The following is a 144179-nucleotide window of genomic DNA, read 5'->3' as shown; positions in this document are numbered from 1 at the left end:
ACAATCAACCAAATAATCGAAAAAACAAATGAATACAACTTGCCTCTCTGCCTTGCCTTTGTTGACTACAGTAAAGCGTTTGATTCAATACAGATCCCTGCAGTGCTACAAGCCATCAGAAACCAAGCAATTGACCAGACATATATCAATATCCTTCAACACATCTATCAAAATTGCTATTCCTTCATCAGACTACACAAAGACTCAGCCAAATTTCAACTTAAACGAGGTGTTAGGCAAGGAGACACCATCTCTCCTAAGCTTTTCACAGCATGCTTAGAGAAAATTTTCAAAAATTTAAATTGGGAAGAAAAAGGTATCAAAGTAGATGGCGAATACCTATTCAATCTCAGGTTTGCTGAAGTCATCATTTTTATATCTTCAACACCCAATGAACTCCAAACAATGCTGACTGAACTCGACGAGACAAGCAAAGAGGTCGGTCTCAAAATGAATTTCACTAAAACACAAGTTATGTTCAATCACCATGTCAAAGGAAACCAAAACATTACATTAGATGGAGCCAATCTCCAAAACGTAAACAAATACACATAGGCTACCTTGGCCAAATAGTAACCACATCACCTGATAAAGAAGAAGAAATTAAAAGAAGAATTACACTTGGTTGGCACGCATTTGGAAGAGCGAGCTCAATATTTAAAAGTAAATTACCGATCTCAATGAAAAGAAAAGTAGCCAATATAATCAATGCATTCTCCCAACAATGACATACGGAGCAGAAACATGGAACTTGACGAAAGCACTAACACTCAAACTACGCACTGCGCAAAAATGACATGAAAAAGTACTCTTAGGCATTACATGGAAAGACAGGAAACCAGCCAAATGGATACAACAAACACAAATCAAAGATATCATTCAAACAATAAAAAGTTTAAAGTGGAATTGGGCAGGACATATCATGCGAACAACTGACAACAGATGGACAAGAAGAGCTACTGACTGGACATCGCTTGACAATAAACGCAAAAGAGGAAAACAGAAAATAAGATGGCGAGACGAACTCTACCAATTCGACAAACACTGGACACAAACTTGCAAAGACAGGCAAAATTATAAAGATATGGGGAAGGCCTTCATCCTGCAGTGGAACAACAATGGCTGATAATGATGATGATGATGAATTACAGTAAGCCACAGTTTCCACTATTTATTTGGTCTACTCGCTTACATTTGCCCTAGGCCTAGGCATGGCATGAAAGAATAGTCGCGGGATCAATGCGCTATTTCATGTTGGATACTTGTCTGGTATTTAGCAAATTTTCAAAATGATTCAAGAATTTTTTAAGCCATCTCTATGTATTCTACTGTGCAAACTAAATGATGCGTAAAATTGAGTTCAACTCATTGAAGCTAAGCAAAAATACTATTATTGTTCGCACGCGATAATTGTGGCGTCACCAAGTTTTTGTGGTAATTCTATCCCGAGTTGTTTGTTTAAACATATTTTCCTTTCAAAGATCGTTTCATGTTAAAGAAGCGAAACAGTTTTTAACAATCACTTTGAATTGCTGCACTACCTTAATATGTTCAGGAATTTTTCAGAGCTGACGTCAAACATTCTCGTCAGATCGCAACCAACAAAACTTCTTTTAAATTTTAAAATGGGCGGCAGCAAATGGTTGTTGAGGCAAAATTAACTGATCTATGACAAAACTATTGAAATATTGAAATTTTTGTGGGAAGTCATCTCGCAGCCATTTTGACATATTTTTGCCGTTTCTTAAATTATTATTTTTAGCATTATAAAGAGCAGTTGAAGACCCACAAACTCTTTTGCCGTTGCTTAAACTAGGAAGATTGTGTTGAGGCTTTGAACCACTGGAGTAGATCTGGACACCAAGATTGACCGAATGAAGTTTGTTGACTGTAAACTACTCCATCCGCTGGGCGCCGCCGAATGAAAGCAGCCGTCCTCAAAGAACGTTTCCCATTGCACTTGCAGAGAGTTGAATTACAGAGGCTTGGTTTTTCTCTGCAAAGTAAAATGTCACACGTCAAACTATTTCAACTGAAGCTGGGTCGGTGATTTAAAATGTAGTTTGTGCAAAGCTACTTAGATTAAAATTGTAACGAAATAGCGACACTTTCGTCGCTCAAGAGTCTTGAGCTATTTCGTCAAGAGAATCAATTTATTGCGCTGCATTTTATCACAAAATATAGAAGACAAAATACCTAGCTAGTGCCCACTTGTTTCTGCAAATTACTAATGTCAGGTGCGCGCATGCCAATGAGCAGCTTTCGGAAAGTTCTGCTCCATTTTGGCCAATTCAAAGAAAGGTAAAAACAAATCGAAAACAAACTTCATCAAAGTATTGTTTAGAAAGTGAACACAGTCTGGAGAAATCCGGAGTTTCATTCCCAGTTGTGCAGCAAGCTGTACATTGTTGCAGCACAAAGACAAATCCAAGAAAGTGCAGGCCCTAGGTTGATAGAGGTAAGCTGTTATTGGCCATTATGGGAGGGTTTGGTCGCTTTAAATTAGACATTTCTACTCGCATTTAAAGTCAATTGGAATGATTTTTCAGTTTGAGGCTGATGACTAGGGTAGCTCGTTTTAAACTTTTTTTTAATTCTCTCGGGGTAGTGGGGAAATGATGCCAATGAGTGAGAAAAAACTCATGACAAAATTTGAGATTCGTAACAATTGTCTTCAGCCTCCTCATGGGGCTCAAAAATCGAAAAATGGGGTCAAAAACGCAATTTATCCAGAAATATTATTAGTTTGGCTAGATACAATATTTCAGTTCAGTTCTTTTTTTTATTTCTGACTGAATATTGTTTAGATATATCTAATTAACCCGAGAAAAAAAATTGGAGTCATTTAAACTACTCCTCCAGCTTCTGAAAATTTCCATTTTGCTGAAAACTTCGCATTTTTGTGGGTGGTTACATAATACATAATTGCGTTAGACATTTTGCCAACTATAAAACGTCATTGTATTTCTCTTTATAGACCTGCCCTGAGCTGTTGCGTCATTTTTTAATGAAATTGGTTTAATTTGGTAGGAAAAAGTGATGTCTTTTATGAATTTACGTCACTGACGAAGTTTGTGGCTATGCAACCACAAACAAAAATGCGAGTTAATTTGCACGAATTTATTCCGTTTATGATTTATTTGATGTTTACCCTTTTAAAAAGATTTTTAGTGGAATGTTTCTCATAGCTCGAAGCTGCAGGTTTTTGTCTAACTCTCTTCAGGAGCTAACGTCAGAATGAAATAAATCTAAACGCACACATACGCAAGCTTCGGAAGAGAATCAGATAAAAACCTGTAACTTCGAGCTATGAGAAACATTCCACTAAAAATCTTTTTATTCTTTTAAGCTTCGAGCTTCAATCTTTTATTCGCAATTTTCAAGTTTTGTACCCCACCAATCACCCCTTCAAAAGTTTTTATTGCATTTCAAAGAAACGAGTAGTTTTGACTTGTCGATAAAGTTTCTTCATTTACACAGTACGTCACTCAATCGGCTAACACGAGCGACTTGGAATGCGAGATTCCAGACTTCAAGATCAAGGTAACAAATGGATCGCTTGTGTTGTCACTAATTGGACTAATTTTCTTTTCTTCCAGACAAGAATATTCCACATTCGTCGCAGGATGTTCTTCAAATTGCCGCACTCGTTTTTTTCGCCAGATGCTAAGAATACTTTCACAATTGTAAATTCAACGTTTTTTTCAGCCTAATGTTGCCAGTTGGCTGTGGCTATAGCGGTTTTTCACCAGCTTTCGGAACGCAGTTCCCTTAGTCATGTGTAAATGATGAGGCTGAAATGAAACATTCAATCTACATTTGTGAAATGATAAACTATCTTGCTGAAACAAGCGAAACTCAATTTAATGCATAAAAACACTTTGCTGAGAACTGGGGTTACAAAATTGAAGAATTTTATTGCAGATAATGATCAAATTGATCACTTGGCAACTTAGACGTCTGCTTGTCAGTAACTATACGCGTCTATTCGATGTTTTTCTACGCTTGATCTACTGAGGAGGAACATCATCTTATTAGCATCTCAGATGCACGATGTTGCTGAACTACACTAGAAGGCCGCTACAAAGCAGCCTGTCTTTGGTTTCGTCATCCAAGACGACTCATCCTCGCCGACCGATGTTAATGTTTGGCATCTAGAGATTGATATCTGCAACCTCTTCAAGTAAAGAGCTCTTAGTTTTAAACAAGTTTTTGAAACAGAAAGATTAATTATCCAGACTTCAAATATTATTGTTCTTCTTCACCATTAAGATATAAACTAACACCACTGGGCTGCTTATACGTGGTTGTCTTGCAGAGAGAAAACGTTAACCAACGTCATAAAGCTCTCGCGATCATCCACAATCAATTCGCCAATTTGGAAGTCCGATTCCAGAAGGATGTTCTGGAGTTGGAAAACTTATACACGAGGAAGTTCTATGGCCCCCTCTTTTCACTCAGGAAAACTTTGTTGGACTTGAATCCAAGGTGAGTTTGAATCTGAGTTGGTTGGATGGTTTTGAATCTTTATCTTCGGACTGACAAAGCTTTGACTGGTTATTCCTGGTAGTTTCGCATTCTTGTAGAGGCTCTTGACGCAGGGCTGGTTACCGAGATTGGCAGAGTGAAGTTTTCCGATTGTTGAAGTCTTGTTGTCGGGGAATCATTCCATTCACTAGGTGCCGCTGAATGGAGAGCAGTCCTGAAATGCGTTGCTCAAGCGCACACCCCTAGAGCCGAACCAGCGCCGCGTGAACTTGAGCCGGGCGCCTAACCAGCACTGAGCTAACTGGCGGGACGAGTTATTTCCAAGGTGTCTTCATCACTGGACCTGGCGTTATATAACCCGGCAATATTGTGACATCATTGCTTCATCGATGGCAAGATCAAAGTTGAAATTACTGATGAGGAAGCTTGGCACTGCAGTTCTGTATTCGATTGTATACGTCGGTATACGCAGTATGCTCTCTGCTTTTTCGAGCAACTATAGTATGCCCTCTGGTTTTCCAAAAATAAATAATTTTGTACCTCTCGTCCAATTTTGATGTTGATAATTCATGTTATGGTAGAATAAAGATTACTATTTTGCAAGTTGTGTATTATTTATCATTTTGGAAAATCTGACACTTACAGTATACCCTGTACTTTTTTTACGAATACAGCACTGCTTGGCAGGGTGTCGTATACCAGAGTCTTCACTTGCGCGGCTAACCAAGAACCAGGGTAACACCGCACTCGGCACAATGCTTGTTTGTTACAGCATATAGCCATTGCAGTCTATGCTTCTCGTTCAGTGGAAGATAAGTCCTTTTCAGACTTCAATTTGATATTATTGTTTCCTTCAGAAACCAAGACACGGTGTACGACAAAGCGTTGCTGGATTCTTGTCAAATCTCCTTCACCCCACCTAGCGACGAATTTGCGGATCTTCGGGGATACGTTGACGGCCTGCTTGCTTCAAGTGAGTGCTGACGTCACAGACGATGCGCGAGTCATGGACGAAAGTGAAAAGTTTCCATTTTGATCATCATCATCATCATCATCATAATCCATCGTCGGTTTGTTCCCCACTAGTGGGGGTGGCCGATTGTTTCCGCGCAGCAATTGTTTTAATACCCTTTCTCCATTTCACCCTGTCCCTTGCATCTTCCTCCTTCAGTCCGACTTTTTTAAATTCATCCTTCACTTGTTGTTTCCACGTTCTTCTTGGACGACCGCATTTCCTCTTCCCATCCACCTTTAGATCTAGTGCCTTTCTAAGAAAACTTCCTTCCTCCCTCCTTATCACATGTCCATACCATCTTACTCCATTTGCCCTTGCCAGTTGGTCTATGGTCTCTCTCATCTCTAGCATATCCAACAATTCTTCAGTCCTTTTTTCCCTTCTCGTTTTCACCACACACATTGCTCTCACCATTGACCTTTCCGTTCTTCTCAGGATTGCCAGTTCACTCTCTCTCAATACCCATGTCTCGCTACCATATAGCATTGCAGGCCGCACACAGCTCCGATATACTTTTCCTTTCATCCTTAGTGAAAATTTTCTGCCATGCAACATTTCCCCACATTCCCTGAACTTTGCCTAGCCCAATTGATACTTTACAAAATCTTCCATTCCATGTCATAGGCCTAATTGAAATTTATCGTCCCATATTCCACACATTTTTGTGCTTTCAGCCATGACTGCCGATTATGAAGTCGACAATAATATTGTTAACAATGCTTCAAGCTACATCGACAGAATCGTTGATTAGAAAACAATCAATTTCAATACCAGATGTTGAACATAGTATTTCAAACGCTTCACAACTAAAGTGATCAACTTTCTGTCAACTCCAACACACAAGCGCTAAAAGTAACAAGCCTGGAATTGTTGCGAAAGTGTAGAAATTCTAAACTCCGCTTGTTATCCCACCAAGATTGTGGTTCATTTAATTTGATAAAAGTTGCCATTTTAAAATATTTGTAGCTTATCTGAATTAAACTTTTAATCTGTGTCGCAAACAATGCGGCTTGCTCTGAATGCTGTGACGTCACAATTGTACGGTAGATGACAAACATTTCACCGAACCCTGCAAAGAGTTCTGGCCGAACGTGCTTTTACGCGCGGATCCCATTGTGAGGCAGATGATACATCCGGGAGACATCGATATTCTTAAAAGTTTGAAGAGCGTGAAAACAGAACCGGCTATGCCCCAGTCCATTCCTATGCTGTCCGAGTCTTACGAAACCAACCCATGTGCAGGTAAGACCGAGATAGGATGAGGTTACTGTTGATAAAAGCAAAAGTAGGGTGACAGTTGCTTATCTATCACCTACAAAATGATTACACTGGTCAACACAAATTTTTTGGGAGACAAAGTTAGAGTGTTTTTAGGGGATTTGAAGGGCGCTGATTCCGAATATGGCCTTAGTTTCCCCGAATTGGCACTAGTTTTGGAGATATCGCATAGGGTCATTTTGACCAAAGTCCCATATTTGAGCCTTATGCGCAAGATCAAAAAAACGGTTTAACCATATTAAATATTTCAGAAATGCAATTTAATGGTCAATTGTGAACAATAAAGACAGTTTTAAGTTTAAATACAGCAACATCACCAGATTTTTAGGGATTTTATATTAGATTTGTCATACTTGAAAACTTGATGTTACCGATGTCATATACACAAAATACACAGTCATATACCGTACAGTAGTGTAAGTACATAAAACACTAAAAAAATGTTGCATTAAATCAGTCAATCAACCTTGTATTATAAAATTTAGATAAAAGGAACCACATTATCTTTTTCATTGTAAATTGAAAATAATGGTATGAAATACAATAAGATTAAAATTATTAACTAAATTTGCCCCGAAAAAATGTCTCTTGTAAGATTTTCGCTTGTGAGAAACTTTTGGGCAGTTTCTCAACAAGTTCCAGCAATAGTCTGCCATCATGTGCTCATTCCATCTGCCCTGATATCTTTCTTCCATTGTCTTGGTGGAACCTTTCCCCCTGCTCTTCACTGTAATCACCCAAATTGTCAGGAAATCTGTCATGGTGGCTGAATAGGAAGTGAACTTTAATGCTCATGTTAGCTCCAAGTTTTCCAAATGCAGATAACATCTTCCGAACTAATTCTCTGTAATTAGGTGCTTTGTGATTCCCCAAGAAGTTTTGTACTACATCCTTGAAGGAGTTCCATGCAGTGAGTTCATTGCTGTTCATCTGACTGGTGAAATCCGAATTTTTTATCAACGTTCGAATCTGAGGTCCATCAAAGACACCAGCTTTAAGCTTTTCATCGGAGAGTCCTGGAAATTGGCTGCAAATGTACTTGAAGCAATTCCCCTCCAATGCTTTGACGAACTGCTTCATTAACCCTGATTTAATGTGCAGAGGAGGAAATACAATTTTATCCCTGGGAACTAAAGGTTCATTGATTATATTGGCTGTCACAATTGAAGACTGGTGCGTTCTGGCCAGTTTTTCTTGCGCCAGTGCTGGGTTCTCACCCTGCTGTGCCCAGAGATGGGCGTGATCTTGATCTTGAAGATCACTTTTTTTTGGTGATCTTGATCTTGATCTAAGATCACTTTTTTTTGTGTGATCTTGATCTTGAAGAACAATAAGATCAAGATCACTTTAAAATTGAAGTTTACTTGCTGGAAAGAGGCATTTTTTTAGAACTCGTACTGTACAAAGTAATTAGTGGCAACTACTAACATTAAGCCACTGTTAATACGATATGTGTCCAACAAAAGACGATTTAAAGTCCATCTAATATGGTCAGTGTTGCCATTTCAAATAGAAAAAAGTTTTCTGTGTTGGTCATAATAAAGAAGTCAACTTCCGTGTAGCCTACTTTATGTTGACTTATAATAAAAATGATTTAACTTTGTTCACAATTTCCATGTGTGAATTTTAAAGAAATGTTTGCTTTCTTTTGCTCAATTTTAGATGTTTCAAAAGTCTAGAATGGCGGTGTTAAAAAATCTGGACTCTAGCCGACTTTGGTCATGTAAAGTGGTTTATTGCAGAAAATCAACCAGACCAAGACTTGTTTACAATGTTTAGGGTCTGAGTATGGAGCGGTTTGTCTGACCGCAAACCTCTGAACTTTTTTGATTACAGACAACAGTATCCAGGTTGCCAGATGGGTCAATGGTGCAATAAACATTGACATAATACAGTGAAAGTTAAAACTACTTAGTAACACGAATAAAACTCCCACATGAACCAGACAAAAATTTGGTAAAAAATGATGCAGTTCAGAGTTTATTTTTATTTATTTATTATAAATAAAAAGCATAACACTAATTTGGCGACTTTTTCAGTACTAGTGTGTGTAACCTCGGCCTTGTGTATGACGTTGCGATTATACGCAAACTACGTCAACAATTGATAGGCCTAAATAGCAACAGTCACTAACTTATTAGAATTCTTAGGCCAGCGATCGAGTAGTTAAAAGTTAGCAATACCAACTATACCTTTACCCAGGTTGCTTATAGTAATTATTTTATGCAACATCATTGATCAAAAACTTGATTTTTTTTTTCAAGTACACAAAAAGTGATCTTGAAAGTGATCTTGATCTTCAAGTTCACGATCTTGATCTTGATCTTCAAGATCACATAGTTTGGTGATCTTGATCTTGATCTTCAAGATCACCTATTCTTGGTGATCTTGATCTTGATCTTCAAGATCACCAATACTGGTGATCTTGCCCATCTCTGGCTGTGCCACAAACACAGGAAGCAAGGATACTTGGTATATCCACGTTGTTGACCAATTAGAAAATTGGCCATTTTTATGTCAACACAGATGAGCCACTTATGGGTATTGTAGTCAAGCTTTTCAAGGACAAGTTTGATGGCATCATACTCCTCTTTCATCTTGGGAGAATGTCTAATTGGTACAGGAGCAAAATGTAGGAGGGAACGTAGGACTTTACAGTAATTTTCAAATTAGCTTTCGTTACTAATTATTATGCCATATCAAACAAAATTGATAAGATTTACGTACTTCTTGGTGAGATGTTTAGGGGGTAACTACAGGTAAATACACTAATTTGGGCTAACCTAGGTATCTTCTAAACTAGAGTCAATCTGGCAAAACCAATGTCACATTCGTAATCAGCGACCTTGAAAACCCCAGAAAACACTCTTAGATGTCCTGCCAAAAAAATGTTTCTCATTTTGTTGACCAGTGTTATTTATGAACCATCCGCAGTGACCATTTGTGAACTATTTAAAGAGACCATTTTTCAACCACTCAAAAATACCATCTATGAACCATTCAAAGAGATCATCCATAAACCTTACAAAGACAACATTTTTGAACCATTTGAAGCGACCCTTCTTGAACCATTTAACTTGACCAATTCGTACTTTTGATTGGTTTCTTGTTTTGTGACGTCGATTTTTGTCTCTAGCTGACGCTTCTCTCGGGTTCACGATCCGTTTCGAGTTCTTACCGAACAATTACTTCAGCAATGACGTTCTCTACAAGTCTTTCACCATCGACCTCAACCCTGTCGAGTGCGAGTACGTCATAATGTCGCATCGTGACGTGATGATGAGGGATGACGATTGTGACGCAGATGCAGAAGGTATTTCACTTGTTACTTTCAAAAGATTTTTGCTAAAACTTTTATTAATCATCGTCATCGTTATCATCATCATCATCAACGAGTTCAGGGCCATGTGAGCACCACCTCGCCCCCCTGCAATCCACTAGTGGGCCCCTATGTTTAGTCATCGCTCTTGAAAATAGCCACTCCAACGCACTCCACCTCGCCTCGGTTGGGAGGCACTCGAGGTGGTTAACACGGCCCTGAGTTATCACGAGGAGCAATCCAATGCCACTCGAGTCATTGTTCCAGGGTTTGTTCGTTTATAAACAAACTTGACAAAAGTATTTACGCCGTTGGAGCATGCGACGAGTGGTTGCAAAGAAGTTTTTTTTAATCTTTTATCGTCAAATGCAAAAGATACAAAAGGAGGATGAGGCGATGATCTGTTTGACTTTGCACTGTTGTAAATTGAACCTGTTATTTTTTCTTGTGCTTTTTTCTCTCCATTGCATCCCTGTTCTGATTGTTTCTTGAGTTCTGATTGTTTCTTGAGTTCTGATTGTTTTATATCGTGCGAGGTAGTTTAGAAATGGGCAACCCGATTAGCTGTGCGTGCGGTCGACACCTATTTGATTCAACCACTTGTGGGCGTATGTTTCAACATGCCAGAGCTGCTTGAAGTTACCAACAATATGTCACATGGTAACTTTTGTTTTTGTTTACCAGACAGCGACGAAGGGTCGTCAAGCAACAGTCCCTCTTGCGACCACATTCCGATGCATCTTCAGGACAGGCTGCTGGACTACCGAGGCCCTAAAGTCGTTTCCGCTATAGGATCGGTCATCCACTGGATGGCGACAGGCAGGTTTTTAAGGGTAGCCAGTTCAACAAGAAAAAATTCTGCCACTGCATCTGAACCTCGAACCAATCACAAGCTGCGTTTTCCGTGACGTGAAAAAGGGCGTAAAGAAGAGGATACAAAGCAAATCAAGTGATGGATTCTCTGTCTGCTGGTTGGCTTAGGGGTTAGGGCTAGGAAGTAGTTATTTCATTGACGTTAGTTCGATTCCCACCCCTACCATTAGGCTTCTCTTTTTTCTACTGTAAATACCAAATAAAGCTCGTCGTCGTCGTCGTCGTCGTCGTCTGAGCTTCTGGGGCCGAGGGTCTATCCTTTTACCACCCCAGATTCACGATGTTCCCGGACTACACTGGAAGGCTGCTAGAGAGCAGCCAGTCTTTAGTTTCATCATCCATGACGCGCAGACCTTCCACTCCGTTAGGTGGCTTGAAGATGGTACAGTCATTGATGATGTGGTCTGCGGTCTGTTCCTCGGCACCACATTCACAGGAGGAGGAAGAAGCCATTCCCCATTGGTGCATGGTTGAGCGGAAAAGGCCGACGCCCGTACGGAGACGGTTGAGGCGCACCCACGCCTGTCTCTGTAGTGTCAGGCCGATTGGGCGTGTGTCGGCGTCGGGGATGAATGAATGGAGTCTGGTGGTGCTTGACCTCCATTCAGAATTCCATTTATGGTCCGCCCAAGTAGCCGCAGAGATGTCTTGTTCATCAGCTTCGTTGATCAGAAGTTGAGCGGCTGGCACGAATGGGTGTCTTGATTTCAGTCGGCGGGGGTGCCCGTTTGGGAAGGCAGAGATCTTGTGGTGGAGAAGATGATTAGGCTCCAGTGCCCGTCGACCGAGGGACAGAGTGGCTTCTTCGCGACGAAGCTCAGCAGGTTGGATGCCAGCGAGAATGGGGAGATTGTCCAATGGTGTGGGACGCAGGCATCCGGTCACTGTGCGCAGGGCGCTGTTTATGGCAGTGTCGATGTTGTGGCAGTGAGCACTGCGGCACCAGACAGGTGCACAGTACTCTGCTGAAGAGTAGACAAGGGCTAAGGCTGCTATACGCAAAGTGTCAGCCCTCGCCCCCCAGCTAGAGCCTGCCAGGCGCTTCAGTAATGCAGCGCGGGATGTCAGTTTCTTGCGCAGTGACACCAAATGGTGGCGGTATGTGAGCGATCTGTCTAGTGTCACCCCAAGGTACCTTGGCTCGGAGCAGAAGGACAGAGGTTTTCCGTTGTTGTGGACATGTAGCTCACGATCAGCTTCCCGATTGTGTAGGTGGAAAGCTGCCGCCACAGTTTTGGTTTCGCTGAGTCTCAGTCGCCAGTTCTGGAGATAGGCTGAGATGGTTTGCATGTCCTGGCTCAAGGTGTCTTCTAGATTTTCCCACGACTTTGTGGAGTGGAGAATTGCCAGATCGTCCGCATAAGCGTATTTTGCGGAGACCGTGGTTAAAATAAAGCTCAAAACAAGGATTAAGTGGCTGAGTGCTAGAAGGGCCACAATTCGTCGGTATCCTTTTATATCGTGTTCTGATTGGTTGACGTCACAGACAACGTAGCTTCTGATTGGCTCGAGATTTCCGATGCAGTGGCAGAATTTTTTCTTGTTAAAGTGGCTTCCGTTTTTCAGAGTTTTGTATTGCCATTAACGAACACGCTCAGCAGGTTGCCATGACAGCCCACTGACCTTCAGTAGTCGATAATACTTCCACCTCGTCCAATTTTAGATTCGGATGCTGGGTTAACGAGGGGACCGTGGACTTCAACGTTGTGTTTTTCTTGTCACTGATTGAAGGAGCATTTGTTCAACCTTATCTAGGACTAGGTTTACGTAAAACAAATTTATAATCAATGGTGGGAAAAACTAAGTGGAAAAAGAAAAAGGAATTTATAATTGTTTTCTAAGTTGATGTGCACCTCTTTTTAATCTTGAAACGTTTTGAGGAAAGTTGAGCCTTGTAGCAAGCATGTTGTTGCGCGGAAGCTATTGTATCCAGCCAATAGGATATCACTCAGTAGAAGGCCTCGACAAGCTGTCTGCACACCTCAGGAACTGAACCCTTGTCGTCATTCCTTCAAGCATTAAACAGCAAACACTGCAATCAATTTTCTATTCAAACAGGGCTGTACTGATGAAGCCAAACGTGTGTAGCGAAAGCTCTGCTTTAATAAATTGAATTTGCTGATGTATTGTGATACTGTCCACTTTTTAAAGACACTTCATCACATACCCATCCTTTTGGATCATCGGTACATGGGAAAGTTAATGAAAAGTACAGCGACAAAGTTTTGTTTTGGAGCTTCCAGGCTTTCTCAAGACTAGAACATCACCAAACACAAAACTTTTTATTTTCCAGATCCCGAAAGTCGACTCGAACGCGAGAAGAAGAAATCGTTTTTCGATTTTTTCAACTCTGTAGATGAATCTTGTGCAGATTATCGGAAGCAACTGGCCCGGTAGTTGAGATTATTGTTTTCTGCATTATGACGCAATAGTTAAAGTGCTTGCTACTCATTCTTTGAGTGTGGGATCAAAACCCATTGAGGTTGTCATTAATGAATATGACGTTATTGTTTCTTCCATTCATCGATTGTGATTTCATAATTTCCTCAATTACTTCACAGTGGAAGAAAATATTAATAAAACTATGTCAGTCAGCTGCTAACAACACTTGACATTGAAAACTTGTTAGATAATGTAGATTTTAGTGACTAGATAGATCTAAAATGTCTTTAATTATGTTCGACGTTTGGTGAAAACTTACCTCTATTGTTCAGAGATTATGGAATCGGCTGCTATTTCAAGAACGTGCTGGTGCCGAGAGCCTACCTCTACTACAGGAGGAAGGATTTGAAGGAAGGTGACAAAAAGGTTGAGGAGGAAGTTTCTGAGCCACAACCTGCTGAAGAAACAGTTCAATCTCTGCCTGGTAAGATCAAATGGTTTTACTGGGCCTTGGTTCGGTTCCAAGCCAACGCGGTGACGATATCTTGGTATCATTTCACCACTTTCTCGCTTTGGTACTTAGGCGCTTTGTAACTTTTCTGACACTTGGTGGGAATCTTGTTCTCAGATGTAATGAGGGAATCTCCCGTCACTATCCAGCCAGTCACTGATGACGTCGTTCATACGTCAGAAAAAGTAGAAAGAGATGTCAAGACAACTAGTCTTAGCCGTGAGGTGAACACCAACTATGACGATGTCGATGACGAAATACTTGACGCGATGTCCGAAAAAGCGCTGAGCACGATGTGTAGCGATCCGGTGATGAAGAGCGAGATCCGCCGGAACAACTTGCTGGCGAGATCAAAAATCGCAACCTCACGACTGACCAAGCTGATGGGCAATAGTGACATCATCAATCGCATCGCTTCATTGGATAATCTCGTGACGTTTGACGGCGGTACTAATGACGTGGATGACGAAGTGACCATCAAGCATCCTTCTCGTGACGTCCCGAATGACGTCGACGTTGATGACGTTCTTCCAACAAAAGAAAACGCGGCGAATTATGACGCAATTCCTCTGCAAAGCGCGGGCCAGGCAACTGCAGATTCCTCCATGATGAGATCTGTGTCCGCATCGAGAGAGCGGATGGCAAATGTGGTCCAGCAAGTTAATCAGCTCCTCATGGAAGGTTGGTTGAGAACTTGCAAGAATTAATAAATTACTAATAATTTAGTTAATTGTTTTTAATTATTCAAGAGTTTCAACGTTTTGTGCGTTTTTTCAATAATATTTTAATTATGTGATATATAGCTTTTGTATATCTAAGATAGTTATTACTTTCCAAAACATCTAGCCTACAGTCTGTGTCACCCTGAAAGGAGGATCATCAAACGGTGCTTATTCAAATAGAAACAATATTTCAAACGGTTTCAATAATCGAATTGTATTTATTGTTTAGCTTATGTATATGTATTGTTACCTAGTGAACATAACAACAAAAGTGACGGCATAATATCAAAAAGGAGCAAAACTAGAATTCTCTCAAACGTGGATTTAAATATATCTCAGCAGCAAGCGTTGTTTTAAGTGCACCAACTCTAACATTGCGCTTAAATGAAGAAACATAACGAACGAAACAGTTTGACGCCTCCAGAGTCGCAGCTGACACGCCGGAGCAGTTAATCTTCAGATCGGCTCCTTGAGTGTATTTCAACTTTTAATTTCAACATTTCTAGGCAACTCCGGTGTTGTAGGAGCTTCACTTCCATTCGATGGGCCCCTTTATCCAAGTGGGCCACAATTTGGGTCGACGTTGGCTCCCAACAAAGTGGGTGACTTCATCCCTTCCCCCATCACCCCGCTAGAAGATGGCGCAAGTGACAACTTTGCTTGGTATGTAAGAAGTTTGTTTGTTGGGAGCAGCACGTAGTCGTAGAGTCAAGGGTTGCCATTAAAAGTTTCAACCTTTCCATTTAAGCCAAGTATTATCTGAGGCCGAGCGCTTCTAGGGATATTTCAATGAAGTTTCGACCTGGAACAGACTAAGCAGATGCAGCCAATAAGCTAAACCATGAACCTTCAACTTTTGACCAAGTTTTCTATTTTTGATTGTTTGTCATTCCACATGTAGGTCCCCAGTTGAAGACGGTCTCCCCCCAGACACCGGCCAGTTTGAGCTGAGGAGCGGAATGATCGTGTCAAGGAGGTACGTCACAAATAAGATCATTGCCCCGAATGCTCGCTTACTGACGTCACAAACGTGTTCCGGCGCTACGTCATTATGATCGAAACAAATGTTGTGTCTCGCAGCTTAATGATGACATAATAATTTGATCTACAGATTCATGGACGGTGCACCTGCAGCGGAAGTTGTTCCCAGCAGGTCTCATGATTTCACTGACCCCCGTTTCACCCTTTTTGAGCCCTCAAATCAGGTTCTCGTCAACGATGAAAACGAAAGCCGGAATGACATGATCTCCTTTGGAATGAATTCGTCGACAATGAAATCGGATTCTAGGGATAGTGGTGAGTGGAATGAGTATTCCACACGGGGATTCCATACTAAAAACAAATGAACAAGTTGCTTGCAATAGCGTTGACAGGGAGGTCCAGGGGTAATTTTTGTCCCGGTCCGGGACCACTTTAGGGGCATGTAACCTTTTCAAGGGGCTGGGGATTTTGAAGAAACTTCCACTTACACTTTGGAAATGTCTTGATTTGGATCCCAAAGATGTTGGTATCGAGCCCGAATTATCGCCTCAACGACCATGGTTTCTTCTGTGAGGAGCTATGGAAATTGACTGACGTGATCTAAAAGGCGTTTTGGTCGTACATATTTAAAAAATATATATCGCTGCAAACCCAAAACACGAGCCCAACCTGGTTTATAGCTGCTCTGACAGAGCTTTATTTGTCTGCGAAGGACATGAATTTCTTGGTTAGAAAACGTAAGTTTTGTGCTTAATAAATTTTAATTTCTTGAAGCAAGCATCCGATGCTCTCCTCCCCATTGCTCCAGCAGTCAGCACGAGACCTCATTTCTACTGTCACTTCTGTCCATACAGCACATAAACAGCTATTTAATGAACATTTTACATTTAATGAACATTTACAAAACGCCGTCATACGGAACCCTAGCTTCCCATGGACAAGATGTAACCGAGCAATGTTTCGTGCAAATAAGATTTCAACTTGGGCCCGCTGCAACTACCCATCAATAACCACACGTCACTCCCTGCAGTTGCAGAGTAACGATATGATTGTAGCTACAAACGATTATGATTGACTGTCATAATCGTTTATAATGATGTAATGATGACGTAATGATGTTTTGCTCTTGATGAACTTTATCAAGAAAATGATTTTTGTTTTTTGACAGATTTTGTGCTGACGTTTACTCCCGGAACAAGTAAAGATGATGAGTTTGATGACTTTGAGCCTCATCCCTCCATCCTCAACTCAGGGACTACTTTGACGGACAATGATCTTTTCAAGAAGACACAGCCACAACCTACAACTTCTTTACTTGGTAGAAGATCTGGGTTAATTTTATGAATATGAAACACTATAACCGCTTGAATCCAGGAAAACTTGTGAATGTTCAATTTCAAACCCAGAAAGTTCTTCTGAAGCTTATTTCTGGCAGTTTTACATTTGCACACTCGACACTCGTAGAGGTTTGCAAGCACTGTCACAAGTCCGGTCACAGAACCGCGAACAGGTGTTTCTTGGCAGAAGTGCAAACAGAAACCTGTAAAACATCTCTTCATCAATAAAGGCAATGAGCGGAAGTGACTTCACTTTGGCTTTTAATGTTGTTTCACCAGCGCATCAATGGACAGAAAAGTGGCAAAACTTAAAAGGTTTCACTCTTTAAATCGTGCAGTTTTGTATGAGTAGCTACTGAGATGGAAGGATAGGCCTTCATGTCTGTCGCTGGCACTCAGACAACATTGAAGAGCAACGAAAGTGTTGAAACCTCAACATCAGCCTTGATGACTTGAAAGTGTTAATCTATTACATGAAATTAAACCAACAAATTCCAAATAAATAAAACAGTTAAACAAACAAATAAATGGTTTTGAAGCATTCTTGATTTAGTCCATGATTGAGTTAAGATGTTGTGATGTCATAGTCGCAAATGACATGCTTAATTTTTTATTTTATAATTGTTTCCAGGGAAACGAAAGTTGAAAGAAAACGACCTCGACGATAGGACGCCACCCAGTGAAGAACAATCATGAGCAAAAATACAACTGGATTTCAATTTAAAGTTTATTAATAAAAGGAGAGTTTTTGAATGGTTGAGAGATTTTGAATTATTGTCGAGAAGTTACAAAAGTTAAAGAAAATGTTTCCACTAAATGAATCATGTTCGACCCTTTCATCAAACTCAACAAAATATAAATCTCGCGTCGAAACTGAAATAAATGAGAACATGTTATCTTGCCGCTAGGTCGTCGTCGTGTGAGCGTCTGGGGCCGAGGGTCTATCCTTTTACCACCCCAGATTCACGATGTTCCCGGACTACACTGGAAGGCTACTAGAAAGCAGCCAGATTTTGCCGCTAGGTAGAGCAGTTGGACAGGTTGACAACCAACCAACCGTGACCGCTCAGCGATTGAAGCAAATAAGCCCGAGGCAAACATAAGACGTTCAACTAGTTCTTGCCCATCAAGTTAGAGGTTAGGAACGTGAGGTTGACTGACGAGATATGCGAGAGTCTCATGAACATGATCAAAAAGTAAATGTTTATTGGGATTGCAGATGCGTTGTGTGAACCTCGAGGCAGTGGCAGATCCAAGGAAAGAAAATTATTGTCCGCTCATATCGACATCGACTGGTCGTAATCTATCTTCGGAATGAAAAAAATACTTCAGAAGCTCTTTGCAGCTTCACATACTTGTGCCAGTTAAGTGGCCCAGTGGGTTTCGTCTTTGGCTCTGGTGCTAGTGGATTTGAGATTGATTCCAGGTCGGATCGAATCGAAGACTTAAAAAAAACAAAAAACAGTTTTGATTGTGTTCTTTCTGGCATAACGCAGTTAGAGTAAGTCGAGTAATAATGTGATGACATTGTAAACCTGATATAAAATTAAAAATGAACTCTATCGCTAAACGACCTTCAATCCAAAGAATCGAAATGATGATCTTCGCATAAATGATAACAATGAAATCGCAAATGACGAAGAAGTCCAGTCCAAGCCAGGGCCGTTGACTGGATTTCTCCGGCCCGGTACCAATTTATTTTCGTGCCCCCTTCATCGACAATGTTATGAATATAAAGGTTGTGTACAAACTTTTATTGATGTCGTTTAAGAATGGTCATTTAACAAATCTTGCGCAATCTTAAAATGTCTTGAACCGTAAAACTTACCAACTCCATTTAGCGGTTGCTTTTTTGAACTTTTATTTGTCACATGGTGTTAGGGTAGGCTATTACTTCCCGATTGATTCCATTGATGTTTCATTGGTCATTCTAGGCTCACCAGAAGAGAATTGATAGAACTGCAGACACTCAGAAAATTTTCAATTTGATTTGGAAAGTTGTCTGGGCCTAGGTCAAACATATGCTAATTGCTGCAATCTGAAAAGCGGTTTTGGTCTAATTTTTAGTGCAGAAATACAGTAAGGATAGTAATCTTCTTACCTGTGTTATTTCAGTTTTTGAGTTTGAACCAATATTAAGTTAGCCTGTTTATTTTGAAATTCGTGTTTCGGGTGATATTCATGGTTAGGGAAATCACTATAGACCAACTAGACTAATTTCTTACTTTACTGTTTGGTGGCTAAAGTGGCTATTTTACCACCAGAAAGCTGAAGTGGGCCCGGTACCCAGAAGTGGGGCTGCTACTTTTACCATCTGACGGCTGAAATGGCTGTTTTAACCTCTGATGGTAATTCCTTTAGATCTGATTATATTAAGATCTTGATAATGTTTGAAGTCGCGGGAATGTTTTAAATCCGGGCCCCTTAAATATTCCGGGCCCGGGTCCAAAAGTACCACCTAGACCCCTCTGTCAACGCCCCTGGTCCAAGCTTTAGAATTTCTTACTTCATAGATCACCAGAGAGAGCAAATTGTGGCTATAACAGTTCAAGTTCAAGTTCAAAGCTGTCTTCGTGAGTCAGTTCAATTCTGTTCACCCCAATAGCTTAGTTTAGTTGTGCTTGAACAAACCACAAGATCAAACTACGCTGGTTCGATTCTCAAGGTGTACGCTTGAGCAACGTATTTTAATGGGAAACTTCACTCTGTCAAGCTTGGTGACCGGTCATGCGTCAACCCCGTTAGCTCAGTGGTTACGCGCCAGGCTGAAAATCACGCGGCGCTGGTTCGACTCTTGGGGTGTGCGCTTGAAAAACGCATTCAGGACTGCTCTCCATTCAGCAGCACCTAGTGAATGGAATAATTTACAGACAACAACATTTCAACAAACAGCAACTTCACTTTGCCAATCTCGGTAACCAGCCCTGCGTCAAAACCTCTACTAGTATGCGAAACTACCAGGAATAATCTATCAAGATTTTGTCAGTCCGAGGATAAAGATTCTAAAACCAACCAACCAGTGCCTCTACAAGTAAGCCTACCGTGTGCAAAACTACCGGGGTTAAGCTCTCAAAGAAGCTTCTGAGAATAGATTAAGATTCAATCCATAATCTCTTGTTTAGAATCTAAAAGAAAAATGCTTAAAAATTGTGTTGTTGTTTTCTTGGCAAGTCTTGTAATGCTGGCCATGGGCCAAACAGAAGGTGAGTTATAGAACAACATAAACAAGATTGCAATTTAATTAGATATTTCTAACACACATTTAGGTCTTTATCTAGCTACTGTACTTATTCCCTAACTAACTTCAATTAATCCATCGCCTTCTGCAAAATGCTCCACAAGCAACAGCGCTGTAAGCTGCCACACAAACAGACCGCCTGCGACTTGTTTGTGATTGTTAGGTACTGCAAATAATTGAAAATTACAAGAAAAGATTACGTTGCTGACGAACAATCAAGCGAGTTATTTGTCGATTTATTGTTGGGATGTTTAAACATAATGTTTTTCGATCCATGAACGACTAAATCTTTCTTCAGAGATCTCACCTCAGATCCAACCGGACTGGGCGCTTCTTCTCGCGGTGTTCGTTGTTTCGTCATCAATTGCCGCCATTGTTGGAGTCGTCGCTCTGCTCAAGAAACCCATCGTTCCAGAACTCCCCGAGTTCACCGAGCCGACCTTCGACCACGAAGAAGCATTCACTTCAAACAATGGTCAGCTACTCGAACCATCCATGACGTCATATCAGCAGCATCCAACGGAAAATAACCTGGAAAGTTATCCAATGGAAAGGATGCGTAGTCGAATGTCGGAACCTGTTGGATCCCATGAGAGCGCTTACCCCCCTGTGCAAGCCCCATGTTACCCCCAGATACCTGTACACCCCCCAGTAACTGTTATGACGCACAGAATGTGAATCCTCCTCAACCACATAACACGACCCCCCAAGCACCCACAGGGTATGAACCCCCTTAACCAACTACATTGCGACCATGGATTGCTATAAACTCAGTTTGGAATGTTTCACATTTAGAGGGAACAAAACTAAGAAGCAAAATGGTTGGAACGCCTGGTTAATCCAATTAAAAAATAAAGAGCCCAAAATGTAGATACCAAACTCATGTTCAGCAAACAAATGTTTCGAAAACTAAACTGTCTTCATCTTTCAGTGCTATTACATAGATATGACATTTGTAACAATTGTAAATGTACCGTACAGTTGACAGTTTAGTTTTCGAACCGTTTGCTGAACATGAGTTTAGTATTTGAAATGGCTCTGCTTATTGGCAAACATAGATGACAATTGACATGAAAGATTTGCATGAAAAAGTAACACAGAATTTCTGTTCGGTCAAGAATCGAAAGATGAGTTTTATATGAAAGTAAATGCTATTTTAAGCCAGAAGTTTTTGTTCCAAGCTGCTTAATTATTTAAACTCGAATAGATGCAATTCGCAAAACAAAAACGACTTTTATTGCGTTTTGTTTTGTCCTTTTCTTGTGAAGTACGAAAGCTCAGCAGCAATATGGATTCTGCGACTTAATAAACACGCAAGTTTGATTAATTTTTTATAAAATGTGATAGCTTAGAATTGGTTTGGTTTTGAAACTTTATCTTCGGACTGACAGAGCATTGATAAGTTATTCCTGATAGTTTCGCATTCTTGTAGAGACCTTTTGACGCTGGGCCGGTCACCGAGATTGACAAAGTGAAGCTTCCTATTGTTGAAGTATTGTTGCCAGGGAATTATCCTATCCAATAGGTGCCATTGAATGGAGAGCAGTCCTGCGAATGTGTTGCTCAAGCGCACACCCCGAGAGTCGAACCAGCGCCGTGTGATTTTAAGTGTGGCGCTTTACCACGGCGTAGCCTACAACCATACACCTGCATAGGCAACCAACATAACAGCGCACAATCCACTTACCAATGGTCCTTATCTTCTAGGCTGTTTCAGGACGACCTGTCGATTGAAGAGAGTAACGAGCCACCGCTGTTGACAATGATTTTCCTCAAAACCTGACGAGCGATTCCACGAGACTTGAAATTGATGAATGTTTTGAAGACAAACGTTCTCGATCCTAATAAAATGTCAAACCATCACGCGCTTCGCGCGCCCCTTGCGCGACCCTTGCGAACAATGAGTTAGATATCGACAACAACGGGATTGCTGACTTTGCAAATTTCGATAAAGCGATGGACACTAGAAGGGGCAGCGCTGTTAACGCTCGAAAATGAAAAGGTTAAAAGCGCGTATCAATTACGCTGTTGAGAAGTCGCCTTTTCTAGATATCCCTGCTGTGAAGCTAAAATAAGGTCTTGAAAGTGGGCACTCCTAGGCATATAATAACTCCTAAGTGGGCACTCCTAGGCGTCTATAACTTATAAGATCATCATTTTAAAGCAAACTTTTGCTGTCAGTCATCCAAGACTATTGAGTATTGAACACAGCTTTAGTTTTCATATTTAATTGATTATTGCATCACTTTTGGGCAAGTTTTAGTCATCAAAAATAGGAAATAAAAGAAACATGAAAAGAAGTAAGAAAATTCAATTTCGTGGTATTGCTAAACAAAGAAAGTTGGATAAGGTTGGTTGTAAGTCTAACAGTGGTGGTAGACTTGATGAACTGTTACTGTAACACAAGTGTAACCTTTCCTGTAACACCAGAAAGCCATCCAACAACAGAAGATTAAAGCCCTTTTTGCCAACCTTCTACTTCAGCAAAACAAATTAGGAAAACAAGACAGTGGCAAAATCTCTGCATATTCAGAAATCTGCCAAATACTCGACAAGTTTTGACTTGACAAATCAAGAAAAAGAAGCTTTGACACATCCAAGGCCAGGAGAAAAACATTAAAGGCACTGAAGAATAAATTGAAAACTCAAGCAGAGGCAAAAAAGGGTTTTCTTATGATAAAGGAGGCTTTAAGGTGTTGAAAATGTTTATTGTTGTTTTTCGTAAAATGTGATTTTTGACCAAGTAGCCTACCAAATTTTAATCCCAAATATCTCTTTCATTTATTTGCCAATCGCTTTCAAAATTTTAACACTATCAAACAGAGTAAACATGCTATGCCTCTGGTCAAAGAATTTTGGAAATTTTGTCCATGATGCTGTCGGCACCCATTTATTTCATGTCCAAGGATCAAAAATTTTTGAAAAAATGCAACAATTCGAATAACTTTTTATTTTCTCAAAATAGCTTCATTTCCTTCCATAGAGCTTCAGTCTTGATACTTATAAACATTCTGTTAAAATTTGATTCAAATCCAGTAAAATTATTAAAAATATTTAAAAGTATTTGTGTTTAAAATTTGTGTATTTTTCACCACTTGGTGGCGGTTTGGGAAAAAACGGCCACATTTTCAAATTTTTTTTGCTTTTTTTTAAGTTATTTCATCTTTAAGCATCATTTTAAAAACAAAAAATGGGTTGTATATTGAGAAATCCACATTTTAGTTTGTGCAGTAATGATTAGATATCCTTAGATATCCTTCTACAGTAGATATCCCTTATCGACTCTTTCAGCATTCACAGCAGCAACAGATTCACAATCGTAGCTTATCACCAAGGATAGAACATTAGTCTCTACTCTAAAGGAGTCAGAGTTCAACTTTTGGTAGAGATAAGTTACTTGAGAAATTTAATTTGCTAGCAATAAGGTTTAGTTCAAATGAAACTGATAGACTAGAACAGGGCTTCCCAAACTTGTTTGCTTGCGATCCCTTTTAAAGTGCCCCTGACAGGTTGGATCCAAGTATAGTAACTTTTTTAATCATTTCCTAGCGCAGAATTATGCTTCGAGAACTTTTTAATCTGAACCTCGACTGGTTAGGGCGAAATTTATATCAAACGCCTTCTCCGCAGCGCCACTGGTGGAACTCCATATTTCACTGCTCTGGGACGACTTTGGTGGTATTCTGGGTGGACGTCGTTAGCAACGGATGAAACAAACGCTTCCTAGATGTAATTGGTGGATCACAGTTTGGTCGGAGTTGGTACAAGCGGTTGCTTTTTTCAAAGATTTATTGTTTTTTGCAGTTTAATAAAACTGTACTGGATACGTTCCTACAAAACCTAAAATATACTTGAAGTGAAAAATGAAGAAATCGTACGAATCACATTCATATTCACTATTCATAAATAAATAGAAGTTCTCTCTTTCTCATAATGTGCCTTCAGTAATTTCAGTTGGCCATTGAAATCCTGTGTAACGGACATCTGGACTTGCAAAATTGTTGAAAAAATGACCACGAATGTAGGCCTATATATACCTTCGCGTGGCAATTTTCCAAGCTTTGCGCAATGCAAGTTGTGAGTGCCGGTGTTAACCAAATCTTAGTTTTACAGTTACCGTACATAGCAGAGTCTATACACGTAAAAGCCTGCTTTACCTGTGCAAGGGTACATTTTTGACATTTTGTTATGTATTTTAGTTTATTTGCATTGAAACGATGTACTTTGTTTTCGTTTCCCTCAGGTCTTCTCTTTTGCTTAATATTCATCCGCCTGCTTTTGTTAATTGGCACTTCTCGTTTTGGGCTTACTTTGCAGGTTTCACACTATATCTTGGTTGCGCAATTTTATAATAAAACAGAATTCCAGTATGACTCTGATTGAATGAGCTAAGAACACAACAGAGTTATTTGGCGACGAGGATGGGATGCTGAACGTCTGAACGAGAAACTTACAGTGGTACGCAGAAGTGTTCAGTCTTAGTCCCTACGAGTTTTACTTTCTACAAGTTTTAGTTTTTTTAAAATTATTTACAATATGGAAAAAGTCGTGGAATTAATGCAGTCGCAGCTGGAACATATGCGACAACAGATGCAACAGCAAGAAGAACAGGCGCGACAACAAATGCAACAGCAAGAACGTCATCATGAAGAACAACTGAAGAAGTTAATTTCAGCGCTCAAAATTCCATGCGAATCAGAAAACCAAAATCGATTATCTCAAGGTATTCCTAAATTTTGTGAGTTTGATTCAACTTTAGAACTTTGGACTGATTATTGGTCACGTTTGTGCACATTTGTAAAAGCACAGTCCGTTCCTGATGATAAGAAGGCTCAAGTTTTCCTCACTAACCAGTCAGCCAGCATCTACAAGATGATCCTCAATCTGGCCGCACAAGAGTCTACAGCAAAGCCAATCAATGAACTTACAATGGAGGAAATTTCGAATTACATGAAGGCGCAGTTCGACCCTAAGCGCTTCGTTATTCGTGAACGATTTCGCTTCTGGAGCAACTTGAAGCGGAAACCAGGTGAGACTGTTCCAGAATTGGGTGCACGAATAAGGCAAGCCGCTGCCACGTGCGACTTTTCTTCTATTACTAATCCTTTAAATGAAGCTTTGCGTACTTGTTTTATGTGCTCGGTAGGAAACGAAGCAGTTCTTAAAGCTCTCTTTAAAATTAAACCTGACGATCTTACTTTTTCACGTGCTCTTGAAATAGCCATAGAAACTGAAGACGCTGCAAAAGTGGCTAAGGAGACGGTGTTTGGCACTGAACCGTCGGTGGTACATAAAGTTAAAGGCACCGATATACGATATTCTTTCAAGAAAGCTACAGTGGCCAGTGCTAATGCGAACAAGCAAAGTAAGTGTTATCGATGTGGTAACTCTAATCACCTTGCTAACAACTGCAGATTTAAAAATGCGGTCTGTCATTTCTGTAAACTTACAGGGCATGTACAATCCGCATGTCGTAAAAAAGCCGCTCAAGTTCATTCTTCTAAGGTCAACTGCATACAGGAGGTAAATACTGTTCATAATTCGTCGATTAAAGTTCCTAAACTCGAGGTTCAAATTTTTATTAAGTCTTTTCCCGTCTTAATGGAACTTGATACAGCTACAGGGGGAAATTTCATCTCTTCTGAAGTTTGGTCGCAGCTAGGCAAACCTATCTTGCAGACTCTGCAGCTACGTTTTCAGTCGGCAAGTAAGCACTCGATGCCTATTATTGGATCTTTCACTGCCGAAGCAAGCTGCAACAAATCGGGAAAGACGACCACAGTTCAATTTATGGTATGTGAAATCCCTAATCTTAACTTATTAGGGCGTGATGCTATTCAAGCACTAGATATTTCGGTAGATAAGTTCTTTTCTTCATCTTTACATGCTATTCATCGTCACAACGACATAGATTTTAACTTGCAAAAATCATGTTCCGAGTTATGTGATCAATACGAAGACTTATTTAAACCTGAGTTAGGTTGTCTTCAGGATTACGAATTAGAGATTGAGTTTAACTCTGATTGTAAACCAGTGTTTTCAAAGCCCAGACCAGTGCCTTTCGCCATTCAAGAAGACTTAGCTCTTGCCTATGACGCCGGCATAGAAAAAGGTATCTGGACACCTGTACAATTTTGCGACTGGGGAACTCCTGTAGTACCAGTTCGCAAGGCTTCTACCGAAGGTAAGATATCCAAATTAAGGGTTTGTGGTGACTATTCTTCGACAGTTAATCCACAACTTAAAACTCACAGGCACCCTTTGCCTCTTCCAGAGGATTTAATGCGTAAACTAGGGGTTGCCACGGATTCACTAAGATTGACCTGGCAGATGCTTATAACCAGATTAGGTTAGGTCCAAGGAGTCGAAAAATATTGGCATTAAGTACCCATAGAGGGGTTTTATTGCAAAATGTTATGCCATTTGGCATCTCTTCTGCCCCAGGCCATTTCCAAAAGATAATGGATGATTTAACTAGTGACCTTCCAGGTGTAGCAGTGTACCTGGATGACATTTTGATAAGTGGAGCTACAGCGGAAGAGCATTTCCAGAACCTTAAACGACTACTCGATCGTTTATCTTCGAAAGGTCTTAGATGTAGGAAGGAAAAATGTAGATTTGCCCAGGCAAATGTCGAGTACTTAGGTCATGTTCTTTCTAAACAGGGGATTTCAAAGGGTCCTAAAGTCGATGCAGTACTGAACATGCCTGCTCCTTCCAATGCTGGTACCTTACGTTCTTTTCTGGGGTCGGTTCAATTTTATTCTAAGTTTATGCCCCCAGAATTTTCTACGGTAGCGCAACCGTTATATCATTTAACCAAGAGTGGTGTTCCTTGGAGATGGGAACATAAAGAAAAATGCGCTTTTGCAAAATTAAAAACGTTTCTTTCCGCAGAAGATGTTCTCGTACACTTTAACCCGTTGCTTCCTTTAGGAATTGCGTGCGACGCATCAAGCGTGGGCATTGGCGCCACACTGTTTCACCGCTCCCCGGACGGAAGCGAGAGGCCAATAGCAAATGTGTCGAAAATCTTGACAAAGGCTCAAAGAAACTACAGCCAAATCCAAAAGGAGGCTTTGTCTATCATCTTCGCTTTGAAGAAATTTTACCAATACCTCTACGGTAGGAATTTTATTTTGGTAACGGATCATAAGCCTTTACTTTCACTTTTTGGTCCAGATAAACCTACCCCTTCGCTGGCGGCTAACCGGTTAGCACGCTGGGCGTTGTTTTTGAGTCAATTTAGTTATACTATAGAGTATCGCAAAACAACGCATCACCAAAATGCTGACGCCTTGAGCCGTCTTCCGTCCAACGATGACACAATTTTTGATGGGGAGGAAAGTGCAGATGATGTTGATATTGTCTGCGCAATTGATACGTTGGATTCGCAGGTTAGTCATTCCGATTCTTCTACTTTACGCAAGGAAACTTCCAAGGATCCAGTCTTGTCTAAAATCATTCGCTTTACACAAGAAGGATGGCCTGCGAAATCAAACTCTAACGATCCAATCGAACAGTTTAGAAGAGTTGCTGATTCTCTAACAACATGTTATGGTTGTTTATTATATGGTTCTAGAGTAGTTATTCCTTTTAAACTTCGCAATGATATTCTTTCTCTTTTACACGAAGGTCATTTCGGCATGCAGCGAATGAAACAGCTGGCCAGGACAGCAGTCTACTGGCCCAATATCGATGCGGACATTGTCGACCTCTGCCGAACATGTACTACATGTGGTGAGCATCAAGCTGCACCAAGCAAGGCTCCTATCCACCCATGGATAGCTCCAGAGAAGCCTTGGAGTCGAATTCATGTCGATCACGCTATTAATTTTTTAGGTTCCAATTGGCTTATTGTTACCGATGCTTATAGTAAGTATCCTTCTATTCACCCAACTTCTTCCGTATCGACGTCTGCTACTATTGATCTTTTAGAGCAGGATTTTGCCCATTTTGGATACTCCCACTCCATTGTCTCAGACAATGCGACTACGTTTTCTTCTGAAGACTTCAAGAATTATTGTACAGCTAGGGATATAGTCCACATCACTGGAGCACCATACCATCCAGCTACGAATGGTGCTGCCGAGCGTTTGGTGCGCACTTTCAAGCAGGCGTTGAGAAAATCGTCGTTACCGCCTAAAAGTGCCACCACTCAATTCTTGATGCAGTTTCGCCGTACGCCTAATGCCAGTGGTTACTCTCCCATCTCCCAGTGAGTTATTAAACCACCGACAACTACGTACTAAATTAGATATTTTACTTCCTTCCTCAGCTCAGATCACGAAACCATCGACGAGTCCTTTGCCTCGGAAACAAAACCGGAAAACAATTAACTTCGATGTTGGTGATCCTTGTTATGCTTTATACTTTGGTTCCAGGCAAAGCCGAAGCCCTCGGTGGGTTCCTGCCGTCGTGGTGAAGCGACACGGGAGTCGTAGTTTGCAGGTTCGAGTGGACCCTCGAGGTCCAATATGGAGACGCCATATCAACCAGCTACGTCCGCGTTACATCTCGCCGGAAGACGGGGACCCAGGGGAGACTACTTTCACGTCGTCATCGACAGCTGACGAGTTTCCAGTTCCATCGACGCCGATTGCGACCGAGGATTCATCGACGCCGACAGCGACCGAGGATTCATCAACGCCGATTGCGACCGAAGATTCATCGACGCAGATTGCGACCGAGGATTCATCGACGCCAATAGCGACCGACGATCCATCATCGTCATCGCATCAAGAACAAACATTAAGGCGATCAAAGAGAAGACGCCAACCACCTCTTCGTTATGGGTGGTCATAAATTTTATTGGGGAGGTGTTATGTATTTTAGTTTATTTGCATTGAAACGATGTACTTTGTTTTCGTTTCCCTCAGGTCTTCTCTTTTGCTTAATATTCATCCGCATGCTTTTGTTAATTGGCACTTCTCGTTTTGGGCTTACTTTGCAGGGGTCACACTATATCTTGGTTGTGCAATTTCATAATAAAACAGAATTTCAGTACGACTCTGATTGAATGAGCTAAGAACACAACACATATCATGGATGCAAGTTTGTTTCTGTCTTGACTCTTTGTTGCAAGTGTAGATAATTTAGTGTAATGTTTATTAAATGTTTATCATCGACGGCTAAGGGTGGCTGCTTGACTCGAAGACCTTCATGGTCACTTCGCAGCTTCCCGTTGTGATTTACTTATCAACGATGCAGTGTACATTTGTTATTTTTCTTTGTTTCAATTGTGTTCGTTAAGCGTGCTGCATCATTTAATGATTTTGCTGTTATAATATTGCACAACAAAATAAACCAATCAATCAATCAATCAATTTTGCAAACGTTGTTGCTTAGAAGTGCTGGAATTATCATCAGCAACTGGTTGCATCTGTGCTTTTATAGATGGTATGGCAGATTTCAGGGCCGTTGAAAGGATTTCTCGGGCCCGGTACCAACTTATTTTCGGGCCCCCTTCATCAGCAATGTTATGAATATAAAGGTTGTGTATAAACTTTTATTGATGTCGTTTAAGCATTGTCATTTAACAAATCTTGCACAATCTTAAAATTTCTTGAATCGCAAAACTTACTATCTCTATCTAGCGGTTGCTTTTATGAACTTTTATTTGTCACATGGCGGCTAGAGTATTACTTTCCGATTCCATCGATGTTTCACTTGTCATTCTAGGCTCACCAGAAGAGAATTTACAGCAAAGTTAGTGCTGACAGATAGTTTTCAATTTGATTTGGAAAAGGTGTTTGGGCCTAGGTCAAACATTTGCTGATTGCTGCAATCTGAAAAGCGGGTTTGGTCTAATTTTTAGTGCAGAAGTTGGGATAGCAATTTTTTTACCTGTGAGATTTGGATTTTTGAGTTTGAACAAATATTAGCCTGTTTATTTTGAAATTCGTGTTTCGGGTAATATTCGTGGTTAGGGAAATCACTATACTAGACTAAATTCTTATTTTACTGTTTGGTGGCTGTAGTGGCTATTTTACCACCAGAAAGCTGAAATGAGCCCGGTACCCAGAAGGGGGCCCGGTAGTTTACCATCTGACAGCTGAAATGGCTGTTTTAACCTCTGATGGCAATTCCTTTAGATCTGATTATATTAAGATCTTGATAATGTTTGAAGTCGCGGGGAATTTTTTAAATCTGGGCCCCTCAAATATTCCTGGCCAGGGTCCAAAAGTACCACCTAGACCCCCTTGTCAACGCCCCTGGCAGATTTCTTCAAAATGTAAAGTTTGCTCAAGCCTATTTTTACTTGGGTGGTGTTAACAAAATCATCTTCAGTGAAGTGAAGGGAACATATACGAGTAGTTTTGAATGGCCCATCCCACTTTCGAACACTTGAAGAAAACTTTGACCATTTTCTTCTCAGCACCTTGTTTTGTGGGAAAGCATGAAAAGATAACACAACGGTCTTTGTCACTGACGCTGTCACATAAACAGCAATTTGCAGGCATTACCTCAACCATAAATTAAAAAGGTAGACTGTTGTTTGCGAGATATTGTTGTTACACTACAAGTGCCTATAGCCAGATTAAGACAAATAAAAAATTATCAAAATTGTAGCCCTACAGGAGTTTAGAAAAACTGCAATTTCAATTGAATTGAGATGCTGTTTGATAAAAATAAACTCAACCTATTTGATCTAAACTTGATAGTAATAATAAGTTGACTTTTTCATTCGGTAATTCTCATTTTGCACATGCTTTAGACCAGCGTTTCTTAACCGGGGGTGCTAGCACCCCTTGGGGGTGCTGGAATAGACTGTAGGGGGTGCTAAATGCATGCAGTATAATGGCCTACTAAAAAATGCTATTTTATTTTTCTGCGTTTTTTCATCTTTCTGCCAGTATCAGCAGTTGTCATATCAGTGATTGCTGTTTCGAAGTAGCCAACATGACTTGCTGTTATTGTAGTCATCTCCCAGTCAAGTACGCAAATTGATCCTGAGTAGATTGTGCGAACTTACCTGGTGGGTGCTTTGTAGTAATATTGTTGCTCACTTCTCACTTCTAGAAACCACCATGACAAAATACATTCCCACAAATCACTCGTATCCAGAGTGGAAACAGCAGCCCTTCTTGGCAGACATGAGTGATGATAATAGACTAAAGGAGGAGCTGATTGACATGCAGGTGAATCAGAGTTGTTGGACAAAATTTTGTCCTTCCGCTTGCTGATTTCTGGTGTGATCAGTTGACAGCATATCCTGCATTGGCACGAGCAACACTGGAATTGATTGTTCCATTTCCGACTATACCTACTTGTGTGAAAAGGCGTTTTCCACTATGCTCCAAATAAAAACAAAGGAATCGCCTTCAACATGGGTTGCTCCACGATATGAGAGTGGCTTTGACCAACACGAAGCCTCGAATAGAGAAATTGGTCACACATAAGCAACAATAGAAATCCCATTGATACATGTGTAACTAGTTACCCAGCTGGGTAACTTAAGTATGCTCAAGTTTGTCCATGTTCTTTCACTATTCTCGAGTTTTCCTATTTCTTTTATCACTAATGACGACAGTAGTTTTGAAAAATATACACAATGATCAATTTGTACATCGCTTTCCTTTCAATAGTGCAGGCCAAAGTTTAATAGCGGCGCCGAAATTTTGACATGGTTTTTGATCGCTGGCGGTATATTTTGTATTTTTTTGTCGCCTAACAAACTGTGCTGTTGTTTTAAGAGAGTTGATTCACTTACATATGATTTTAATTGAATTTCTGTTGGTGAATGAAAGTCAAATACCAAATCCGGAATCAACTTCGTTAAAACAACTGCACAGTTTGTTAAACAACAAGAGACTTCATTACAAAATATATTACCAGCGATCTGAAGGCATGTCAAAATTTCGGCCTCTGCTAAACTTTTGGTCGGCACTGTAGTACTCACGTGTCAACAATAGTTAGGGGGTGCTAGACTGGCCAGGCCTGTTTACAGGGGTGCTAGAGTCAGAAAAGGTTAAGAAACGCTGCTTTAGACCAATAGAGCCCCACACGTTCACGTTTTGCAGTTGTTGTATACCATACCTTATTAAGTCATTACAGAGAAAGAATGTATCCTTTCCACCCATGGTGACGTCACAGCGGTGTTGCCGTTTTTATTTTTGCAATTGAATGAGTGCCAGATTTGCCGACAGTGAACGAAAGTTTGCAATCGTTTAACTTAGTAGCCTGTTGATAATTTTTGCAATTTACTGGTTAGGGAAGTTTGTTATTGTCATCTTTTTGGTATCTCAGTTAAATTTAGCGAATTTATTCATCTGTCAGAGGCACTTAGGATGGAGGTAGAGTATTCTAAAAAACAAATCATTTAAAGCTGACAACAAGATTATCATTTCTAGATTATCTTATTATCATTTCTACTTGATTGATCACCTGCCTTTAAATTCTTTTCGCAAGGTTGACCTACTACTTCTAAATATTCATTGTCAGTGTTGCAGGATGTGAACACAATTGGCAGGCTACCATTTTTAAAGTCTTCGGTTTAACCCGACCTAAAATCGATCTAATCTTTTCCAGCAATCGAGCCACTGACGATGACCACTCGGCCTCTCAGCTGGTTGTCACAATCCTTTGCTAACAACACATTGCAACTTTATTAGCGGCAGCAATGACGTTTAGATTGATACAACGTCGTCTGTCGTTGATACTTCGTCGTCATCACACAAGCCAACCATGAAATAAACAATTAACGGATAACATCAATTTATTATAAATAACATCAAATAATTAACACCCCGTTAGATCAATGATTTCCCGCCCGACTGAAGATCAAGCAGCGCTGGTTCGGCTCTGGAGGTGTGTGCTTGGGCACTGCATTTCGGGACTGTTTCTCATTTATGAAAATAACCGCCTTAAAATCTTTGTATGTTCGTCATTTATTTAATCTTAAAAACCGTCTTAATTCTTAAAATCAAATTTCAGGGGGAGTAGCCTACTATCTCTAAATATCCATTGTCAGTGTTGCAGGATGTGTTCATGTAAAAATAGTATTTATCCAGAAGAAGTCAGTTCTAAATGAAAGGAAACCAAAGAAATTAACAATGCCACAACTCCTAGCTGGCATAACTTTCGAAGGAAAACTAGTCCAATTTTGCCGCTATAATCGCTGAACTGGCAACTCTTAAAACTTGTTAAGCATTTTAAAGGGATAACGTTATGGGAACGTTCAAATATTTAAATATTTGATTATCAAGATATCATTTCTAGATTATCTTATTATCATTTCTACTTGATTGATCATCTGCCTTTAAATTTTTTTTGCAAGGTTGGCCTACTACTTCTAAATATTCATCGTCAGTGTTATATAGGCTTACCATATTTTCATCGCCTAAAAAGAGGACACGTTTCGCCAGCTAGTAGAATTTTACGCTTGAAAAGTTTTTTACATGTTTTTGATCATCCGCCTACGCAGCAAAAGTTACAAAAAAAAGACAAAACAAGAAAACAGATTGACTGAACGTTTAACTTATTTTTTCTCGTTTCTATTGCTTCCTTAAAACAACAAATGATTTTATAAGTTATTTTTAAGAGTCAACAAAAAGTGAAAAAAATACCTAATTTTTAGACAGTTTCAGTCAGACAGAATGATCGTAAAAATCTGCAAAATGTGACAAATCAGGCACGACCTCTAGGCCAAGCCTTAACTTTTTTCAACAAGGAATGGTCAGCCTTAACAAAATTGTTGAATTATTTGCAAGAAATCTGACTAAAACAGTAGGCTGCACATGTAACCTTAAGAAGCTAAAAACGGCGTGAACTAAAAAGCTGTTCTTTTCCTTGCAGAGCTGTAGACCTATCTATGCCACGATTTATTTTGCTGTAGGTCAGGTGTTCGGCTATACACAATGCAACTTTTAGACATTTGTTTCAAGTAACAAACGAACCAAACCAGTGCCGGTGTAACGGTCCAGGAGTTACTGCGGTCCAAGAGTTACCGTGCTGCTGCAGCGTAGCACTCTAGAAATGACGTCAGATCACAAATAACCAGAGCTGCCCGGCGCTTCTGAAAGTGATACAAAAACAAAAATTTTACAACTAAGTTTAATTAAGTAGTTATTCTCAAACACATGCATACCTTTTCATTTAAGATTAATTAATGCCTAAAATAGTCAATGTAACTTTTTGTGCGGTAGAAGTAACAATTATTTTCATAAAAATAATAATTAATTATATTTGGCAACCCTGGTAACTCTTGGACTGCGGTCACTCCTGGACCGTTACACCGGATTAACCAAGTGCAGGGCCTGTAGCAGATTGATTTGATGTAGCCTACAGATAATGACTGGTAAGTAATTGAATATTTTTTAGATTTGATATTTTTAATTATAGTGTAGGCGTGTAGCCGCTCTTGCCCCATCTTGTTTCGCAGACAGGCTAGCTTTTAATCAACTTTAATTTACGAAAATGATCTCTCTCCAGTACAATTAGTTACCATCAGTGATGTACGAGCATACAAAAAATATTAACGCAAACGTTCGAAAAACCATACGCCGTAAGCGTCAAAGTAACTTGTAAAAAAAGTTGGCAGCGTCAGCGCATAGGCTACATTAGCGTAAACTAATTTTGTTTGCTAGATGCCAAACATTCACTCGGTACAAACCAATCAAAACAAACAAGTTTTATTTTGAATTTCCACGAAGAAACACAAGCATCTGAAAGTGTTCATCTGACATTTTCCTGCGTTTTGGTTTCAATATGTCTTTGCCCATTGAAAACATTCTTTCAACTGCAGCGCTGGAACGTATTGGCGTGTTGTAGCGAAAAAAATACATTAAAAAGTATGCGTTGACGCTATACGCTAAAAAACTGCGAAAACTTTACGGCGTAGCCTCAAGCAACAACTATCCAAAAAAATGTGGCCGTAAGCGTTAGCGCAAACAAAAAGTCTACGCCGCAAGTATGCGGCATAGAATTTGCGGCGTAAACGTACATCTCTGGTTACCATCATACATAGATAAATGCGTAACAAATTGTCAATGTTAGGAAACGTGGTGTTAATATTGTTTTCTTTATATCGAAGTGAAATAGTTGAGTTCTGGAGAGGAGCAATCAATAGCAATGTAGCCTACTTTACGAATTGATGTAGGCCAGTGATTCTCAACCTTTTTTCTTTCGTGGCCCATTTTTATTGCAGAAAAATTTTTGTGGCCCGTTAACTATATATGCAAGAAAAAACCTGCAAAATAGGTTTAAAAACAAAAAAACAGCAGAATATATTTCAAAACAGATTATCAACTGTGCATCAATGAGATGCGTGCTCCTGAACATTATTGACCAACTTGGATTATTTAGATAAATTTATTTCATTTACATTCCTTCCCAATTCCTTCCAACACGATTACTCCTCCCGTTAAGTTAAAAATTTCTCCTTTTGGAGCCAAGTGGCTCGCTATGAAAACCATACTGTTGCAGTTGCTTAAAATCAACGTTCGTGTATTATGCAACAGATGACATTGATTACGTCACGCCATCAAAGTTATTATTTCAATAATTAGAATGAAAATTACCTTTTTCCAGCAAATTACAGCAGCACCATTCATTGTTGATACAGTTAAAACAACTAAACAATACACACAAGTGTAAAATTAACTATAGTAACACAAATAAAACTGAAATTTTCACTAACTCTGGCAAATTTTTAAACAGATCTGTGGCCCACCTCAAATTTTTTCCATGGCCCACTAGTGACCCATGGCCCACCGGTTAAGAACCGCTGGTGTAGGCTATGCCTTGCGACGTTGCTACAGCGCAGATTGTAGGCTGTCCAATACTGCAAGGAAATCTTCCACCGGGAATCTGTCTTTAGTTGATATCTATTGCATCTGAAACTGAACGGCCACTGCCTACATTCTCATCGTGCGTTCGATTTTGGAGAATTCTTCTTGTGCTTGTTGGTCGGTAATCCGGCACTTGAGTCAGCTTCTGCGCCTCTGACTCAAAATTAGCGAATTGTTCTCTAAAAGCCTGTAGGGATCTTGTCCAAGGCAATCGGCAAGATTGATACTCTTCTCACTGGTGTACACTGTACAGTACAGTCGAATGATCTTTCAAACAACTAGTGTCGTGGGCTCGTGGCACTCGATCAGGCAGTTGCCTCCAGCGGAAATTACTGGCTTTTAAAGTTTACAATAATTAGGAAGGGATAAGACGTTGGGACTAAGTAATTTAATCCTACAACTATAATATTCTCCCATGCCATTCCAGTTTGCAAGCTAAAAATTACTTACCAACTATGTTCGACAGTTTTTTTTGCAAAAAAGATGTTTGCTCACCAAGCGCGGGGCCCGTAGCAGCTGCTACATTTGCTACTATAGTTAATCCGGCGCCGAACCATACTGAGTTAGCAATCAACAACGTCTACAAGCGTTGTATCAATATAAAACGTTTGTATGTAGGTAATAGAATAATTTTGTTAAAGTGTGAGCATAGCCTTTGAAATGTCGTTTAATATCTTACAGTAAACCAGGCAATGAACGTTTAACAACAGTTCCATAAAATGCTCCAACCTCTTATCAGCATGTTACATGGTATACAAAATGTTTAGAAAACAATAGACTACAAGCCGTCGCTGAAATGTCATCAAGCAATGTAATCCCGTTGAAAATATAAGCATGAAATCCCAAACTGTCAAAAAAGAGGACATTTGAGCATTTTGTAATGTCCTCGGAGGACAATTCAGTTTTCTTGAAAAAAGAGGACAAATCCTCTTGAAAGAGGACGTATGGTAGCCCTAGGGTTATAGGATGTGAACACAATTGGCAGGCTACCATTTTTAAAGTGTTTGGTTTAACCCGACCTAAAATCTACCAGCTATAAGTGTGATCGGGGGGGGGGGGGGGGCAGGGGGGGCGGATGCCCCCCCTGCCAAACTAAAAACTGATCCTGCCCTCAAATTTTCTGCAGATGGAGGGGCAGGGGGGCAATGGTGCCCTTTTAAAGTCATGTCAGCTACTGCACATTTTGCAATATAACAATTTCTGCTATTCGCTTTTAGCCTAATTATAATCTTTCATTTTTGCCTCAAAATAATATTTACGGCGCAAAATTTTGCAACACAGTAGGCTACAGGCCTTAAAACTCGTTTTTTGTTCTGCAGCTATCGTGGCCTACCGGGAGCTTCTTCTCGGCGGCCAAATCTGCGTGCTTAGAGGCCAAAATACAAAATAAAAATAACGATAGCACAAGTAAATAGAATTACACTTGCAACAATGCTAAAATGATCACTTAGCGTTGTTGAAGTCTGGGTCTGGGCGACGTCCTACAATAGAATCGTTGCATCACGCAATAACTGCTCTATCGGGATTGCAATCCAGTACTGCGGGACCATCTGACGACACTTGCACGAGTGTCTCCAATGTGGCTGATTTTAAAGAAGTTCGCCACTCCCCTAGAATTGTTTTTAGCAACGAAAAACAACGTTCGACATGATTGTGTTGACGATGATGGCAAGGTAATAAAATAAGTATTTTCATTATGTGAAGGACATTACCGGTACCGTACTAAAAGAAGCATAATTTTTGCAAAATATGATCAAAAAATGTTTTTGCCTTGGGATGTCAACTAACCTAGTTCTCCTTTTTAACAACGATTCAATCTCCGACAACATCGAATCGACATAAAAACGACAATATTGCCAGCCGATGTAAATTAGCACTTCGGATTAAGACTTTGTTAAAATAAACGTCGGGAGTTACAAACAAGATTTACAGCGCTGGTGATCGCAGATGGATATATTCCATCAATAACAAATATTCTCGCACAATGCAACAGTGGCGATTATGACGCGCTGACCTAATTTTGCGTCACTCTTTGATACTACATATTTTCGATAGTTAATCCACGATCATTTTATGGTGAAATTAAATAATTGGCTAGAAGTGACCGGCGGCCAAACTTGGCCGATTGAGGAGGTAGCACCGGCGGTCATTCAAGCACTACTTAGCGGCCATGGCCGCAGGCTGCTTTAAGGCTTGACAGTAGGTTATATCATTATAACATAGCATGATGCCCTTCTTTGTATACCGGACACTTGTAGGCTATCATTACTCAATACATAGTGAGCTGATAGATTAGCATTATCGCTATATTTTATCTTAAAACTTGAAAAAAAATTGGCCTTTTAGTAAACAAAAATGCCCTTTTTTTGTAATCTTTCCCCCCCAGTCAAAAATCGTTCTGGCGCCCCTGTCAGCAGCACCCAGTGAATGAAATATCAGGCAACAACATTTCAGCAATCAGAAACTTCACTCTGTCAATCGGTAGCTGGATTTGGTAACTTCACTCTGTCACTTTACTCTGTCAAGGTAACTTCACTCTGTCAATCTCGGTAACTGGACCTGCGTTAAAAGTTTCCACAAGTTTGTGAAACTAGCAGAATAACCTATCAAGGCTTTGTCAGTCCAACGAGAAAAAGATTCAAAACCAAACCAATAACATCTTTTCAATAACAGGAGCCTTGATCTGGAAGTAATTGCGGTCGTCATAAAAGTTAACCCAGGGCGTAGGCCTACCCATCTTTAACCAGTGGCTCAGTCTTAGATTCCTTCATCTCGGGTAATAATCGAGCTCTGGTAAGTGTAGTTTTGCCTTACAAACTGGAAGATGCCCAAATGCATTCAGCTATTGTGCCTCTTTTGGTTGTGGTGGCGAGTCAAGTCTTACGATGCGTGTTTTTTTTTTACAGAAATTGTGATTCAATCATTTTTCTTCTGTTGCACAATGCACATTTATGAAAATAACCGCCTTAAAATTTTTGTCTGTTCGTCATTTGTTTAATCTTATAAACCAACAATTCATGAAGCCAACTTGCAGGGGGAGTACTATCTCTGAATATCCATTGTCAGTGTTGCAGGATGTGTTCAAGTAAAAATAGTATTCATCCAGAAGAAGTTCTAAATGAAACCAAGGAAATCAACAATGCCACAACTCCTAGCTGGAATAATTTTCGAAGGAAAACTAGTCCAATTTTGGCGCAATAATCGCAGAACTGGCAACTCTTAAAACTTGTTATGCATTTTAAAGGGATAACGCATTCACTTGAATTCTTTATTGAAATCATTTCATAATAATTAATAAGTTAAAGAAAAAAACTAACTTTTGTTGATGTTTATCGACCTCAAGTTGAAGAACATAAACAAACTTTGGTTTGATAATATTATAAACAATTTGTTGATGTTACGTCATCTGATTTAAACAAGCAGTTTGTTGTATTTTTAACTCAACCAAACAAAATCACTGGATGACATAATTTTATTATAAACATCAACAAATAAAACATTGATTATATACTTTGCATTTATCTTAATAAATTATCTTGCAAATAAATACAAACATCAACGATCCTTGTGCTTGATGAAAAGACCACCGAAGCCAAACTGGATCTTCAACTTTTGTAAAAGGCAATTTTGAGGCAAAAACTGTAAAACTGGCAACCATTGTCGGCACTTTTAGGGATTAGCAAACATTTCGAATAGGTATCGGACCACGTTTCAACTCACCTAAGCGGCAAAACTAGTCCGAATGAAACTTGCAACATCTGGCAGTATCGCGCTACTCTTGTTATCGGATCATAAGGTTGCTCTCACTAGAACCCAAACTTTAATCAGCAAAGCTAGTTCTAACAAAATTGGCAACCCTGATAATGGGTATTTAGAGGTAAGGGTTGCAGTTCTTTGATTTAAATTAAAAAAAAGTAATTTAATCTGGCAAAACTGTATACCAATAAACTGATTTCACCTACAATGTGGCTCATATCGACGGTTACTTTATATTGTTAAATTATTCAAATTGAAGTTACAAAAAATATTTATCTAGTCTGGCAACACTTTTAAAAATAACTTCATTTAAATTTTTATTGAAATTATTTCATAAAAATAAATAAGTTTAAGAAACAAACTTACTTTTGTTGATTGTTAAACATTTTTGTTGATATTACGTCACCTGATGTAAACAAGTTTGTTGTATTTTTAACTCAACCAAACAAAATCACTGGATGACATAATTTTATTGTAAACATCAACAAATAAATAAAAACATCAACGATCCTTGTGGGTGAGGAAACGATCGAGCACGTCAACCACGATCTTCAACTTCTGTAAAAGACAAAGCGGATAATTGACGTTGATTTAATGTTGACACAATTAATTGTTATAACGTTGATACAACGTAAACAACTCTCACTTTATTGTCCTTCCGATCCAATGCTTCTTGTAGCTTGGATCTTTCCTTCTTGTTCGGATCTCTCCCCCACATCCACCCATCTCCACGATCGAGGGAATCCCGCATCAAAACTTCCTCCTCAACTTTGTGCAACACCTCCATGACGTCATCAACAGATAGGCCGTTGTTTTGGAGACTCATCCCAACAATCTAAACACAAATTAATTATGACGCAACAATTAAACATAAACAATTTATTTATGTTGTGACTTGTTGTTTATTTATTTTATGTTTACAAGAATTGTTAGAAAATGATTAAAGTTGGAAACTGGAACTTACTTTGTGAAACTTGTTGAAACTGAGACGTTAAAACAACGTAATGCGACGTTGAATCAACGTCTGACCATGAATCAATGTGTTGGTTATAAAAGTTAAACATGACTCACTGATCCACGCATCGATTTGATCGCCTCCTTCCATGGAAGGAATCGGTTGGAATTCATTCTGCATGCGTCCAGATCAAGCTTTCCAAGTCGCGTCGGCATCGACTTGATGAATGACGTCACAGCATGGATGTCATTCTGAGTATCGGAGGATTTCATGCTTATCCTCCCTCCATCAAAATGACTTCCTGCTGTGACTGTCACGTCCAAGTCGTTGCCTTCCCTCAAAATCTTTGTGATGGCGATGATGGAGCGATCATCATAGTGATCTAACAATGCAGGAATAATATCAATCAATATTAGCTCGACTAACCAGGTTGTTGTCTAAAACCACAGTTTGGTTCTAACCATAAAATAATTAAACATTGAACACAAGTTGTTTAAGCTACTAAAAAACAAAACATTTATATCTCAAAACAAAAATATAAACAAATTATTTTGAACAAAACTTTCAGGTTTGAGTCAAAGTTTTAATTTGAAAATAGCCTGAGTAGACTTTTGTTAGTTGGTCACAAAATCACAAGTTTTGTCTTCAACGGCTTCGAAGTTTCATCAAATTAGGACAAAATACTTAGGCTAGCTTTGTAGGTGGAAACTAAACCTTTGTTAAAACATTGAACTAACCAGAGCTTGCAAAGTAATATAAACTTTGATTTCTTTTTCGATAAATCTTCAAAGCAACTTCACAAGTTGATCTTGAAAACTTTCCAATCAGTCATTTCTTGCTGCAGCTCAATCCAAGCTGATGCTTTCTTCAAACTCAGAAGACACGAACAGAAACAAACTTTAAAACATTTGTCTGATGAACCAAGCAGAATGATGACAGAATTGAAAACTGAAACCAACTTTTTCTTGCTGCAACTGAATCAAAACTGATCCTTTCTCTTCAACGACTGAAAACAAGATGGCTGTCGCCTGCAGGTTTGGGCGGGAATATTTGTGCAAAGTTGCCAATTAAATCAAAGCGTCAAACAATAAAATAAAGTTGTAAAATAAACCAGTTGGAAAAATATCGCACAATAATTTTACGTTTTATTAAAAATAAATTGAAAATTACAAACATTTTGTAAGTTGCAAAAAATACGCGTATACTTAAAAAAAGAAAGTTTGAGCATGCTCATAAACTGCAAGGTTGGCAACTCTGTCAACAACCATCACAAACTGTCGTCTTCGGTAGCCACTTTAACAAGTCGAAATTCTGCCACTGAAATTGACTACAATGCAACCGCCAACCAATTAGAACGTGTTATAAGAGGCTACCGTCCAATTGTGACCCTTCTAGTACCCATCCAGAGAGTTAATGCTTGTTTTGAACATTATTTGGTAATTACAGAAGAAAAAGAGCAATAGCAGTGGTGAGAATCGAACACGCGTCAATGAAATGACTACTTTCTAGCCCTAACCCTATCCCCAAAGCCAACCAGCTTACAAAAAATCCATCACTTAATTTGCTTTATGATCTTCTTTTCGCCATTTTTTACGTCACTTAAACCGTAGCTTATGATTGGTTGGTGGTTTCATTCTAGTCAATTTCAGTGGCAGAATTTCGACTTGTTAAAGTGGCTACCGTCGTCTTCAGCTTTACGCGGGATTTCTGCGTAGAGTTGCCCAAAAAAAAAATAGTATTTACCCCCAATTTCAAGTAATAATTTGTGCCAGAAAATTCACTGTTTAGATAATTTATTGAAATTACATTGAATTAAACCATTTCTTTGAAAATTGGTGTCATAAATGTTGAATTTCATATTTCCAAAAAAAAAACATTAACGTTTTCTTAGTTCTGGTAGGCTATAGCCCTTAGAAGGGCTGTAGGCATTGCTCACTAGAGCAGAGTACTGTCCATAATCATGAAAAAAACTGAAGGGATATAGTCGATGGGTTACAACCAGAGATGAGCAGGAGCCGGAATTCCGGAGTATAAAAATGCGGAGTCCGGCTGTTTTCAACTGGAGCCGGAGAGCGAATTTTCGTCTGAAAACCGGAGCGGGTGAGAAGGCAAAGTTTAGTAGCCTACTGTATTAAGTAAAAATAATGTTTTTTTGGGAGAAACAGACAATGACTTTGTAATGTACAAATTTTCCGCAAACAACAGGATGTGAAGCCTGAAAATCCAGACTCCGATCACCTCTGGTTGCCACTCCATAATCGACGGAATGGCTTTAGCGAAGGTGTAGACTAAAATCTTGAAAAATAGTTAGGCTATCTTGTCAAGACCATTTCAACTTCAAGGTTTTGCTTGCTAAATAAATTGACTTTTGTTGCCTGAACCGTGACCATACTTTTCCATTTTTCTTGTATAGCTTACTTATTGTGCTTTTATGCTTACTGTGTTTATACTTGCAGCCAGGGCCGGATTTAGCCTAAGTGCTGGCCTAGGCAGATGAGAACAGTGCCGCCCCCCAAAAAAAATTTTTCGATGGTGATTTTCGATTTTTCGATACAACACAGGCACTTGTTCTCATTTGTCCTCAATGCCGCCATTTGACTCTGAATCCTGAATTTGAACTGAGTTTGACTCTGAATTTGAACTCTGAATCCGCCCCGGCGGCACATTCCGGCACATTCTCAAGCTACGCCATTGCAGACAAAGCCTTGTCCTCCATACTAAGCGAGACAGATAACTAAAAGAAGCGATAAGCAGCACATATTGTTGAAAACCAATCAAGCGTGAAGCACTCTAGGGGCGATGACTTACCTTACATGACTTGCCGCACTGTTTATAAATGTGTGTGATGTGATAACATATTAATTATTCCAGTGTACCTAGTGCACTGATGAGACCGGGAGGTCGAAACGGTGTGCACTGTCTGCAGTTATGGACGCTCTTGACTTATGCCGATTGAGCACTTTACTGGAGGCACCTTGCTATGCATTGCGCAAAGCTTACTGCTTGCAGTTTGAGCACTTTGGCAAGGTTGGCAGTAGTACCATTTTTGGTTACTGTTTAGGTACCACAAATGGGAAAATGTCATGGAGGTATGCAGACCTCTTCTTCCAAGTCTTTCCAACACTACCCATCTCACCCCTCCTTATCTTTTAATCCTGTTTCCATCTGTCCTATACAATCTTGTACCTCGAAGCTGTCTGCCGAAGCCCAACCCTTTACCCCACCTACCCAAACCACCCACGATGAATTCCATTCAACTATCTCTTCCCAAACCTTGACTCGACCCCGAAGCGACACCATGGCATGCAACCAAGCCACCAATGACCCCGGACTCACACAGACTACCCAGGGATGTCTATCACACCCAACACTCAACGATCCATCCAAGACCCTGTTGAACCGGTCAGGGAAAGTAAGACGAAGAGCTCCAGGCGGGCTCTTTGCAGTTTAGTGAACCTTACTTTAGCGGGTGGCATAAATTTCGACCAGTTCTGCATTGAATTGGAAGAGTGGACCGCTGGCACTTCGCCGCCCAAGAGGACACGTCCTCGCAAACCACGCTTCAATCGTGGCGCCCGGGCTCGCGCGGCTCGCCTTCGTTCGAGTGGGGCTTCTCCTCGGTCGGGCGGCGGGGGTTCGCGTGGAAACGGAGCCCGATATCGTAATGGCGTAGGGTTGCGAGCCGCCTTCTCGCGGGACGCGAAGGGAACGGTCCGCCGGATCGTTGAAGGCAAAAACAGTGACCATCGTTGCGAAATCCCACCTCAAGAAATTGAGGAGAGATTTCGACGCGACATGACCGCTCCTGAAGCTGGGAGTTGCTCGCAGATGCCCGAATGGATGAACTCCCACCGTTACGAGCATGATAATGTAAACCTCTTTCCCGTCGATGACGGTGAAGGTCCCATTACGGCCCGGGAGGTGGATGCGGTCCTCCAGTCGCTTGATGTCGGTTCCGCCCCTGGTTCTGACGGATTGTCCTACGGTGCTGGAAGACCCTGGACCCAAGAGGCGGACTCTTGGCCAGCCTTTTCGAGACCTGCCGGATCAACCGTCGTGTACCGGACCAGTGGAGAACCAGCAGGATCACACTCATATGTAAAGACCCTGAGGGTGACCTGCACGACGTCAGCAACTGGCGGCCCATCTCCATCTGCCGAAACATTTATAAAATCTACGCCGCCGTATTGGCCCGGCGCCTGCAGCGATGAGCGGTGGAGGGGAATGTTATCAGCCGAGAGCAAAAGGGATTCGTGCCCACAGAGGGCGTCTATGAGCATGTGTTCATGCTCGACACCATCCTCTCGAATGCACAGGCACGCAAAAGGCCTGTGTCAGTTGCGTTTCTGGACATTCGAAACGCCTTTGGCAGTGTCCGGCACGAATGCATAGCCGAGGTCCTGCGTCATTTCGACGCCCCCACAGACCTTATTGAGTGCATCTCCGACATATACGTCGACAACACCTGCACCGTCCGCTGCGGCAATGGTGAAACCGACCGTATCCCTGTGGGGCGGGGAGTCCGTCAGGGCTGCCCGTTGTCTGGGCTGCTATTCAATTTGGTCATCGAGGTGCTCCTCAGGGGCGTCCGTGACAAAACGGATTGCGGCTACAACCTTCCTGCCAAAGAAGACGACATCAAAGTGCGTTGTATGGCTTATGCGGACGACATCTGTCTCCTTTCTTCCGATCGCGAGCAGATGATCTCTCTTCTATCTGCTACTGAGCCCTTCTTTTCCTGGTCCGGGCTACGGTTCAACCCACGCAAGTGTGGCACCCTTTCCTATGGGAAAGTATCGGCGTCCCGTCTGCAGGTCGACCCGAAACCTTTCTCCCTTGCCGGGGAGGAAATTCGAGTCATCCCCAAAGGCGAGACAAGTAAATACCTCGGCGCTCGAACCGGTTACGCCTCGGACGCATCCCTAACCCAACCCTTCATCTCCACTCTGGAGTAGCATATTTCTTTATTGATGAAATCCTTTCTTACCCCAAGCCAGAAACTTCTGGCACTCACTTCCATCATTCTCCCGTCCGCGTCATACCATCTGCGAGTGCGGCGCTTTAGACAGTATGAGCTTCTGAAGCTTGACCGACTGGTTTTGCGGTGTTTGAAGGTGGCGTGGCGTCTTCCCAAGTGGGCCTGCAGCGCGTTCTTTTACTGTAAGCCTGTATTGGGAGGTTTGGGAATCACGAGCTTGTGTCGCGAAAGTGACACGCTTTCGCTAGCTCATGCTTTTAAGATGCTGACGTCACTTGACAGCATTGTCTCTGCCGTCGCTCTCTGGAAGCTTAGGCGTCATGCCTGTCTGAGGTTCGGCACTCCAGATCCCACGACTGACCACCTGGCCAGTTATCTGAATAGTGACCCCCCTCCTGACGGCGCCCGTTCTAGACCGTGCCCTACAGGCGAGAGCCTGTGGGGACGTGTCCCGGCGGCCACCCGTCGCCTGAACGTACGATGGTCCGCCCGCCCGGATGGCGGCCTTGAGTTGGCCGCGGGGAGCTCCACAATCACCCCTCCTATAAGGAAAAAAGTGGTGCCGACCCTCCATCAACACAATGACTTGTGGTGGAGGAGACAGTGGGAATCCAAACCTGACCAAGGCAAGACGGTCAGTGCCCACTGCCTGTCCGGATTTTCAAATTCCTGGACCCGCGCCCGGAGCTCCTGGATCACGCGGACCGAGTATTTGCGTACAAAGATAGATTGAATCTAATGCCACTTGAATCAAAACCAAGTCATGGCCGCCGTTACCTACCTGCCATGTGTCGTGCGTGTGGGAAAGCGGAAGAGACTCTCCCCCACATATTGAATCAATGCCCTACCGTGATGACTGCCGTCACGGAACGACACAGTTTAGTATTGAGGGAAATCGTGGGGCACGTGCCTGCCGAATGGCAACCCGGGCTTTCCATAGATAGTACGGTTCCACAGCACGTGGAAACGGGCGGTGCCGATCTGCGTCCTGACATCGTCTTGCAACGCCCTGACGGTGTCACGGTCGTATGTGACATCACATGTCCGTTCGACAACGGCGCGGATTCTCTTCGAAAAGCCGCCGACAGGAAACACGACAAGTACGGCGAGTTATGTGTAAACATATTGGAAGACAGGAAGCGCCCTTGCAGGGACGTCCTGTCACTTCCGTTCGTCGTAGGCTCCCTCGGGAGTTATGCCCCGACGAGCTCTCGAGCTCTGACGGCCTTGGGCGTTTCTACTCGTGGGGTAGCAGAGGTGGCTAGAAAAGTGGCTTCCCTCTCAATCAAAGGATCCATCCGCGTCTGGAAAGCTTGGAACGCCGGGCTCATTTGTGGAGGGGCTACGTCATAGAAAAGACGACTTCAGCGATCAGAAACTTATTCCCCAATAACAGAAACGTTGCAGTAAGTATCCGAGCGCGCAAGACAGCAAACCGTTTAGACGTCATAACCTTATATCAATTGTCTTAAAATTCATCACCTTATATTATCAACTTATGTCTATAAACCAGTGTCATCTTTTTTATAATGCTCCAGTCTCATCAAACCCAAGCATTCAAAAATGAACAAAGGAAAGGAATAAAATGTCTCATGTACATTGTGAATCGAGACTGGTTTAACAACAATTAAGTAACTTCAATCATCACTATATCTCTATGTATTAATCAATCAATTGTTTCGAAGTATCTTACGCTGCCTTCGCCTTGTAACGCTGTTCTTGCCCGCTCGGATCAACCTCGCTCTGCCTTCAACGCATTGATCAACACGATCCCCTGATCAACAAGATGCAGCCTCAAAATTTCCACCCCAATTTTCTATTTTTTCCTGGTAATGTAGCCTATCAGTGCCTCTGGTTTCGATCGCTAGCCTCCCCGACCCAGCTGGGCGAACTTGCCTCAATGTCTGGCCAGTGCACATCCGTGCTCGCCGAATCAAAGCTTACTTTTCTCCAGTGAATATGTATTACATTCCCACCTATATTTTTTGTTTCTATTGATTAATCGAGCCTCTGCTCCACATTTTTACTTGAATTTCGTCTGCCACGAGAGCCAAATTATCCTTAAATAATTGACTCTCTTCCTCGTGGTAGACTCCAATTTTATCCGCTCTGCCTACTGGCAGACCGGATATAAGAGTCAAGTACCTGCGCCGAGGTCGCGTGAAGGAGACGTGGGCGCCGCCCGGCGGTCAATTACTGCCGGTTCCAGCGTCCACACGCGACGGGTCGCCCGGCCCGTCGCAGGGCATCTTTCTGGGCAATGCAGAAAGAGCCTGTCTCCCTGGCCCGCTCCGCCATTCTAAATTTGCGGACGGGTCATGTAACGTTTTCGATCCACACTCTCCCTCCACAGGTACCTCGATTCCCCAGCCTAGCCCCGCGACCTAAGCTGGTGGACTTACCCCTCCGGGTGCATCGTCACCCCTAAATCACGCCACTCCCCGCCGCCGCGGGGTGTGGCAGGCTGGTTTTCGAGAAGTCTTCGACCTGGCTATGTTTGTTTGTGCTCTCTCGCCGTGTCAATCCTTTGTACCCGTGCGCTGTTGATGCGAATAAAACAGTTTAACACCGGTGTGCACTGTCTGCAGTTAATTAATTGCTATATATCTGAATATATCTGTTGTGAATTATTATATTCACGTACAGTGTTATCAATGTAATACCAGGGTGGTCCACAAAAATGTGACATATTTTGTTTATCTGTCATTTCCATAAAAATTAATTCTACCTCTTGATTTTCAGGTTAGTTACAGAGTGCAGCTATAAGTTTTATGTGTAGCAGTATGGAACCGGGATATCAATTTTCAGTGGCTGAGCGGACAAAAATCATTGAACATTACTTTTCGACAAAATCTGTAATCTTGACTCAGAGACATTTTCGTCATGACCTTCCTGGAAGAAAAACACCGTCTCGGAATACTATCAAACGCTTGTTGGAGAAGTTCAGAGACACTGGCAGTGTGACTAACAACAATAAGAACCATAGTGGTCCACCTTCCACCGCAAGAACCCCCGAAAAAGTTCACGATGTTCGAACTCGTGTGGAGAAGTCTCTACGGAAATCCACCAGAAGACTTTCTCAAGAAGTGGGGATTTCAAGATCTTCTGTCAATAGAATTATTCATGCTGACTTGCAACTTTTCCCATACAAAATTCAGCTTCTTCAGACTCAAAGTCAAGCCAACAAGGATGAACGATTTGAATTTGGTCAGCAAATCAGTGAACGGATTGAGAACAATCCCGGTCTTTTGGATGTGCTTCTCTTTAGCGACGAGGCCCACTTCCATTTGAGTGGCCATGTGAACAAACAAAATATGAGATTTTGGGCAGAAGCACAGCCTCATGCGCAATTGCGCATGTGCAAGCACCCTTGAGTGTAACAAAAGTCACTGTTTGGAGTGCAATAGGACGTAATGGCATTTTTGGTCCCTACTTTTTTTAGGACGACGAGGGATGCCAGGTGACTGTTAACACTGAACGTTACATCAAATTGCTCAGACGACAATTCATTCCAGCAGTAAGGAGGAGAAGGGGGACCGACTTGAATACAGCTGTATTCCAGCAAGACGCTGCCCCATCGCATTGTTCCAATCGTACCCTTGAGTATCTGCATCAGTAAGTTACTTTCCTGGGGATCGATTGATTTCAAGGAGGACCAACAACCCCTGGCCGCCATATTCACCTGATCTTAACCCTCCTGACTACTTCATCTGGGGATATCTGAAGGATAGAGTCTACCAGGACAATCCTGATTCCATTGACAGATTGAAGGAAAACATTATAAGAGAAATTAGAAGAATTCCAAGGGACATGTTAGGGAGAGTAATCGACAATTTCAATGTGAGAGTGACAGCGATGATTCAGCAGCGAGGAGCATGGATCGAACATATTATCAAATATTGAAATAACTCAGAAACCGGTTCGTTTTTTCAAAAGTGCTTTTGAGGGCAACAACTTATAGCTATGAACCATCTCCGGCTGAAACGATTTTGAAAAATCTTCAGATTTGTAGAAATTATGAACAAACGAAATGTGTCACATTTTTGTGGACCACCCTGTATATTCGTATATTTTGCCGCTCCCAATAATTTGCCGCCCTAGGCAACTGCCTACTCTGCCTATTGATAAATCTGGCCCTGCCTGTATCTGGCCCTACTTATTTTGCTTTCATGCTTACTGTGTTTATACTTGTATCTAATATTTGTTGTTTTAACTTTTGTTTCCGAATCTGGCTGATTCTATTCACTTGATAATTTTACAGTTTTTTGTTGTTTTTAACTTGAAGTTTGAACACTTTTTAAAAATAAAATCACTCAAAAGGTAATGCAATATAGAGTTTCAGTGCCTTGAATATAGGCTACCCTGAAACTGGTGAAACATTTTAGCATAAAAAACTGTGTTGACCAGGTAAAAATATTTGCTTACTTGAAACTTCCCGAGTTTTCTTATATAGCTCTGAAATAAATACTTTCTGCTTTTGCAACTTTTCACCTGAAAAAATAAAAATCACATTCTCATAAAAAGTACGGCTTGCCATCATCACTTTTGCAGACATACAGCAAATCACTGTAAGCTCTGAAAATAATTTATTTACTGAAATTTTTAGCTTGTAATTTGTTGTAAATTTTGACGAGCGGTACAGATCTGGGTTTTGCCAAAATGTTTGCGAGATAACGTCTAAAAAAAATTGTGGAAATGCGGTTACAACTTTATTCCACTCTGGCTTGTCGTTTTATCTTAATTAAACAAATAATCTTGGTGGGCAAATGAACTTTTCAACGTTCGAAGTGCAGAAATAAAGTAGCTTGTGTTTTAAGTTACTTTATGCAGTGTTGTTACAGACAGCATAGGCGTAGCCAGGGGGGGGGGGGGGGCGAAAGGGGCCATGGCCCCCCAAATTTTCAAAGTTTGGATTGTGATTGGATTGTGATAAAGTAGCTTGTGTTTTAAGTTACTTTATGTAGTGTTGTTAAAGTCCTAATTTAACGCACAAATGTAAAGCATCCTATACTTTACCTGGTGAAGATAGTCGGGTTTGCTGGGAAGGTTTGTGGCGCAGTAAAGTAACGGATTCTTCTGAAGGTATCTGGATGATTGAAGAGCTTGAAGAGCCTATAAAAATGCAAACAGGTTTGCAATCGCTAAAATATACATTTTAAAGTTACTTAATGATTACTTTACAAAGTTGTTAAAATTCTAGCTCAACGCACAAATGTAAAGCAGTCTTGCTTATATTTTACTTGAAATAGAACGACGGTTTTAAACCTTGAAAGGAAACGATGGTTAACTTGGTTGTGCTTGTGTCATGTGATCTTTGTATACTCTACATCAATAAAGTCTGCTAACAAATCATTGCTAACGTTTGAGTCCAAACTCAGTTCATACTGTACATTTGTACAAGGCCAAAGTAACAAATTATCTTATTATTCTTGTTTGCCTTAAATTTACATGCAGTTGCTTGGCCTCGCAAATTTTGTGTTGGCCTAGCTCATAATTTAAACAACATTTTATGAAATATATAAACAAACATTTACAGAACATTTAGCAAATGTCACGGAGCGGCAGATAGTTGCTTGCGGGAGTCGTACATGGCCCGATCGAGAAACTCGAGTTGAGCAAACTGATCTAAGTGTAAAGATGCAAACAGTTGAAAAGGATTAACAAAGCTTTAATTGTCTGTGTAGTTCAATCTTACTTGGTCCAGGAAGGGAAAATGGCTGTAATTGTGGTGAAAATTTAGCAGTTCTTCCAGATGATTCTGCAAAAAAACAAATAGCGATAAATGTTAATCACAATGTTAATTTATTGTCATGTTTATTGCGATAAAACGAGGCCTGGACGTAAAGTTTGTTATTTTAATTAAATTTGAGATAAACTTAAAAGTCGAATATTTGAAATTATTTTTGGCCCGGTAATCATCAATAACAGCACAAAAAATTGTAAGGTTTGAAAAAGCATTTATCTTCTATTGTTACGTGATAAATGTTTTGAATGCTGTTTATTTTAAACATAAAATCATATAATTCATTTCTTACTTGGAAATATTTTTTTTGTGAAATATTTCAATCTGCTCATTAACTTTTGAGGCTTTGACTTTTGAAAGGCAGATGAAACATCCTTGGAAGATGATTGCGGTTGATTTGAAGAAGTGGATGGCCTGCTCAGTTGCTGAGATTTTTGATACAAGGAATCTTGGGGCACATCTGAAAAACGAGCTAGAATTGTTGAGTCCCTCAGTGTGTCGTAGCACAGTATTGTGCCGCCATGAGACAACTATAATCTCAACATACATAAAAATTAAAAACACTCTAGTTCAGGGGTTCTTAACCAGGCGTGCACGCACCACCAAGGGGTGCGAAACCTGTGTCTAGGCGGTGCGGGGATGCTGAATATTCAAGATTTGCTATGACCTATGAAGCAAAGTTGTTTAACAGGTTTCAACAAAAATTTCGAAGTGTAGGCGACTATTGCTTTTGAACCAATCCTAAGAGGGGTGCGAGAACTGGTTGGTAATTTCAAGGTGGTGCCGACAAGGCAAAAGTTTAAGACCCACTGCTTTAGCCCAGGGGTCACCAAACTAAGGCCCGTGGGCTGGAACCGGCACGCGAACTAATTTCATTCGGCCGCCACGTGCTGCGGAAATAACAGCTGCACTACAACTGCACTTCAAGCCACCTAACGGAGTGGAAGGTCTGCGCGTCATGGATGATGAAACTAAAGACTGGCTGCTCTCTAGCAGCCTTCCAGTGTAGTCCGGAAACATCGTGAATCTGGGGTGGTAAAAGGATAGACCCTCGGCCCCAGAAGCTCAGACGACGACGACGACGACGACTACAACTGTTAAGGAAAAAAGTTACTAAACTTTTTGTAAAGGACTGACGTTGCTGTTGAGCAACACGCAACCTGCTAATGATTCTGCTTTTATCATTAGGCCACCACAAATGGGGATAGCCTAGGCCAAATTCGGAAAGATGTAATGTTATTTCAGGAGCATGATGCCCTGTCATGCCCTGTCATGATGCCCTATCACAGCAGGGGATAACTTTTCCAGCAACCTTTCGATTTTCATCACAACTTTGCTATTCCACCGCTGACTTTGTTATTTATTGTCCTCAATTTAAGTCAATGGAGGTTCTAAATAGTTGTAGGCTATATCTTTTTTCAATTTGCATCCAGCCCGCAGCTGTTAATCTCGCAGCAATCCGGCCCTCAGAGAAAAAAGTTTGGTGACCCCTGCTCTAGCCATTCAACCGCTGTTTGATGTGCTTTTAAAAGTCAGCACCAACTAAGTCAGAACTTCTATGGCGTAGTTTATACTTTTTTCTTTTCAAAATAAAATATACAGAGCTGCTTTAAAATGCATTGCTCAGGCGCACAATCCAAAAAATCCAACACATTAAAAATAAAAAACATATTTCCAGAACGTTTTCTTTACTAATGAATGCACACACAGTAAAGTATGCTCACACGCTTGACCCTTTCAGTATTAAAGTAAATAGAAATAAAGAGGAAGTAGCTGTTCCCATTTGTGAGTTGTTGAACAAACGTGCTTGACCTGGATCAGAGCTAATACAATTTGTGATTTTGCATACCACGTACAATCGACACACGTTGCGCTGTCGCTGCTCTGTAGTTGCGAAAACTTTTAATGTTCAGTAGCTAGGCTACGTGTCATTAACTTGTCTCTGTTTTGGTACTGTTTATTTTAATTATTGACCATCTAGCGAAAATAATACCTACCAACAACAGGGCAACAGAAATGTCATAACAACGTAACCCTAATGTTAGTGCTCACATACAAACCATCCTCCACTATCAAGTACGCTGCATTGAAGCAGCTGCATGGTTGACCCGTTGGGAAATAAAGATTGTGGGCACATGCCGACGATTCCTTAGCCCAGTGGTTCCCAAAAGTAATTTTACTTGAAGGAAACAAGCAAACACATATTGTTCCTTGTCACAATATAATCGCAAAATATCAATCTGGTATTCCTACTTGAAGCGGTTTGTGAAGACGAAGTTGTTGGTTGAGATGACGTTTGTGTCAGTGATGACGTAGATTCCATTGCAGGAAGTTTGTTAACTGCAGAGCTCGATAGATCTATAGATTTAAAAAAAAGTTTAGTTGTTGGTGAAATAATTATTATATAAAATGACATCAAGACTCAAGTTTTATCGTTCAATTAAAATTTGCTTAAGGAGGATAAATTATTGCAATGATTTTTTCCCATTAAGTTGATAAATCATGTCTCGATTTATTATAATGAAAGGAAACGCAATAATATAATTTGTTGTAAGTTTTATGATGAATAGTCTGTAGATAAAACACAAACTTACCTTTGTTCATGATCGGATCCAAAAGGAGTCCGGCCGTAAATTGGACAACAACAGACCAGTGATCCTCCAGTAAGTTATTTTGAACGAATAATTTGAAATCAGATAATGACATTTCACGACAGATGTATAAAGCACTAAAGTACTCTTGGAAGGTCTGGTGACTAAAATATAACCGTTGCTGCCCTTCTAGGAGTGCATATTCTCTGTTTGCTCCCATTAGAGCGACGACAAGATCTTGAACTACGTGACTGGTCAGACTTTCTTTTATAAGATCGTCTGTTGTGATTAATACGGTTCCTTTTTCCGTTGCTTCATACGCGATTTTGGAAAGTCTGATGACAATATCATCAGATGTGGAAACGGCGTGTGTAGAGGTTTTAAGATTTAACAATACAGTGTGAAATATCCTGGTCATCGTGGACATATCATCCATTTGTGACGATCCAAGAGATGCTCTCACGTAGAGTTGCAGCATCAGAGGGTTGTGAGACATTGATGTTAAATGTGGAGTTTTTACTGTAAGATTGTTCCAAAGAATCTTACATTGTTGTTTGTCGTTGACTAAAGCGTCGAATAATATTTTCATGTTGTCAGAAGTCAGATCACGAATGAAGTAAGTGCGTTTGGGTCGGCATCTTTTTGGAATACTAAGCATGGCGTGTGGTCGAGAAGTGAATATCGTGTGACAATTTTCAAGAAATTTTCCCAAACAAAGATTCGAAACAAGTTCCCAGTATTGAAGTGGAGTATTGTAGTTGGATTTTTTTACTTTTTCTTCCAGGTTCCAATTCACTTGATCAAATCCATCCAAAATAATGAAGCAGTTTTCCGGATTGGCTGTGATCCATTCAAAAATAGACTTCTGTTCTTGGTTGCTTAAGTTGTAGTTACAATCTCCCAGTAGAAACTCTTTCAATGATAATTGTTCGTTGCAGTCATTCATGTCCATAAAAAGCTTTCTTAGGACGAGAACATTTTCATTTTGAGAAAGTCGTCGTGCCAGGCGTTTTGATAGGGTTGTTTTTCCTGACCCAGGATATCCAATAACCGACACAAAACTGTTCTTTCGAATATCAGAAACTAATCGATCGATTGTTACTGCTTGGTCAGAGGAGGTCAGCTTAATTCCTTGACTTTTGGGATTGTACTTGTCATCATAAGGGATGGACCTTCCTTGGTAAAAATCAATTTGAACCATTTCAGGATAAATTTCTGGAAAACCCTCTGAAGAAACTTTAAAGTTGGAGAGATCAACGTCATATTTGGGATGATGTTGTTTGGAAATTGCTTTTTGAAGTTTTTTTAATCCTTGTTTTGAATCTAAACAGCAGAAATAGAAATTGTTTGACAAAATTATTTGTGCAATTACATGGCGACTGGTTTTGCTGGCAACTTTGCTTGATTAGACTTTGAGTGACTTATTGTTCAACAAGGTGAAATAAACGTTTGATAAAGAGTCCAAACACACAAAGCTAATTACAGTGAAGATTTTGATTAAACGTCTCATTTCTTCCACAAGTCATACGTTTTATATATTGTCAATACAATATTAAAAGCTTTTGTGAAGGATTTTTTTAAATGTAAGCTTAAATAAATTTTATCAATTTTAACAAAATCACCAAGTTTCGAAACATGGCTGTTCGAAACCAAATATTTTGTTTCCTTGAAAAGCGAAATTCCATAATATCTTGTTTTTGTTTTCGTTTCGAAATAATTTTGTTAGCAAAAGGTTTCGTTTCGTTAAACCGTTATGCTTCGTTATCCATTCGAAACGAGATGACACGCAAAAAAATTTCAAAGTGGAATTCACACCAAAAATAAAAACAAAAATGCAGTTGTCGAAGTGATCTTGTTCCATCGTTTTCAAAAGTTCCATAGGCTACTAGCTATACCCCACCGATGGGCATCGTAAAATGATGGAATGTACACGTATTGCACTCTTAGAACGAACCAATAATATCAAGGATTTCTAGAAGTATAGATTGCAAAAATACTCGCTCAGAGTAGGGTGCGTTATGCAAAAGTGCTGCCAGACGTTTTTAGTTAAAATGTTATTGTTGGTTGTCTCATGAGCAAACAAATCCTAAGCCAAGACTTTTAAAAGTTTTGAACAACTAGCACATTAACTAGTTATAAACCTGGATACAACAACAATAACTTTTGGTGTTAATAACGTGTTGCAATAACATGATCTGTAGAAATTACAACTTAAAATGAAAGAACAAACAAAACAATCACTCACGCAACAAACGTCACTCACGCAATTGGCTCATAATTTAGCACTTTTGAAAGTTAAAACAAATTATTGTGACGTCATACATGTCATAACATTGAAGTTATGAAGACTTTATGAGATAAACTGATTGAACAGTTTACGCGTTTATGTTTTTTATTTTAGAAAAAAATTAAGTTTAGAAATATTTTTGAAATTTTCAGAAAAAAATTCGTTACAAACTTTCGAAACATTTCTTTTCGATGCGAAATATTTGTCATGATTTCGATTCGCTTCAAATTACATTTCTTTGTGACAAATTTTGTTTCAAACAAAAAAATTGTTTTAAACAGCCCAATGTGGAAACTAAATTATGTTTGGAAAAAAATGATAAATTATTAAAATAAAACTCTTCGTGTAATGTTTATCCTGTAATCAAAATGTTTGAAATTCATCCATTTAAACATAGCCACAAAACCCTGATCAATATTTTTGTTGATATTGTTTTTTTGTTTTTATTTTATTAAATGATTTTTTTTTATTACATGAACAAAATACAAAAAGAAGTAATGTTACTTTAAAATATACCTTTTTTTAAAATGTTACTTTTAAAATAACTACATTCTTATTGCAACGAACAAGTGACTTTATAATGTTTTTGTGTCATTCCAGTCTCGCAATATAATCAACGATATATTTTGCTAATTGTTATAACAATTTGCTGTATCTTTTGAGATTTCGTTGTTACGAAGATTAAAAGTATGAAGCTGATTTGTTTGCATAGCTTGGCATGGCTACAGTTGATGATGAAGCAAGATTCATTGACAATTAACACTACTGATACAATATTTCAATTAAAATTTGGCACCATAACAACTGTTTGCAAACTCTCTATGTCTATCAGCATTAAGCTCAATGCACTGATGTTTTAACAACCGAGCAATTATTTTACCATAATTATGGAAACTATTTCAATCAAATATAAACAGTACAAACCTTCATCTCTAGATGGAACACAACTTTGCTCCGGCAAATTGTAGATCATCGTTGTATGAAACTGCCTCTTGTCAACCTGTTTGACCACTCGTTGGTCAACATGTTGATGATGATGATACTGCCGCTGATCAACCTGGACCACTGCTTTATCAGCATGGTGATGGACAGTTGTAGAAAACTGTCGGTTGTCCTGGTAAGTCAGTTGTTGCTGAGCTTGTCCTGTAAGAAAACTTATTAAATATTTGTTTGTTTGTTTTATTATCTTTATCCTGCATTGCGGGAAAGCGGACTTGAGCGCTATGCATCGGTGTACGCCTTCCGACGTACACCTGACCCACGCTGCAGCCGACTGCAATGTCTGTTTCCGGTTGTCTACTCTACTTATGACTTAAATTTGGTACTACCCATTATTCGAAATCGATCACTGGATAGAGGCAATTATCGTAAAGTTTCTTGCCCAGAGAAACAACAGCAAGTGCGGGTGGCTGGAGTCGAACATGCAGGCTCTCGACTGCGAGCCCAACGCGCTAACCACTCGGCCACTGCTGCCGACAAATATTGTCTTGACAATTAACATGTGAGACTTGGATTTAACGTAAGAAGACGTCTAGGTAGGACAATTTATGACATATGGTACCCTTACCTCAAAAAATTGCAACAAAAGGTTTTTCAACTGATTTAATTAGTATTGGGTGTCAGTATTAACATATTCAACATCTTAAGGCATCCAACTTCCGGAAAGTGGTTATTTTCAAGATGGCTTCCAAGATGGCCGCCAAACCATTAAAATAACAGTAAATTGACCATAACTCGGTCATCATATGACGAAAACATGTAGTTTTAGTGTCTATATCTAGATTTTTATACCCTGTGAAGTCAATGAGACCATTCTCAGAATTGTTGAATTATCTGATAGCCTATAAATTCAATATGGCAATCCAAGATGGCCGCCAAACCAATAAAATAACAGTAAACTGACCATAACTCGGTCATCATATGACTAAATGTAGTTTTGGTGTCTATTGACATGTTATTGCTTTAAGTTGCATTGTAATTTACGTTGTTACTGATTGCTTTGTTGCTGATTGCTTTGTTACTACGTTGCCTTAAGTTCCTTTGTCGTTTTTACTGGTGTTTATTCTCAGTCTGATTTTAGTTTGCAGTTTCTGTTTTCAGAACAACCTAGCTGCATTTTAGCGTAATAAGCTTCTTTAATAGAAGAATTGTAGATGGTTTTGCTAAATTTTATTACGCTAATAAAGTATGGATCTAAAAGACTTGCGCTTTAGACTCTTAGCTGCGGACCCGCAAAGTAAAGACGCTAAACGACAATGGGTACATTGGTACAAGTCTTTTACAATTTATGTAGAGAAGCTCGGAGAAGTTTCAGCTGAAGACAAGTTGAATTTGTTTATAAATCACATAGACGCTTCAATATATGAACTGGTGTGTGAGGCAACAAATTACGATGAAGCTATCGAACAACTGCAGCGCCTTTTTAACAAGACTTCTAACCCCATGTTTTCTCGATTTGTTTTAAAAACTAGGAAGCAGAAGCCAGATGAATCACTAGACGAGTACATGCAGACCTTAAAGCGATTGAGCCTCTCCTGTGACTTTCGGGCCGTATCGGCAGTTGCGCATAAAGAGGAAGCTATACGTGACTCGTTTATCGCTGGGATTTCGTCAAATAACATTAAACAACGCTTGCTAGAGGACAAAAATGCTTCGCTACAACAAACTTTTGATAAAGTTCGATCCTTAGATGATGCCCAAATGTTTTGCAATCATTTCGAAATGACTGCGAGCCAGACTCCGTCTTCACTTGATTGTGGCGCAACAGCTTTTGAAACTCGTCCTCCCTTTAAAATGGAAGATTCCTCAGATAAGGAAGAAAGCTCAGATGTTAGCGCCGCGTTGGTTGAAAAGTGTAACTATTGCGGAAATAGGCGACATAGTAGAAGATATTGCCCTGCTCGTAAAGTTATTTGTTTCAAATGTTCTAAAAAAGGTCATTCTCAAAAGTTTGTCGTCTTCCCAGGGTAAATCGAAAACCTATTTATTCATCTGCTTCTACTCCACGAGATGTCATTATGAATATGACAACCGAATCTTTCGACACCCACGCAAAGGTCAACGTCCCTGTTACAGTTAACGGAGTTCAAGCCAATGCTCTCATCGACACTGGCTCTACCCTTTGTCACATGAGCGACCGTTTAGGAAAGCGTCTAAAACTAAATCTTGAAGAAAGTGAATGCCGCATTGGTTTAGCCGTGAAAGGATGTTCATCGCAAAGTTTAGGAATCTGTAATGTAAAAGTCGCGCTTTTTGGACAAGAGTATGATAATGTAGGAGTCACTGTTTTGAAAAATTTGCTCACCGACCTAATTATCGGACAAACTTTTATGAAACAGCACAAAAGCGTGAATATTCAATTTGGAGGGCCTATGCCAATGTTACAGATTAGAGCATCAGAAGCTATTAAAACGTCAACTTCAATACAGCTTTTCAAACACTTAAGAAAGGAGTGCCATCCGATTGCTACAAAGCCTAGAAAATATTCTCAAGCCGATAGAAGTTTTATCTCTTCAGAGGTGCAGCGACTTTATAAGGAAAGTTTAATTGAGCCGAGTCGTTCGCCATGGCAACCTTTTGTGGTCACTCAAGAAAATCACAAAAAGCGTATGATCATCGATTTTAGCCAAGCCATAAACAAATTCACTTGTTTGGACGCGTATCCTTTACCTCTTATGTCAGACGTAGTGAACAATGTTGCTAGGAACAGCATCTATACAACGCTAGATTTAAAAAGTGCGTACCACCAGGTAGAAGTTCCTCTGCAAGATCGAAATTACACTGCTTTCGAAGCCGATGGAAGCTTGTGGCAATGGAAGAGAACGCCGTTTGGTCTAACGAATGCAGTACCTGGTTTTCAACGGATAATGGACAACATTATCAAAGACTACGAGTGCAAAGGTACGTACCCTTATCTTGACAATATTACTATTTGCGGGAAAACCCAAGAAGAGAACGATCAAAATTTATCAAAATTTCTTGCAGTAGCTCGAGAATGCAATCTAACTTTCAATGAAGCAAAAAGTACTTATTCGGAAGATACAATCGACTTGCTTGGATATAAAATCTCTTAAGGTACTTTAAGTCTTAACCCCGAAAGAGTGGAATCTCTACTAAAAATCCCGCCTCCAGAAAGTAGTAAACAACAGCAGAGGATTGCCGGCTTATTTGCGTATTATGCGCAATGGATTTCGCGTTATTCTGATAAGATTCAGCCTCTAATTCGAAACACTACCTTTCCTCTGAATGATGCAGCCCTAAACTCTTTCGCGACATTGAAAGCTGAATTGGCCCAAGTATCGCTTGGGGTGATAGATGAAGAAATCCCATTTACAGTAGAAACTGACGCATCTGACATTGCCATTTCAGCCACTTTAAATCAAAACGGGCGACCCGTTGCATTTTTTTCCAGGACACTCAACAAAAGTGAAAAAGTTCACTCAAGCATAGAGAAAGAAGCGACGGCAATTATCGAAGCCATTCGAAAATGAAGCCATTTTTTAGCGGGACGCCGATTCAAACTTGTTACAGATCAAAAATCGGTGGCATTCATGTACAACAGCAACAACCACGGCAAGGTAAAAAACGCAAAAATTTTGAGATGGCGACTGGAACTATCACAGTACGATTATGAAATCGTTTATCGAGTAGGGAAGTATAATACTGCTCCCGACACTTTATCTAGAGTGTATTGTGCAACTATGATGGACAATTCGTTGTATGAAATTCATGCGGCCTTATGCCACTTTGGAGTAACTCGCATGCATCATTATGTTAAAACAAAGAATTTGCCTTATTCTATTGATAACATCCGTAAAATGACATCCTCTTGTAAAATTTGTGCTGAGTTGAAACCTAAGTTCTACAAGCCAATTGAAATTCTATTGATAAAAGCTACGCAACCTATAGAGCGCTTAAGCATCGATTTCAAAGGTCCTTTAGGCTACCTTCTGCTACGAATAACAAATACATTCTAACTGTAGTAGATGAGTATTCTCGATTTCCTTTTGTCTTTCCTTGTAGTAAAGTAGACACTGAAACTGTAATCTCATGCATGTCTAGTCTTTTTGCAATGTTTGGTAAACGTGGTTATGTGCATTCGGATAGAGGTGCATCGTTTATGTCTAAGGATTTTGTGTCTTACACAATAATCATATGGTTCCAATCATGACGGACATGAAAGCTGCTCCGGACAACCTACTGAAAATGAATGATACACTGCAATTGCGAATCGAGTCCACCTCACTGTAGTGTTATTTTACTGTTATTTTATTGGTTTGGCGGCCATCTTGGATTACCATGTTGAATTTATAGGTTATCAGATAATTCAATAATTCTGAGAATGGTCTCATTGACTTCACAGGGTATAAAAATCTAGATATAGACACTAAAACTACATGTTTTGGGCATATGATGACCGAGTTATGGTCAATTTACTGTTATTTTAATGGTTTGGCGGCCATCTTGGAAGCCATCTTGAAAATAACCACTTTCCGGAAGTTGGATCCCTTAAGATGTTGAATACGTTAATACTGACACCCAATACTAATCAAATCAGTTGAAAAACCTTTTGTTGCAATGTTTTGGGGTCAAACCATATATTGCCCTATTTAGTCCATGACTTGATGTCGGATCATGGCAGTTGTAAGTTTTGTTCTCTTACAGTAAAATGAAGCAACATATTTTAAAATGCGTAAAACACGTAGAAAGCAATGCTATCAAAATTATCAACATGTTAGAACAGCGGTTCTCAACCAGTGGGCCATGGCCAAGGCCGGATTTAGATCATGAGAGGCCCTAGGCTATTCCATTTGTGAGGCCCCTCCTATTTTTGAGCTCAGAATTTCTCTCTAAACAACATCACATGTCATTGCTTAATGTTAAAAATATGAGTGTATTAAACTCTTCGTTCTTTTCATTTTCCACATTCATGGGTGCAAATTTTTAATCAAAAGAATAAAAATTTAGTTAAGGCAGTTTTGCTTTTAATTTTAATTTCTTTGATCAAACAACCGTTACCATAATTGTAAAGTTTATTTACGAGGACATAAGAAATAGTTACAGCCATCAAATAGAGTAAGACTAGGCTACCAAATTGTTTTTCCAGCTTTCGTCAAAGCAAAATCATGCAAAAATTCATCAAAATTTATCTGTTTAGGTTTGTCACTCTCAATGCACAGAATGCTCAGTGCGGACAACCTTTCTTGAGACATTGTCGATCTCAGTTTATTTTTGATGCTTTTGAGCCTTGAGAAAGATCTCTCTTCTGAGCAGTTAGTGTCCATTAAGCTTAGAAACAGTCTTCATATTGCTTCCACATCAGGAAAGGCAGTGTTAATTTTTTCCTTGCACATAATTTCATAAAGGTCTCTATGAGACAAGGAAATAGATTGCTCTTCTGTACCGGTAAGCCCTTGGTTTTGCGTTTGTCTCACGTACAAATGAAAATGTGCAGTTCATCAGTAAGTTTCGGGTCAACATCTTCCGGATTCGCTTCCTTTAAAAGTTCTACGCCTCGTACAATTTCTACCTTAGTTGCTTTCAGATTAGCAAGAAAGAGGAACATTTCTGCAATGTCACTGTACACATTAGCTCTTCTTCTTAAATTGGCTTCAAGTGCGTCGAGCATAAGGATAAAGGAATTTATTTTAAACCTTTCCTTTGAAGAGAGTTGACTTAAAGCGTCAGGTGCATTTCTTTGTCTCCTAGTGACAGCTCTGTAGTTAATATTCGGCAAGGTTGCTTTTGCTTGCTGATCAAACTCGTCAAACTCATCTCTAATTTCGCTTAGAAAATCTACAAGTGAACTGTACAATTTGGCACAAGTACTTAATAACAATTCAGATTTCTGAAGGGCTTTGCTAACCCTGTGAAAACGACCTAGTGGGCTACTCTGGACCAAAAATGCAACATAAACCCAAATTCCAATTTTTCCATTTTTTGCAAAAGGTTGTTAGCATGGAGTCTGGTATCACCTATCTCACTTACATTGGAGTGCAAATGACTGAGAGCATTAGTGATGGCACTGTAACTTTCCAAAATAGATTCCGTGGCTTTTGCATGTGCATCCCACCCAGTATTTGACAAATGCTTTGGCACTTTTGATTGAGGTTGCAAAAATGATTTTAGAACTGCCCACCTCTTTGTGGATCTAGGCTACTTTGTTGGCTGCGTAAACTGCACAACATTTTGACAAGCCGCTATCATAAACAATAGTACGGTACGAGAAGTTCTTGGTCTCCCACTTCGAGGGCGATCTTCGGCACTGTTCAGTTCTTTAAACCTGCTAACAGTGTAATAAACCGTTGATTTCGGTGCTTCAAAAAGCTTTATTATCTCTGAATTGGTCTTGCCTGTTCGATGAAGCTCAATGATAGCTGCACGTTTATCACTCATACTTAAAAATAAAGCTAAATTATGATAAACTGATGACACATTCTGAAAGATAGGGTTTGATACTATAAATGTGCACTATCAAACACTTACTAAATCTATTTAAGGACATAGTAAATTAAAATTTTATTTTAGTCCAAGGACTTTGTCCGCACCTGGTATATACTTTAGGTAGGGTTTAAACTTGTCAAATTTTTAAAAGAATTACAAACTTTGGAACCGAATTTCGAGGCCCCTGGACGTTGAGGCCCTAGGCTTCAGCCTGCCTAGCCTATTGGTAAATCCGACCCTGGCCATGGCTCGCTAGTGGGCCATAGGAGTATTTTGAGGTGGGCCACAGACATATTTAAAAAATTGAAAGATTTATTGAAACATTTTGTTTCATTTTTGTCACTATAGTCAATTTTACACTTGTGTGTTTGTTTAGTTACAATGAATGATGCTGCTGTTTTAGCTACAAAGTGGCAATCATCATTCTAATTATTGCAATACAGGTTTACATCAACTCAGTTTTTACAACACTTTATGATGTAATAGACTAGTTCGTGATTACAGTTAAGCCATCTTTATAAGCGGTAGCCTTGTTGAACTTCTGCAGATTCGCTTTTTAGTACGTGCAGCATTTTATTTTGTGAATTATTTTGGGGAGGAATTGGCAATACTTTAAGTTTGATGAAAATTACATTCAGTATGTATATAGCCTACATCAAGTTTTGATAACAAAAAAGAAAAAGGACAATGTGTATTATGTTGTAAAGTTCTTAGTCATCTTTCATTGAGGCCATCAAAACTGAAACTTCACCTGGAAAAGTTCATCCAAATTACAAGGATGAAGATGTGATTTTTTTTAACGGAAAGAAGATAGTGTGAAGCATCAGCGCCTGGATTCAACAGGAGGATTCCAGCAACATTCCAAAGGCAATGTTCTGCTGCTTTTTGTTTATAAACCTTATTTCTAATTTTTTTCTTACATAAAAACTGAATGGGCCACAGAACTTTTATGCAAACAAAAATGGGCCACAAAAGAAAAAAGGTTGAGAACCACTGCGTTAGAACAACTACCAAATCAAACTCACCTTCATTCACCACTTCCTCACTTGGAACATCTGCATTTAGTTCGGCATTGTTTGAGAAAGACATGTTTTTTAACTTGTGAAAGTCGACAGATCAGAATAATAAAACTTAGTAGCTGATACTACAAAACACAATTGCAAGTGATTATAATGCCGCTCCAGTAACCACAAAACAAAGAAATCAAACAATTATAGTGTTTGATTGAACATGTTTTCTGGAGACCTTGCTAAGCATCCAATTTTACAAACTTGTTTCAACGTTAGTCACAATATTTGTCTCATTTAAAGCTTACGCCCGGGAGTTGAAGATTTAGATTGAATGGATGGAAGGCAAGGAATTTTCAGGCATGCGTCGTTTAAGTGTCCTGTCAAAAACACAATCGCATATTTTTGAGAGGTGTCGAACCGGCATCCTATTGTACGTCGCACCAGGGCTTTCACTACTCGGTTACGCAACCGACACATTGTTGCTCTGAATAATTCTCACCCATTGAACTAGAAACAGCGCAATAAAATTTAACTTTACAGTTTTAGTTTGACCTTCCCAAGATTCGCATCCAGGTGTACAAGTTGTCGACTGTGCAGAAGCGCTCAGCCGCTCCCGCTTATAACCGAATGATCACGTGAGCAATCCGTGACCAGGAAAACGATCGAAAAAATAAAATAGTTTTGATAAAAAAAGTTTTTAACTCGCAAGCATGAACAAAGAGGCTCTTTGTTTATGTAATTGCAACGTTAGTAGACGTTGAAACAATATTTTGTTTTCATTTTCTTGCTAGTTTGAAGATTTGGAAATTAAAGAAATCAAAACTTTTTATAGAGACTATATCTCCCTTCACAATCAACAAAATAATAACAAGACATATGGAGATGTGGGTATTTGGAAAAGTCAATGATACCATAATGTAACGAAAATGAAAGCCGCCAAACTGGAATTTATCCTAGTTTAGGATCAGCAGTGGTACATATCTATATTGTCTTGAGCGGGAATTGAATTTTCAACTTGATGGAAATTGTAGACGTCCTTGAATTACGTGCAGTGGTTTTTAATTATCTATTGTCCAACTATCTGCCAAAAGGAGGGTGTGTTAAATTTAAGCGTTGCCAGATGTTGTTTAAACTGTTTGACTGAACTGTTATTTTGCTGTAGGCTATAGCATAGCGGTAGCCCAAGTCTTGTCCATTGACAATTATTTCAACATTACGTTTCAAATAACTATGTTTTTAACAATACTGCTTTAAGCCAACATCATCATTAGCTGACAAACACATCTTCAACATGCTTGGAATAGACTTGACTTAGACCACACTGATCTAAAATTATACGATACAGCTATCCTGTATTTTACGGCTCTGATGGCTATAGTTTATATATGCTGACTAAGCACTTTATATGCAAGGCCACACACTTTGCGCTTCACGACGCTTTTTATGTTCACAGATTCTCATGGATTTCCTATTTGTTTCAAACTTAAAAGAAAAAATTAAGCAAAGAACGAAAAATCAAAACAAAAATTTTAAAACTTCTCGATATACCGCCAACATTAAAAGTTCAACCTATGTCAACTAAGCCTAGTACATCTGAGATCTGATTAAAATGAAATTAAGTGTTTCAATAAACGATGAAAATTATATTTCTCACTAATAAAAAATAGTCCGGGTAATAAGTTAAGCCGGTTGCCTACCTGGGTCGACAACAATCCAATTATACTTCAAACTTCTCTGCTAGGCGTATGAACAACGAAAGCATAGGTTGCAGTGGATCACACATATAAATTTCGACATCAGCCAAGTTAAGTTTCGATTTCACTTTTTGTTCCATTGCACCATACTCTAAGGTCATCGGCCACTCACTACAAAAGATATCTTTTTACAATCAATTTTGGACGCAGGCATCTAGCAACAGAACGGAATGAGTCATTAATTGGTCGGCCGATGAGGGAGGTGCGGTACATTAATATGCAACGATGGATTGAACCAAAGCCAAGGTGTCAGCGCCTGCACCCGAGCTGTATCTGCCAAACGCCTCAGCAAGTCGACGTGAGAAGTCAGCTTTTTGTGTAGTGACCGTACCCAACTTGCTGGAATTTGCAGAGAGCCGTTATACACCTGGCTTGTCGCGTTATCGGGCAAAAGAGCCTAAACACTTGCTCCACACAAACTTGAAGAATCCAACTTGAAGAGCTTAACCACTTGCACTTCATATCCAACCTGAAGAATTTAATTACTTGCACTTCATATCAGAACCTAACCACTTGCACTTCATATCAGAGCACCACTTGCACTTCATATCCAACCTGAAGAATTTAACGAGCGATTAAAGTTAAGACGCATCTTTGTACCAGCTTCCCTTTAATTGATACAATCATTTATTGGTTATATAACCCAGCGCAGAAGATTATATGAAAGACACTTTGAATGCAGCATGGTGTGCCACCAACACCGGACTCCATGGTTTACCTGAACGCAGGCCAGTGATAACCGTCCCTTTAACATCCATGACGGAGGAGAGGTACTGCCAACAAGGGGCCCACTCATTTTTAGTTTGTATATAATAACGTTTCTGACGATTTAATAAATGCTGCTACAAAATCTCGATGCTTAATAGTTCGCATTGATTACGTCATGAAGTCATGAAGTTTTGTCATGAAGTTTTGTCGATAATAGTTGGAATTGTCGATAATTAGTTGGAAGCTACAAATATTTCAAATCAACGACACCAGTAAATCTTCGCTATTTGGTTAGCTTCTACTTGTTTCAACAGACTTGCAAAAAACAGATAATTGTGCAAGACATGACTCAAGTTGGACGACTTGCAATCGAGCGCTGTGAGCATTTCTATCACAGGATGAAGAAATATGCAGCAAGATTTCCATCACTGTTTGAAACTAACTCAAAACAAATCGTGGGTGGTTTGCTAAACACACCAAACGTAAAGGGGATATCCTGAAAAGATTTTTATTCGATTTCAGCTCAAATGACTCAAGATGCACAACAATGAGAAGATAAAGAAACAAAATGAAATACGTTAACATAGAACTAACAAAGAACTAAAGAGAGTTGAGTTACCCTAATCGGTTAAGAACCTGACTTTCTGCACTTTGAAACCGCAAGGAAATTTCGAATTATCTACAATTCTACGTTGTTCAATAGAAGTTGCCAAGTAATTTGCTGGTTGCCTGAAATCGACGGAAAATAAGTTTTATTAATAATTAATTTGTTAAAGCAATATAAGTTAAAATTCGTTTTTGATTAGGAAAACAATATCAGGATATTCATTTTAACTGCGTGCCACTCTTAAACCTATACCACTTTGTAAAGCATATATTGACTTTTCGATTTTGTACTTATGCCAGTTAGAAAAGGAACTGGAAGCCTATCATTAAAATTATCATTGTTCCTGTATTATTCACTATAATAGTCAATACTTGTCTGCCTCCAATACCTAATCGGTTAAGCGTCAGACTTTATATAAAATCAAAGTACAAGAACAACATGCGTAGGTTCGATTCTCAGGATGAGCGCTTGAGCAACTCATGTTTAAGATCTGCAGTCCATTCAAAAGCACCTAATTGTTGGAATAATTTACCGACAACAACACTTCAACAAAGTGTCAACTCAACTCTGCCAATCTCGGTGGCAGGGTGAGCTTCAGTGGTGCAAAGCCTCTACAAGTATTCCAAACATAATACAGACAACAACGCTTCAACAAAGCGTCAACTCAACTCTGCCAATCTCGGTGACAGGGTGAGCTTCAGTGGTGCAAAGCCTCTACAAGTATTCGAAACATAATACAGACAACAACGCTTCAACAAAGCGTCAACTCAACTCTGCCAATCTCGGTGGCAGGGTGTGCTTCAGTGGTGCAAAGCCTCTACAAGTATTCGAAACATAATACAGACAACAACGCTTCAACAAAGCGTCAACTTAACTCTGCCAATCTCGGTGACAGGGTGAGCTTCAGTGGTACAAAGCCTCTACAAGTATTCGAAACATAATACAGACAACAACGCTACAACAAAGCGTCAACTCAACTCCGCCAATCTCGGTGGCAGGGTGTGCTTCAGTGGTGCAAAGCCTCTACAAGTATTCGAAACATAATACAGACAACAACGCTTCAACAAAGCGTCAACTCAACTCTGCCAATCTCGGTGACAGGGTGAGCTTCAGTGGTGCAAAGCCTCTACAAGTATTCGAAACATAATACAGACAACAACGCTTCAACAAAGCGTCAACTCAACTCTGCCAATCTCGGTGGCAGGGTGTGCTTCAGTGGTGCAAAGCCTCTACAAGTATTCGAAACATAATACAGACAACAACGCTTCAACAAAGCGTCAACTCAACTCTGCCAATCTCGGTGACAGGGTGAGCTTCAGTGGTACAAAGCCTCTACAAGTATTCGAAACATAATACAGACAACAACGCTTCAACAAAGCGTCAACTCAACTCTGCCAATCTCGGTGGCAGGGTGTGCTTCAGTGGTGCAAAGCCTCTACAAGTATTCGAAACATAATACAGACAACAACGCTTCAACAAAGCGTCAACTCAACTCTGCCAATCTCGGTGACAGGGTGAGCTTCAGTGGTACAAAGCCTCTACAAGTATTCGAAACATAATACAGACAACAACACTTCAACAAAGCGTCAACTCAACTCTGCCAATCTCGGTGGCAGGGTGTGCTTCAGTGGTGCAAAGCCTCTACAAGTATTCGAAACATAATACAGACAACAACGCTTCAACAAAGCGTCAACTCAACTCTGCCAATCTCGTTGACAGGGTGAGCTTCAGTGGTACAAAGCCTCTACAAGTATTCGAAACATAATACAGACAACAACGCTTCAACAAAGCATCAACTCAACTCTGCCAATCTCGGTGACAGGGTGAGCTTCAGTGGTACAAAGCCTCTACAAGTATTTGAAACATAATACAGACAACAACGCTTCAACAAAGCGTCAACTCAACTCTGCCAATCTCGGTGACAGGGTGAGCTTCAGTGGTACAAAGCCTCTACAAGTATTCGAAACATAATACAGACAACAACGCTTCAACAAAGCGTCACCTCAACTCTGCCAATCTCGGTGGCAGGGTGTGCTTCAGTGGTGCAAAGCCTCTACAAGTATTCGAAACATAATACAGACAACAACGCTTCAACAAAGCGTCAACTCAACTCTGCCAATCTCGGTGGCAGGGTGTGCTTCAGTGGTGCAAAGCCTCTACAAGTATTCGAAACATAATACAGACAACAACGCTTCAACAAAGCGTCAACTCAACTCTGCCAATCTCGGTGACAGGGTGAGCTTCAGTGGTACAAAGCCTCTACAAGTATTCGAAACATAATACAGACAACAACGCTTCAACAAAGCGTCAACTCAACTCTGCCAATCTCGGTGACAGGGTGAGCTTCAGTGGTGCAAAGCCTCTACAAGTATTCGAAACATAATACAGACAACAACGCTTCAACAAAGCGTCAACTCAACTCTGCCAATCTCGGTGGCAGGGTGTGCTTCAGTGGTGCAAAGCCTCTACAAGTATTCGAAACATAATACAGACAACAACGCTTCAACAAAGCGTCAACTCAACTTTGCCAATCTCGGTGACAGGGTGAGCTTCAGTGGTACAAAGCCTCTACAAGTATTCGAAACATAATACAGACAACAACGCTTCAACAAAGCGTCAACTCAACTCTGCCAATCTCGGTGGCAGGGTGTGCTTCAGTGGTGCAAAGCCTCTACAAGTATTCCAAACATAATACAGACAACAACGCTTCAACAAAGCGTCAACTCAACTCTGCCAATCTCGGTGACAGGGTGAGCTTCAGTGGTACAAAGCCTCTGCAAGTATTCGAAACATAATACAGACAACAACGCTTCAACAAAGCGTCAACTCAACTCTGCCAATCTCGGTGGCAGGGTGTGCTTCAGTGGTGCAAAGCCTCTACAAGTATTCGAAACATAATACAGACAACAACGCTTCAACAAAGCGTCAACTCAACTCTGCCAATCTCGGTGACAGGGTGAGCTTCAGTGGTACAAAGCCTCTGCAAGTATTCGAAACATAATACAGACAACAACGCTTCAACAAAGCGTCAACTCAACTCTGCCAATCTCGGTGGCAGGGTGTGCTTCAGTGGTGCAAAGCCTCTACAAGTATTCCAAACATAATACAGACAACAACGCTTCAACAAAGCGTCAACTCAACTCTGCCAATCTCGGTGACAGGGTGAGCTTCAGTGGTGCAAAGCCTCTACAAGTATTCGAAACAGCCACGATTAAGCTGCCAAGAAATATTTTTGGCCGAGGCAGAAGATTCCTACAACCAATTAATTTATATTTAGTTTAGTTTGGAACTATTCGCAATGCAAAAAAAATGAGAATTAATTTATGGGTTTATCTGTAAATGCTGTTTCAATACAAAGACTTGCTTTATCACGACAATAACATTTTAACAACAAAACCAACGTTTATGACTCAAGTTGGACGACTTGCAATCAAGCGCTGTGAGACATTTCTATCACAGGATGAGGAAATATGCAGCAAGATTTCCATCATTGTTTGAAGCCAACTCAAAACAAATCGTGGGCGGTTTTCCAAACACACCAAACGCAAAGGGGATATCCTGGTAAGATTTTTATTCGATTTCAGCTCAAATGACTCAAAATGCACAACAATGAAAAGATAAAGAAACAAAATGAAATAATTTAAAATAGAACTTACAAAGAACTGAAGAGAGCAGAGAACTTCAAACAAAGTGTCAGTTTACATCGCAAGAACTTTCGTACAACATTCAATGATATATTTATGTGTAAACTATCAAGTAACTGAACAACATGAAATAATTCTCCTTATACTCCAACATATTGCAGGTTTTAACACTTGCAAACAATCAACACAGTTTGTGTTGATTGAGTTGATTGTGTTGTGATTTGATTGTGATTGTTGATTGTGTTGATGGGGCCAGCAGTTTGTAGTAAGCTTCCACCTACTATAAGAGATGTATGTAACTGTGAAAGGCTTTAAATCAAACATGAACAAGCTAAATCTTCTTTGAATGAATCCCATCTAAGTATTGCATACAGCAAACATACTAATATTTCATTGCCTTGCAATGATAGGCCAATGTGTATAGATTTATTAGCAAAACAGTAAGATTGTAAAACTCGTACTGGCTTTCTGGTTCTTGTTTTTTTGTCTACAAAAGTTCTACAGGGTCTACAGAAGTTTTTCCATCCTCCTCGACCAATCGCCATCTTTCGGTGAAACGGTGGCCATGTGCTACAACCAGTTGTTTTATATCAATATCTTGGACTGGATCGTCATGCCATTGTCTGTTTGTTTGTCTACTACTTAATACAACGTAGCTAATGTGCCGAATTGGATTACTTTTTTATTTTATTTTGGTTTAACGTGTAAAACATACCTTAACCCAAATTTCTCATATTACTGTGACATGTCATTACTACATCCCAGCTAGCGGGGCCTGTCATTTTTTTACATTGATTCAACGTCTGCAGACGTTGGTTCGGTGTGAAAGTGACGAATTTTGCTGGCTAGGTTCTTATAATTATCGCTCTATCGACGTAACTTTATATCAAAGCACGCTTGTTATCGGTAAGACATAACTTCCCTGGGTATCATTTGGATTTCCGCAAAATAATGATGTTGTTTTTGCTTGTTTTTTTGTCATTGTATCGTAAAGCTGTAGCTATTTTATAAGTCGCGCAGAGCCTGGTGCGTTGCGCTTGAAATGGCTTTGCCCGTGGTAGGATTTCTTTGTGGGGTGTTCTTTGCCTGCCTTGCTCTTCTTTGTCATGAGCTAAACGCGTCAAGACGTGTTCCCCTCACGACCATCAGCACTCTTGATAACGCACCATGGCCGATCTTCAAAGCAAGTGTCTATTTCTACAAATCTTGAAAGTATATCAGCTAAAGCTATATGGGCTAAAAAGCTATTGCCTTAAGATGGTGTAGTTTTTTATTTTTGTTTATTGTTTTATCTTAAATTTTTCTGAAGGTGTTGCGACCGTGCCAATTTTCTTTCACCTTGTAAACTTATTTCGGTTTCAAGCACGTTTTAACGTTTGCGTTTTGTCGCTTCTACCTGTTCTCGATCTTTGCTTGTTGACGTGTATTGTTTTCTCTGTGATGGTCAGAAATAAAAACAACTGCCCTGGACTGTTTTAATTGAGCACTTCAACTTCCCATTTCCAAAAAAGTGAGTTCTTGTTTCTCGCAAGAGACATTCAGAAATAGACAGCGTTGCCAGATGTGATTCGAGCTGAATTAGATTCACATACAGTAATGTTTCAAGTTGTGGCACGTGAGGGTCTTTCAGGAGCAGCTTTCATAAATTATATGAAAACAGCGAATATTTCTGTCACTATGTTTATTGGAAATATTATTATACATATTGTAATAACGCATTTGCAATTTGTATATATATTATTTGTTGTTTTGGATATGGACAGCTTTGTCTAATGTAAATAGATAAATTAATAAAGGCATGAAAACAGAATAAAGGCAATAAACTGTTCGTCATTTCCGATGCTGCTTCCGCAATGCAGTTTAAATTATTTTTGTTTCTTTTCGTCGAATTTGTTTTAAAAGTCCGCCCCGATAGCTCAGTTGGATAGCGCGTGACTTCTGGAACGAAGAAGCTTCAAGATCAAGTGGCGCTGGTTCGACTCTCGGGGTGTGCTCTTGAGCAACGCATGTTAAAGACTGCTCTCTATTCAGCGGCACCTAATGAATGGAATAATTCCCCGGCAACAAGACTTCTCAACAATCGGAAACTCTACTCTGTTAATCTCGGTGGCCGGGCCTGCGTCAGTGATTCAAAGCCTCTACAAGTATGCGAAACTGCCAGGTTTAAGCTCTGCAAGAAGCTTTTCCAGTCCGAGGATAAAGATTCAATCAATCAATCAATTAAAACATAATCTAAAGCAGCGATTCACTAAGCGAGCGATTCGACACTTTGGCGGCGAAAGAGATACAATAGAGACGCGATAGAGTATTTTCAAAAAGTTAAATGATAGGGAACTTGTTACATACTCGCTTATATGAAGCGAAATAAGACCATACGTTATTTCATCACTGACGTCTTGTTAGGTAGAAAAAGGTGTTCAGCCAAGACGTTATTGAAATCACAGAAATCGCCTTACCATCAGCAGACAAGATGACTTACAATATTGTACCTGACCAAAATGCCAAGATGATCAAACTGTCTCTAAATATACTGTACATAAGCTTGTTGAAGATTACCTCATCCTTTTCATTGTTCGCTAATCAACGTAATGTAATGTAAACTACAATACGAACTTCACTTTTATTAATGTTTCTAAGCCACCAGGTTGAAAAACATAAAAAAGGGGTGTCTATTGCCAACATTAGATGACGTTAATGAGGCCTTGCATTTGTTGGCTCTGAAGCTGAGTGATTGGACACTGGTTCGATACTCATCGAAATCAGGCAGCTGTGTCCTGGAAGAACATTTTGCTAAAACGCACATCAAAAAGATAACAAAAGAAATTTACTTTCTCACCCACAACTACTTGACATAAACCTGAAAACGAGAGGAAGAGGTGGTCAAGAACCAAACTTTGATTTGTTGGTTCATCAGAGCAGCCATTTGTTGAATATGAAAACGCATATTGCCTTGCAGGTTCTCTATACGATTTAATTGTTTGATGAAAAGGTAAATAGGCTAAAACAGGTCATTAATATCTGCATTGTGAAGTAAGCAACGATCATGCTGCTAAAAGTGAAACTCAATCTATTGCAAAAGGTAGCCTAAATAGTTTAGAGTGGCAACTACTATCTCTCTTTTTGTACATTACGAAACCTTGTTGCGAGATTGTTTCCACAAGAAAACATTAAATGCCTTTCCTTGAATTCCTGAAACCCAGAAATCGTTTTTATATTCAAACCCTGACATAAAATTACACACTTAATAGTAAGTGATTTTACTGTGCTAGACGCAAAGAGGGTGTTTTTGGCGTCAAACTCCACCCATTCAGATTGATATCCCGATTATGTTTTGAATGTTTTGTTATTTGCTTCGGCTTTTGCATAAGTTTCTTTCTATTTTTCCTCGTCACCAAAACCTAGTCATGTTTTTTCCTTAAATCAAAGAAGTGAAAAGGTACGTAGATTGACTGATGTCAAATTACTACTGTAATTGTTTGGCCAGATGAATCCTTATTTGTTGGGTTTCATAAAGGTAGAGCGCTGTTTGCAGTAAAACTTGGGTATTCGTATTGTTGATCCAGGCTGGCCATCGATGTAATTAACCGGACTATTGTTTATTGCTGACAAATACAGGTGTCTAGTTTTCAGTAAGCCAAGCTACAGTTTCCAACATTCATTGGGTCCACCCGCTTACATTTCATTCAAACTAATTCGAATTAATTGCTATGTGCTCTTTGTTTTTGATGTTGGTTCAATATCGAGGAGTTTTTACACTGCGACACACTTAGAATAATTGGAAAAACGAGTAGGCCTAGCATGAAAGAATAGTCGCGGGATCAATGTTGAGTTTATGTTGGATACTTGTCTGGTATTTAGCAAATTTTCAAAATGATTCAAGATTTTTTTAAGCCATCTCTTTGTATTCTACTGTGCAAACTGAATGATGCGTAAAATTGAGTTCAAGCCATTGAAGCAAAGCAAAAATATTTTCAGTGTTTGCACGCGATAATTGTGACCTCACCGAGTTGCTGTGGTAATTCTATCCCAAGTTGTTCTGTTTAAAAATATTTTTCTTTCACAGATCGCTTCATGTTAAAGAAGCGAAACAGTTTTTAACAATCACTTTGAATTGCTGCACTACCTTAATATGTTCAGGAATTTTTCAGAGCTGACATCAAACATTCTCGTCAGATCGCAAACCAACAAAACTTCTTTTAAACTTTAAAACGGCGACAGCAAATGGTTGTTGAGGCAAAATTAACTGATCTTTGACAAAACTATTGAAAAATTGGAATTTTTGTGGGAAGCCATCTCGCAGCCATTTTGACACACTTTTGCCGTTTCTTAAATTATTATTTTTAGCATTATAAAGAGCAGTTGAAAAAACTTTGTGTTATCAATTTGCATTGCAGTATTTGCAAAACATCAAATTTGATGTATTCAATTTTGTATAAATTTCACGTTTGATTATATGCGTTCAAAGATATTATTTATCAACCGACGAAATAATCGATTTGGTTTTAAAAAAGAGACATTCAATCTGTATAGTCTTTTTTCTTTTTTTTTGTTCTTTTTCGAACAACAAAATAAAACCTATTTTTTATCAAGGCTCAGTATTCCTAAAAGACAACTACCCAGTCAGCAAATTCCATCATTTTTACGCTGATTCTGCATCATCAACGCACGTTGATTCTGGGTAGCTGTCTTTGAGGAATATTGAGCCTTGAAAAAAATTAGAATGACAGAATTTAAAATGACGGATTTGCTGTCACAACAGCAGTGACGTATCGTTCGCGTCAACGATGACGATGCTCTTGTCTCATGGCTGGAAGGCTCCGAAGAGATTTTTTAAAATCTGACTGGAATTCGTCATAACAAATAACTTAAATGTAAAATTGGTTCTAAGCCATTGTAGTGAAGCAGAAATACCAATACCAAATACAAATACCATAATATCAATTGCAGCACAAGCAAAATATATCTATACCAGTGGTTCTCAACCTTTTTATTTTGGCGTACCCCTTTTGGTACCTTCAAAGCGGTCGCCAACCCTTAAAAAAAATTATCTGGAATTTTGGTATATCGCTTCTCCTCGGTAGGCTAATGGAATCAAATGTTTCATAAGTTTCGAAGCCACACACTTAGAAGAATTTGCTGAACTCGCAACGCACTTATGACGATTGATGACATTGACGAAGTTATGTTATGAGCTTTATGTTGGCATACAGCATCAAAAATCAGTAATCACTATTATGTTGATTTGATGTTTTTCTATAAATTTTATCAAAAATCAATAGAATTTTGTGATTATTATAAAGAATTTCTCCTTTTTTTCATTTCTAATTCATATTAATTTGTTATAATCTTTGTCATTGCAAAACTGTGAGTGGTGATAGACTGCAGACTAACGTTTGTATTTCTAAGTTAAGCATTGATTAATAGACTGCTGTCTCAAAAGAATTAAGTTGGACATAGCTTTATTACAAAATTAATTCGTTTTTATGATTTTTTTAGTTAGGAAACCAAGCCTTTGTGTAATGTCCTTTGAAAGTTCAAAGGAACTCTCACCAGTGCGTTGGGAAGTACAGTTTGAAAATCACGGTAATACACAAATAAAGCACAACCAACATATTTTTAAATTTCGTAATTTATCAAATCATGACTCGGGAACTTTCACGGACCCCCGGTTGAAAACCACTGATCTATACAGTATAGTGGAAAAATAACAACACTAGACCAGTGGTTCTCAACCTTTTTCTTTCGTGGCCCATTTTCTTTGCACAAAAATTCTTATGGCCCATTAATTGTTTATGCAAGAAAAAAACTGCAGAATAGATGTAAAAACAAAAAACAGCAGAAAATGTTCCAAAACAGATCATACCGTGCATCAATGAGATGCGTGCTCTTGAACGTTATTGACCAACTTGTAGTTACAGTGGTTCTCAACATTAATGCCGTATTTCTTCTTTGAAAGACACAACTAATTGTCAATTTCTCCCCACAATAATTCACAAAAAATACTAAAAACAGATCAGCACAAATTTCAGTGGGCTACCGATTTCAGTTTGGCTATGACATAATCACAAAGTGGTCTATTACATCATAAAGTGTTGTAAAAACTCGACGTTGATCAAAAATTATGTGCCCAGTCATATATAAATTAACCATTTCAATAGATTATTTAAATAAATTTACATTTCTTCCCAATTCCTTTCAACACGATTATTCCTCCCTTTAAAGTTGAAAATTTCTCCTCACGGAGTCAAGTGGCTCCCTATAAGAACTACACTGTTGTAGTTGCTTAAAATTAACGTTCGTATATTATGCAACAGACGGCATTGATTAGGCTACACCTACATTACGCCACCAAAATTATTATTTCAATAATTAGAATGGAAATTACCATTCCGCAGCAAATTACAGCAGCACCATTCATTGTTGCTACAATCAAAAAAACTAAACAAAACACACAAGTGTAAAATTAAATATAGTAGGCCTAACACAAATGAAACTAAATTTTTCACTAACTCTGGCAAATTTTTAAATAGGTCTGTGACCCACCTCAAAATCTTTCCATGGCCCACTACTACTAGTGAGCCATGGCCCACCGGTTGAGAACCGCTGCACTAGACACTTAGGCTATTTTATGAATTCATTATCAACAAATTATGGATAAAACAGCTATGTTGGTTCACAATTGGCAGTCTAGAGAGATTTTTTACTGGAAATAGGTCACGTTTTCTTGCAATTTTTTTTGGGTTTGCCCATCTATTTCTTATTTTGACCTTACTATTTATTTTGTTGTTTTCCGTTCTATTTTTCTATGCTGGAAGAATTTTTGGCTGTAGCACCTGTTTTGCAAGTTATAAGCTTTCGATTTCATGCAGTAAGTTGTCTAATGTTGGTCTAGTTATGCTGTTTATTGACAAGAGGTTCCACCTCTGATTTTTCTACATAACTTACTTTGCTTTTGTCGTATCAAATCCCTACCAGGTGCGGATTATTTTTTAAACATTTTTTTTGTCAAAATGTTTTCCGATAAATTTCAGAAAATGTCAGCTTCTTGCATTTAGCCGTTTTGACATGGTAAAACATTTATCGCAAAAGGAGGACCATTGTGCACGCCGGTGGGGTATGTATTAACCTCCGATGAACCTTTATAAGTTTTACCATCGAGCTACCATAAATGCTGTGTTTTCCACTGTGTAGATCTGGTTGCAATTCTGTATGATATCATTGACATTATGCTATGATATCCATTTGTTTAGTCACACTCACACTGTCACAGTTATTGTCCTGTACTATGCTTTGTGCTGGCATGATTAACCTATACCAGTATCAAGTTATTCATACCTTTTGTTTTTGGTGTATAAAACGTCTTAGTTTTTGTTTACCATATTGTCACTTGTTAGCCTTGGTAGTTTATCAAGCATTGGATCGTGCTTTGTTGGGTTTAATGTTGTTGAGAAACTGATCTTTTTACGTTGAAATTACGAAAATAAACGTTTAATTGATATTGATCTGAGTGTAATTTGTATTTACCTGGTTTCCATTATGCTCAAAAACATGTGTAGAAGAAAGAATTGCTTTGGTTTTACTCAAATACTATTTTGTCTTAAGTGTTTAAAGAAGCTGTCGACTCTTGAGCGGTGTCGATCCAGAGCCGTTTTGTGCGCGTACCTAGGGCTCTCACCACTCGGCAGTGCAGCCGACATTTGTTATTATGATAAAGAATAATTATAATAGAAAATAACCTATGTCAAAAAAGCTATGAAACAATTACACACGATTGTGATGTATTTTTAAAACGCTACAAACATTCTTTAAATCCGCTTTAAAATGTCAACCGAACGCTGCAATAACTTATTGTTTGCTTTACTTGCAGAAACAGTTTCAACCTGTCCGCATGTAATTAAGCATAGGGTAATGCATTCACTTGATGCTTTTGTTATTTGTGCTCTTGCATGGTAGGCTGTTTTGGAAATGTTCTTGGTGAAAACAGTTTCTAACCTACAACCATGAACAAATAGACTTTTTACTTATGTCGCTTCTACGTTGGTATACGTCGAAATACTTTTTTTTATAATCTTTTGCTAGTTTTAAAGATTTAGAAATTAAAGAAGCCTAAGCTTTTCCTTCTATCTCCCTTCACAATCAACTATAAAATGCAAAAGAAAACTTGCCATATTGCTTTGAATTTGAAACAAAGATTAACGCAACAAAGTTTGCATGAAAAGAAAGTACCGTATTGAAACATTGTAAATATTTTATTTTGAACAGTCCTAAACATAAGTGAAAAACGTTGCACAGTTTTAAGCAAATGAAAACATGTGGAGATGACAATTTCTTTGCGTATCATTACATTGGCAAATCATCTTTTTGTCGGCTCTGAAGATGAGTGGTTGAACACTGGTTCGATGCTCATCGAAATCTGGCAACTGTGTCCTGGAAGAACGTTTTGCTAAAACACACATCAAAAAGAGAACAACAAAATTTACCTTTTCATCTTTCATCCACAACTACTTGACATAAACCTAAAAACGAGAGGAAGAAGTGATCAAGAATCAAACTTTGATTTGTGGGTTCATCAGAGCAGTCATTTGTTCAATATGAAAACGAATATTGCCTAGCAGGTTTCTATACGATTTAATAGTTTGATAAAAAGGTAAATAAGCAAAAACAGGTCATTAATATCTGCATTGTGAAGTAAGCAACGATCATGCTGCTTTAGCGAAACCCAATCTATTGCAAAAGGTAAATAGTTTAAAGTGGCAACTACCATCTCTCTTTTTGTGCATTACGAAAGCTTGTTGCGAGATTTCTTCCTCCAAAGATGGAGATTTTGGCGTCAAACTCCACCCATTCAGTTTGATATCCCGATTATGTTTTGAATATTTTGTTATTTGTTATGGCTTTTGCATAAGTTACTTTCTAACCTAGTCATGTTTATTCTCTAAACGAAAGAAGTGAAAAGGATAGCCTACGTGGCCTGACTGATGTCAAATTACTAATTGCTTGGCCAGATGAATCCATATTATGTTTTATTGTTCATAAAGATAGTAGAGCGCTGTTTGCAGTAAAACTGGGCTATTCGTATTGTTGATCCAGGCTGGTCGTTGGTGTAATTAACCGGACTATTGTTTATTGCTGACATATACAGGTGTCTAGTTTTCAGTAGGCTAATTAAGCTAAAAATAGTCGCGGGATCAATGCGCGATTTCATGTTGGATATTTGTTTGGTACTTAGCAAATTTTCAAAATGTTTTAAGAATTTTTTAAGCCATCTTTGTATTCTACTGTTCAAACTAAATGATGCATAAAATTGAGTTCAAGTCATTGAAGCAAAGCAAAAATATTTTCAGTGATTGCACGCGATAGTTGTGGCATCACCCAGTTGCTGTGGTAATTCTATCCCGAGTTGTTTGTTTAAACATATTTTCCTTTCAAAGATCGTTTCATGTTAAAGAAGCGAAACAGTTTTTAACAATCACTTTGAATTGCTGCACTACCTTAATATGTTCAGGAATTTTTCATAGCTGACATCAAACATTCTCGTCAGATCGCAAACCAACAAAATTTCTTTTAAACTTTAAAATAGCGACGGCAAATGGTTGTTGAGGCAAAATTAACTGATCTATGACAAAATTATTGAAATATTGGAATTTTTGTGGGAAGTCATCTCGCAGCCATTTTGACATATTTTTGCCTTTTCTTAAATTATTATTTTTAGCATTATAAAGAGCAGTTGAAGACCCACAAACTCTTTTGCCGTTGCTTAAACTAGGAAGATTGTGTTGAGGCCTTGAACCACTGGCGTAGACCTGGCCGCCAAGATTGACCGAACGAAGTTTGTTGACTGTAAACTACTCTATCCACTGGGCGCCGCCGAATGAAAGCAGCCGTCCTCAAAGAACGTTTCCCATTGCACTTGCAGAGAGTTGAATTACAGAGGCTTGGTTTTTCTCTGCAAAGTAAAATGTCACACGTCAAACTATTTCAACTGAAGCTGGGGTCAGTGATTTAAAATGTAGTTTGTGCAAAGCTACTTAGATTAAAATTGTAACGAAATAGCGACACTTTCGTCGCTCAAAAATCTTGAGCTATTTCGTCAAGACAATCAATTTATTGCGCTGCATTTTATCTCAAAATATAGAAGACAAAATACCTAGCTAGTGCCCACTTGTTTCTGCAAATTGCTAATGTCAGGTGCGCGCATGTCCATGAGCAGCTTTCGGAAAGTTCTGCTCCATTTTGGCCAATTCAAAGAAAGATACAGCTCTCTTGTCACTAATAGAAAGAGAATTCAAAGAAAGATGAAAACAAATTTCATCAAAGTATTGTTTAGAAAGTGAACACAGTTTGGAGAAATCCGGAGTTTCATTCCCAGTTGTGCAGCAAGCTGAACATTGTTGCAGCACAAAGACAAATCCAAGAAAGTGCAGGCCCTAGGTTGATAGAGGTAAGCTGTTATTGGCAGTTTTGAGAGGGTTTGGTCGCTTTAAATTAGACATTGCTACTCGCATTTAAAGTCAATTGGAATGATTTTTCAGTTAGAGGCTGATGACTAGGGTGGCTCGTTTTTGAACTTTTTTTTTAATTCTCTCGGAGTAGTGGGGAAATGGTGCCAATGAGTGAGAAAACAATCATGAGAAAGTTTGAGATTCGTAACAAATTGTCTTCAGCCTCCTCATGGGGCCCAAAAATCGAAAAATGGGGTCAAAAACGCAATTTATCCAGAAATATTTTTAGTTTGGGTGGATGCAATATTGTTTAGATACTGTATATCTAATTAACCTGAGAAAAAAAATTGGAGTCATTTGAATGATTCCTTCAGCTTCTGAAAATTTCCATTTTGCTGAAAATTTCGCATTTTTGTGGGTGGTTACATAACCTAATTCTTAATTGCGTTAGACATTTTGCCAGCTATAAAACGTCATTGTATTTCTCTTTATAGACCTGCCCTGAGCTGTTGCGTCATTTTTTAATGAAATTGGGTTAATTTGGTAGGAAAAAGTGATGTCTTTTATGAATTTACGTCACTGACGAAGTTTGTGGCTATGCAACCACAAACAAAAATGCGAGTTAATTTGCACGAATTTATTCCGTTTATGATTTATTTGATGTTTACCCTTTTAAAAGGATTTTTAGTGGAATGTTTCTCATAGCTCGAACCTGCAGGTTTTTGTCTAACTCTCTTCAGGAGCTAACGTCAGAATGAAATAAACCTAAACGCACACATACAAAAGCTTCGGAAGAGAGTCAGATAAAAACCTGCAACTTCGAGCTATGAGAAACATTCCACTAAAAATCGTTTTATTCTTTTAAGCTTCGAGCTTCAATCTTTTATTCGCAATTTTCAAGTTTTGTACCGCACCAATCACCCCTTCAAAAGTTTTTATTGCATTTCAAAGAAACGAGTAGTTTTGACTTGCCGATAAAGTTTCTTCCTTTTCACAGTACGTCACTCAATCGGCTAACACGAGCGACTTGGAATGCGAGATTCCAGACTTCAAGATCAAGGTAACAAATGGATCGCTTGTGTTGTCACTAATTGGACTAATTTTCTTTTCTTCCTGACAAGAATATTCCACATTCGTCGCAGGATGTTCTTCAAATTGCCGCACTTGTTTTTTTCGCCAGATGCTAAGAATACTTTCACAATTGTAAATTCAACGTTTTTTTCAGCCTAATGTTGCCAGTTGGCTGTGGCTATAGCGGTTTTTCACCAGCTTTCGGAACGCAGTTCCCTTAGTCATGTGTAAATGATGAGGCTGAAATGAAACATTCAATCTACATTTGTGAAATGATAAACTATCTTGCTGAAACAAGCAAAACTCAATTTAATGCATAAAAACACTTTGCTGAGAACTGGGGTTACAAAATTGAAGAATTTTATTGCAGATTATGATCAAATTGATCACTTGGCAACTTAGACGTCTGCTTGTCAGTAACTATACGCGTCTATTCGATGTTTTTCTACGCTTGATCTACTGAGGAGGAACATCATCTTATTAGCATCCCAGATGCACGATGTTGCTGAACTACACTGGAAGGCCGCTAAAAAGCAGCCTGTCTTTGGTTTCGTCATCCAAGACGACTCATCCTCGCCGACCGATGTTAATGTTTGGCATCAAGAGATTGATATCTGCAACCTCTTCAAGTAGAGCTCTTAGTTTTAAACAAGTTTTTGAAACAGAAAGATTAATTATCCAGACTTCAAATATTATTGTTCTTCTTCATCATTAAGATACAAACTAACACCACTGGGCTGATTATACGTGGTTGTCTTGCAGAGAGAAAACGTTAACCAACGTCATAAAGCTCTCGCGATCATCCACAATCAATTCGCCAACTTGGAAGTCCGATTCCAGAAGGATGTTCTGGAGTTGGAAAACTTATACACGAGGAAGTTCTATGGCCTCCTCTTTTCACTCAGGAAAACCTTGCTGGACTTGAATCCAAGGTGAGTTTGAATCTGAGTTGGTTGGATGGTTTTGAATCTTTATCTTCGGACTGACAAAGCTTTGACTGGTTATTCCTGGTAGTTTCGCATTCTTGTAGAGGCTCTTGAGGCAGGGCTGGTTACCGAGATTGACAGAGTGAAGTTTTCCGATTGTTGAAGTGTTGTTGTCGGGGAATCATTCCATTCACTAGGTGCCGCTGAATGGAGAGCAGTCCTGAAATGCGTTGCTCAAGCGCACACCCCTAGAGCCGAACCAGCGCCGCGTGAACTTGAGCCGGGCGCCTAACCAGCACTGAGCTAACTGGCGGGACGAGTTATTTCCAAGGTGTCTTCATCACTGGACCTGGCGTTATATAACCCGGCAATATTGTGACATCATTGCTTCATCGATGGCAAGATCAAAGTTGAAATTACTGATGAGGAAGCTTGGCACTGCAGTTCTGTATTCGAGGGTATACGTCGGTATACGCAGTATGCTCTCTGCTTTTTCGAGCAACTATAGTATGCCCTCTGGTTTTCCAAAAATAAATAATTTTGTACCTCTCGTCCAATTTTGATGTTGATAATTCATGTTATGGTAGAATAAAGATTACTATTTTGCAAGTTGTGTATTATTTATCATTTTGGCAAATCTGACACTTACAGTATACCCTGTACTTTTTTTACGAATACAGCACTGCTTGGCAGGGTGTCGTATATCAGAGTCTTCACTTGCGCGCCTAACCAAGAACCAGGGTAACACCGCACTCGGCACAATGCTTGTTTGTTACAGCATATAGCCACTGCAGTCTATGCTTCTCGTTCAGTGGAAGATAAGTCTTTTTCAGACTTCAATTTAATATTATTGTTTCCTTCAGAAACCAAGACACGGTGTACGACAAAGCGTTGCTGGATTCTTGTCAAATCTCCTTCACCCCACCTAGCGACGAATTTGCGGATCTTCGGGGATACGTTGACGGCCTGCTTGCTTCAAGTGAGTGCTGACGTCACAGACGATGCGCGAGTCATGGACGAAAGTGAAAAGTTTCCATTTTGATACTTTACAAAATCTTCCATTCCATGTCATAGGCCTAATTGAAATGTATCGTCCCATATTCCACACATTTTTGTGCTTTCAGCCATGACTGCCGATTATGAAGTCGACAATAATATTGTTAACAATGCTTCAAGCTACATCGACAGAATCGTTGATTAGAAAACAATCAATTTCAATACCAGATGTTGAACAAAGTATTTCAAACGCTTCACAACAAAAGTGATCAACTTTCTGTCAACTCCAACACACAAACGCTAAAAGTAACAAGCCTGGAATTGTTGCGAAAGTGTAGAAATTCTAAACTCCGCTTGTTATCCCACCAAGATTGTGGTTCATTTAATTTGATAAAAGTTGCCATTTTAAAATATTTGTAGCTTATCTGAATTAAACTTTTAATCTGTGTCGCAAACAATGCGGCTTGCTCTGAATGCTGTGACGTCACAATTGTACGGTAGATGACAAACATTTCACCGAACCCTGCAAAGAGTTCAGGCCGAACGTGCTTTTACGCGCGGATCCCATTGTGAGGCAGATGATACATCCGGGAGACATCGATATTCTTAAAAGTTTGAAGAGCGTGAAAACAGAACCGGCTATGCCCCAGTCCATTCCCATGCTGTCCGAGTCTTATGAAACCAACCCATGTGCAGGTGAGACCGAGATAGGGTGAGGTTACTGTTGATAAAAGCAAAAGTAGGGTGACAATTGCTTATCTATCACCTACAAAATGATTACACTGGTCAACACAAATTTTTTGGCAGACAAAGTTAGAGTGCTTTTGGGGGATTTGAAGGGCGCTGATTCCGAATATGGCCTTAGTTTCCCCGAATTGGCACTAGTTTTGGAGATATCGCATAGGGTCATTTTGACCAAAGTCCCATATTTGAGCCTTATGCGCAAGATCAAAAAAACGGTTTAACCATAATAAATATTTCAGAAATGCAATTTAATGGTCAATTGTGAACAATAAAGACAGTTTTAAGTTTAAATACAGCAACATCACGAGATTTTTAGGGATTTTATATTAGATTTGTCATACTTGAAAACTTGATGTTACCGATGTCATATACACAAAATACACAATCATATACCGTACAGTAGTGTAAGTACATAAAACACTAAAAAAATGTTGCATTAAATCAGTCAATCAACCTTGTATTATAAAATTTAGATAAAAGGAACCACATTATCTTTTTCATTGTAAATTGAAAATAATGGTATGAAATACAATAAGATTAAAATTATTAACTAAATTTGCCCCGAAAAAATGTTTCTTGTAAGATTTTCGCTTGTAAGAAACTTTTGGGCAGTTTCTCAACAAGTTCCAGCAACAGTCTGCCATCATGTGCTCATTCCATCTGCCCTGATATCTTTCTTCCATTGTCTTAATGTCTTGGTGGAACCTTTCCCCCTGCTCTTCACTGTAATCACCCAAATTGTCAGGAAATCTGTCAAGGTGGCTGAATAGGAAGTGAACTTTAATGCTCATGTTAGCTCCAAGTTTTCCAAATGCAGATAACATCTTCCGAACTAATTCTCTGTAATTAGGTGCTTTGTGATTCCCCAAGAAGTTTTGTACTACATCCTTGAAGGAGTTCCATGCTGTGAGTTCATAGCTGTTCATCTGACTGATGAAATCTGAATCTTTCATCAACGTTCGAATCTGAGGTCCATCAAAGACACCAGCTTTAAGCTTTTCATCAGAGAGTCCTGGAAATTGACTGCAAATGTACTTGAAGCAATTCCCCTCCAATGCTTTGACGAACTGCTTCATTAACCCTGATTTAATGTGCAGAGGAGGAAATACAATTTTATCCATGGGAACTAAAGGTTCATTGATTACATTGGCTGTCACAACTTGAAGACTGGTGCGTTCTGGCCAGTTTTTCTTGCGCCAGTGCTGGGTTCTCGTCCTGCTGTCCCACAAACATTGGGAGCAAGGACACGGTACTTGGTATATACACTTTGTTGACCAATTAGAAAACTGACCATTTTTATTTCAACACAGATGAGCCACTTATGGGTATTGTAGTCAAGCTTTTCAAGGACAAGTTTGATGGCATCATACTCCTATTTCATCTTGGGAGAATGTCCAATTGGTACAGGAGCAAAATGTAGGACGGAACGTAGGACTTTACAGTAATTTTAAATTAGCTTTCGTTACTAATTATTATGCCATATCAAACAAAATTGATAAGATTTACGTACTTCTTGGTGAGATGTTTAGTGGGTAACTACAGGTAAATACACTAATTTGGGCTAATCTAGGGGTATAGGTATCTTCTAAACTAGAGTCAATCTGGCAAAACCAATGTCATATTCGTAATCAGCGACCTTGAAAACCCCAGAAAACACTCTTAGATGTCCTGCCAAAAAAAATGTTTCTCATTTTGTTGACCAGTGTTATTTATGAACCATCCGCAGTGACCATTTGTGAACTATTTAAAGAGACCATTTTTCAACCACTCAAAAATACCATCCATGAACCATTGAAAGAGATCATCCATAAACCTTACAAAGACAACATTTTTGAACCATTTGAAGCGACCCTTCTTGAACCATTTAACTTGACCAATTCGTACTTTTGATTGGTTTCTTGTTTTGTGACGTCGATTTTTGTCTCTAGCTGACGCTTCTCTCGGGTTCACGATCCGTTTCGAGTTCTTACCGAACAATTACTTCAGCAATGACGTTCTCTACAAGTCTTTCACCATCGACCTCAACCCTGTCGACTGCGAGTACGTCATAATGTCGCATCGTGACGTGATGATGAGGGATGACGATTGTGACGCAGATGCAGAAGGTATTTCACTTGTTACTTTCAAAAGATTTTTGCTAAAACTTTTATTAATCATCGTCATCGTTATCATCATCATCATCAACGAGTTCAGGGCCGTGTGAGCACCACCTCGCCCCCCCCCTGCAATCCACTAGTGGGCCCCTATGTTTAGTCATCGTTCTTGAAAATAGCCACTCCAACGCACTCCACCTCGCCTCGGTTGGGAGGCACTCGAGGTGGTTAACACGGCCCTTAATGAGTTATCAGGAGGAGCAATCCAATGCCACTCGAGTCATTGTTCCAGGGTTTATTCGTTTATAAACAAACTTGACAAAAGTATTTACCCCGTTGGAGCAGACGACGAGTAGTTGCAAAGAAGTTTTTTTAATTTTTTATCGTCAAATGCAAAAGATACAAAAGGAGGATGAGGCGATGATCTGTTTGACTTTGCACTGTTGTAAATTGAACCTGTTATATTTTCTTGTGCTTTTATCTCTCCATTGCATCCCTGTTCTGATTGTTTCTTGAGTTCTGATTGTTTCTTGAGTTCTGATTGTTTTATATCGTGCGAGGTAGTTTAGAAATGGGCAACCCGATTAACTGTGCGTGCGGTCGACACCTATTTGATTCAACCACTTGTGGGCGTATGTTTCAACATGCCAGAGCTGCTTGAAGTTACCAACAATATGTCACATGGTAACTTTTGTTTTTGTTTACCAGACAGCGACGAAGGGTCGTCAAGCAACAGTCCCTCTTGCGACCACATTCCGATGCATCTTCAGGACAGGCTGCTGGACTACCGAGGCCCTAAAGTCGTTTCCGCCATAGGATCGGTCATCCACTGGATGGCGACAGGCAGGTTTTTAAGGGTAGCCAGTTCAACAAGAAAAAAATCTGCCACTGCATCTGAAACCTCGAACCAATCACAAGCTGCGTTTTCCGTGACGTGAAAAAGGGCGTAAAGAAGAGGATACAAAGCAAATCAAGTGATGGATTCTCTGTCTGCTGGTTGGCTTAGGGGTTAGGGCTATAAAGTAGTCATTTCATTGACGTTAGTTCGATTCCCACCCCTACCATTAGGCTTCTCTTTTTTCTACTGTAAATACTAAATAAAGCTCAAAACAAGGATTAATTGGCTGAGTGCTAGAAGGGTCACAATTCGTCGGTATCCTTTTATATCGTGTTCTGATTGGTTGACGTCACAGACAACGTAGCTTCTGATTGGCTCGAGGTTTCAGATGCAGTGGCAGAATTTTTTCTTGTTAAAGTGGCTTCCGTTTTTCAGAGTTTTGTATTGCCATTAACGAACACGCTCAGCAGGTTGCCATGACAGCCCACTGACCTTCAGTAGCCGATAAAACTTCCACCTCGTCTAATTTTAGATTCGGATGCTGAGTTAACGAGGGGACCGTGGACTTCAACGTTGTGTTTTTCTTGTCACTGATTGAAGGAGCATTTGTTCAACCTTATTTAGGACTAGGTTTACGTAAAACAAATTTATAATCAATGGTGGGAAAAACTAACTGGAAAAAGAAAAAGGAATTTATAATTGTTTTCTAAGTTGATGTGCACCTCTTTTTAATCTTGAAACGTTTCGAGGAAAGTTGAGCTTTGTAGCAAGCATGTTGTTGCACGGAAGCTATTGTATCCAGCCAATAGGATATCACTCAGTAGAAGGCCTTGACAAGCTGTCTGCACACCTCAGGAACTGAACCCTTGTCGTCATTCCTGCAAGCATTAAACAGCAAACACTGCAATCAATTTTCTATTCAAACAGGGCTGTACTGATGAAGCCAAACGTGTGTAGCGAAAGCTCTGCTTTAATAAATTGAATTTGCTGATGTATTGTGATAGTCCACTTTTTAAAGATATTTCATCACATACCCATCCTTTTGGATCATCGTTACATGGGAAATTAATGAAAAGTTCAGCGACAAAGTTTTGTTTTGGAGCTTCCAGGCTTTCTCAAGACTCGAACTTCACCAAACACAAAACTTTTTATTTTCCAGATCCCGAAAGTCGACTCGAACGCGAGAAGAAGAAATCGTTTTTCGATTTTTTCAACTCTGTAGATGAATCTTGTGCAGATTATCGGAAGCAACTGGCCCGGTAGTTGAGATTATTGTTTTCTGCATTATGACGCAATAGTCAAAGTGCTTGCTACTCATTCTTTGAGTGTGGGATCAAAACCCATTGAGGTTGTCATTAATGAATATGACGTTATGGTTTCTTCCATTCATCGATTGTGATTTCATAATTTCCTCAATTACTTCACAGTGGAAGAAAATATTAATAAAACTATGTCAGTCAGCTGCTAACAACACTTCACATTGAAAACTTGTTAGATAATGTAGATTTTAGTGACTAGATAGATCTAAAATGTCTTTAATTATGTTCGACGTTTGGTGAAAACTTACCTCTATTGTTCAGAGATTATGGAATCGGCTGCTATTTCAAGAACGTGCTGGTGCCGAGAGCCTACCTCTACTACAGGAGGAAGGATTTGAAGGAAGGTGACAAAAAGGTTGAAGAGGAAGTTTCTGAGCCACAACCTGCTGAAGAAACAGTTCAATCTCAGCCTGGTAAGATCAAATGGTTTTCTGGGCCTTGGTTCGATTCCAAGCCAACGCGGTGACGATATCTTAGTATCATTTCACCACTTTCTCGCTTTGGTACTTAGGCGCTTTGTAACTTTTCTGACACTTGGTGGGAATCTTGTTCTCAGATGTAATGAGGGAATCTCCCGTCACTATCCAGCCAGTCACTGATGACGTCGTTCATACGTCAGAAAAAGTAGAAAGAGATGTCAAGACAACTAGTCTTAGCCGTGAGGTGAACACCAACTATGACGATGTCGATGACGAAATACCTGACGCGATGTCCGAAAAAGCGCTGAGCACGATGTGTAGCGATCCGGTGATGAAGAGCGAGATCCGCCGGAACAACTTGCTGGCGAGATCAAAAATCGCAACCTCACGACTGACCAAGCTGATGGGCAATAGTGACATCATCAATCGCATCGCTTCATTGGATAATCTCGTGACGTTTGACGGCGGTACTAATGACGTGGATGACGAAGTGACCATCAAGCATCCTTCTCGTGACGTCCCGAATGACGTCGACGTTGATGACGTTCTTCCGACAAAAGAAAACGCGGCGAATTATGACGCAATTCCTCTGCAAAGCGCGGGCCAGGCAACTGCAGATTCCTCCATGATGAGATCTGTGTCCGCATCGAGAGAGCGGATGGCAAATGTGGTCCAGCAAGTTAATCAGCTCCTCATGGAAGGTTGGTTGAGAACTTGCAAGAATTAATAAATTACTAATAATTTAGTTCATTGTTTTTAATTATTCAAGAGTTTCAACGTTTTGTGCGTTTTTTCAATAATATTTTAATTATGTGATATATAGCTTTTGTATATCTAAGATAGTTATTACTCTCCAAAACATCTACAGTCTGTGTCACCCTGAAAGGAGGATCATCAAACGGTGCTTATTCAAATAGAATCAATATTTCAAACGGTTTCAATATAATCGAATTGTATTTATTGTTACCTTGTGAACATAACAACAAAAGTGACGGCAAAATATCAAAAAAAGGAGCAAAACTAGAATTCTCTGATTTAAATATATCCCAGCAACAAACGTTGTTTTAAGTGCACCAACTCTAACATTGCGCTTAAATGAAGAAACATAACGAAGGAAACAGTTTGACGCCTCCAGAGTCACAGCTGACACCGGAGCAGTTACTCTTCAGGTCGGCTCCCCCAGAGTAGCAGCTGACACACCGGAGCAGTTACACTTCAGATCGGCTCCTCCAGAGTAGCAGCTGACACACCGAAGCAGTTACACTTCAGATTGGCTCCTCGAGTGTATTTCAACTTTTAATTTCAACATTTCTAGGCAACCCCGGTGTTGTAGGAGCTTCCCTTCCATTCGATGGGCCCCTTTATCCAAGCGGGCCACAATTTGGGTCGACGTTGGCTCCCAACAAAGTGGGTGACTTCATCCCTTCCCCCATCACCCCGCTAGAAGATGGCGCAAGTGACAACTTTGCTTGGTATGTAAGAAGTTTGTTTGTGGGGAGCAGCACGTAGAGTCCAGGGTTGCCATTAAACGTTTAAACCTTTCCATTTAAGCCGAGTATTGTTTGAAGCCGAGCGCTTCTAGGGATATTTCAATGAAGTTTCGACCTGGAACAGAATAAGAATGTGCACTGTGCAGCCAACAAGCTAAACCATGAACCTTCAACTTTTGATCTAGTTTTCTAGTTTTGATTGTTTGTCATTCCACATGTAGGTCCCCAGTTGAAGACGGTCTACCCCCAGACACCGGCCAGTTTGAGCTGAGGAGCGGAATGATCGTGTCAAGGAGGTACGTCACAAATAAGATCATTGCTCCGAATGCTCGCTTACTGACGTCACAAACGTGGTCCGGTACTACGTCATAATGATCGAAACAAATGTTGTGTCTCGTAGCTTAATGATGACGTAATAATTTGATGTACAGATTCATGGACGGTGCACCTGCAGTGGAAGTTGGTCCCAGCAGGTCTCATGATTTCACTGACCCTCGTTTCACCCTGTTTGAGCCCTCAAATCAGGTTCTCGTCAACGATGAAGACGAAAGCGGGAATGACATGATCTCCTTTGGAATAAATTCGTCGACAAGGAAATCGGATTCCAGGGATAGTGGTGAGTGGATTGAGGATTCCAAACGAGGATTCCATACTAAAAACAAATGAATAAGTTGCTTGCAATAGCGTTGACAGGGAGGTCCACGGGTAATTTTTGTCCCGGTCCGGGACCACTTTAGGGGCATGTAACCTTTTCAAGGGGCTGGGGATTTTGATGAAAGTTCCACTTATACTTTGGAAATGTTTGGAGCCCAAAGATGTTGTCGGTACCGGGCTCGAATTATCGTCTCAACGACCATGGTTGCTTCTGTGAGGAGTTTTGGAAATTGACTGACGTGATCTAAAAGGCGTTTTGGTCGTACATCGCTGCAAACCAAAACACGAGCCCAACCTGGTTTGTAACTGCTCTGACAGAGCTTTATTTGTCTGCGAAGGACATGAATTTCTTGGTTAGAAAACGTAAATTTTGTGCTTAATAAATTTTAATTTCTTGAAGCAAGCATCCGATGCTCTCCTCCCCATTGCTCCAGCAGTCAGCACGAGACCTCATTTCTACTGTCACTTCTGTCCATACAGCACATAAACAGCTATTTGATGAACATTTTACATTTAATGAACATTTACAAAACGCCGTCATACGGAACCCTAGCTCCCCATGGACAAGATGTAACCGAGCAATGTTTCGTGCAAATAAGATTTCAACTTGGGCCCGCTGCAACTACCCATCAATAACCACACGTCACTCCCTGCAGTTGCAGAGTAACGATATGATTGTAGCTACAAACGATTATGATTGACTGTCATAATCGTTTATAATGATGTAATGATGACGTAATGATGTTTTGCTCTTGATGAACTTTATCAAGAAAATGATTTTTGTTTTTTGACAGATTTTGTGCTGACGTTTACTCCCGGAACAAGTAAAGATGATGAGTTGGATGACTTTGAGCCTCATCCCTCCATCCTCAACTCAGGGACTACTTTGACGGACAATGATCTTTTCAAGAAGACACAGCCACAACCTACAACTTCTTTACTTGGTAGAAGATCTGGGTTAATTTTATGAATATGAAACACTATAACCGCTTGAATCCAGGAAAACTTGTGAATGTTCAATTTCAAACCCAGAAAGTTCTTCTGAAGCTTATTTCTGGCAGTTTTACATTTGCACACTCGTAGAGGTTTGCAACCACTGTCACAAGTCCGGTCACAGAACCGCGAACAGGTGTTTCTTGGCAGAAGTGCAAACAGAAACCTGCAAAACATCTCTTCATCAATAAAGGCAATGAGCGGAAGTGACTTCACTTTGGCTTTTAATGTTGTTTCACCAGCGCATCAATGGACAGAAAGGTGGCAAAACTTAAAAGGTTTCACTCTTTAAATCGTGCAGTTTTGTATGAGTAGCTACTGAGATGGAAGGATAGGCCATGTCTGTCGCTAGCACTCAGACAACATTGAGGAGCGACGAAAGTGTCGAAACCTCAACATCAGCCTTGATGACTTGAAAGTGTTAATCTATTACATAAAATGAAACCAACAAATTCCAAATAAATAAAACAGTTAAACAAACAAATAAATGGTTTTGAAGCAATCTTGATTTAGTCCATGATTGAGTTAAGATGTTGTGATGTCATAGTCGCAAATGACATGCTTAATTTTTTATTTTATAATTGTTTCCAGGGAAACGAAAGTTGAAGGAAAACAATCTCGACGATAGGACGCCACCCAGTGAAGAACAATCATGAGCAAAAATACAACTGGATTTCAATTTAAAGTTTATTAATAAAAGGAGAGTTTTTGAATGGTTGAGAGATTTTGAATTATTGTCGAGAAGTTACAAAGTTAAAGAAAATGTTTCCACAAAATGAATCATGTTCGTCCCTTTCATCAAACTCAACAAAATATAAATCTCGCCACGAAACTGAAATAAATGAGAACATGTTATCTTGCCGCTAGGTCGTCGTCGTGTAAGCGTCTGGGGCCGAGGGTCTATCCTTTTACCACCCCAGATTCACGATGTTCCCGGACTACACTGGAAGGCTACTAGAGAGCAGCCAGATTTTGCCGCCAGGTAGAGCAGTTGGACAGGTTGACAACCAATCAACCGTGACTGCTCAGCGATTGAAGCAAATAAGCCCGAGGCAAACATAAGACGTTCAACTAGTTCTTGCCTTTCAAGTTAGAGGTTAGGATCGTGAGGTTGACTGACGAGATATGCGAGAGTCTCATGAACATGATCAAAAAGTAAATGTTTATTGGGATTGCAGATGTGTTGTGTGAACCTCAAGGCAGTGGCAGATCCAAGGAAAGAAAATTATTGTCCGCTCATATCGACATCGACTGGTTGTAATCTATCTTCGGAATGAAAAAAATACTTCAGAAGCTCTTTGCAGCTTCACATACTTGTGCCAGCTAAGTGGCCCAGTGGGTTTCGTCTTTGGCTCTGGTGCTAGTGGATTTGAGATTGATTCCAGGTCGGATCGAATCGAAGACTTAAAAAAAACAAAAAACAGTTTTGATTGTGTTCTTTCTGGCATAACGCAGTTAGAGTAAGTCGAGTAATAATGTGATGACATTGTAAACCTGATATAAAATTAAAAATGAACTCTATCGCTAAACGACCTTCAATCCAAAGATTCGAAATGATGATCTTCGCATAAATGATAACAATGAAATCGCAAATGACGAAGAAGTCCAGTCCAAGCCAGGGCCGTTGACTGGATTTCTCCGGCCCGGTACCAATTTATTTTCGGGCCCCCTTCATCGACAATGTTATGAATATAAAGGTTGTGTACAAACTTTTATTGATGTCGTTTAAGAATGGTCATTTAACAAATCTTGCGCAATCTTAAAATGTCTTGAACCGTAAAACTTACCAACTCCATTTAGCGGTTGCTTTTTTGAACTTTTATTTGTCACATGGTGTTAGGGTAGGCTATTACTTCCCGATTGATTCCATTGATGTTTCACTGGTCATTCTAGGCTCACCAGAAGAGAATTGATAGCACTGCAGACACTCAGAAAATTTTCAATTTGATTTGAAGGGATTAGAACAATTGCTGCGCGGAAACAATCGGCCACCCCCACTAGTGGGGAACAAACCGACGATGGATTATGATGATGATGATTTGGAAAGTTGTCTGGGCCTAGGTCAAACATATGCTAATTGCTGCAATCTGAAAAGCGGTTTTGGTCTAATTTTTAGTGCAGAAATACAGTAAGGATAGTAATCTTCTTACCTGTGCTATTTCAGTTTTTGAGTTTGAACCAATATTAAGTTAGCCTGTTTATTTTGAAATTCGTGTTTCGGGTGATATTCATGGTTAGGGAAATCACTATAGGCCTACTAGACTAATTTCTTACTTTACTGTTTGGTGGCTGAAGTGGCTATTTTACAACCAGAAAGCTGAAGTGGGCCCGGTACCCAGAAGTGGGGCCGCTACTTTTACCATCTGACGGCTGAAATGGCTGTTTTAACCTCTGATGGTAATTCATTTAGATCTGATTATATTAAGATCTTGATAATGTTTGAAGTCGCGGGAATGTTTTAAATCCGGGACCTTTAAATATTCCGGGCCCGGGTCCAAAAGTACCACCTAGACCCCTCTGTCAACGCCCCTGGTCCAAGCTTTAGAAGTTCTTACTTCATAGATCACCAGGGAGAGCAAATTGTGGCTATAACAGTTCTAGTTCTAGTTCAAACCTGTCTTCTGAGTCAGTTCAATTCTGTTCACCCCAATAGCTTAGTTTAGTTGTGCTTGAACAAACCACAAGATCAAGCGACGCTGGTTCGATTCTCAAGGTGTGCGCTTGAGCAACGTATTTTAATGGGAAACTTCACTCTGTCAAGCTTGGTGACCGGGCATGCGTGAGCTCCGTTAGCTCAGTGGTTACGCGCCAGGCTGAAAATCACGCGGCGCTGGTTCGACTCTCGGGGTGTGCGCTTGAAAAACGCATTCAGGACTGCTTTCCATTCAGCAGCACCTAGTGAATGGAATAATTTACAGACAACAACATTTCAACAAACAGAAACTTCACTCTGCCAATCTCGGTAACCAGCCCTGCGTCAAAACCTCTACTAGTATGCGAAACTACCAGGAATAATCTATCAAGATTTTGTCAGTCCGAGGATAAAGATTCAAAAACCAACCAACCAGTGCCTTTACAAGTAAGCCTACCGTGTGCAAAACTACCAGGATTAAGCTCTCAAAGAAGCTTCTGAGAACAAATTAAGATTCAATCCATAATCTCTTGTTTAGAATCTAAAAGAAAAATGCTTAAAAATTGTGTTGTTGTTTTCTTGGCAAGTCTTGTAATGCTGGCCATGGGCCAAACAGAAGGTGAGTTATTGCACATCAAAAAACAAGATTGCAATTTAATTAGATATTTCTAACAAACGTTTAGGTCTTTATCTAGCTACTGTACGTATTCCCTAACTAACTTCAATTAATCCATCGCCTTCTGCAAAATGCTCCACAAGCAAAAGCGCTGTAAGCTGCAACACAAACAGACCGCTTGCGACTTGTTTGTGATTGTTACGTATATAATTGAAAATTACAAGAAAAGATTACGTTGCTGACGAACAATCAAGCGAGTTATTCATCGATATATTGTTGAGATGTTTAAACATAATATTTTTCGATCCATGAACGACTAAATCTTTCTTCAGGGATCTCACCTCAGAACCAACCGGACTGGACGCTTCTTCTCGCGGTCTTCGTTGTTTCGTCATCAATTGCCGCCATTGTCGGGGTCGTCGCTCTGCTCAAGAAACCCATCGTTCCAGAACTCCCCGAGTTCACCGAGCCGACCTTCGACCACGAAGAAGCATTCACCTCAAACAATGGTCAGCTACTCGAACCGTCCATGACGCCATATCAGCAGCATCCAATGGAAAATAACCTGGAAAGTTATCCGATGGAAAGGATGCGTAGTCGAATGTCGGAACCTGTTGGATCTCATGAGAGCGCTTACCCCCCTGTGCAAGCCCCATGTTACCCCCAGATACCTGTACACCCCCCAGTAACTGTTATGACGCACAGAATGTGAATCTTCCTCAACCACATAATACGACCCCAAAGCACCCACAGGGTATGAACCCCCTTAACCAACTACATGGCGACCATGGATTGCTATAAACTCAGTTTGGAATGTTTCACCTTCAGAGGAAACAAAACTAAGAAGCAAAATGGTTGGAACGCAGTGGCGTACCTATGCAAAATGGCGCCCATGGCTAAGTTAAAATGTGCGCCCTTTTTAACAATTTAAGTTAAATATTGCATACAAGTCTTTTATGAACAAATCACGAAGAAAGTAGATTTGTTATTGCCGCTTTATTATGTTCAATGGCAGTCACGCGAGATTGTTTCGTCGTGCAAGTTTTGTTCTCTCTGCGGAGCCAATCAATTTGATAGAATGCTGCGCTTTGTGCCTTCTTTCAAAGTTATTTCTCACATAAAAACTAGCTAACGCGCCCCCCCCTTTCTTTTTCATCTGACGCCGTGTATACTGTAGGCTCTGTAGCCTACTACCAAGTGAAATTATTGGACATAAGTTTGTTGACCTTCTAGTTACTACTGTTTGCTAATATCGTTGGTTTGTCGTATGTATCGTTCATGTCAATTGTTTGCTAGTGTCTCATACTGGTATTGTTTTATATGCAGGTTAGGCCCTACTGCTACAAACCAACTAAAGTGCGTCAATCTACTTGTCCCCAAACGAAGGGTCGAAGTATATAGTGGTTTAATCCTCGATTGACCGTGGCCGCAATAAAATGTATTCTGCCTAATATAAACAACAAAATAAGCAAAACTTCTCAGCAAATGAAATCATTGTATAAAATATTCATAAAGACCATAACATCTACAAATAGACACATTATCATACGGTAGTATATTGGCCAACCAAATTGACAATCTTACAAAACAAAATCATACAACATATTGAAACAGTAAACGACGATTTCTTTGTAAATCCAGCCATGGTTTAAAAAACACAACATGCATGCTAATTAAAAGAACATTTCCGTGCCTTTCTCGAAGCAAATTCGTCTATGATTTTATCAAAGTCAGTTTTCTCTGATTCTTCTTTTTCTATACTCATCAAAGCTAGATCACTCAAATTGTCCTGACTCATTGAGGCTCGGAGGTATGACAGGATCAGTTTTAGTTTACTGAAAGATCGCTCGCAGCTTGCAATAGATACTGCCATCGTCAGCATTATTCGCAAAGCAATTAGAAGATTTGGAAAAACGCGGCATTCATCCCCATATTCAGCTATGAATGTCAGGAGGTCTTCTGGACGTGATAATTGCTGGCACGACTTGCAATTTGCAATCTAGAATCTCCTAGTATAATATTGCTTGTCATCTACATCTGAACTGTACACAGCTCCTACTCAGCTCCCTAGTATTGGGCGCAAATTAGATTTTGAAGAAAGTGTAATACATAAATTTTAATTTTTACCAACCAATGTTTGCGCCCCTATCAATGTGGCGCCCATAGCTCGAGCCATGCCTGCCATACCCTAAGTACGCCACTGTTGGAACGCCTAGTTAATCCAATCAAAAAATAAAGAGCCCAAAATGTAGATACTATAGTCGTGTTCAGCAAACGTTTCGAAAACTAAACTGTCTTCATCTTTCAGTGCTATTACCTAGATGTGACATTTGTAACAATTGTAAATGTACCGTACAGTTGACAGTTTAGTTTTCGAAACGTTTGCTGAACATGAGTTTAGTATTTGAAATGGCTTATTGGCAAAAATAGATGACAATTGACATGAAAGATTTGAATCAAAAAGTAACACAAAACTTCTGTTCGGCCAAGAATCGAAAGATGAGTTTTACATGAAAGTAAATATTATTTTAAGCCAGAAGTTTCTGTTCCAAGCTGCATATTTAAGTTCGAATAGATGCAATTTGTAAAACAAAAACGACTTTTTATTGCGTTTTGGCCTTTTCTTGTGAAGTACGAAAACTCAACAGCAATGATGGCTATCCCTCGTCTTCGAGGATGATGGCCTTCGCAATAAAATAAAAGCTAACGGTGAGTTCTTAAATGGCTAATTAGTGCAATCTTGGCTTTAAAAGTTCGGTTACATTTGGTACATTTAAGATCGTTTGGCAGAGTTGGTTGTGGGTGTGATTGTCGTTCTTTTCTTTGCATTCTTTTTGCTTTTAACCTTTTAGATCTGCTCTTCTCAAACGTGGCGACACCTTTCTGAGTGGCAGATCTCCAGAGCAGCCTATCCTCTGCGGTTTCCTCCCAGTTTGTATAATTGATGTTACACACTTTAAGATTACTCTTCAGTGAGTCTTTATACCGCTTCTTTTGTCCACCTACCGAACGCTTACCCTTAGCCAGTGGTGGATTTCCAGAAGATTAGCTTCCGGAGCGCTAGTTTTTTACTTTCCAAATGCACTAGGTGCCGTAGAAGAAATTCAGAAATATGTTTTTATAAGACTTTGAAACAACACACTTGATGTACCTAAAACGTTGCTAAAGTAAGTATCATGGTTTATAGATGGTATAGCGTTGTTCAATGCAAATATTCATATTTTAGTGAAACAATAATATAAAAAAAATACACGTTAAAGCCTAGAAAAAATAAAAGATAAAAATTTGTTTTTACTTTTTTCTTTTAGATTTTAGATTTTTTTCTTTTAGATTTTTGATTTTTCAAGTTATAGCCTACAATTTTTAAGACACTTATCGCAGGGGTCCGCAAATACTTTTTGGTGCGACCCAAAAAGTAATCGTTCGAAGTCTTTGCGAATCAAACGTTTCGGAAGCATATAATTTTGCGCAAAACACTTTGCAAATTAATATTAATTCCAATACGGTCGTCCCAACTTATTAAGGCCACATCGGGACCGGACGATTTTGGCTGCGGGAGACAATTTTCTACCAGTTCTATACCTTCAGTAATTCCGGAATGGACCAAATTGGGCTTAATAAGCGGGTGGACCTATTAACCGTGCGCTTCGTCGTCGTGCAAGCCTCTGGGGCCGAGGGTCTACCCAATCCTTTTACCAGCCCAGACTCAAGATGTTCCCGGACTACACTGGAAGGCAATTAGAGAGCAGCCAGTATTTAGTTTCATCATCCACGACACGCATCTACATGACATGCCACTAATAAGATTATTAATTTTGTTATCTGCATCCCAATAAGTAAGCCTACATGCTCTGTTTTACAATTCAAGGCTTAGGCTATTTCGGATAATTCTTGCGAGCATTCGTACATCAAAGCCAAGTCCAACAAGAAATCCGTGGATGTTATCTTCGACAAGAGTCCTTGAGATTTCGCACGTTCCCGAGAATCTCTTGTGTCGCTAATAGCCCCCTTTTTAAAAAATTCGACAAGTGCTGGGAAATCATTCCAGACGGCACTAACTGTGCGGAAACTCGAGGCTACCCAATGTGTGTCCAGTAGGCCTACCCTTCCGATTTTCAACAACTGCACCAACAGCCTCTGCACATTCACCCAATTCCCTGCTATTGTTAGGAGAAGCGTGGTAACGACTATAGCGTTTGTCCATAAACGATCGAAATCGATTCGAATTACTGACTGATTTTATAGCATGACGAACCGATAGTTCCAATCTATGGTTGCACAATACCACACCACAATGTCTGGAAATTCATCACGAAGCAATTTTGCTACACCATTTTTGCGACCTATCATCACAGCCGCGCCATCACATACAACACCAATCAAACAAGAAGATAAACATGTTGTAGACGTGCCATATGATTTTAGGCAGCTCTTCAGGGAATCATAGATGCCATTCGCAGTAAGACTATAGCGAGCTCAACAAGATCTACAAATGCATTCACAGGTGCGCTTCCGTCAACACCGGTACGAAGATATATTATCAGAGTGAATACCCGATTTAACGTGTTCGACTCATCAAGAATTATGGATATACTTTTACTGAACAGGGCAAAGCATAATAAGAGTATAAAGTATTTGAGCTTCCGGAACGCCGTTCCGGAAAAGTCAATTTTTTGATCGAGCTTCCGGAGCGGCGCTCCGGACCGCTCCGGCTGAAATCCAGCCCTGCCCTTAGCCAATTCCGAGTAGAACATTTGTTTAGGGAGACGCTGATCTGGCATTCGCACTACATGCCCGCACCATCTAAGTTGATTTCGAACAATGCGGGACTCAATGCTTGTTGTTTCAGCCTCTTCTAGCACGCTCAAATGCAATGTTTCAGCCTCTTCTAGCACGCTCAAATGCAATATCAATAGCAACGCTCAGCAGCAATATGGATTTTGCGACTTAATAAACGCGCAAGTTTGATTAATTGTTTATAAAATGTGATAGCTTAGAATTGGTTTGGTTTTGCATCTTTATCTTCGGACTGACAGAGCATTGATAAATTATTCTTGGTGATTTCGCATACTTGTAGAGGCTTTTGACCAGGGGAGCCGGAAGCGGGTGGGCAGGGGGGGCGAAAGGCCCCCGTGCCCTCAATTTTTCTTTTGGGTGATTTTGAATCTTTATCTTCGGACTAACAAAACCTTGATAAGTTATTCCTGGTAGTTTCGCATACTTGTAGAGGCTTTTGACGCTGGGCCGGTTACCGAGATTGACAGAGTGAAGTTTCCGATTGTTGCCAAGGAATTATCCTATCCAATAGGTGCCATTGAATGGAGAGCAGTCCTTAGAATGCGTTGCTCAAGCACACACCCCGAGAGTCGAACCAGCGCCGTGTGATTTTAAGTGTGGCGCTTTACCACGACGTAGCCTACAACCATACACCTGCATAGGCAACCAACATAACATCGCACAATCCACTTACCAATGGTGATTATCTTCTAGGCTGTTTCAGGAAGACATTTTTGCAACCTGTCCATTGAAGAGAGTAACGAGCCACCGCTGTTGACAATGACTTTCCTCAAAACCTGACGAGCGATTCCACGAGACTTGAAATTGATGAATGTTTTGAAGAAAAACGTTTTCGATCCCACTAAAATATCAAACCATCACGCTTCGCGCGCACCTTGCGAACAATGAGTTAGAAATCGACTCTTTTAGCATTCACAGTAGCAACAGATTCACAATCGTAGCTTACCACCAAGGAAAGAACATTAGTCTCTACTCTAAAGGAGTCAGAGTTCAAGTCTTGGAAAAGATAAGTTACTTGAGAAATTCAATTTGCTGGCAATGTGGTTTAGTTCAAAGGAAACTGATAGGCTAGAACAGGGCTTTCCAAACTTGTTTGGGGGTACTACTTCTAAATATTCATTGTCAGTGTTACAGGATGTGAACACAAGTGGTAAGCTACCGTTTTTAAAGTCTTCGGTTTAAGACCAAAAATCGATCTAATATCTACCAGCAATAGTCAGCGGCGATGACCACTCGGCCTCTAAGTTGGTTGTCACAACCCTTTGCTAACAACACATTGAAACTTCATCATCGGCAGCATTGAAGTTTAGGTTGATACAACGTCGTTTGTCGTTGATACTTCGTCGTCATCACACTAGCCAGCCATGAAATAAACAATCAACGGATGACATTTATTTATTGTAAAATGTCATCAAATAATTAACACCCCGTTAGATCAGTGGTTGCCCGCCCGACTGAAGATCAAGCAGCACTGGTTCGACTCTCGGGGTGTGCGCTTGAGCAACTCATTTCAGGACTGCTCTCCATTTAGCGGCACCTAGTAAATGAAATTCAGGCAACAACATTTCAACAATCAGAAACTTCACTCTGCCAATCTCGGTAACTGGATTTGCGCTAAAAGTTTCTACAAGTTTGCTAAATTAGCAGGAATAACCTATCAAGGCTTTGTCAGTCCAAGGAGAAAAAGATTCAAAACCAAATCAATAACATCTTTTCAATAACAGGATCCTTGATCTGGAAGTAATTGCGGTCGTCATAAAAGTTAACCCAGGACGTACCCATCTTTAACCAGTGGCTCAGTCTTAGAGTCCTTCATCTCGGGTGATAATCGAGCTCTGGTAAGTGTAGTTTCGCCTTACAAACTGGAAGATGCCCAAATGCATTCAGCTGTTGTGGCTCTTCATTACTAGTTGCTCTTTTGTTTGGTTGTGGTGGCGAGTCAAGTCTTACGATGCGTGTTTTTTTTTACAGAAATTGTGATTCAATCTTAATTCATGAAGTCAACTTGCAGGGGGAGTACTATCTCTAAATATCCATTGTCAGTGTTGCAGGATGTGTTCATGTAAAAATAGTATTTATCCATTAGAAGTCAGTTCTAAATGAAACCAAGGAAATCAACAATGCCACAACTCCTAGCTGGCATAATTTTCGAAGGAAAACTTGTCCAATTTTGCAGCAATAATCGCAGAACTGGCAACTCCTAAAACTTGTTACGCATTTTAAAGGTTTAACGCATTAACTTGAATTCTTCATTGAAATCATTTCATAAAAATTAATAAGTTAAAGAAAAAAACTTACTTTTGTTGATGTTTATCGAGTCCCTCAAGTTGAAGAACATAAACAAACCTTGGTTTGATAATATTATAAACAATTTTGTTGATGTTACGTCACCTGATGTAAACAAGCAGTTTGTTGTATTTTTAACTCAACCAAACAAAATCACTGGAGGACATAATTTTATTATAAACATCAACAAATAAAACATTGATTACACTGGCCGACACAATTTTTGGTGCCGGCGGTTTTTGAACTGATTTAGACTAAGTTTGGGGAGCTGATTCCGAAAATGCAACCAATTTTTCTCCATCAGGTCAACTTTTTAAGTTACAGTGATTTTGACTTTTTTGCAATTGCCCCACAAAGTAGCAAAAATACAATACGTTTTAGAGGTGTCATTATGGGATTACAACCTTTATTATTACTCTTGCATTACATTCTAAAACAAACAATGAAAGCAGACAATGCCAAGACAATTGTTTTCTGTGTTAAATGCTAGTAGGTGCAAATCAAGACGGCATAATGGTGCTTTTTTTGGGGGGGGGATCTAGCGCGCTTATGGCTGCAACATCTAGAAGACGTTGTCTCAATAACACAAATATTTTCTGCTACATCTGTGGTGATTACAGACTATAGAGCGCAATTGAAAACCAACGGATGATTTTGTAAAGCGTGCTTATCTTGCTTACTTTAAAGTGAAGCTGGGGGATCAAGATAAGTCTTCGGCTCTCCACATTATTTGCAAAACTTGCAAAGAACATTTACGTCAATGGACGAACAAAAGAAGAAAAGAATTAAGGTTTGCTATTCCAATGGTGTGGCGTGAACCAAAAGATCATAATAGCCACTTGCATTACATTCTGAGACGCACAGAGACACACAACCACGCTGAGATATCCACCAAAGCAGCGCTAAAATCAAGAAAGCCATTTGTACGCGCTGCACAAGACCTTCTGACAGCCTCTGGTGGAAGCCCTAGCAAACAGTGGTGCCACGCGGCGTGGTGTGAACAATGGTCAAGCAGCACGTCCCCACTTCGCCAAGTATTCAAATCCCAGTCCGAAAACCAGCTGGGACATGGCCTCTCTAGACTTGCCTCATCAAGGCGTAACCGTTTGCTTACTGGTGTTGGACGCTATGGTGCAGACATGTTGCGTTGGGGCTTGATAGAGAGTGCTGCTTGTGAGTGTGGCGAAATGCAGACGGCGGCCCACATTATCAAGGATTGCCGGCTATATAGATCACCCCATGGTATGGAAGGCCTAATTTCCATCGATGACGACACCAGGCAGTGGCTAACCAACGGATGCCCTGACATATAACGACAATACGAGAGAAGAAGAGCCACTATTATTTTTGTGCAGTAAACATAAAAGGCATAAACAGGAAAAATAGGACTTCCTTGCAATATCCAAACCTAGCTTCAGCAATCAGGCCAGTGCTACACAGAGAAAAACTTCCTGTTCCTGATTTTGAAGGGTTGCCACAATTGGATTTACTTCCTGACAGCGAAGACAAGCAAGCAATTGTGGCAACCCTTCAAATACGTAAAGTTTCCTTGTTTTCTCTGTTTGTGGGACAGCAGGGCAAGAGATCAGCATTGGAAAAGGAAACATTGGCCTATGAAAAGTGAAATGATTCCTGGCGAGAAAAATGTTTAAGCCCATTCTCTGGTGGAAACGATCAAAAATTGTGTTACATCCTCTTCACATTAATATAATAATAATGATGGTGTTGCAAGCACAGTAATGCTTTTCCACCTTCATGATAACTTACGTAGCAAAGTTGGGTATAATGAAGCAATTTGTAAAAGCACTCGATAAAGATGGAAATTGTTTCAGATATATTTGCACAAAGTTTCCAGGATTAACAATTGAAAAGTTAAAAGCCGGCATATTTGATGGGCCCCAAATCAGAAAATTAATGAATGACCCAAACTTCCCATCTTCTATGAATGAGAAAAGAACTGAGTGCCTGGGATGCTTTTGTGAAAGTTGTTAAGAAATTTTTGGCAAATAGAAAGGCATCCACTTACAAAGAGCTCGTGTCTAACTTACTTAGAAGACTCCAGGATATTGATGTTAACATGAACATCAAAGTTCATTTTCTGCACAATCATCTAGACTACTTTCCTGATAATCTTGGCGATTTGAGTGACGAGCAAGGGGAGTGATTTCATGAAGACATTTGTGAGATGGAAGTCACATATCAAGGAAGACGGGATGCTACCATGCTAGCTGACTATTGCTGGTCTATTAAAACGCGATGATTCCTTTCTAGTTCACTCTCGTAGATCTCTTAGCTAAGCGCAAGTTTGTAGCAGACACTTAAGCAAGGTGAAGGACAAGGAGAAGCTATCATACCTATTTATCTTATGTTTTTGTGTACGTTTTTAAGTTCTTTGTTGGCTTGCTGAAATTGATTTGTGTCTTTTGACAATATATTTGACTCGTGAATAGATTTCACATGAGCATTTGTGCATAAGTGCACGTATGCAGTGGAATCACCGTAACTAGACCTGATAGACAAAACCTGACTGCATTTTCGAAATCAGCGACACCAAATTAGCTAAAAACAGTTGAAATATCTTCGGCACCAAAAAAAAAAATGTGTTTGTCGGCTAGTGTTATATAGCCTACTTGTAAGGTTTTGCTAATTATTGACTATCTTTTTTACTATAGACTTTTGGTTATTGAGAGACTCTGAGTCTCTGGCTAAAAAGAATAATTTAGGCTTCTGTCTAGGGGTATGATTTCCTACAAAAATTAAACAAGTAAAATGTAATATTAAATGTATGTTATTATGAATCAATTGTTACAAGTTCGGGAAATTAAAAAATAGGTCTAACCGATTTAGTTTATTGCGACCGGTGTCAGATGAGCGACATTCTCCAGTCGTGAATTTAACCTTCTGCCCTGTCGTTGTATAAAATCTCTGTTTTATATATGTTATCAGCATCTTTCAATTTCCCGCTTATTTCATAATGTGGTGCCTTTTTATCAGTGATAGCTTATCGTGAGAATTATGAAACAAAGCCGGTTACACGATTATATCGCTTCAGAAATACAAATGCGGTGAGCCAACTCCGTGAGAGCGGCATTTGTTAACAGGAAGCGTGGCCTAAATTCCTTGAGAACATTTAAGTTTTGAATTTGCAGCGTTGAAATGCATTTTGCAATTCTGATAAGTTTCGGTTAAATTTTAAAATATAGGCTAAATTTGTTGCTTAAAAACATGGTAGGCTTACATGTTACATACTTTGTATTTATCTTAATAAATTATCTTGCAAATAAATAAAAACATCAACGATCCTTGTGCTTGAGGAAAAGACCACCGAAGCCAAACTGATCTTCAACTTTTGTAAAAGGCAATTTTGAGGCAAAAACTGTAGAACTGGCAACCCTTGTCGATACTTTTAGGGATTAGCAAACATTTCGAATAGGTATCGGACCATGTTATCATCTAAGCGGCAAAGCTAGTCCGAATGGAACTGGCAACATCTGGCAGTAGCGCGCTACTTTTGTTATCGGATCATAATGTTACCCTCACTATAACCCAGTGGCGTACCTATGCAAAATGGCGCCCATGGCAAAGTTTAAATGTGCGCCCTTTTTAACAATCTAAGTTGAAAATTGCATACAAGTCTTTTATGAACAAATCACGAAAAAAATTAAATGTGTTATTGCCGTTTTATTACAGTAAGTTCAAAAGCAGTCACGTGAGATTGTTTCGTCGTGGAAGTTTTGTTCTGTCTGCGGAGCTAATCATTTTGATAGAATGCTGCACTTTGTGTCTTATAAATTACAATTATTTGGAATTAAAAAGGTTAACAAATAAAAGTTAAATTAAAAAATAGGCTTGGTCTATAATCATAATACATAAGCCTACATGGAAAAAAATGTTTTCATAATCTTTTACGTATAGGCCTACTTAAAATTCATCTCAATAGAGCGCTGTGTTGATGCGACCGGCGGTGACCGACCTATAGATACGGGTATTTTTGTCGGATAACTGTGGATAAAAATAAAACGACCCAAGTCCGGCAGATCAAAAACTTTTCAAAAACTAATATTAATTAATTTAAATTGTCGCCGACATTTGTTGGCGCGTCGAAGAGTTTTGTGACCGTTGGGTTGTATGGTAACTAAAGATTGAAGAAACTGATAGCGAATCATTCCCAATCCCAAAATTGGTGTATTCTACTACTAATTGAGTTCTTTTTATCCGTTTGATAACTTGAGGAAGTTAGGTTAAAGTACAGTACCGTATATTCATAAAGCACAGCTAGTGAAGTTGTGAATGAACCTCAAAACTTCAGACTGCTATGTGCTAGACCGCGCCAGCACACCACGTAAAAATAAATCATACCTAGCCTAAATCATGGTCTCAAAATTTCATATCATCATGCTTATAGGCTCAATGTGTATTTGTATGTGTACGTACATGTGTAACTGCAGACAGTGCACACCGTTTCGACCTCCCGGTCTCATCAGTGCAGTACACTGGAATAATGGCCATGGAGATATATATACCTCCATGTGACATTTTCCCATTTGTGGTACCTTATCAGTAACCAAAAATGGTACTACTGCCAACCTTGCCAAAGTGCTCAAACTGCAAGCAGTGAGCTTTGCGCAATGCATAGCAAGGTGCCTCCAGTAAAGTGCTCAATTGGCGTAAACCAAGAGCGTCAATAACTGCAGACAGTGCACTTGGTTGGCAAGAAATTAAAAGAAGAATTGCACTTGGTTGGCAGGCATTTGGAAGAGCGAGCTCAATATTTAAAAGTAAATTACCGATCTCAATGAAAAGAATATAATCAATGCATTCTCCCAACAATGACATACGGAGCAGAAACATGGAACTTAACGAAAGCACTAACACTCAAACTACGCAAAGATCACATGAAAAAGTACTCCTAAGTATTACAGGGAAAGACAGGAAACCACTCAAACCAGCCAAATGGATACGACAACAAACACAAATCAAAAGATATCATTCAAACAATAAAAGTTTAAAGTGGAATTGGGCAGGACATATCATGCGAACAACTGACAACAGATGGACAAGAAGAGCTACTGACTGGATACTGACTGGATACCGCTTGACAATAAACGCAAAAGAGGGAAACAGAATGGTGTTTTTTTTTTGTTTTTTTTTGCTTTTATTTTATTTGCGCCCATTGCGATAACATACAGTACACTGCGATCACAGATGCGATACAACAGACGACAGGAAGCAGCGAAGTGACGTATAGTCTTCGAGTCAGCTGCTCCCCTTATTTTGGCTTGCCATTAAGTGTCCTTGCCGAGACACAGCCGCGTGCTCTGGAGCGGAGTCGAACCCACGTCCTTTCGAACGTCGCGCAGACGTTCTTACCACTCGGCTATGCAGCCGAAAACAAGATGGCGAGACGAACTCTACCAATTCGACAAACACTGGACACAAACTTGCAAAGACAGACAAAATTATAAAGATATGGGGAAGGCCTTCATCCGGCAGTGGAACAACAATGGCTGATAATGATGATAGGCTCAATAATACAGTAGAACTTGGATAACTCGTCTTCGGAAAACTCGTCAGTTTGCCCAAGTAGTCAATGATTGCCAGGTCCCGGCAGAAAGCCTATCTTTTGTACACAATCAAGTTCGGTTAAGTGGTCATCGCATAATTCGTCAATTCGATTATGTCGTCACTGTTTTTTTTCCCCGGGGACGTAAAATTCGTCTAAGTTGTCATCCACCCAAATGCTGACGTGGCATTTACAGACTCTTTCGAGAAGAAATTACTGCGCTAAGACGTGTGCACGCACACAATCTATCGGGCCAGGCGCACATGCGTGGACTATGTTGGTCTGGTCGATTGCGGGTGTGCGCGCACGTGCTCTGTTGCCGATAGGAGAAGCGCTGTTCAGCATGTGCGTGGTTCATTTGCGACAATACTGTTTCGTGTAAACCAAAGTTGCAGCAACGCAGGATGTCGAAGAGAAAGTTAAAGTGCTTAAACTTACCACTATCGCATTTAATTAAGTCGCGGAGCACCATAAAATTAATGCGACGCGAAACAATGGCAAAATTTAGCTGTTTGCATTGGTCGTCAGTTCGCGTCAGTCGTCACTTTTTCTGCTCCTCCTGGGGTGACGAGTTATCCAAGTTCTACTGTACTTTAATGCTAATTTCTTCTCAGAACAGACGGAGTGCTCTGGTCAGGCCAAATTGAAGTCATACAACACATTAGATTTCTAAATTCTTATAAAAATGAATAAGTAATATATAAAAATAGAATAAGTAAGTATCAAATTGCCCTGTTTTTGTATGCTTCACATAAAAATTGTTGCAATTCGGTGGTGGTTTCCACGTTTTTCCTCGTTATTTCAGGAAAACTTTCGCAAGTGCTGTAGCCTATTATAGCACACAATCACTAATTATTGGTGGTTGGTCAATTCTTGGTCGTTGCTCGTTGGTTTGAATCTTCATCCTCGGCTTACTCAGTCTGAGAATGCAGATTCAAACCAACAGTAGTTGTTTTTCAATCTCAGTGGCGAACTCTTTTTATTCAATGAAGTAGTGTGCCTGCCTCTGCACACTAGTGTGTATGAATGTGTAGTTAGATTTACTGTGATGGGGTGGTGGCTGACTAGATGACTGCTTATGGTCTTTCGCTACCATCCTGATTGCGCCATAATCTAACCAACAGTTGTACAATGCATTGTTTTGACAATTACATTTTACTCTGATTATTTGTTAATATATGGCGCTGTTAAAACAAAATAAATTGACTTGACTTGATGCTATACTTCTAAGCTGTTTTTTTTAATCTATCTGCACTGTCTAAGTATCAAAGGATCGGTCAACAGTGTCAATATTTTAATAGAAATCGATTTCATGAGACTGTTTTTTTTAATCTTTATCCTCGGACTGACAAAGCCTTGATTTGTTATTCCTGGTAGTTTCGCATACTTGTAGAGGCTCTTGACGTTGGGCCGATTACCGAGATTGGCAGAGTGAAGTTTTCCGATTGTTGAAGTATTGCTGCGGGGGAATTATTCCATTCACTAGATGCCGCTGAATGGAGAGCAGTCCTAAAATGCGTTGCTCAAGCGCCCACACCGAGAGTCGAACTTGCGCCGCGTGATCTTGAGCCGGGCGCGTAACCACTGGTCGAGCTATCGGGGCGAACAACACTTAAGCTTCAACTAATCGCTCATTAGCGACTTTACTAAACTTTCAATTGTTGCTGACTGAACGCAAAATGAGCCGAGAGGCACAATGCCGCTTTTGCAACGACACTGTTTCATTGTTCAACAATGGCTACAGTAAGAGACTCCATTTCGATCTTTGTATTGAGCGCAAATTAAATTTTGAAGGAAGTGTAAGTCACAAATTTTAACCAACCCATTTTTACGCCCCTATCAATGTGGCGCCCATGGCTAGAGCCATGCCTGCCATACCCTAGGTACGCTACTGCTATAACCCAAACTTTAATCAGCAAAACTAGTTCAAACAAAATTGGCAACCCTGGCAATGGGCATTTAGAGGTAACGGTTGCAGGTCTGATTTAACTTTAAAAAAAGTAATTTAATCTGGCAACACTGTATACAAATGAACTGAGTACACCTACAATGTGGCTCATATCGATGGTTAATTTATATTGCTATGGTGACTCAAACTGAATTTACAAAAATATTTATCTAATCTGGCAACACTTTTAACAAATAACTTTATTTAAATTTTTAATTGAAATTATTTCATAAAAATAAATAAGTTTAAGAAACAAACTTACTTTTGTTGATTGTTGAACATTTTTGTTGATATTACGTCACCTGATGTAAACAAGCAGTTTGTTGTATTTTCAACTCAACCAAACAAAATCACTGGATGACATAATTTTATTGTAAACATCAACAAATAAAAACATCATCGATCCTTGTGCGTGAGGGAATCGAAGAGGCCAACATCGATCCTCAACTTCTGTAAAAGACAAAGCGAATAATTGACGTTGATTTAATGTTGACACAATTAATTGTTATAACGTTGATACAACGTAAACAACTCTCACTTTATTGTTCGACCGATCCAATGCTTCTTGCAGCTTGGATCTTTCCTTCATGTTCGGATCTCTCCCCAACCTCCCATCTCCACCATCGAGGGATTGCCACATCACAACTTCCTCCTCAACTTTGTGCAACACCTCGATGACGTCATCGACAGATAGGCGGTTGCCATAGAGATTCATCCGAACAATCTAAACACAAATTAATTATGACGCAACAATTAAACATAAACAATTTATTTATGTTGTGACTTTTTGTTTATTTATTTTGTGTTTACAAGAATTGTTAGAAAATGATTAAAATTGGAAACTGGAACTTACTTTGTGAAACTGAGACGTTAAAACAACGTAATGCGACGTTAAATCAACGTAACAACTGACCATGAATCAATGTGTTGGTTATAAAAGTTAAACATGACTCACGGATCCATCCATCGATTTGATCGCCTCCTTCCATGGAAGGAATTGATTGGAATTCATGAGGCGCCAGGACAGATCAAGGATTCCAAGTCGCGTCGGCATCGACTTGATGAATGACGTCACTGCATGGATGTCATTCTGAGTGTCGGAGGAGAACATCCGTATCCTCCCTCCCTCAAAATGACTTCCTGCTGTGACTGTCACTTCCAAGTCGTTGCTTTCCCGCAGAATCTTTGAGATGGCGATGATGGAGCGAACATCATCGTGATCTAACAATGTAGGAATAATATCAATCAACATTAGCTCGGCTAACCAGGTTGTCATCTAAAACCACAGTTTGGTTCTAACCATAAAATAAACAAACATTGAACACAAGTTGTTTACTAAAGATCAAAACATTAATTCATTTATATATCAAACAAAAATATAAACAAATTATTTTGAACAAAACTTTCAGGTTTGAGTCAAAGTTCTAATTTGAAAATAACCTGAGTAGACTTTTGTTAGCTGGTCACAAAATCACAAGTTTTGTCTTCAACAGCTTCGAAGTTTTATCAAATTAGTACAAAATACTTAGGCTAGCTTTGCAGGTGGAAACCAAACTTTTGTTAAAACATTAAACTAAGCAGAGCTTGCAAATTAAAATAAACTTTGATTTCTTTGTCGATAAACTTTCGAAGCAACTTCACAACTTGATCATAAAAATTTCCCAATCGGCCATTTCTTGCTGCAGCTCAATCCAAGCTGATGCTTTCTTCAAACTTAGAAGACACGAACAGAAACAAACTTTAAAACATTTGTCTGATGAAACCAAGCAGAATGATGACAGAATTGAAAGCTGAAACTGTTAACTATTTCTTGCTGCAACTGAATCAAAACTGATCCTTTCTCTTCAATGACTGAAAACAAAATGGCTGTCATCTGCAGATTTGGGCGGGAGTTTTGTGCAAAATTGCCAAATAAATTATAGCGTCAAACAATAAAATAAAAGTTGTAAAACTAAACCAGTTGGAAAAAATCACACAATAAATTTACGTTTTACTAAAAATAAATTGAAAATTATAAACAACTTTTAAGTTGCAAAAAATACGCGTATACTTAAAAAAGCAAGTTTGAGCTTGCTCATAAACTGCAAGGTTGGCAACTCTGTCAACAACTATCACAAACTGTCGTCTTCAGCTTTACGCGGGATTTCTGCGTAAGGTTACCCAAAAAAAAAAGTATTTACTCCCAAATTCAAGTAACAATTTGTGCCAAAAAATTTATTGTTTAGATAATTCATTGAAATTACTTTGAATTAAACCATTTTTTTGAAAATTGGTGTCATAAATGTTGAATTTCATGTTTCCAAGAAAAAACATTAACGTTTTCTTAGTTCTGGTTGGCTATCCGCCTATAGCCCTTTGGTCACAGCGGTAAACCATAATCTCTTCGTGGGAAAATTGTAACGTAAGATTCCCAAATCCGTTCGTCTGCATGCAATGACCCAAAAATAAACACACTTTCGAAACGTCTATTCAAAAGTGTATTCCAGTAAAATTAGCCCGAGGCTATCGAAATGACTGGTGCAACGCCGTACACCTAAAAACTGTCACTACAATACAAATTACTTGGATAAAAGACGGAACCTTTGTCCAGCTAGCAAGCACTAAGCCAACAGTTAAAAGTGCGGCCAACTTTCAAACAATCATTTTACGAATGACCAGAATAGATATCAATATCTCAAATTCACGTAGAAAGTAACTGTGACGCAATAAATGAAAGACAATTATGAAGTCATTCCAACAGGTGTTTAAAGCTGATGTAATATTTCCTGTTTAAACAGGCCCAAACAAGTCCAAACAAGTTTGACACAAGTCTATGAACGATGGTGCAATTTTGGCACATTTTCTAGCAACTTCCATGACGTAATATTCAGTAGACTTGAACGGTTTTATATGACGTTTGATTTGTACAGAGATTGGCCGTAACATAGCGGCCCCTAGTTATGACAGTCTAACATGGCATAACTAAAAAAGAATTGAAGGACAATCGTGAGCCAATGAATAAAACACACGATACACAAATTTTTTGAATCACTCACGTTTAAGTTAATACGCAAATACAAAGGGCATGCAAAGAATGAACAGCAATAAGAATAAACACGACGATACATGAAATTGGTACCATAGGTACACGCTAAATGACGCTATATACAATAGTTGCGATAATAACCGACTGTTCCGGGCTCAGACAAGTATCGGCCACCGCAGACAAAACCAGGCTCAAACCCTAACACTTAGGTGTTCTTTACGGGGGCGAGGCACGAAATATCCCTCAACACGTAGTCTACTTTCACTTTCCCCGTACTCTCATCATAGTTGCAGACGGCAACTTTGGCTCTACGAACCACAGGCTTCCCTTTCCTAATTTGTGGAACTACCTCATGCACCCTCCCAAGTTGATACTTCCCACGTTTACCAATGTCTTGGAGAGAACCTACCACTACAAGTTGACCAGGCTCCAAATTCTCGGCCATTTTTAGCCATTTTTTCCGGCCCTGAAGACCTGGCAAGTAAAAATCGATCCATTTATTCCAAAACTGCTGAGAAAGTGACAAATTGAACCGATAATCCCTTCTTAATTGGTCACGATCATGTGGTTGCCCAACAGCACAGTATGGGTCTAAGTATGGGGTCAAAAGTGAGGCAGGGGTGATGACAGTAAAATCCCTAGGGTCGTCACTCAAAGGTACCAAAGGGCGTTCGTTCACGATCCGAACGGCACTGCCTGTGTACGTAAGCAGTTCAATAAAATTGGGCTTACGAATTGAAGAGTCCAAAATGTGAAAAAAGTATTTGGTCACATCAGCCATGAAACCAAATCTTTCAAGCCGAAATCTAGCCAAGACATCTGCCAGAGGGTTTAACAAGTCAGACAATTCAGGACAAGAAGACATTACATCATTTACACAAGTTCCTCGAAATTCAGATTGTTTTAAAGCCTTCTTCCTTAAAGCAGCAGCTCTATCTGACGCCAACACAAATTTGTTAGGTAAATCAATATCTTCCTTCAACGGAACAGGTATCTCAAATCGACCATCTTTCAACTCAATATTCGGTTCGACAAGTTCTCTAGCCAAAATATCATTGCGAGACAATTCACAGGTTTCATTTTGCAAAGTCAAATCCTGAATGATTTTATTCAGGTCTGCTATTTCCATATCGCGAGACTCAATTTTACGCTGAAAGCCAGAGATGACATCCGACTCTGAAGACGTCTGCACTCTGCACACTTTAGCAACGCTTTCAACTAAGGGTGACTTACCACCACAAGCCAACCAACCGAGAGGAGTGAGCAAAGCATGCGGTTCACTACGATTGTCACCAACACGCTCTTCTTTTGCACACATCAAATAAGCGTTGTCGTTGCCAATCAGTACATCTACAGTACTACAATCATTCAAATGAAACATATTCACGTCATGAAAATGACGGAAACCACTTAAATCTTGTTTATGGGGTAAAGTTTTAACATCGTCAGCCCAAGCTGGGTTAACCACTGAGGTTATATCACAAAACAGTTCATCAGTCTCTAACGACTGGATGTTGAGTTTAACAAGGTCAGCACAAGTAGGTTTCTGACCAGCCAGAGTATCCATTTTAAACGACGCTTTATCATACGGTTTAAGACCAAGTTCGCACACCAAGTCACTCGAAACAAAGGTCAACTGCGAACCAGGATCATGCTGACAATACACCAACTTCGATTTGCCAGTCATTGGATTCAAAACACGAGCAGCAGTAACGCGGTTAAAGGCTGCTTTAACATTTCCAATCTTAACATTACGCACAGGAACTCTGGCACCAGCCTCATCTTTACCGACCAAATCCAGAGAATCACGTGACGTCACATAAAAATCATGCAGAAGAAAATAGTGTTTCCTATCGTTGGTAGGTCCACACTTACGACAGTTATTTGCATGATTACAGTCTCTAACCATATGCTGGCGCAAACAATTCAAGCATTTGCCAGCTTTCACAATGACATCTCTCCGATCTTTAGGTGTCAAGCGCAAAAATTCTTTACAATTAGACAAAAAATGATATTCAACTTGACCACGTGACGAACAACAAAAACACGCCGGTATGTCACTATGTCTGGCCACACCGCCGCGCGGTGCGCCAACAGCAGTCGAGTACTGCGAACTCCCTGAAATCACATTATCATGGGGTTTTACCGACGTCTGCCTAACCGGACATGAAGGCAATTTTCCTTTGCCAAACTTTTTAAAATGCTGCGACTCACCAGAATCGCCCATTAGCATAATGCTAAAATCAGTCGACTTGCGCGTTTCCTCCCGTACTACAAAATCAAACAAACTCTGAAAAGTAGGTTCCTCAGTGCTACCATACTGATCACCTAAAAAGTCAAGATAACGCTGCTTAGCGTCAAACGGGAGTCGTTTAGCCAAATCCAAAACAAAACGTCCTTCTAATTTATCACGCTGACCATAAGCTTTCGCGTAAAGCAAACACTGCGACAATTCATCTTTAAACTCTTTCAAATCACTGGAAGAGATAGAAGTCAATTTGCTACCATAGCGATACTTTCTAATTTCTGGTACTGCGAAAAGACCTCCACGAACTCCAAAACGTTGGGACAAGCGAGATAACGACATTTCTATCCTGTCTTCCTCTGACAAGCCAGGAGTGTCGGAAACCAAATTAGCAATCGTTTGTGCAGTTGTTCTAACACAAGCTGCTTGCAACAAAGTCAAACGAGTTCCCTTAAAGGGCGAAGCTGCCATCAAGGCCATAACACGATTTTTAAAGAAGACAAATGGCATATTATTACCATCGTAACCAATCAAGGCCGCCTTATCGAAGAACGTCCTACTATTTTGGTATTCAAAAAAGCAATCCTGCTGTTGAGAACTCGATTTAGCGGGAGAAGACAAGCTATATCCCTTAAGGGGCTGAGTGGGCTCAGTCACATGCACAGCCCGATCACGATCCTCAAACACGTTAAAATCAGGAGACGCGATACGCCTCTCACAACCACCCAAATTACGTGTAGCTGGGCGATCAAAAACTAGCGGCGCAGAAAACTGTGAAGGGGGCAAAGCATTACTGCTAATGGCGGCCCCGTGACCTGTACGCTCTGGGGGAGGAGTTCGGTTGTAATTTGCAGACCTTGGCTCTACAGCCTTCGGAATACCCTTAGCCGCGGCCCCGAGACCTCCTGAAACAGCTGGAAAACATGTGGATTGTACAGGTCCACTTACGGATTGAACAGGCGTGTGGAAAAGGTTAGGTAAATTAAACTGCGATTGATGTTCACTTCTGGAATGCCTAGAAGAGCCCTTCCTAGAGCTACGCCGGGAGCCCAACTCAGAACGATATTCAGCTAAAGCTACCTCCTTACGTTGTTCAGCCCTCAACTGTGCGTCTTTGAGTGCGAACTCAGCAGCTCTCGCTTCGGCTTTCGCGGCGGCCTCAGCAGCTCTCGCTTCGGCCTCAACTCGTATGGTCTCAGCTCTCGCGGCGGCCTCAGCAGCTCTCGCTTCGGCCTCAACTCGTATGGTCTCAGCTCTCGCTATGGCCTCAGCAGCTCTTGCTTCGGCCTCGGCTTGGATCTGGAGCTCCTCTCGTCTTAGCTGTAGGTTAATTTGTGCAACTATCCGTGACGAGCTCTCAGACATCCTAGTGCTTACATTTGAGGCGCTATCCTCAGGATGTATGTCAGCATCTAACCTATCTGAGAAATCACTTTCTTTTTGTTCGAAGTTATTTTTTAACGAGTTAAATTCGGGATCTACCCTATCACGAAGTTCTGCCAAGATTGCAGAGTTAACAATTTTACTCAAAAGAGCATGGAAATGCCTTAATTCCTCTTCTAAAGTAGATAAGTTAGATCTAAAAATTAACAGTTCCTGCTTATCACTCAAAGAACCTAGGGCCACAGAAAGTTTCCCAATTTGAGTCAAATTATCCCGTCTAAGATGCCGGGCCTCTCGAACTGACTTAGCCTCATCGTTAATGGGTCCCTCCCCAGAATGGCCTGCCCGACCGCAAAGAACATCATCAGGCTTAAACTCAGTCGAGTCGACGGCGGTCGAGTCCCTGTCACCACCGAGTGTAGACATATTAAATGTTAGGGCTAAATTTAACAACTAAAAAATTAAGTTACACAAACACACAAAATTACAGTAGTTATAAAAAACTTAACTGCAAAGACCGTAAAAATACAAAAAAGAATTTAAATGCACGATACCGTAGCTGTACGAGTATGTGAAGTCCAAACGTCCACAAAACTTGCTTGGATTCTTCCACTTGAATCTTCAAGCACAGATGGATTGCCTTTAATCTTCTTTCTTGCCAATAAATGTCAAAGTTATTTTTCTTCTGTACCAAACTGAGAAGAAATGTCTTTACTTTTTAGCTTAAAGTTCTTCAGTTGCCTACCGAGAAGAAATGTCTTTAATTTTCTTTGCTTCTTTAGACTACCAACCAATAAGATCTTCTTTTATTATTTCTTTGCTTCTAAGTGCTTCTGTGCCAAACACTAGACCGAGAATCGTCTTTTATTTTTTATGCTGCCTGTGCTTCCGTACAAACACTAGCCAGAGAATCGTCTTTTATTTTTTATGGTCACAGCGGTAAACCATAATCTCTTCGTGGGAAAATTGTAACGTAAGATTCCCAAATCCGTTCGTCTGCATGCAATGACCCAAAAATAAACACACTTTCGAAACGTCTATTCAAAAGTGTATTCCAGTAAAATTAGCCCGAGGCTATCGAAATGACTGGTGCAACGCCGTACACCTAAAAACTGTCACTACAATACAAATTACTTGGATAAAAGACGGAACCTTTGTCCAGCTAGCAAGCACTAAGCCAACAGTTAAAAGTGCGGCCAACTTTCAAACAATCATTTTACGAATGACCAGAATAGATATCAATATCTCAAATTCACGTAGAAAGTAACTGTGACGCAATAAATGAAAGACAATTATGAAGTCATTCCAACAGGTGTTTAAAGCTGATGTAATATTTCCTGTTTAAACAGGCCCAAACAAGTCCAAACAAGTTTGACACAAGTCTATGAACGATGGTGCAATTTTGGCACATTTTCTAGCAACTTCCATGACGTAATATTCAGTAGACTTGAACGGTTTTATATGACGTTTGATTTGTACAGAGATTGGCCGTAACACCCTTATAGTCTGAGCGTAAAATGCGAAAATATAGGGCCGCCTGGAATAAATTGCGACCTTAACAAAATTTGGTATCGTTGGAAAGCTTAATTCCTCTAGATTAGGATTATCACTCTCCTCCAACTAGGGACCCTTGGCAAAAATAGTTATGGCCGTTTTTTAAGCAGCACCTTGCGCCGCTAGTGGCGCAGCCAATCATGCTTTCAGCAGAAACTATGCTTTCAGCAGAAACATGGTTGAAATTGTACGTACTTTGTAGCAGAATGATTAGGTTAACGGCCAGCAAGCCGTGTAAAATTCTGGCAGTCGAAGTTGCTCCGGTGACCACTGACCAGCTTATTAGCCATGAGGTTTGTAAGTAACTAGGCAGTAGCCTACTGAGTAGGTTTGGGACAGCAAAGATTCTTGATCTACGGTATCACTTTGCACTGGCTGCAGTACTAGCCTAAATATCACAGAACTGAGTAGGCTACCAGGCAAGCACATAGCCCAGTTTAATTTGTTTTGGGAGCTGTTTGCAAGAACATCATTATCGGTAAGTTATGTCAGGTTATTCATTTAATTTGGTTTGCAACAGAAGTCAAAACGTTAGGTACGGTACCGGGCAGCAGGAGATACACAGATGCACTAGGCCTATAACAGTGTATGCTAGGCTATGATGAAAGTTAAAGGAAACAGGTCTAAATGTTCTTTACATGCAGCATGTCTAATCGTCTAGCTTATATTAAATTTTTGAGTTTTCTGTTGTTGTTTTAGCTGAGTCCTCTTTCATTTAACATCTTGGATTTCAAATGGCATTGCATGCAGTTGTGAAGTATTTGTATCAATGAATGCAATATGGTAGTAGTAGTAGGCCACTGTTATAGGCTACCAGTGCACTGGTGCACAAACTGACAAATGAAGGGTGTTCATTGAGACCTGGTAGCTTCTAGTGATATCCATGCAATAATGCGTATTCTGGTAATTGCACACTCTATCAGTTCAATAAGGAGGCCAGCCTACCAGTAGGCCTATGAACTATGGTTCTTGTTACTTCTGAGACTACCTGTAAAGGCTATATCATATTCATATATAGATTAAGTTTAAACGAGCAAATGTGCTGTGTGGCCATTTTTTTCCCAGGTCTGAGGTTAGTTTTTTCTCTTCACAGCTTTACAAAGGTTTTTATGAAAATAATAATTTCTAAGTTGTTTCAAATTACGCTAGTTGCTGTTTGCTTATGCTTGGAGGGGATGTGATACAACTTCTGTAATATATCAACAAGGTACCAATATAATTAATCAGCTGTGGTAGCCTACATTTTAATCTTGCTTTCAGTATTTTCTGGATTTTCCCCACTCTTCATTCTTGAACTGCTTACCATGCTTGTCTGAAAGTACGGTACATTTTTACCATTTTCTGATCAGCTTTTAAAAGATATGCAAGAATTCAGGTGGAAGTCATTACCAAATCCACTAAATATTATTCTAATATTGTATTTACTTCTATTTGTAATACCAATGTAAGGAGTGTATGCACACATTACTTGGTGACAATGATTAATTATTTCATCTGTCTTGTTGCTTAGGAAAGCTAAAGATGTTCAATTAGCCTACCTGAAGAAGGAAAAATTTCAACAATCTGCTGATGTATTTGGTAGATTAGATTCTACACGTGAGCAAATAGCTGATGCTGGAAGAGATTTGTTATTGAAAAGGTCGGTCACTGGGACTGTATTGGTGCACAGTTAATTAAATAAGAAGAAATGAAAATGTTGCTGAGTAGCCTACCAGTCTGAATGAGATTCACCAATAATAATGAAAGATTTTGTTGATCTATCAAGCTTTAGTGAAAAACCTGCAGATTCACTTGGCCAACTAACGGCATGTCAAGTACATGCAGATGGTTGCAACAACTTGGTTTGGTTTATCTTTATCCTGCATTGCGGGAAAGCAGACTTGAGCGCTATGCATCGGTGTACGCCTTCCGACGTACACCTGACCCACGCTGCAGCCGACGGCAATGTCTGTTTCCGGTTGTCTACTCTACTTATGACTTAAATTCGGTACTACCCATTACTCGAAATCGATCACTGGGTAGAGGCAATTATCGTAAAGTTTCTTGCCCAGAGAAACAACAGCAAGTGCGGGTGGCTGGAGTCGAACATGCAGGCTCTCGACTGCGAGCCCAACGCGCTAACCACTCGGCCACTGCTGCCAACTTCCACGGCCACAGCTTCCACTGTTCATCCTGAAAGATTGCCACCCACCGAAGCTGCGATTCTTTTTCATTCCTTCAGAGTACATTTGCAGGTGAAATAATAGTGCGCAGCCTAATGGTATTGTAACACAATACCGGTAATCATTTAGTATAAAAGCGTCTTCGCTCTATAGATTATAGCACTTGAAGATATTTTTCAAGAATTGTTTATTGTCGGTAACTTCAAAATATTACAGCCAATTGCGCTACAGTATTAAACTGCTGTACCTGCAGTACGCAGGGATACTGTGTGCAAAGATGACTACTGCGTACAAACAAGAATGAGATGGAGGGACGACATTGACAAACAATGCAATACAACCAATTGGTACCAACTAGCACATAATCATGTAAATTGGCATGAAAAGGGGAAGGCTTACGCTCTGCAGTGGGCTCTCACAGGCTGAAAATGATGATGATTAAACTGCTGTAAGGGAAAAAATGCAAGTTATAGCAAAACAACTTGCGTTATAACATGACTAGCATAAACAAGTGGTGTACTACAAATCAAAAATTTTATGGCAACCAGACTTGATTTATCTAAGTTGATATAAAACTGTTGTTTCAGTATGTCAGTGGAAGCATCTTGACACCGAAATCTTGGATCTCGCACAGTGGGGATGGAAAGCTGACACAGCAGGAGCAAATATGCCAATAAAGACCAATTTAGATCCGGCACCAGAATGGCTATTGAACGTTGTACGATGCAAATGCAAAGAAGGAACAAAAAATCAATGTGGTACAATGTCTTGCAGCTGCAGAAAACATGGCTTAAAGTGCGTAACAGCATGTGGAGAGTGTCGTGGGGAAACTTGTTGCAATCTCAGTAATGTACAAGAAGACTGCCCTGAGGATTGTGACAGTTTGATCATGTTTCAATAAATGATTTCATAAAAAAATGGAACGTTTTGCCCTTTTGATTTTATGAGCGACCGAGCATAGAAGTTCACACCAGTTAAGTGATATAGGAACGTTACTGCAAAGGCTGGACTGAAAATGAGCCTAGAAACGTATGAAATTTTCTTCTTAAGTTTGCTTATGATAAAATAATATAAAACAATATCAAATGAAAAATTGTACTGTACCACATAGTTCATGGCGATCTTTATTCTCCTATGGCAGGAAGGCGCCTGCTGCGTTAATACATAGGGTGGTTGCCCAGGCCCACGCACGATTTGCCAATTTTTCTTGTTTGATGGATATTTGTGTTTTGCCGAAATTTGGGCTACCCGAAAGATTCCACTGGATAGTTGAGCTGTACTCCTCAGACATGGCATATCCATTAGCAGTGTGAGTCGAATTTTCACCATCGACAAGAACAATAGTTCTACGCCTTGGGCACTCAACTGTCAACCATTTCCTCGAAGGCATAATTATTGAAATAAAGTTTAGTCATTAAACATAGTTCATTAAACTTAGTTTCGTCATTAAACCGGACCTGGGGTCAAAATGCCCCCTTGAAACATTATATGAAGCTCCGTTCTGTCTAAAAACGATCTTTTTGATCCCACTACTGCATCCCAGCTAGCGATGCCTGTCATTTTTGCATTAATTCAACGTTTGCTGACGTTGGATCGGTGTGGAGGTGACGAGTTTAGCTGACTGGGATGTAAAATTATCGCTTTATCAACGCAACTTTATATCAAAGCACGCTTGATTTCTTCAAGACATAACTTCTCTGGGTATAATTGGATTTCCGCAGGATGATGATGTTGTTTTTGCTAGCTTGTTTTATTTGTTTTTGTCATTGTTTTTATGTCGTCAAGTTACAGCCTATCTATTTTGTGAGTCGTGCAAGGCATGGTGCGTTGCCCTTGAAATGACTTTGCCCGTGGTAGGATTTCTTTGTGGGGTTTTCTTTGCCTGCCTTGCTCTTCTTTGCTATGAGCTAAACGCATCAAGACGTGTTCCCCTCACGACCATCAGCACTCTTGATAACGCACCATGACCGATCTTCATAGCAACTGTCCATACCAATCTTAAATATATCAGCTAAAGCTATGTGGGCTAATAAAGCTATAGCCTAAATATATGTTGTTTATTTGTTTGTTTTTTTTTGTAACATTTTCTTTTTTTTATTTTCCCTTTATATTTTAAATTTTTCTGAAGGTGTTGCGACCGTGCCAATTTTTTTTCAACCCAATACCTTACTTCGGTCACAAGCACGTTTTAACGTTCGCGTTTTGTCGCTTCTACCTTTTTCTCGACCTTTGCTATGTTGACGTGTATTGTTTTTGATATGATGATCAGAAATAAAAACAACTGAACTGAAATGTATTGGATCTGCAATTATCAATGGGCTGGGAGTAATAGGTAAGCAATGTTAATTTGATGACGTCAGAGGACGTCATTTAAAAATAAAAAAATGTTTTTTGAAACGTGAGTTGTCTCTTTCTTATACACGTAGGGAAAAAAGTTAAAAATTAGACCAGAAACTTGCGCAAAAGGAAAATTGCACTTTCGACACTAGCAGCGCAAGGTGCTGCTTAAAAAACGGCCATAACTTTTTTTGCCAAGGGTCTCTGGTTGGAGGAGAGCGACAATCTTAATCTAGAGGAGTTAAGCTTTCCAACGATACTTAATTTGTTAAGGTCGCAATTTATTCCAGGTCAACACGTTTTACGCTTAGACTATAGAAGGGGTGGATGGGTTGCCACCAGAGATGAGCAGGAGCTGGAATTCCGGAGTAAAAAAATGCGGAGTTCGGCTGTTTTCAACTGGAGCCGGAGCGCGAGTCTGAAAACCGGAGCTGATGCGAATGCAAAGTTTACTAGCCTATCAAGTAAAAATATATTTTTTTTGGAAGAAACAGACAATGACTTTGTAATGTAAAGATTTTCCCCAAACAACAGGATGCAAAGCCTGAAAATCCAGATTCCGATCATCTCTGGTTGCCACTCCATAATCGACGGAATGGCTTTAGCGAGGTGTAGACTAAAATCTTGGAAAATAGTAAGGCTATCTTGCCAAGACCATTTCAACTTCAAGGTTTTGCTTGGTAAATAAATTGACTTTTGTTGCCTGAACCGTGATCATGCCTTTTCCACTTTTGTTGTATAGCTTACTTATTGTGCTTTTACGCTTACTGTGTTTATACCTGTATCCAGTGGCGTAGCTAGAGGGGGGGTGGCGGACCGCCCTGGGCGGCACGTCTGGGGGCGGCACTTTTAGACTACGATTTTTGATTTTGAGTTAATCCGCCCCGGGCGGCACATTCCCTAGCTACGCCACTGCCTGTATCTAATATTTGTTGTTTTAACATTTGTTTCCGAACCTGCTGATTCTATTCACTTGATAATTTTACAGTTTTTGATTGCTTTTAACTTGAAGTTTGAACACTTTTTAAAAATATAACCACTCAAAAAGCAATGCATTGTTGAGTTTCAGTGCCTTGAATATAGGCTACCCTGAAATTGGTAAAACCTTTTTAGAATAGAAAACTGTGTTTACCAGGTAAAAATATTTACTTACTTGAAACTTCCCGAGTTTTCTTATATAGCTCTGAAATAAATACTTTCTTCTTTTGCAATTTTTCACCTGAAAAAAAAATCGCATTCTCATGAAAAGAACGGCTTGCCATCATCACTTTTGCAGACGTACCTACAGCAAATCACTGTATTATTTACTGAAATGTTTAGCTTGTAATTTGTTGTAAATTTTGACGAGCGGTACAGATCTGGGTTTTGCCAAAATGTTTGCGAGATAACGTGTAAAAAAAATTGTGGAAATGCGGTTCCCACTTTATTCCACTCTGGTTTGTCGTTTTATCTTAATTAAACAAATAATCTTGGTGGGCAAATGAACTTTTCAACGTTCGAAGTGCAGGAATAAAGTAGCTTGTGTTTTAAGTTACTTTATACAGTGTTGTTACAGACAGTCCTAATTCACAAATATTAAGTAGCCTATACTTTACCTGATGAAGATAGTCGGGTTTGCTGGGAAGGTTTGTGGCGTAGTAAAGTAACGGATTCTTCTGAAGGTATCTGGATGATTGAAGAGCCTATAAAAATGCAAACAGGTTTGCAATCGCTAATGTATGCATTTTAAAGTTACTTAAAGATTACTTTACAAAGTTGTTAAAAATCTAGCTCAACGCACAAATGTAAAGTAGTCCTGCCTATATATTTTACTTGAAATAGAACGACGGTTTTAAATCTTGAAAGGAAACGATGGTTAACTTGGTTGTGCTTGTGTCATGTGATCTTTGTACACTTTACATCAGTAGTAAGTCTGCTAACAAATCATTGCTAACGCTTGAGTCGAAACTCAGTTTATATGATACAGTGCAAGGCCAAAGTAAAAAATTATCTTATCATTATTGTTTGCCTTAAATTTACATGCAGTTGCTTGGCCTCGCAAATTTTGTGTTGGCCTAGCTCATAATTTAAACAACATGTTATGAAATATACAAACAAACATTACAGAACATTTAGCAAATGTCACGGAGCGGCAGATAGTTGTTTGCGGAAGTAGTAGGCAAGGCCTATGAGAGAGGGGTACGGCGTACCCTTGAAGGCCCTGGCCTGGGATTGTTGGGGGCCTGAAATTGTGGTTTTATAGGTTACGCGCAAAAATGTTTGGTTAAAACCATCCTAAACGACTAAACTCAAGCATGAAAGTTGTTATTCTTTAGTTCTGGGGGGCCCGTAATGTAGCATAAGAAAGGTAATTGAGAAATTAGGGGCCCAAAGTGGTGGAATATTGCTTTACGTGCAAAACATGTTCTGTTAAAATCACACTAAATTAAGTTATAAGAGTTGGTTATTCTCCTGTCCGGGGGGGGGGAGAATAGTGTAGGCTAGTATAAGCAAGTTTGAGAAAACCCCGGTCAAAAAGCCCTTGCCTTTTTAGGGTTTTTTGTGTCTTTTAGAAACTATTTGGAAAAGGCAGTTTCACGCTTATTTCACTTCAAAATGAATTTCAAAGTTGGAGCAGGAGCCGGAGTCAAATATAGTGACTTTGTTCACCTCTGCTTCAATGCAGCTGCAGCTGCATTGAAGCAGCGTATTGACCCGTTGGGAAATAAAGATTGTGGGCACATGCCGACGAATACTTAGCCCAGTGGTTCCCAAAAGTAATTTTACTTGAAGGAAACAAGCAAACACATATTGTTCCTTGTCACAATATAATCGCAAAATATCAATCTGATATTCCTACTTGAAGCAATTTGTGAAGACGAAGTTGTTGGTTGAGATGACGTTTGTGTCAGTGCTGACATAGGTTCCATTGAAGGAAGTTTGTTAACTGCAGAGCTCGATAGATCTATAGATTTGAAAAAAGTATTGTTGTTGGTGAAATAATTATTATATAAAATGACATCAAGACTCAAGCTTTATCAGTCAATTAAAATTTGCTTAAGGAGGATAAATTATTGCAATGATTTGTTCCCATTAAGTTGATAAATCATGTTTTAACTTACTACAATGAAAACAAGTGCGATAATATAATTTATTGTTAGGTTTATGATGAATAGTCTGTAGATAAAACACAAACTTACCTTTGTTCATGATCGGATCCAAAAGGAGTCCGGCCGTAAATTGGACAACCACAGCCCAGTGATCCTCCAGTAAGTTATTTTGAACGAATAATTTGAAATCAGGTGATGACATTTCACGACAGATGTACAAAGCACTAAAGTATTCTTGGAAGGTCTGGTGACTAAAGTATAACCGTTGCTGCCCTTCCAGGAGTGCATATTCTCTGTTTACTCCCATTAGAGCGACGACAAGATCTTGAACTACCTGACTGGTGAGACTTTCTTTTACAAGATCATCTGTTGTGATCAATACGGTTCCTTTTTTTGTTGCTTCATATGCGATTTTTGAAAGTCTGATTACAATATCATCAGATGTGGAAATGGCGTGTGTAGAGGTTTTAAGATTTAACAATACAGTATGAAATATCCTGGTCATCGTGGATATATCATCAATTTGTAACGATCCAAGTGATGCTCTCACATAAAGTTGCAGCATCAGAGGGTTGTGAGACATTGATGTTAAATGTAGAGTTTTTACTGTAAGATTGTTCCAAAGAATCTTAGATTGTTGTTGGTCGTTGACTAAGGCGTCAAATAATATTTTCATGTTGTCAGACGTCAGATCACGAATGAAGTAAATGCGTTTGGGTCGGCATCTTTTTGGAATATCAAGCATGGCGTGTGGTCGAGAAGTGAATATCAAGTGACAACTTTCAAGAAATTTTCCCAAACAAAGATTCGAAACAAGTTCCCAGTATTGAAGTGGAGTATTGTAGTTGGATTTTTTCACATTTTTGTTCAAGTTCCAACTCACTTGATCAAATCCATCAAAAATTATGAAGCAGTTTTCCGGATTGGCTGTGATCCATTCAAAAACAGAATTCTGTTCTTGGTCGCTTAAGTTGTAGTTGCAATCTCCCAGTAGAAACTCTTTCAATGATAATTGTTCGTTGCAGTCATTCATGTCCATAAAAAGCTTCCTTAGGACAAGGCAGTCTTCACTTTGAGAAAGTCGTCGTGCCAGACGTTTTGAAAAGGTTGTTTTTCCTGACCCAGGATATCCGATGACCGACACAAAACTGTTCTTTTGAACATCAGAAACTAATTGATCGATGGTTACTGTTTGGTCAGAGGCGGCCAACTTAATTCCTTGACTTTCGGAATTGTACCTGTCATCGTCAGGAATGGACCTTCCTTGGTAAAAATCAATTTGAGCCATTTCAGGATATATTTCTGGAAAACCCTCTGAAGAAGCTTTAAAGTTGGAGAGATCAACGTCATGTTTGGGATGATATTGTTTGCAAGTTGCTTTTTGGAGTTTTTTTAATTCTTGTTTTGAACCTAAAAAGCAGAAATGAAAATTGTTTGCCAAAATTATTTGTGCAATTGCATGGCGACTGGTTTTGCTGGCAACCTTACTTGATTAGACCTTGAGTGACTTATTGTTCAACAAAGTGAATTAAAAGTTTAATAAAGAGTCCAAACATGTAAAACTAAGTACAGTGAAGATTTTGATTTAATGTCTCGCTTCTTCCACAAGTCATATGTTTTATATATTTTCAATACAATATTAAAAACTTTTGTGAAGGATTTTGTTAATTGTATGTAGAAATTTTAGTATTAATTTGTTAGCAAAAAGTTTCATTTCGTGAAACTGTTTTGTTTAGTTATCCATTTGAAACGAGACGACACGCATAAAAATTTCAGATTAGAATTTACACCAAAATAAAACAAACTCAGGTTTCGAAGCGATCTTGCATCATCGTTTTCAAAAGTTTCTTAGGCTACTAGCAAAACCCCACCGATTGGTATCGTAAAATGAGGGAATGTACTGGTATTGCATACGTACAATGATCCAAAGATACCAGGAATTTCTAGAAGTATGGGATGTAAAACTACCTGCTCAGAGTAGGGTGCGTTATGCAAAAGTGTTGCCAGACGTTTTTAGTTAAAACCCTAACCCAAGACTTTTAAAAGCTTTAAACAATTACCGCATTAACAAGTACCACCTTATATTACAACTTAAAATGAAAGAACAAATTCAATAAAAAATTCACTACCGTAAGAATTTGAAATCTACTTGTCGGTAACTTAATTGTGTTGCGTAGCGAAGTTTATTTATTAAATTTGTTTTTTATAGTTATAGCTTAATTGCTTTGAACAGGAATAATTTCTATAAAGTGTTGCAAATTTTTCAACAGATTCAACTACAAAGCAACAGTTTACTTCTGAGCTGACCAAAAATATAAAAAATTCTTGAAAAAGCATCTGGCAATACTGTTTTATAACGTACCCTACTCTGAGTAGTTTTTTGTTTGTTTGTTTATTATCTTTATCCTGCATTGCGGGAAAGCGGACTTGAGCGCTATGCATCGGTATACGCCTTCCGACGTACACCTGACCCACGCTGCAGCCGACGGCAATGTCTGTTTCCTGTTGTCTACTCTACTTATGACTTAAATTTGGTACTATCCATTACTCGAAATCGATCACTGGGTAGAGGCAATTATCGTAAAGTTTCTTGCCCAGAGAAACAACAGCAAGTGCGGTGGCTGGAGTCGAACATGCAGGCTCTCGACTGCGAGCCCAACGCGCTAACCACTCGGCCACTGCTGCCGACTCGGCCACTGCTGCCTTTGCATCACGTACAACTAGAAATCCCTGAACGTCACTCACGCAATTCGCTCTTAATTTAGCACTTCTGTAAGTCAAAACAAATTATTGTGACGTCATAGATGTCTTAAAAAAGAGTAGATGAGCTTTAAATTCCCTTAGAACAAGCCTCACTGCTTTTGTGCCCCGGCCATGTTGTGAAGACTTTATGCGATAAACTGATGACATTGTTTTACACGTTTATGTTTCTTATTTTAGAAAAAAATTAAATTTAGAATTATTTTTGAAATTTTCAGAAAAAATTTCGTTTCGAAAATCTAAAACATTTCTTTTCGATGGAAAAATATTTTCCATGATTTCAATTCGTTTCAAATTGTGTTTCTTTGTGAAAGATTTTGTTGCGAACAAAAATTTATTTTGAACAGCCCAATTTGGAAAATAAATAATGTATTCAAAACATTTGAAATTCATTCATTTAAATATATCCACTAAACCCTGATCAACGTTTTCGTTGATTTTAGTTAACGTTTGTTTTGATTAAATAAACAAAATGCAAAGAGATGTAATATATCTACATTTTTATTGCAACAAACAAGTGACGTCATGTTTTTTAATGTTATTCCAACCTCGTAATAAAATTAAATATTTTGTTAGGTGCTAAGCTTATAACATTTTACTATGATTTTGCTGCATCTTCGAGTTTTTGTTTTTACAAATATTTAAAGCATGAAGCTGATTTGTTTGCATAGCTTGCCATGGTTCAGCTGATGATGAAGCTAGATTCACTGACAATTACAATTATTATTAATACAACTTTTCAATTAAAATATGGCAGCATAGCAACAGTTTGCAAACTCTCTATGTCTGTCATCATTCAGCTCAGTGCTCTGATACTTTAACAAACGAGAAATTATTACCATAATTACGGAAACTGTTTCAATCAAATATAAACAGTACAAACCTTCATCTCCACATGGAACACAGCTTTGCTCTGGCAAATTGTAGATCGTTGTATGAAACTGCCTCTTGTCAACACGTTTGACCACTCGTTGATCAACATGCGTATGATGATGATGGGCGTGATACTGCCGCTGGTCAACCTGGACCACTGCTTCATCAACATGGTGATGGACAGTTGTAGAAAAATGTCGGTTGTCCTGGTAAGTCAGTTGTTGCTGAGGTTGTCCTGTAAGAAAACTTATTAAATATTGTTTTAACAATTAGCATGTGAGCCTTGAATTTAACGTAAGAAGACGTCGATGATTTGATGTCGGGACCATGGCGGTTAAGTTTTGTTCTCTTTCACTAAAATGAAGCAAAATATTTTAAAATGTGTAAAATACTTAAAACGCAATCCTATCAAAATTATCAACATGTTAGAGCAACCATCAAATCAAACTCACCTTCATCCACCACTTCCTCATTTGGAACAACTGCATGTGCATTTTGTTCGTCATTGTTTGAGAGAGACATGTTTTCTAATTTTTAAATGTCGACAGATTGAAATACTAAAACTTAGTAGCTGATACTACAAAACACAATTGCAAGTAATTATAATGTCGCTCCAGTAACAACAAAAAAGACAAATCAAGCAATTATGAAGTTGGATTGAACATGTTTTATAGCTTGTCTCATCTAAAGCTTATGCCTGGTGTTGAAGATTTAGATTGAATGGATGGAAGGCAAGGAAGAAATTTTCAGGCATGCATGAGTTTAAGTGTCCTGTGAAAAAGACAGTCGCATACTTTTGAGCGGTATCGAACCGGCATCCTATTGAGCGTTGTACCAGGGCTCCCACCACTCGGCTACGCAACCGACACATTGTTGCTTTAACTCTAAATAATTCTCACCCATTGAACTAGAAACATCGCAATAAAATGTAATTTTACAGTTTTTATTTGACCTTTCCAAGATTCGCATCCATAAGTTGTCGACTATGCAGAAGCGCTCAGCCGTCAGCGCTTATAACCGAATGATCACGTGAGCAATGCGTGGACAGAAAAACGATAAAAAAATGAAATGATTTTGATGAAAAAAGTTTCTAACTCGCAAGCATGAACGAAGGGAATCTTTATTTACGTTGTTTCAACGTTGGTAGACGTTGAAACAATATTTTGTTTGCAATTTCTTGCTAGTTTCAAAATTTGGAAATTGAAGAAGTCAAAGCTTTTTTTTCAGACTATCTAACTTCACAATCAACATTATAATAACAAGAATAATGGAGGTGTGGGATTTGTAAAAGTCAATGATACCACAATCTAACGAAAATAAAAGCCATCATACTCGCATTTACCCTAATTTAAGATCAGCAGTGATAGATATCTATATTGCTTTGAGCGGGGATTGAATTTTTAACTTGCTGGAAATTGTAGATGGATCCTTGAATTACGTGCAGTGGTTTTTAACTATCTATTGTCCAACTATCTGCCAAAAGGAGGGTGTGTTAAATTTAAGCGTTGCCAGATGTTGTCTAAACTGTTTGACTGAACTGTTAATTTACTGTGTAGCATAACGGTAGCCCAAGTCTTACCCATTGACAGATATTTCAACATTACGTTTCAAATAACTATGTTTTTAACAATACTGCTTTAAGCCAACATCGTCATTGGCTGACAAACACATCTTCAACATGCCTGGATTAGACCACACTGATGTACAATTTTACGATACAGTTATACTGTATTTTTGACACACCTTTGCAAATAATTTATATATGCTGACTAAGCACTTTATATGCAAGGCTACAGACTTTGCGTCTCATGACGCTTTCTGTGTCTCTAGGGTAGGGGCGGGCAACATACGGCCCGCGGGCCAGATCCCGCCCGCGACGGGATTTTGAGCGGCCCGCAGACATTTTCCGGTCTTTACATGATAATGTGGCCCGCGGCTACACTCTGCCGCAATCTCCCACTACTTGCTTACTACGTCAAATAATAGTGACTGTTATTCTTTAGTTCTTTGTGTTCTTTGATTCTTTGTCTTCGGTTTTTAGTCAAGTGACAAGCATGTTATGTTTCATCATAAACGGGCCCTTCGTTCCTTTTTCTTTGTTTCTTGTAAGAATCTCCTTCAGTCTCAAACCTTGCGTCAAGCCGGAACAATAAATCAAAGTGAAATTTGGCTGATTAGTTAACTTTGAAATTACAGAAGAATTGCTCTCAATGGAATCAATGAAAGGCACTACTACCGGGAAAGATTATGTGTGAAAAATGCCATGCATGCAATGCAACTACCATGGCAAAAACTGGCCAGTGTTACCGTACTATAGTTACTACCAGGGCCGGATTAAGGCGGGGGCTGATGGGGCTGCAGCCCCAGGCCCACCAAGAAAATAGGCCCACCGATAACAACTTACTAAGAGTAACTGACATGCTTATTGTCATGATCTAAAGAATAAAGGACGAGAATCATACAACGAATATGCTAACTGTGTAAACCAGTGGTTCTTAGCCAGGGGCATGCCTCCCCAGGGCGCGTCAGCTAATTTCCAAGGGAGGTGCGAGACCTAACCGTTAATTTAATTGAGTTATGGTCGTGCATAATAGAACGGTTTCATAAAACTAGTCGGGCACTGCAGGATGGCAAAACTACTTTGAATAAGGCAACAAATTTTCTGAAGACACATCACTTGATCCATCGAGCAGATTCATAGTTAACTCACATTTGCCAAACATTGCCCAAATTATTTTGTGTATGAAATCCCGAATTGCAGCATACGATCGTCTTAAAATAATATTGTCGTTTCTGGCGGAATTAAACACCATGTCTAACTGAAACATTGAAGAGAGTGCAAAAACATTGCTTCACAATTATCCAGATGATCTAAATTCTAGAATAATCACTGCTTGGAGAGATGATTCATTTTTCTTCACTGCTAAAACAACACCATTTTAACAGCGAATGCAGGAAAGACACTCCAATGTTTAGATTTATCAATGAAAATGAGTTTATGTATGCATTTCCTAACGTATCTGTTGTAGCCTACTAAGAATGTATCTGTGTCTGATGATTTCTAATTGTTCAGGTGAGCGCTTATTTTCAGTGCTTAAAAGAGTAAAGAATTAACTGCGTTCATCCATTGGGCCAGAAAAGGTTGCATTCCTTAGCTCTACTCTGCATTGAAAACAAAATTTTGGAAAAAAATAGACACCCATGATGTTATTACCAGCTTTGCTTTGTTTAAATCCAGAAAACATGTCATTTGAATGTGTTCAATAAGTAAATACTGTAGTTCGGGTATAGTTTTTGTTATTTCATTTTAATTGTGATTGGTACAATAAGGAGAATGAACAGTGTTGTACGCGTCAATGAAATAAATTGACGGCGTCAGCGCGAATTGCCTAAAAACTTTACGCGTAAAGTATTGCGTAAGCTCTTAAAGAAATTGACGGCGTCAGCGCTAATTTCTAGCGCTATTTTAGCCAGGGTCTCACAAAACGGAAGTATTGCAACCAAGTTTAAGCTAACAATGGCTGTAAATAAAGAGCAGGTTTTATGTTTTGAGACTGTATTGTAATTAGCTGCTTAGCTTATTAGTTATTTACTTGTAGAAACACAAGCATTTCAAAACGTTTGTCTGACAATCTGCTGCGTTTGGGACGCATGATGTCCTTTCCAAGTGAAAACATGCGTTCCACAGTAGCGCTTAATGGTATTGTACGTGTGTTGTATTTCAAGAACAAGTCTTGAAAGCGTTTACTCGGAAAGGGATCACTGTTCCAAGCGTGCTGTGATGGTTTAGCACAGGGGTGGGGAACCTGCGGCCCGCGGGCCGAATGCGGCCAGCGTGACTGTTTCATGTGGCCCGCGTCAAAATTTCTTTACCCAAAATATATTGAAACAACAGCTCAAAAAAGAGTAGGCTCTACATTCTCGGTATATTGCGAATGGCCTGTGACTAGTTAATCCATCGGCTTCGCTCCAGACTGACTGATAAAAACGTGGAGATGCAGATAAGAGTTGCAACATCTTCTGTGTCAGCAGACATCACACGACTCACCAAAAATAAAAACTTTCAGCCAGGGATATCTAAAGAAGGGGATACGAAGGCTTTTATTACGTCTGACAATAGAAGGGCTTTTGTTTATCGTGAATAATCTGTGTTTATCGTAAAATGACAATTGCCACCGATAGTAGTTTAATAAATCTTGTTATGATAACTTGCATTGCGCTATTAGCATCAGGCCTGGATATTCACAGCATGCTCATGGTTGCTTGTTAATTCAACTACCCATATACTTGCTTTACATCTAGCCTGTTGCAAAGGCTTTGTTAAAAAAAACAGCTTACTGGTAACTTTTTAGCTGTCTTTGTAAACAAGTATTCTTTAAATATGCTCTACGTAACATTTGCTAACTGTTTACTGTAGCTCATTGTACCAGCTGCACTACAAAACTTTCTACGATTTTAAAAAGAACCACATGTTTAAAGCACAACAAACTACCGCCCTGGTAGTGTCACGAGAATAAGGCAATCGCTGCGAGCCTTCATATCCCCTTCTCTAGATATCCCTGCTTTCAGCCATCCCACTGGCTGTGAAAGTGAAATAAATCATTGTCTACTTCGCTGCATTTTTTATCTGTAAATAAAATTTCGAATTTTTTAGTGGCCCGCCTGTATTATTTCTCATTTTATGTGGCCCGCAATACTAAAAAGGTTTCCCACCCCTGGTTTAGCATATATAAATCTTTTAACGCGGTCCACTGCACCAACATCGCTGTTTTCAAGGGTATAGAGCTCTTAAAATAATGTATCTTCAACCTCCGCGATGACATTCATTGATTTTCCTCTTTCTCTCTTTGATCCCTCGTTCTCGATACTGCTCACAATATGAGTGATCACTATTTGGGGAACTTCTTCCGCTTGTATATTCCAGGTAGCCATTCCAACCAACGCGAAAACGGGTAATTCGGATGAGTCGCAATGGCCAAAATACATCGTGAAACTCTGATTGTGAAACGATATTTTCCACGAAAACAAAAAATGACACATAGCGCTTGACGCTTAAAATCGGCCAAATAGTTGACGACGCTATCACTTCCGTCAACTAAAAAATAAATTGACGGCGCTAGCCTCAGCGTCAACAAAAAGTTGACGCCGTCAACGTACAACACTGGGAATGAAATATAATATAGGCCTCAGATTACCATATAGCCCCAGGTCCATCAAAACCTTAATCCGGCCCTGGTTACTACGGATGGTTGTCCATCACCAGGAAGTGCTATGTAAAAGTGTACTTAATGTGAAACATGTTGTGGATCCAGTTGTGAAAGTAGTTAATTTCATCAGGGCGAGAGGTCTAAATCACAGACAATTTATCAAGCTTCTGAAAGAATGCGGCTCCGATCACAGTGATGTTTTGTATCATACTGCTGTACGGTAGTTGAGTTTGGGGAAAGTTCTGAGACGTGTCTGGGATCTGAAAACGAAAATATTACGGTATTTGGAAATAAAAGAGAAAGATACAGAACATCCTCAACTCAGAAATTCCGAATGGCTATCAGATCTGGCGTTTTTAGTTGATCTCTTTGAACATATGAATGAATTGAACCCCATACTTCAAGGGAAGGGCACTCTTGCTCACGAAATGTACTCAACAGTGACAGAGCCGGATTTAACTGATGGGGGGACCGGGGCACTTTTAAATCGGGGGCCCCCCGCGCAAAAAAATTTCCGCGCCTACGGCGCGAAAAACCACCTCTACGTCTACAGTGGCATTAATCCAACACTGCACTGCACAACATTTTGCAGAAACTTCAAAGGCTGAAAGAAAAAAATAATAATAACATAAAATCACATTTTTTCACGTAGGGGGGCCCTTCAAAAGTCGGGGGGCCCGGGGCACCTGCACCCTCTGCCCCCCTAAATCCGGGCCTGAACAGTGAAGGCATTCAGGGTGAAGCTAAAATTGTTTTCTAGCCAGCTCTGTCAGAATATCACAACACGCTTTCCAACACTCGAAACTATGGCACCCCAGATGATGACACAATTGAGAAGTACACCAATATGATATCTGCACTAGACAATGAATTTGGTCGTCGTTTTGCGGACTTCCAGAAACTTTCTGCTGAGTTTGAGATCTTGTCATCACCCTTTAGGCTACAACTGACTTTGAAAATGTGCCGATGCTCTACAGCTGGAATTGATTAATTTGCAGTGTGACTCTACCTTGAAAGGCAAATTTTATGCGTCACTGAATGAGTCCAAGTTTGCCAACCTGAGAAAGATGGCCATGAAACTACTTGTTCTGTTCGGGTCTACATACATTTGCTAGCAAACATTTTCGACCATGAACATTAACAAGACAAAGCTGCGATCCAATCCCACTGATGTTCTCGAGCAGTCTTTACTGAGGGTTTCTACGTCCGACATGCAGCCAGAGTTCAAAGAACTTGTTGACAACTTTGATCGACCACAGATGTCTCATTGACTTCAGCAGCTATTGAAGTACGGTAGCCTACAATCTACATTACGTTAATTGTTAATAAATTCATTAAATACTGTTTTTGGCCTCTATGCTTTAAACTTAAAGTTTACATTACATTAAATACAATTTATTCCTTGTTTAGATAGATAAATACGCGATTAATGTAGCGATTCATGAATCCGGCCTGCCAATTATTTCATTTTCCCATATCAGGCCCGCCGACTGGAGAAGTTGCCCGCCCCTGTCTAGGGTCTCATGGATTTTATATTTGTTTCAAACTTAAAACGAAGAATCAAACAAAACAAAAATTTTAAAACTTCTCGATATACCGCCAACTTTAAAGGGCGGCGAAACCCAAATTAACTTTTGCGAGTTTTTTGTTTCAGCGTGATGTCATTGTGTACAACATGCGTTTTAACAAAAAAATAATCCAAATTTTGTTGCCCTCGTCTTGCTAAGGCCACTTTTGTTTGATACCCGTTTGCGAGGTCTCGCGCGCATCCAGCCGTGACGCTGTACGCTGTGACGTCACAAGGTACATACAGTATTGTTCGAATTAATTGAAACTGTCAAGAAAGCAGTGATATCCCATTAAACTACGTCATTGATCCTTTTCAAGTCTCTTTCCTGGTAAGAGATAAAAAGAAATCGTGACAATGAGGAAATATGCAGTGATATTTTCATCATTGTTTGAAACTAACTCAAAACAAATCGTGGGTGGTTTTCCCAATACATCAAACGTAAAGGTGATATCCTGGAAAGATTTTTATTCGATTTCAGCTCAAATGACTCAAGATGCACAACAATGAGAAGATAAAGAAGCAAAATGAAATACGGTAACATAGAACTAACAAAGAACTGAAGAGAGCAGAGAACTTCAAACAAAGTGTCAGGTTTTTATCAAAAAAACGAAGACAAATTATTTTCCCAAACAGTTTCATTTGACTTGGTTATAACGAAAATGTCGATACTGAAATTCATCATGGTCCTAACTTTGCGTAATTTTTGTTGCAACATTTCACAGAGTTCGCTCCGATCCCTCAATTGGTTAAGGGCCTGACTTTCTGCACTTTGAAACCGCAAGGGTAAGAGGCGCGCGTTCGAATTTCGAATCATCTACATCAGGAGTGTGCAACCTTTATTACAGGAGGGCCATATATAAATATCTGGGTGAAACCACGGGCCACAGGTTTATTTAAGATATGTTTTCTAGTAGTTGCAGGCACAAAAAAGTAGTTTTTTTGTTATTCATGTTAATCTTATGGCATTATTAGAGGTTATCTCCTTGCAGAAAAAATAAGTTAAGACACATAAATTTCTAAAGAAAACTGCTATTCAAATTTATTGTCACACCGACTACGAGTTCAGTGAGAAATTTGCAGCTGGTTTCTTTTCCGGACGACTTTTTTCAAATTTACTTTAATGGAAGTGCTCGCAATTCGAAGTCCATTTTCCAGGTGTTCGCCTGTCAGAACGGATCGATGGGGATATTTTATGACGCCCATTTTAGAAAAAATCTGTTTGCACAAATACGTTTAGCCAAAAAGAGCCATTTTTGAAGTCATGTTTTTTTCAAATGTGGAAAGTCATCTTGGTTGAGATGTTTTCGGTAAAATCAAAAAATTTACGACTTCTTTCCGCAGTTCGTAAAATCGTTGCAACATGCAACCCTTGCTTAACCAACGCACCTCGGAAAAGTAAAGTAGATTTTTATGTGTCGTGTTGAGGTTATCCAGAAACTTTTGAAACTGACGATGGTTGAGCCTTCGTGCTCGAATGAAATTACTGCCTTAACAACCGAACTTCAGACATGTTTGAACTTCAAGGATTTTGCGCACAGGTTTTGCTGGTGAATGATACAATGAAAAATTGCTATGTCATCATCGATTTTTCTCTTCCTCAAGGTAGACTTCAAGAGACCTATGAATCCAATGCCAGTTCCGGACATGGATCGAGCACCATCAGTTGCGATTCCGCATAAGCTGGACAAGTCCAGTTCGAAGTTGTCAAAAGCATCAATTCAGTAAAACTGTCAGCACCAGTAAGTTGTCGTACACTTCATTGACTGTAATGACAGAAGCTCTTCCGTTTCGTTCAAGTCTTTGTCCACTCCTTTTCAAATATGGCCAACTGTGCTGTGTCCTTCTGGTCCGTAGCCTACTTTCATCGATCGCAAAGCTCCATGAAACAAAGTTCTTCACCTTATCCTTATTGAGAGTGAGAGTGTCACTAATATCACAAGCAAGATCATCGATAGCCTACGCCTCGCTATCGTCCACCATTTTCTCGAACGCACTCTTCATTTTAGAGCACATTTCTTCTGCGACATCGATAAGACACTGCTTCACAAAATTACTGTCAGAATACAGTTTCATAGTTTGAGCTATTCTCTGTGCAATTCTTTGCCTCTGATCTACTGACGTTCCAAATAATTAAATACAATCGGATTAGCGGTGGCCGGTGGGAGATTTTTAAAATAGTTAACAGAAGGTGCGAAATGTACAATAATCCACTCTATAATGAATTGTTCGCACGTACCAGACTAAACTAAATTATAAACACGTTTCGCGGGCCGCACACAATTCAAAATTGCCACATCTTCGCAGGCCACACAATTTTTCTTCGCGGGCCACATTTGGCCCGCGGGCCGTACGTTGCACACCCCTGATCTACATTGTTCAACAGAAGTTGTGAAGTAATTCACTTGTTGCCTGAATCGATGGAAAATAAATTTTTTTAAAATTTGCCCTGATTGTTTCTAACTCAATCCGCTAAAACTTTTCATTTAATCGTGTGTGACGTCACAAACTACCAAGTTTGAAGTGTAACAAAGTCCAAAGAAAAATGAAAAGGAGTGGTGTGCCAGCAATAAGTCCAAATAGATGGAAGTATGTAAATTGCAAAGAGGTTTCCAAATGCGACATGGACATCATTGTGAAGTTGGATTCTTTTATGTTATCCAACATAGAAAGCAGACTTTGATAACTAGATAATTCGATGAATTAGAGCAAAATGTAGGTAATTCTAATTCTAATCTAATTTGGTAAAAACTTGTTTACTCTAATTCTAGTTCTAATCTAATCTCCAGTTTTGCTAAAAATTATAGTTTTTCCAACAGTGTTTTTTTAGCAAATGAAAGGAAACTGCACTCTTATTAATTTCATACCAGGAAAATGCACAAAACGATCAAGATCAAAGTGTCATGCTGTTATTCCATCGCTTAAGCAGCGAAGTTATTAAAAACCCGTTTAATTCATCAATCTACCTAAATCACAATGTTTATTATGACGTAAGTTCTATTGGTGCAGTGATGGTGGAATGACACTTTGATTCAGAGTTGCTATAGCCTAGCGGCGTTTATAACCAAATATAAAAAGATATTGGACAACTGCGTCAAATTTATTTTAGTCTAGTTTAAATTCTACTCTAACTAGTAAAAAAAATTGCGTAGCTTTAATTCTAGTATAATTTGTAAGAACTTGAATAGCTGTAATTATAATCCTAATCTAATTTCAAAATGTTAAAAAACTCTAGTGGTTCAAGTCTGGTAGAAAGTAACCGCTCACACATCTTTTGGTTACTATTTTAAATTATGCATGTTTTACTTTTTTCTCTTGCTTTCTTCCTTTCTGCAGCGCCAGCATATAACTTATTGAATTTTATTTTGCAGATTATTTTCTCTGAGGATACACGTTGTCATGGTGGGTGAAACGTCAGTGAAGCAATGAAACGACTTGTATGTTTCATCTTTTATTTTCGCATTCATTATATGAACTATGCAACTACTGCTAGAAACGATAATATTCCTGATGAACATCCAAACTTTTCAGTATTTAAAGTGTAATAAATTCACAAACAACAACTCAGCGATGTACAAATGCAAATGCAACTACAGTAATGCTGCCTGTGTGTGATGTAATACCTACTGTGCTGCTATCGAGGCTACTAACTTTGTCGCTTAATCAAAGTTTATTGCTACTACAATTTCGTGAAAAATTGAATTTACATTTGTTTCATGAAAAGTTTTATTAATTCAATATCTGACTCAATTATTTAAAATTTTAAATTAACAAGTTATCGAAAGTTTTGTATTAAATATTCAACATGCAAAGGTCCATTCAGTTGAATGCTGGTGTATTGAAAAGTTGCTTCTACAAATTATGTGCAAACGGAAGAGGATTTTGTGACAATGTTTACAACCAAGTGAGATATTTTAGAAAAAATGCAGAAAAGGAGAAGAATGATTAAAGTCGTTCGACAAAGCAACAAAGCAATGGCTTGTCCTTGTTATCGCAGCAGACTTGCAGAAATAAATAATTGTCCAAGATATGGCTCAAGTTGGATGACTTGCAATCGAGCGCAGTGAGGCATTTCTATCACAGGATGAGGAAATATGCAGCAAGATTTCCATCATTGTTTAAAACTAACTCAAAACAAATCGTGGGCGGTTTTCCAAACACACCAAACGCAAAGGTGATATCCTAGAAAGATTTTTATTCGATTTCAGCTCAAATGACTCAAGATGCACAACAATGAGAAGAATTGTCATTTGAAGATAAAGAAATAAACTGAAATACGGTAAATGTAAAATGAAAGGAGTCAAAATAAAACTAACCAAGAACTTACTGAAGAGAGTTGAGAACTTCAAACAAAATGTCAGGTTTTCATCGATGAAACGAAGACAAATATATATCCATAGAAATCATGTTGGCCTGGACTATTATTACGTCACATATCAATAATTTGTTAAAGCAATATGAATTAAAATTCGTTTGTGATTAGGAAAACATTATCAGGATATTCATTTTAACTGCGTGCCACTCTTAAACCTATACCACTTTGTAAAGCATATATTGACTTTTCGATTTTGTACCTATGCCAGTTAGAAAAGGAACTGGAAGCCTATCATTAAAATTATTATTGTTCCTGTATTATTCACTATAATAGTCAATACTTGTCTGCCTCCAATACCTAATCGGTTAAGCGTCAGACTTTATATAAAATCAAAGTACAAGAACAACATGCGTAGGTTCGATTCTCAGGATGAGCGCTTGAGCAACTCATGTTTAAGATCTGCTGGCCATTCAGAAGCACCTAATGGTTAGAATATTTCACGGACAACAAAGCGTCAACTTGACTCTTCCAATCCCGGTGACAGGGTGTGCTTCAATGGCGCAAAGCCTCTACAAGTATTCGAAACATAATACAGAAAACAACACTTCAACAAAGCGTCAACTCAACTCTGCCAATCTCGGTGAAAGGGTGAGCTTCAATGGTGCAAAGCCTCTATAAGTATTCGAAACATAATACAGACAACAACACTTTAACATAGCGTCAACTCAACTCTGCCAATCTCGGTGACAGGGTGTGCTTCAATGGTGCAAAGCCTCTACAAGTATTCGAAACAGCCACGATTAAGCTGCTAAAAAATATTTTTGGCCGAGGCAGAAGATTCCTACAATCAATTAATTTATATTTAGTTTAGTTTGGAACTATTCACAATGCAAAACCAAAATAAGAATTAATTTATTGCTTTGTCTGTAAATACTGTTTCCATGAAAATACTTGCTTTATCACAAGAACATTATAACAGCAAAACCAACGTTTATGACTCAAGTTGGATGACTTGCAATCGAGCGCTGTGAGACATTTCTATCACCGGATGAGGAAATATGCAGCAAGATTTCCATCATTGTTTGAAGCTAACTCAAAACAAATCGTGAGCGGTTTTCTAAACACACCAAACGCAAAGGGTTCAGCTCAAATGACTCAAGATGCACAACAATTAGAAGATAAAGAAATAAAATGAAATACGGTAACAAAGAACTGAAGAGAGCAGAGAACTTCAAACAAAGTGTCAGTTTTTCATCGCAAGAACTAAGCACAAATTGTCTCCCTGAAAGAAAAATGTTTGGCGAGTAGTTTACATTCAATACTTTTTGCAGAATATGAATTTATTTAACTTTCGATGTCGACAAAAACAACGGAAGACGGACCAGTAACTGTTTTAATGCTGTCTTAATGAAAACAAGAGTACATTACAAAAGCTACAACGTACATGCAAAAACTTTCTTCGTACTGTATTTGACACTGACCGCAGAGAAAGCATAAAAGGTGTAATGGAACTCAGTAATTCAAAATCAATTAACCCCATAAAAACTAGAGATTGCATCTTTCAGGTTTAAATATTCAAAAAATCTATTTGGTACAACCTTCAATGATATATTTATGTGTAAACTATCAAGTAACTGAACAACATGAAATAATTCTCCTCAGTGGCGTAGCCAAGGAAGGGGGGTTTTGGGGGTTACAACCCCCCCTTTGGCACGCGTGTGACGTCACGATATTGAGAATGATGCTTTCAGTCTAAAAAAAATGGCCTAATTTTAAACAAAATTGCATTAAAAGAGCGAGTTTTGCCAATACCAAACATTCAAATATCTCAGCCAGGAATTAGCAACAAGAAAACATAGAGACTTAACTTTATTTCCGAAAAATGCCGAAGAGAACGTAATCTAATCCTTTTGCTATGCCACGGACAGCACCATTTTACAGGAATATTCGTATCCACATTTTTGTTGAAAATGCTCTCAGAATGCACCAAATTCAAAGTAATTTTTCAAAATTTTCTGGGGGAGGCCCCCCAGACTCCCCGCCGCTGGGTGGTCAAACCCCCCCTTTCAAAATTACTGGCTACGCTACTGATTCTCCTTATACTCCAACATATTGCAGACTTCAACACTTGTAAAAAATCAACACAGTACATGGGGCCAGCAGTTTGAACTAAGCTTCTACCTACTATAAGAGATGTATGTAACTGTGAAAGGCTTTAAATCAAACATGACCAAGCTAAATCTTCTTTGAATTAATCCCATCTAAGTATTGCGTACAGCAAACATACTAATATTTCATTGCCTTGCAATGATAGGCCAATGTGTATAAATTTATTAGCAAAACAGTAAGATTGTAAAACTCGTACTGGCTTTCTGGTTCTTGTTTTTTTTTTCTACAAAAGTTCTACAGGGTCTACAGAAGTTT

The 144179-nt window shown here is 39.5% G+C and overlaps 7 protein-coding genes, 1 long non-coding RNA gene and 1 pseudogene across 9 annotated transcripts; 5 read left to right on the top strand and 4 right to left on the bottom strand.

Moving 5' to 3' along the window:
* Nucleotides 1-1676: 1676 nt before the first annotated feature.
* Nucleotides 1677-17664, top strand: LOC145774393 (uncharacterized). Its single transcript, XM_082585635.1, has 15 exons — nt 1677-2458; nt 3481-3543; nt 4319-4488; nt 5346-5461; nt 6551-6745; nt 9918-10094; nt 10785-10919; nt 13267-13366; nt 13688-13839; nt 13984-14547; nt 15095-15251; nt 15490-15564; nt 15700-15884; nt 16738-16887; nt 17538-17664. The coding sequence occupies exons 5-15, from the start codon at nt 6628-6630 to the stop codon at nt 17600-17602; spliced, it is 1878 nt and encodes a 625-aa protein (XP_082441761.1). The 5' UTR covers nt 1677-2458; nt 3481-3543; nt 4319-4488; nt 5346-5461; nt 6551-6627; the 3' UTR covers nt 17603-17664.
* LOC145774444 (uncharacterized) lies at nt 7291-7861 on the bottom strand (annotated as a pseudogene).
* A 2368-nt stretch (nt 17665-20032) lies between the features above and the next one.
* Nucleotides 20033-21462, top strand: LOC145774831 (uncharacterized). Its single transcript, XM_082586154.1, has 2 exons — nt 20033-20109; nt 20443-21462. Exons 1-2 carry the CDS (start codon nt 20043-20045, stop codon nt 20820-20822), a joined length of 447 nt encoding a protein of 148 aa, XP_082442280.1. The 5' UTR covers nt 20033-20042; the 3' UTR covers nt 20823-21462.
* Nucleotides 21463-40142: 18680 nt separating this feature from the next.
* On the bottom strand, nt 40143-64834 carry LOC145773952 (uncharacterized). Its single transcript, XM_082585077.1, has 11 exons — nt 64714-64834; nt 57170-57388; nt 53962-55281; nt 53621-53725; nt 51660-51827; nt 51320-51382; nt 50641-50736; nt 50050-50115; nt 40763-41028; nt 40338-40526; nt 40143-40249 (listed from the first exon to the last, which is right to left on the bottom strand). Exons 1-11 carry the CDS (start codon nt 64775-64777, stop codon nt 40193-40195), a joined length of 2613 nt encoding a protein of 870 aa, XP_082441203.1. The 5' UTR covers nt 64778-64834; the 3' UTR covers nt 40143-40192.
* A 16879-nt stretch (nt 64835-81713) lies between these two features.
* Nucleotides 81714-94109, top strand: LOC145774627 (uncharacterized). Of its 2 annotated transcripts, none has more exons than XM_082585914.1 (15): nt 81714-81852; nt 82851-82913; nt 83687-83856; nt 84714-84829; nt 85378-85542; nt 87519-87695; nt 88392-88526; nt 89681-89780; nt 90102-90253; nt 90397-90960; nt 91575-91731; nt 91971-92045; nt 92181-92365; nt 93198-93347; nt 93988-94109. In XM_082585914.1, the coding sequence occupies exons 5-15, from the start codon at nt 85425-85427 to the stop codon at nt 94050-94052; spliced, it is 1878 nt and encodes a 625-aa protein (XP_082442040.1). In that variant the 5' UTR covers nt 81714-81852; nt 82851-82913; nt 83687-83856; nt 84714-84829; nt 85378-85424; the 3' UTR covers nt 94053-94109. The 2 variants fall into 2 exon arrangements, with proteins under 2 accessions (XP_082442040.1, XP_082442039.1); XM_082585913.1 differs by having other exon boundaries at nt 85348-85542.
* On the bottom strand, nt 86088-86666 carry LOC145774443 (uncharacterized). The gene has a single exon (XM_082585693.1). It carries the CDS (start codon nt 86664-86666, stop codon nt 86088-86090), a length of 579 nt encoding a protein of 192 aa, XP_082441819.1.
* A 2461-nt stretch (nt 94110-96570) lies between the features above and the next one.
* LOC145774852 (uncharacterized) lies at nt 96571-97571 on the top strand. The gene is made up of 2 exons (XM_082586185.1): nt 96571-96647; nt 96977-97571. Exons 1-2 carry the CDS (start codon nt 96581-96583, stop codon nt 97354-97356), a joined length of 447 nt encoding a protein of 148 aa, XP_082442311.1. The 5' UTR covers nt 96571-96580; the 3' UTR covers nt 97357-97571.
* A 14063-nt stretch (nt 97572-111634) lies between these two features.
* On the bottom strand, nt 111635-131188 carry LOC145773951 (uncharacterized). Its single transcript, XM_082585076.1, has 9 exons — nt 131119-131188; nt 130677-130901; nt 127124-128443; nt 126784-126888; nt 125540-125626; nt 125098-125163; nt 112194-112459; nt 111777-111962; nt 111635-111688 (listed from the first exon to the last, which is right to left on the bottom strand). Exons 1-9 carry the CDS (start codon nt 131186-131188, stop codon nt 111635-111637), a joined length of 2379 nt encoding a protein of 792 aa, XP_082441202.1.
* Nucleotides 131189-140006: 8818 nt separating this feature from the next.
* On the top strand, nt 140007-141256 carry LOC145774816 (uncharacterized). Its single transcript, XR_014290060.1, has 2 exons — nt 140007-140155; nt 140812-141256. It is a non-coding gene; the product is annotated as an uncharacterized LOC145774816 (long non-coding RNA).
* Nucleotides 141257-144179: the final 2923 nt, after the last annotated feature.

Source organism: Aplidium turbinatum, chromosome 7, assembly GCF_918807975.1.
Source record: "Aplidium turbinatum chromosome 7, kaAplTurb1.1, whole genome shotgun sequence".
Lineage (NCBI taxonomy): Eukaryota > Metazoa > Chordata > Ascidiacea > Aplousobranchia > Polyclinidae > Aplidium > Aplidium turbinatum.
Note: the sequence above shows the minus strand (reverse complement) of the source record. Positions and strands in the feature narration are given on the sequence as shown.

What these genes read in the sequence shown, in the direction of transcription:
- LOC145774393 (XM_082585635.1), top strand. Translation starts at nt 6,628, where the DNA reads ATGATACATCCGGGAGACATCGATATTCTTAAAAGTTTGAAGAGCGTG. An exon ending in CGAAACCAACCCATGTGCAG is followed by an intron (nt 6,746 to 9,917) that starts GTAAGACCGAGA and finishes TTTTGTCTCTAG; the next exon opens with CTGACGCTTCTCTCGGGTTC. An exon ending in ACCTACAACTTCTTTACTTG is followed by an intron (nt 16,888 to 17,537) that starts GTAGAAGATCTG and finishes AATTGTTTCCAG; the next exon opens with GGAAACGAAAGTTGAAAGAA.
- LOC145774831 (XM_082586154.1), top strand. Translation starts at nt 20,043, where the DNA reads ATGCTTAAAAATTGTGTTGTTGTTTTCTTGGCAAGTCTTGTAATGCTG. An exon ending in GGCCATGGGCCAAACAGAAG is followed by an intron (nt 20,110 to 20,442) that starts GTGAGTTATAGA and finishes ATCTTTCTTCAG; the next exon opens with AGATCTCACCTCAGATCCAA.
- LOC145773952 (XM_082585077.1), bottom strand. Translation starts at nt 64,777, where the DNA reads ATGTCTTTCTCAAACAATGCCGAACTAAATGCAGATGTTCCAAGTGAG. An exon ending in GTCTTCACAAACCGCTTCAA is followed by an intron (nt 51,828 to 53,620) that starts GTAGGAATACCA and finishes CTCGTTTTTCAG; the next exon opens with ATGTGCCCCAAGATTCCTTG. An exon ending in GAAAACTCGGGAAGTTTCAA is followed by an intron (nt 41,029 to 50,049) that starts GTAAGCAAATAT and finishes CTGCATTGTTAG; the next exon opens with ATCACTATGATGATCGCTCC.
- LOC145774627 (XM_082585914.1), top strand. Translation starts at nt 85,425, where the DNA reads ATGATACATCCGGGAGACATCGATATTCTTAAAAGTTTGAAGAGCGTG. An exon ending in TTGTGACGCAGATGCAGAAG is followed by an intron (nt 87,696 to 88,391) that starts GTATTTCACTTG and finishes TTTGTTTACCAG; the next exon opens with ACAGCGACGAAGGGTCGTCA. An exon ending in TATCGGAAGCAACTGGCCCG is followed by an intron (nt 89,781 to 90,101) that starts GTAGTTGAGATT and finishes TCTATTGTTCAG; the next exon opens with AGATTATGGAATCGGCTGCT.
- LOC145774443 (XM_082585693.1), bottom strand. Translation starts at nt 86,666, where the DNA reads ATGAAGCAGTTCGTCAAAGCATTGGAGGGGAATTGCTTCAAGTACATT.
- LOC145774852 (XM_082586185.1), top strand. Translation starts at nt 96,581, where the DNA reads ATGCTTAAAAATTGTGTTGTTGTTTTCTTGGCAAGTCTTGTAATGCTG. An exon ending in GGCCATGGGCCAAACAGAAG is followed by an intron (nt 96,648 to 96,976) that starts GTGAGTTATTGC and finishes ATCTTTCTTCAG; the next exon opens with GGATCTCACCTCAGAACCAA.
- LOC145773951 (XM_082585076.1), bottom strand. Translation starts at nt 131,188, where the DNA reads ATGTCTCTCTCAAACAATGACGAACAAAATGCACATGCAGTTGTTCCA. An exon ending in TGTTCCATGTGGAGATGAAG is followed by an intron (nt 128,444 to 130,676) that starts GTTTGTACTGTT and finishes TCTGCTTTTTAG; the next exon opens with GTTCAAAACAAGAATTAAAA. An exon ending in TCAAATCGATGGATGGATCC is followed by an intron (nt 111,963 to 112,193) that starts GTGAGTCATGTT and finishes ATTTGTGTTTAG; the next exon opens with ATTGTTCGGATGAATCTCTA.